Source organism: Salmo salar, chromosome 26 (genome assembly GCF_965601325.2).
Source record: "Salmo salar chromosome 26, fSalSal1, whole genome shotgun sequence".
Classification (NCBI taxonomy): domain Eukaryota; kingdom Metazoa; phylum Chordata; class Actinopteri; order Salmoniformes; family Salmonidae; genus Salmo; species Salmo salar.
In genome coordinates this window covers 16,883,640-17,027,818 of record NC_138316.1, presented here as the reverse complement: position 1 = coordinate 17,027,818, position 144,179 = coordinate 16,883,640, and the positions used below count along the sequence as shown (strand labels likewise).

The 144,179-nt window shown below is 44.1% G+C and overlaps 1 protein-coding gene across 1 annotated transcript; it reads right to left on the bottom strand.

Moving 5' to 3' along the window:
• Nucleotides 1-67,916: 67,916 nt before the first annotated feature.
• Nucleotides 67,917-132,032, bottom strand: LOC106587233 (inhibitory synaptic factor 1). The gene is made up of 3 exons (XM_082969461.1): nt 131,146-132,032; nt 128,669-130,559; nt 67,917-69,283 (listed from the first exon to the last, which is right to left on the bottom strand). Exons 2-3 carry the CDS (start codon nt 128,816-128,818, stop codon nt 68,432-68,434), a joined length of 1,002 nt encoding a protein of 333 aa, XP_082825587.1. The 5' UTR covers nt 128,819-130,559; nt 131,146-132,032; the 3' UTR covers nt 67,917-68,431.
• Nucleotides 132,033-144,179: the final 12,147 nt, after the last annotated feature.

Here is a 144,179-nt window from a genome sequence, read left to right as displayed (position 1 = left end):
TCTGAAGGTGAAGAAGTGGACCAAAGCGCAGCGTGGTAAGTGCTCATGATTATTTATTTTCAAGAAACACTCAAACAAAATAACAAAAGGGAAAAACGAAAACACACCGTTCCGTCAGGCACATACGCTAAACAGAAAATAACCTCAACACAAAACTCAGGTGGAAAACAGACTGCCTAAGTATGATTCCCAATCAGAGACAGCGATAGACAGCTGCTTGTGATTGGAAACCACACTCGGCTCAAAAACAAAGAAATTGAAAACATAGATATTCCCACCCGAGTCAAACCCTGACCTAACCAAACATAGAGAATAAATAAGATCTCTAAGGTCAGGGCGTGACAGTACCCCCCCCCCCCCAAAGGTGCGGATTCCGGACGCAAACCTGAACCTATAGGGGAGGGTCCGGGTGGGCATCTCTGCTTGGTGGAGGCTCTGGTGCGGAACACCGTTCCCCCTCCGCTTGGGACTCCCCCCACTTTCGTGGAACCGGACCGTGGATCATTGTCGGAGGCTCCGGACCCTGGATCGTCGCTGGAGGAACCGGACCGTAGATTGTTGCCAGAGGCTCCGAACTGCCGACTCCCGCTGGAGGCTCCAGACTGCGGACCATCGCTGGAGACTCCGGACCGTCGCTGGAGACTCCGGACCGTCACTGGAGACTCCGGACCGTCGCTGGAGGCTCCGGACTGGGGACCGTCGCTGGAGGCTCCGGACTGGGGACCGTCGCTGGAGGCTCCGGACTGGGGACCGTCGCTGCAGGCTCCGGACTGGAGACCGTCGCTGCAGGCTCCGGACTGGAGACCGTCGCTGCAGGCTCCGCGCCATGGATCGTCACTGGAGGCTTCGTGCCATGGATCATCACTGGAGGTTCCGGGCCATGGATCATCACTGGAGGCTTCGTGCCATGGATTATCACTGGAGGCTCCGGGCCATGGATTATCACTGGAGGCTTCGTGCCATGGATCATCCGGGCTCCGGGCCATGGATCATCACTGTAGGCTTTGTGCCATGGATTATCACTGGAGGCTCCGGGCCATGGATTATCACTGGAGGCTTCGTGCCATGGATCATCACTACAGGCTCCGGGCCATAGATCATCACTGGAGGCTTCGTGCCATGGATCATCACTGGAGACTTTGAACCATGGATCATCACTGGAGGCTTCGTCCGTGGAGCCGGAAAGGTCTCACCAGACTGGGGAGACGCACTGGAGACCGGGTGTGCGGAGCTAGCACAGGATATACTGGGCCGTGGAGGCGCACTGGAAGTCTGGAGCGTAGGGCTGGCACAACCCGTCCTGGCTGGATGCTTACTTTAGCCCGGCAAGTGCGGGGCGCTGGCACAGGACAAACTGGGCTGTGAAGGCGCACTGGCGACACAGTGCGTAGAGCTGGCGCAGGATATACTGGGCCGTGGAGGCGCACTGGAGGTCTGGAGCGTAGGGCTGGCACAACCCGTCCTGGCTGGATGCTCACTTTAGCCCGGTAAGTGCGGGGCGCTGGCATAGGACGAACTGGGCTGTGAAGGCGCACTGGCGACACAGTGCGTAGAGCTGGTGCAGGATATCCTGGACCGAGGAGACGCACCGGAGACCAGGAGCGCTGAGCCGGCACAATCCGTCCTGGCTGAATGCTCACTTTAGCCCGGCAAATGCGGGGAGCCGGCAACGAGCGCACCGGGCTGTGAATGCGCACCGGAGATACGGTGCGCATCACCGCATAACACAGTGCCTGACTGGTCACACGCTCCCCACGGTAAGCACGGGGAGTTGGCTCAAGTCTCAACCCTGACTCTGCCAATCTCCCCATGTGTCCCCCCCTTGTAGCGTCGCCGTTCCTCCTTTGCTCCCTCTTTCTACTCCCTTGAACAGCGATATTCCCCAATCCGCGTCCAGGGCCCTTTGCCGTCTAGGATCTCCTCCCATGTCCAACTCTCCTGGCCACGCTGCTTGGTCCGTCTTTGGTGGGAGATTCTGAAACGGTCATCTGAAGTTGAAGAAGTGGACCAAAGCGCAGCGTGGTTAGTGCTCATGATTATTTATTTTCAAGAAACACTCAAACAAGATAACAAAAGGGAAAAACGAAAACGCACAGTTCCGTCAGGCACATACGCTAAACAGAAAATAACCTCCCACAAAACTCAGGCGGAAAACAGGCTGCCTAAGTATGATTCCCAATCAGAGACAACAATAGACAGCTGCCTCTGATTGGGAACCACACTCGGCTCAAAAACAAAGAAATAGAAAACATAGATATTCTCACCCGAGTCACAATTTTTAGCTGCAACTTCTGAGTCCGTTTTAGAGGGTAAGCTTGAGCAAAGTGAGTTATAGAATCACTGATCTACATATAGTTTTCCCTGTCAAATAATAGGCTTTGTGCAATTAAGATTCATAAAGCTACGTCTCCCCTGGCTTAGGCAATCACCCCAACCAAACACTCTCACAACCAGATATTGATGAATTGATTGGAAACAGTTTGTTAGAATACTTCCTAGGATTTTCTACCTGCATCAGACCTAGTGGATAATGCTGGAAATACCAGTAAAAGAAAACCCACACAAAAACCAACCAAATCAACTGGCCCTACTCATGCTGCACAATATTTACACTCAGTGTAAATGTGAAAATAAAAGGGAAACCTTTGAAAGGTCATGTTCTCATTACAGGTATCTGTGGCATTTGAATTATTCTGTTGTCAGGTTCATTTCCAACCAAAACAAATCTCCCTGGTAATGCTGAGTAATATACATTTTGAAGAATTCCCATGCGAAATAAATGATCCAACTATACCTGAGCCATTCCCCCACTGGGCAAAAACTGGTTGAATCAATGTTGTTTCCACATAATTTCCACCAAATGTTGTCTTTTTTTCACCAGAATTTCCAGCTAAATCCAATGACATGGTGAATATTTTGGGGGGATTTCATATTGAATTCACGTTAGTTGACAACTCAACCAAATGTAAATCAAAACTAGACGTTGAACTGACGTCTGTGCCCAGTGGGCTGTGACTCAATTACAGTATTTTTACCAACCCCATTTTGACAATGCAAAAAAAATAATCTATTGCAATAGACTGGCACTCTATCAAGGGGGCGTATACACTGGGAGGTATGTCTGAATCCAGTGATCTCAGAACTCATGAGTTATAGTTGGGGGAAGGGGCTCTGGCAATGAGCACCTGTTGTTGATCTCCAGGAATGTACAATACTTTAACCTTACTCTTTTTTTATCAGACCTATCTTAAAGAAGCACATTCACCAAGAAGACTACTCTCTGGCCATTGTATGCAATACATCCCTTCATAGCAGGCACCACACTCATGACCTTTACAACCAGGAACCATGACCTTCCAGTGTTTGTTATCTGTGAGAAACTCAGATCCTTTATAGGGTGATCTAATATTTTCTCATGGTGGTGATAGTTGATCATAATACACACTGGACTCTTTTCTCTTTGAATTCTGATGATTGATGTGGAGGACATGAGATATGACAGATTTAATGCATATGACTGATTTAATGCTTTTATTTTATTTATTTAATGCTAAGTTAATGCATATAAATTGATGTGGATATGAAAACCTAGAAAGTCCAAAGAAGCAGTAATAACTACATTTACTTTTAATATAAGACCATGCAAGAGGGTCAGAGAGTGTGACCGATATGTTGCGTCATGCTCCTTCTGCCATGTCCGGTGGCCTCCAAAAGGCCTGCTTTACTGCCCCTCTGACTTCACTACTATGAAAATGCCTAAGAGGGACATGTGAGACTAATGAATTCTCCGTAGTCTGCAATATTCTGGCATAATGTGCTACCCCCATCCTTGTTTGAAATGCTTCGTTTTTTTCCTATTTTTACTGCGTTCAGCATGTGCTTTTGCCATCGCTGCAGGGTGCTTTTGGGTATTTCTCGGCTCTGGTGGAGTTTGATCTGAAAGCTGGATCGGCAGAGGGCTGCTCCAAGTTTTTCAGCTGCGTCGTTGTACTGTAGCCACTGAGAAAGCCAAGACACTGCTCCACATCTAAGAATCATATCTCTGTCGGCCGAATTGGTGCAACATCTTCCCAGAAAAAACCCAGACATGACACTTTTATTACCACACTTTCATTTTGTTTAGATTATCTATGGTTCATCTTTTCTCTGATTGAACTGAGATTAGAGAGAGTTTGATGAATGTGGAGGGAGGACGACAGTCAGGATTGTTGTGAGTGGATGCAAGGAATATCTATCTGAAATAAAAAGCAATGTTTCATGAATGCTGAGTAATCCTGAAACATCTGGGGACAGTTGTTCTACTAGGAACAGAGGAAGCCAGTCATCCTCCATCTTTCTCTCTCTCGCTCTTGCTCTCACTCTCTCTCTCTCAGCATGCTCACCAACACCCGTAGATAAGGCTTCGTCTTGTGTTTTTAAAGCAGATATTTGATGCAAAGATGGCTTGTTTTCTGTGTGTGCAATAGGTGAGTAGTGTAAAATTGGCCAAGGTTGGCTGAGGACAGATAAGAGTTGCAAATGCATTATAATGAAGGAAGCGGTCATGCTCAAGCTGTTCTTTATCTCCTCCTCATTTTGAAATAAAAATTTGTGTTTGGAACGGGACCCGGAGGAATACAATATTACGTTTCCTGCATTAAAGAGGAAGTTGGCGCAAAGGAAGGCATGGCAGAAAATAATAAATAAATATCAATGGTTAAATAATTCAAGGATGATTCATAGGAGTAGAGGAGTCTGAGAACTCAGCAGGGCAAATCTTAGTGCTTGCTGTCAGTACATAATAATAACCTAGCTGAAAAGAAATGTATGGAAATACATGAGTTGTTGTCCTTTGTTGTTGATTAGGACAGCAAGTGTCCCAGTGTTTGGAGTCGAAGCAACCCACTAGGCATAGACATCAGTTCACCATCTTGTTTTGATTTAGCGGCGCAGTGGTCGAAGGCACGACATCTCTGTGCAAGAGGCGTCACTACAGTCCCTGGTTCAAATCCAGGCTGTATCACATCCGGACGTGATTGGGAGTCCCATAGGGTGGCGCACAATTGGCCCAGCGTCGTCTGGATTTGGCCGGGCTTGCCTAGTTAAATAAAGGTTAAATAAAAAAATACAATAAAAAAAGCCTCTATGAATAACATTGACGACTACACTGATACGGTGACTGAGTTTATCAGGAAGTGTATACACTGTAGGAGATGTTGTACCCACGGACACTATTAAAACCTACCCTAATCAGAAACTGTGGATTGATGACAGCATTTGCGCAAAACTGAAAGCGCGAACCACCACATTTAACCATGACAAGGTGACTGGGAATATGACCGAATACAAACAGTGTAGTTATTCCCTCCGTAAGGCAATCAAACAAGCAAAACATCAGTATAGAGACAAAGTGAAGTTGCAATTCAACGGCTCAGACATGAGACGTATGTGGCAGGGTCTACAGACAATTTCGGACTACAAATGGAAAACCACCCACGTTGCGGACACCAACGTCTTGCTCCCAGACAAGCTAAACACCTTCTTCGCTGCTTTGAGGATAACACAGTGCCCACTACCAAGGACTGTGGGCTCTCTTTCTCCGTGGCCAACGTGAGTAAGACATTTAAGCGTGTTAACCCTTGTAAGGATGCCGGCCCAGACGGCATCCCTAGCCGCGTCCTCAGAGCATGTGCAGACCAGTTGGCTGGAGTGTTTACAGACATATTCAATCTCTCCCTATCCCAGTCTGCTGCCCCCACATGCTTCAAGATGTCCACCATTGTTCCTGTACCCAAGAAAGCAAAGGTAACTGAACTAAATTACTAGCTCCCGTAGCACTCACTTCTGTCATCATGAAGTGCTTTAAGAGGATAGTTAAGGATCATATCACCTCCACCTTACCTTACCTGACACCCTAGACCCACTTAAATTTGCTTACCGCCTCAATAGATCCACAGACCGCCCCTACCGCCCCAATTGATCCACTCTGTGCAACTGGGCCATGGTCTTTCTGACTGGCCGCCCCAGGTGGTGAAGGTAGGTAACAACACATCCACTTCTCTGATCCTCAACACAGGGCCCCCACAAGGGTGCATGCTCAGACCCCTCCTGTACTCCCTGTTCACCCATGACTGCGTGGCCACGCACGCCTCCAACTCAATCATCAAGTTTGCAGCTGATACGACAGTAGTAGGCCTGATTACCAACAATGATGAGACAGCCTACAGGAGGAGGTGAGGGCCCTGGGAGTGTGGTGCCAGGCAATAACCTCTCACTCAACATAAACAAAACAAAGGAGCTGATCGTCGACTTCAGGACACAGCAGAGAGAGCACGCCCCTATCCACATCGACGGGACCACAGTGGAGAAGGTGGAGAAGGTGGAAAGCTTGAAGTTCCTCGGCGTACACATCACTGACAAAATGAAATGGTCCACCCACACAGACAGTGTGGTGAAGAAGGCACATTAGCGCCTCTTCAACCTCAGGAGGCTGAAGAAATTTGGCTTGGCATCTAAAACCCTCACAAACTTTTACAGATGCACAATTGAGAGCATCCTGTTGGGCTGTATCCCTGCCTGGTAAGGCAACTCCACCGCCCGCAACCACAGTGCTCTCCAGAGGGTGTTGCGGTCTGCCCAACGCATCACCGGGGGCAAACTGCCTGCCCTCCAGGACACCTACAGCACCCGATGTCACAGGAAAACCAAAAAGATCATCAAGAACAACAACCACCCGAGCCACTGTTGACCCCGCTTTCATCCAGAAGGCGAGGTCAGTACAGGTGCATCAAAGCTGGGACCGGGAGACTGAAAAACAGCTTCTATCTCAAGGCCATCAGTCTGTTAAATAGCCATCAGCAGCACCTTAGAGGCTGCTGCCCTATATACAGAGACTTGAAATCACTGGCCACTTTAATAATGGAACACTAGTTACTTTAATAATGTTCACATATTTTGCACTACTCATCTCGTATGTATATACTGTATTCTATTCTATTCTACTGTATCTTAGTCTATGCCGCTCCGACATTGCTCGTCCATATATTTATATATTCTTAATTCCATTCCTTTACTTTAGATTTGTGTGTATTGTGTGTATTGTGTGTATTGTTGTGAAATTGTTAGATATTACTTGTTAGATATTACTGCACTGTTGGAGCTAGAAACACTAGAGTTTCGCTACACTCGCAATAACATCTGCTCAACACGTGTATGTGACCAATACAATTTGATTTGAAGTACATTTAATGTATATTTCTCATGCATTTTAAGTATACTAAAATGGTATTTGAATTAGAATTCCTGTATTTTCTTTACAACTAAGTATATTCATAATGTGTTCCAAGTATACTTTTACTAATGGACTTCCGCTCATTAACCACATTTTATATTGTAATTAGTTAATGTAAAGGTTACCTTGATCAACCAAGGCATCATCTCAGCCAATGTTAACACGCTATATACAAAAAAGTTGTGACTGGTGCAGCAATTTACAAATATTGTATTTGATAACAGTGCACCAGAGGCATTTCACACTTTAGTTGTTCACATTACGGCGATAAATTAACATTTCAATAAAATGTGTAGTATGTCATGTGTAATTAAAAGTACAACATTATTTAGTTTGAAAATCAACTTCAAAGCATTTGAATAAGCTAAATATTAGGAACAATATTATATTATAAATCAAAACCTCAGCTGCAGAAAAGGAGACACATGTGTTTTTGAAAGTATACTTAAAAAATATTTTGTGGACATTTAAGTTAAATATACTCTTTTGAAGGTTACCTAAGTATATTTTCTTGAGATGTGAAAAAGTATACTCTCAAGGAGGATGTTGCTCAGCTGTGCATGTTCCTTATGTGGAATGAACAATCGTTACCATTATCAACTGGCTCTGCACTCTTCTGAACAGGAATTCAGAAAGTACTTCAAATTCATTATTGGCACTGTACAGTGCCTTGCAAAAGTATTCATACCCCTTGGATTTATTCACATTTTATTGTCACAAAGTGGAATTATAATGGATTTAATGGTAATTTTTGGTCAACAATCTGCACAAAATTCTCTGTAATGTCAAGGTGTGAGATTTTATAAAACATTTTCTAAAGATTGATTGAAATGAAATGACTAAAACGTAGTTGTTGCATAAGTATTCAGCTCCCTGAGTCAATGCATACCTTTGGGAGCGATTACGATGTTCTGTATATTTGTATTCTTTTTTTCAACTCTGTTAGTTCATTATTGTGGAGTCACTACTAAAAATAAAAAACTAATATCATATTTACATAAATATTCAGACCCATCCTGGCCAACCAGGCCAAACTGAGCAATCGGGGGAGTAAGGCCTTGGTCAGGGAGGTGACCAAGAACCCGATGGTAACTCTGACAGAGCTCCTGAGGTGGACTCCAAACAAGTTGTAGGGGTTGGACTCCAAACAAGTTGTAGAAACATCTCAAGGATGATCAATGGAAACAGGATGCAACTGAGCTCAAAGGGAAGGGGTCTGAAAACTTTCTGAATGCACTGTATACTTATAGTGTACTTGATCACTCACAGAGTTTCATAAAAAAATATAAATGATTCATCTTTAAAATAAGTGTATTTTGAACAAATATACGTATACACTTAATATAAAATGTAAGTAAAGTTTTAATGATAGTGAACATATAGTACACTTAAAGGATGAAAAATAATTAATTTAAAGTACACTTTTAATAAGTGTACTGAAATGTGATTATAGCATTTATAGTATATTAAAAGACTGAAAAAACAATAAATATAAAGTACTCTTTTAATAAGTGTGTTGAAGTGTAATTATTGTATAATTAAGATATACTAGAAAAGTACATCTCATATTTGAAGTATATTAATAAAACTTTTGGTATATATAAGTATACTTTAGTATACTTGTAATGTATTAAAAAAAATTGTTTGGGTTAGAGCCACATGACCTGGTGTAAATTACAATGTGATTGATGTACAGCCCCTTCCCACCCATTTTCACATCTATTGTTAAGTGTTTCAGAAGACCAGATTAAGTTTACTATCCACGTCCCTGATGACATCATAGAGAAAATAAATATGAAATCCTCACGTACAGCCACTTCCCATTATCATGGCAAAACCTGGAATATAAAGTCCAGTCAATGTGTGTGAGCACCTGCAGTACCTGCAGTGCATTTGTATGCTGTGGTTGCTGTTGTTGTTTGTGTGTGTCTGTGTGTGTGTGTGACAGGGCTTCCACTCCCATTGAGGAGGCTGTTGGTGTGAGGCATGCATGCAGTCAGGCAGCAGCGTGGTGGGCTGTGTGATTAATAAAGGTGCCGTGTAGCAGGGCTGGAGAGTGATTAATTGGGCTCAGGACCTCATCTGCAATGTTTTGATGAAAATGAAGAGAGGAAGAAGGGTTGAGCTGGAAGAGAAGAGGGGGTGGGTGGCAAGGCACTCTAATGAAGCTGAAAGCCAACTTGATTGTGTGTGTTGGTTTGTGTATTTGTGTGTGTGTGTGTGTGTGTGTGTGTGTGTGTGTGTGTGTGTGTGTGTGTGTGTGTGTGTGTGTGTGTGTGTGTGTCTGTGTATGTGTGTCTACTTGTGTGTGTAGAAGCCAAATCAAAGATAATGCTCTGGATGAAATATTATGACCCATTTTGGCCTGGTTCGTCTCCTGTATACTCTTAACATTATTTACAATAGAAGGTCTATAACCAAAGTTATCTCCCCCCCCCCCCCCCCCCCCCCCCCAGACACAATACCACAGTAGATCTTTCAACTATGCATGGGCCTAGACATAATTTACCTACAAATTACACAATCCCTGTTTTTACATTCACCCTATATAGCTTTTCCCGAAAAGTTTCATTTACCCTTCCTGGAGGGCATACAGTGTTGTATTCTAATATCTTCTAATTTTGTCTAACACCTTTTATGAGTCATGTAAAAAGTCTCATCTGTACAGAGGGATGCTTTTGGTGAACACAGAGCATAGACTCACCTGGAGGAGAAAAGAAAATGGCCTTTTCAGATGAGCTGCATTTATCATTCAGTATGAGAAAGATGTGAATTGTTCTTGTGAAAAAAGTATCTTAGCTGTGTTGATTGCTGATTGCTACTCTGCCCTCATAAACATTGCAATCACCTTTGTTGTTTCCTTCAGTGGTTTATTGGATCTTTAAGGACAGAGAGACATTAGTGACTAACACCCTGGGGAATGTGTGATGACATGGAACAACCCATTAAGCAATGTAAGAGAAAAGTGGCATTCTGTAATTAAGCTTATTTCCTGGTATTTTCCATAAGCTGACATTCTCACTGTTCATCTCAAAGGCTTTCTGGCAATTAGTGAGATACTTCAGGTAGGCAAATGGCATTAAATAAATTATAATTATTTCTTTATTATTATTTCATTCAGAGTGGATGTGTGAAAGTGTTGATAGTATTTCCAGGTATTTTCAAATCTGAACATAAACACTCTTAGTCACACTGTAAATGGGGAAAAGGCTTGTTTCATTAGCTTTTTTCCTAAGGTGTTCAAATATAAATGTCAAATAATTAGCTTGAGATGTGTCACTTGGAATAACCAGTATAGACCTGAGATATGTACTGTAGCTTGGACAGGTACATGATTCCCTGATCAATGCAAAATGTGTGAAATACAGTATTACAGTTTTTGGAAAACCAGACCATGTCTTTGCCGTCAGCTGATGGAAACCATTGTTGAAGATGTCAAGTAAAGTCCGCTCTCTCTCTCCACAGCCTCTCTGGCTCGGAAAAAGGCTCAAATAAGGGCCAGTGACATGATTCCTTTAAGCTCTTCGAATCAATCAGATAGAGTTTTAAATAGCCTTCTTAACCTTACAAATTTCATCAGGGTTACAAGACTGCTCATTAAAATCGCTTTGCACTGAGGATGACCGGCCCTCTGGAATATTACACCGGAATAGGGCAGGAATAGTCCTGAAATGCAGACTGTACAGAAATCTAGAAATACAGTAATACATCATCCTAATCCGCTTTGAAATACCGACAAACTACCTGGAGAATTAATTAATTGCAGGTCAAAGCTACTTAAGTTGCTGAGTCAAACCAGTACAAGATGATGCATCAACATTTAATATTTCAATTCCTGTAGAAAAACAGCACAGTGGAAAATGGACATTCATACCAGCCTCTACCAAAGCAAGGGTAGCATAATGTCTTAAATATTTGTGCTTAGAGCAGGATGCTTGAGTACAGTGAGTCGGTAGCCATATGTCACAAGAAGCACTTATTAGTTAATATTCATTATGCAACGATAGCTATGATAGTCCTGGGAAACATCTCACAGATTAATGATACACCTGACGAGGATTGGGCCCTTTTCATTGTGAATATTATTACTTTGGGGAAAGGAAAAAGCTGAGTTTGTCGACCGTCAGCAGAAGGGTTTCTTATTTAAGACCACAATCGAACCGGCTGGATGTAAATATGGCGTCATGGTAAGGCAAAGGATAACTATTTATTTGTTGGGGTGTAGTTTCATTTCTACTCATTATTGAGATGATTGTATATAACAGGGTTCTATAGACCACTGCTGTTTGGTTGTTCTTTGTAGTGATACAACTGCAACAGAGAGGGAGTAAGAAATGGACGGATGGTGGGAGAAGGGGAGGAATTTGGCTTCTTCTCTGCCTCTGTATCTCAGGCAAGCGGTCCTTAAACCCCCTAAAATGGATCCAATTATGGGGAGGGCTTTTGGTGGCGCGTGTGGAAGTCGATGTAATTGTGTAACCCTAATTTTCCTGGCTGGAGCTGTGGCTCCTCTGACAGAGGTCTGTCATCTCCTCTAAGCCTTTCTCAGGCATGATGGTGAAATGAGATCTCGTCTTAAAGTAAAATTACAAACAGACACCCAGAGAACACAATCATCTTACAGAGAAATCCCTTAGAATGGGTATTTTGGCTTCTATATCTACTGGCCCTTTCTGTTGCAATGATGCAGTAGGAAGGCTGTGTGGTTTTCATTCGCTGTAAATGTTTTCAGATGAAAGGACACTGTAGAAATGCTTCATCACTCAATGTGTGTCTGTCTGTGTGTTGAGTGTGTTTTATTACAGGTCAATGCGTGGCTTAGCAAATCTCTAAAACCTGATACTGTGGTCGGTGATGGTGGAGCAACGGGGGAGGTGTGTGCATTTGCTGGAAGAACTGTTGAAATAATGAAAGATGAATAGAAAGAAAGAACTGCAGGCGTCTTGTAGAGTAGCATGATTGGCTCGATGCACCTGTTGTGAAGCCGCCCATCCGTGACTGGTTCCTAGACCTCACATGCTATTGTCCTTTGGCACCGGAGCCTAATGGCTCGTAAATGTTTTAGTGCTGCGCATGACAGTACAATGACATCTGGCCATTTCCGTGTTTGCCTCTCTTCTATTGCCAGTCCCCGAAGAGGACTTCCCGTCATGTCGGAAAGCTGCCTGTCATCCCTTAAAATGTAATAAGGACGATGAATAGTAAACACAAGCCATGCTGGTAGAAAAAACTATGTACAGAGTAGAGATGCTGTCTGCGTGATTGAAACTGTAGATCTAACAACAAAGATAGTGGCTGTGTTATTTAGAGATTATAGACATCATCATAAAGTGAAACCTGCCTTATCAGCAACATAATTTTATTTATCTTTCGATAAGGAAGCCCACTGTGTAGTTTGCTATTAAACTTGTTTTCTGTGGGGAAATGTGAAACAGATTAAGGAGGAAAGACTACGAAATTACTGCAGATAGTAGCAAATCTACCTCCTTTGATCGTGGCAGCCATCAAAGGGATCCATCCAGTCTCCTAAAGTGAGAGTCCCAGCTGCCTGTGATGCATTTCATATTCCTTAAGAGAAGAGCGTCAGACAGCATCTCTTCTCTTCTGTCCTCAGTCAGTAAATCCCTATCAGAAACTCTGTCGCAGCCTCAGATCAACCAGACTAGTCACTGACCTCTCTCACTCATGTACAATGCCAAAGTTGTCGAGAAGACCCATACCATTTTGAAAATATGGTACATATAAAGATCAAGAATTTAATGGACTGGAGGAAATGGAGGAATATAATTCATGCAGCGGTGGCTCATTTTATCCAATAAGGTAGTGCTGGCTAAAATTGTCTGACATAATGCATTTTTTTATTTGACGTTTACATCTACATTTACTCTCTTCTCCACACTAATAGCTTGAATAATTTTGACTGTAATTTAGATAGAGGGTGACATAACTCTAGTCTAGATTAACCATGCGGCCTTCCTGTGCAAACCTAAGGAGTACAAGTTCTGTGAGGAGGACCTTGAAGATATGCAGTGTGGTGGAATTAATCTTCCTTCACCAAGTGTAGCCTCTTATGCCAATCTTAATTTAGGCGACTTAAAGCCATCTCTGCCAATCAATGGAATTTTAATGAGAAAAAGGGTAACTCGTCACCGTAGTGTGACAGTCTAAATTGTCGTTTACCACCGTGAAGTTCAACATAAACAATGTTGTCTCTCTCTCTGCAACCACTCTGCACATCGACCCGACTTCTATTTGTGAGATTTATTCAAATGATCTCACACCATCATTCCAGGAAATCGGTCACGGCCCGTTGGTTATCATACATGTAGACAGTAATTGCTTGTTTATGCCATAATGGGGATGAGTCGACTGAGTCAAGACACACTTGAAATTGATCCGGATGCTGAGCAATGGAAATCCAACACACAGTGGTAAGGGATGGGATGGGTGGACCGTTTCCTTATTATGATGATGACGGCTGAATCTAATTGCTGTGGTTTGAATCTCAATCCTCCCCTTTGTCTGTTGAATTATCCTGGGCTTCATTATATTGTGGATGTTTCCTGTATTTAGCCATTATCTCAGACAGGAAATCTATTCCAGCCTAATGTTGGTTCCCGAAAGATCACAGGGTGTTGGCAAAGTGTAAATGCCCACTATCTGAAGTCAGTCATGTATGCCCTAACTTGCAGTGAACAGGGCCCAAAGTTGGTTGTCCTGTGAGCAGTAACAAGGCAGAACTATGCCTGAACTTTTAAAGTCTCGCCGACAAGCTGTCCGAAGCCAGTTTTTAGCTGACAATTAATAATGTATTCTTTTGACACTCAAGTGAGGAGATTGCTTATTTCTTCTCTTCAACCTCTTTCTGGTATCCTGTAAACTACTGCTTTTATACTCATTGGTGCATTATACATTCTGTTTAGGCTTAATGTTGCCATTATTTCAGAGATTTGTTGTCTGTCTGGTTGGCATTATAGTCCTCTTGTATCTATTTCAATGGTGTTGTATTGTCATAAAATATACAATGAGATTCTTATCATTAATGTATGACTGACTGGCTTTTTGGTCATAACATTGTATTTTTTTTAGCCTGCGAGCTGTTTCTATGTGAAATATGAAGCATAAAGGTTGTTATTGGACTTGTTTAATGGAGATGTTTCCTCCTTAGAGCCTCTTTGCAACGAATGGGCGGCAGAGGCCAATATCATGTCTGGCTATTAAAAACAGCCTAATTTTGCAGGGCTTTATGTTAGCTTGTTTATGTTTTCCTGCTCTCCGCTGTACTTTGTCTCTCCCTGTGGGCTAACTAACTCCCAGAGCTGAGGTGGCAGTGTAACTTAGTGCTGAGCATCGTGCTGCTGCATAGTCCATCGTGTTTAATTAGCTCCTGATTAAGAAAGGGCCAGGCTCTAATGATGTGAGTCATGCGAGAAGGAGAGCGACAGAGAGTCGGACTGCACTGCAGTAGAGTAGTGCTGACCAGGTGAAGTAGTGTTGACTTAGTCACTCTATCTTCTACTGCACTGTCCAGCCGCTGTATATTGAAGTGAGGTGAAGACTCCCACCTGTCTAGGTCTCTGGGCATCTTGTCTCTCCCAAAGCACAAGTGACAGGTGTCTGCCAATAACAACTAAATCACTCGATAAAAGAGAATAAATAAATGAAAAGGAAATTACCCCCTATGCTCAAGGCGGCATTCAATGCGACATTGGGAGCATACGAGTGGGAATTTATCGTTCAGGAGACATTGATTAATTATGCCACACACAATTAGCCCATCAAATCGAGTGTGTCCTCCTCTCCTGTGGAAAGGTGATGTCAGAATTGTAAGGAGCATTAGGCATTAGTGTTCCTTGTATTTTCTCTCGGAAATCAGCAGAGAGTTAGAGAGCTGGCTATGACTGAGGCACTTTCTCTGACTGGCTGTTTTTAGATGAATAGTCCCACATCCTCAGGCCTTGCGGAGGGTAAACAGGGGACTAACTGGACCTCTTAGGCCTCGTGTCAATACTGATTCTCATCACTATTTGCAGTCTCAGCGGGGTCTTTGGCCTGCCTGTTCCATTTGTCACCTCTGTGATTGAAAAAAGAAATGACAGTGAACCAAAATGAAGAAAGGAATAGGTGGTGAAATGGTAGTAGGGCTTTCCATTTAAGAAAGCAAACTGACTGAAAGCAAATAATGATCTTCTTCTCTTCATTGCGGCCTTTAGATTAGTAAAAGTATGCATTCAACTATTCTCTAAATGACGTTATCATTGTGTTTGTTTTGATTAGCTTGGGGATCCCCAACTGTGGAAATGTGAATGAAAGACAATCTTGTCTGTGGAGACTTGGACCAACACCGTCAGAATTTAGGCTTTTGATGGTGATTAGGGTAGTGGTTCACTTCTGAGGTCCATTCTGAATTCCCTGCTGTCTATTTATTAATGCAATCGTAAAGTGAATATAAATCTCTCAGGGCGCTAATATAAAAGTCCCTTCAGGCAGTTTGAGAGGTTTCTTTGATTGTGTAACACTAGGCATTAATATTCTCTCTGTCTCTCTCCCAAAATGCACCGTAAATGTATTGGGGTGAAGGAGGAGCCACCACTAATCTTTAACTATGGTAGCCATTTTCTTTTGAAGGTGTCTTTTTTTTCATCGGGGTTGGTCTGGGCTGTCCTGAAAGAACAAATCCGCATTAGGGGAAACAGCGCCACTGTTCGCCCCAGTGCCTTTGTTATTGTTTTTGTTTTCTTGATGAAAAACGGAGGAGAGGAGCATTTGGCATCTTGGTGAAAAAGATTGCTACACATATTCTGCTGTCCTATTGAGCGTGCAATGATGTCCGAGGGAAAAAAACTGAGTTTGTTGTTTGATGTTTTTGTTGTAATAACCCACACGGACATGGCAGTGTTACCAATTCAGGATTTCAGCTTTAAGGCCCATTCTTACTGAAATACCGTGGCTATTTACCCCCACAGTAACACTCTCTCTATCTTTTCCTTAACCCTTGCTTTCTTTGATGTGGTTGTTATGGCAATTGTGAGGGACACAGTCAGTGCGTACAAGTCATAGTCTGAGGAAGCATTTCCATGACAACCGTTTGCTGAGGGTCCTACATGCTGACTACACCGGAGCGCGTCGCGCGCATGTTTTGGTCCAACCACACCAGAGGCGATCATGACACGCAGGTTAAAATATAAAAAACAACTGTTAACCAACTATATTTATTTGGCGGAATGGCGAAACACATACTGTATGAAACATTCATAGACATTTAGCTAGCTTGCTAATTACTAGTTCATTTGTCTTGGAAGATCATACAAAAGTCATACAAAATTTGATTCTCTACTACGACTTTTAACACCAGAAAAGCTGGGCATCGAACCATCCCGTTCTGAACCAATGCATTCTAACAGTCTAATAAATACATTTTATATATGCTATTTAAAAAATAATCATTTTGTTGTGTTTATGAAGGTCTTAGGTAATATTATACTATGAAAAAAGCTTTTTCATTCGTTTATGTTATAGCCTATGTAAAAACTAAAAAAACACAAAACATCACAATTCAATTATTATACATCATCACAAAGAAATTCATTATTATTTCTTAAACATTAAACAACTAATAAATTGTATTTCAAATGAACAGAATAGCATGTTTTATATTGGTTTTGTTATGTAACTAGTCTGTGGTAAATAGCCTATGGCTATGGTGCCGCAAGTGCTGATGTAGAATGCATTGAATAGTGGTTATTCTACCCATAAAAGTTATACTTTGAGATAAAGCCCATGCCTTAATTTTTATTTTATTCGTTTGGCAAAAGTAGGTGTTTTAGAAACCTTAGAACCTGCTCTTTCTGAAAAACAGAAAACCCTCTGAAGATTCCTTGTGTGTGTTGGTCTTTCATTCTTATGCCCATTAGAGGCAGCAGACTACCTTTGAATAGCTTTGGATATCTTGCATAGCTTACCGTCCGTGGCTTAATCTACTGTATAACTCTGAGCTATACCAACTCAAGTTATAATGACAGACGCAATATCTCCTTTACAATACTTTAAATGAATTATTTTGTTGAGTTATTTACGCATAAGTAAATACACATATAAAACCAACTTGGTACAGTAAAAATGAGAGCTGGCTACCAATCTGTTTTACACACAGATACAAACTGGGCATTACTCTATATGTAAAAATATACGGTCACATAGTGTAATTGCAGTTCCCTTTCATTTATATTTATGGTGAAGACAGAGCTGGAGAAATGTCAATTCTTATCAACTGAGCCTAAATTGATCACCTATCTACGTTGTTCTCTTTATTACCAGACAATAAATGGGGCACTCAGTGGAACCCGTAATTGTCACGTCCTGACCAGTATTTGGATATTATTTGTATTATATTTGGTCAGGGCGTGGCAGAGGTATGTTTGTTTTGTACCGAAGGGGTCTGCCTGCGACCTGGAACCGAGGGGGTCTGCCTGCGACCCGGGACCGAGGGAATCTGCCTGTGACCCAGAACCGGGTGAGTCTGCCTATGACCCGGAACCAAGGGAGTCGATCAGCAACCCGGAACTGAGTAAGTCTGTTGACAATCCGGAGCTAAATATGATTAACTGTGTATCGAATGAGTCTGCCTACAGTGTGGAACGGAAGAGGTCTGCCTACGATCCGGAACGATGGGAGTCTGCCTACGGCCCGAAACTGAGCAAGTCTGTCTGCAGTCTGGAGGGCAGTAGGCCTGAGCCGGAGCCACCTCCAGTTTAGGTGGGTTGGGGAGGGGGGGTGTAGCACAGGTGCCGTCGTTGACGGCAGCCACCCTCCCTTCCCTCCCTTTAGTTTAGGGGTTTATTTATTTTTTTGGGTTGTCTTTGTTTAGGGGGGGGTATTTAGGTATTATTTGTATTATATTTGGTCAGGGCGTGGCAGAGGTATGTTTGTTTTGTATGGTGGGGTTTTTTTGTGTGTGGTTTAGAGTGGTGTGTTATTTATGTGTTCCTGGGTTTTGGTTGTATGTTTCTGAAGTAGTATGTTCTAGGTTAGTTTTTCTATGTGTAGGTTTGGGTGCTGGACTCTCAATTGGAGGCAGGTGTTTCTAGTTGCCTCTGATTGGGAGTCCTATAAGTAGGTGTGTGTTTGGTTTGTCATTTGTGGGTAGTTATATTTTGCACTGCTAAGCATTCTGGAGTTAGCCTGCAAAACTGTCATTCGTCGTTCTTGTTTTCTTGTTTTTTGTGTACGCTTCATTCTATATAATTAAAAGATGAGCATCCACATTCCTGCTGCGTATTGGTCCTCCATTCAACACGGCAATACTTGTGACAGAACTACCCACCACAACAGGACCAAGCAGCAGAGAAAGGAGCAGCAGGTGGATTATTTGGACTATGATGAGAGATGGACTTGGGAAGAGATTCTGGACGGGGCTGGACCTTGGCACCAGGCTGGGGAATATCGTCGCCCACGGGAAGAGATCGAGGAAGCGAAGGCTGAGAGGCGGCGATATGAGGCCATGAATGCGCGGATGGAGAAGCACGAGAGGCACCCCCAAGAAATTGTTTGGGGGGGCACACGGGTAGATTGGCTAGGCCAAGGAAAAGCCATAAGCCAGCTACCCGTGCTTACATGGAGAGACGTATGGAGTGGAGGGCGCCGAAGTTTGGAGAAGTGCGCACGATCTCGCCCATACGCTTGCACAGTCCCGTGCGAGCTATTCCAGCCCCTCGCAGATGCCGTGCTAGAGTGGGCATCCAGCCTGGTAGGAGGATGCCTGCGCAACGCGTCTGGTCGCCGGTACGCCTCCTAGGACCAGGCTACCCTACACCCGCTCTACGCACGGTAACTATCAAGCCCCTGCACAGCCCAGTTCGCCCTGTACTAGCACCCCGCTCATACAGGGCTGCTAGTTCCACCCAGCCAGGACGGGTTGTGCAGGAGTTGCGAGCAAGACCACCTGTGTGCCTCCATGGCCCAGTCTTTCCAGTTCCCGCCTCTCGTGATGACGCGGAAGTGCGTACCTCCAGTCTGGCACGACCAGTACCAGCCCCACGCACCAAGCTTCCAGTGCGTCAGTCCAGCCTCGAGAGTTCGGAGACTGTGCCCCATCCAGAGGATCCGACACCAGTGTGCAGTCCAGAGTATCCGGCACCAGTGTGCAGTCCAGAGTATCCGGCACCAGTGTGCAGTCCAGAGTATCCGGCACCAGTGTGCAGTCCAGAGTATCCGGAAACAGTGTGCAGTCTAGAGTATCCGGCAACAGTGTGCAGTCCAGAGTATCCGGAAATAGTGTGTAGTCTAGAGTATCCGGCAACAGTGTCTAGTCCGGAACCGAGGGAGACTGCCTGCGACCCGGAACCGAGGGAGCCTGCCTGCGACCCGGAACCGAGGGAGCCTGCCTGCGACCCGGAACCGAGGGTGTCTGCCTGCGACCCGGAACCGAGGGTGTCTGCCTGCGACCCGGAACCGAAGGGGTCTGCCTGCGACCCGGAACCGAGGGGGTCTGCCTGCGACCCGGGACCGAGGGAATCTGCCTGTGACCCAGAACCGGGTGAGTCTGCCTATGACCCGGAACCAAGGGAGTCGACCAGCAACCCGGAACTGAGTAAGTCTGTTGACAATCCGGAGCTAAATATGATTAACTGTGTATCGAATGAGTCTGCCTACAGTGTGGAACGGAAGAGGTCTGCCTACGATCCGGAACGATGGGAGTCTGCCTACGGCCCGAAACTGAGCAAGTCTGTCTGCAGTCTGGAGGGCAGTAGGCCTGAGCCGGAGCCACCTCCAGTTTAGGTGGGTTGGGGAGGGGGGGTGTCGTTGACGGCAGCCACCCTCCCTTCCCTCCCTTTAGTTTAGGGGTTTATTATTTTTTGGGGGGTTGTCTTTGTTTAGGTGCATTCAGTGTATGCACCTTTGGGGGGGGGGGGGGGTAATGTCATGTCCTGACCAGTATTTAGGTATTATTTGTATTATATTTGGTCAGGGCGTCGCAGAGGTATGTTTGTTTTGTATGGTGGTTTTTTTTGTGTGTGGTTTAGAGGGGTGTGTTATTTATGTGTTCCTGGGTTTTGGGTGTATGTTTCTGAAGTAGTATGTTCTAGGTTAGTTTTTCTATGTGTAGGTTTGGGTGCTGGATTCTCAATTGGAGGCAGGTGTTTCTAGTTGCCTCTGATTGGGAGTCCTATAAGTAGGTGTGTGTTTGGTTTGTCATTTGTGGGTAGTTATATTTTGCACTGCTAAGCATTCTGGAGTTAGCCTGTAAAACTGTCATTCGTCGTTCTTGTTTTCTTGTTTTTTGTGTACGCTTTATTCTATATAATTAAAAGATGAGCATCCACATTCCTGCTGCGTATTGGTCCTCCATTCAACACGGCAGTACTTGTGACAGTAATGTGAATTCTTCCACGATAAAGGCTATTGTCTCTGCCATCTCGCTAGTAATCTAGCTACCAGCTATCATACCAGCTACCCACCACAAACGGAACTAAGTTCTATTTTAGCGCCTGCCTATTCAGACGCCCATTGACACGTGTGAGCGGTGTGGATGAAATTATTGAATAACATGTACACGTAAATGTGTTTTGCTACGCTTGCGCACACAATGTGGTCGGTCTTGTTTTTTTTACATAAAAAAAATGTATTTATTACAAAGAACACAAGGAAGGGGTAACATTAAAGTATTAGAACATGAAGGACAAACAATACAGCATCAAGACACTATCAAACATATATCAGTCTTTCCGCAACAGAGCCATCCTTATGTGTGAGGGTGCGTGTGCATGATAGTGATATAAAATATGTCATAATTTCCTTTTTCATGATCACAATCTTGTGAAACCCGAACCCTCCAAGATCCCCCCCACAGTTCCCCAATAGCTGTCCCTCAACCATTCAAGACCCCTCCCACAGTCCCCCCCCGAATTTTTAAAAATAAAAATACAATTAATTCCATTCCCCACCCCCAAGAACCCCCCCAATGCACCAACAACCAAGAGAATGAACTACAGAGAAAAAGGAAAAGACAGAAGAAAACAGCAAACAACAATGCCATTTTTTTAAGCTAAATAATACATTTAAAACAAAGGACATCAAGGACAACTGAAATCATAACAGCAATGCCTACTTTATATGTTTGTGTGCATGTCTGGCACTATTACATGTATGTGTGTGTTCTTGTATGTGTTTATTTGAATGAGAGTGTGTGTATATGTATGTGTACAAACACTGGTCGGTCTTGTTTGGGTGTTACTCTGAAAGCAGAAGATAACTCAGAAATCTGCATACCTTGTTTCGTCTTGAGAAAGTTAGATCAGGCTCTTCAAGCACTATTCAACAGTGCCTAAGAACATGTGCTCCAAATCCAGAGCAATGCACAATGTGCAATCACCTGGCTATTTTTTGTACTGCCTTAGTGAGTGGGCTTGTTCTAATATTCAATAATATTCAGACACTGTCATATTGAATGAAAGTGAACTAACTCTAAGTCAATTACATATCCCCACAATGCAGAGCTAAGTTTGCTTCAGGCAGCTAGCTAGCTGAACCTCTGACATTTTCTGTTCTCGTGTGTTTAACCTGTTGAAATCACCATGAAGCTGGATAGAGGATGTCATTCTCTGGGAAATAGAGCGTGATGGTCAATTTTTGGCAAAAAAAAAGGAGGAAGGAAGGCTCCTTGGGAGAGACGTTAATAATCCATAGATTAATGCAGCTGTCCTCTGGATGAACTGGCCAATGTGGGTAATCTGCAAATGTAACAAGGATAATATACCACATGCTCAAATGGACATTGGATTTCCTGGTGAAGCGTGTGTATGAGGGTCTGTGTGGTGAGGGAGCAAAAGACACTGCATGATTCTCCAGAACAACAGAATGCTCTGGTTAAAGTGGCAGAGCAAAAGCGTTATCAAGCAGATGTTAGCCTGCTTCCTCATCACATGCCTCATGCCCTGAACCTGCTTGTTCTCCTCAGTGGATGGTGGATAGGCTCATGGCCCCCCCAAACTAACTGTCAAAACAAATCCAGATCTCTGACCACACACATCGCACTCAACATCCAAATGACTTCACACCAGCACTAAATTACTACATACACTTCCAGACTCTTAGAAGGCTTCCTCAGTGGGTTAGGTTAAAGAGCGACTGCCCCTAATAAAGCAACTTCCTGTTTTGAAAATGGCCATTTTGGCTTCGATATGAGTCAACAACATTTATTCTAGTGTCGAAATTGACTACAAAGTGTAAATAGGATAATGTTGGTCATAAAGTCAGTCTTGATTTGTAAGATGATAGGATAAAATGAAGGGTACCGTAACAGTTTTCCTTGGGTTGGGTTTATTTTAATCATTAATTAAACATTAATTCGGAGTGCAGCTGCACGTGACCTGATTGTAATGTCCATTGTCAATTTAGTTTGACTTAAAACCTCAAACCAACTATACATTTGTTGAAATTCATATACAAATATCGAAAGCATTTAATGACACCAGATAAAATGTCACCATTTACGTTGTGTAATTTATTCATGGTCCCTAACTATCCCCAGAAATACAGTAGGCTATCCAAAGTTAAACCAACTTTGCCATAGTCGCACACCAGCCGGCTGAAGCCAATTTGCTAAATGATTTGGCTAACTCTTACCACCTGCGAACACACACAAGTGATACCCACAGCAAACCACACTCAGAACCAACTCACATTTGAATTCAGTCTAAAACGAGGTCAAATCAGGAAGTGCAGTTACGCTTTAAAGATTTTAACACCTGGGTTAGTGTGCCCCTCATTCCTCAGTGGAAAGTCTTTGCATCTTTATATATAATGTTATACTTTGTTTATACTGTACGCTAGGGTTTCTTAAACTATGGTTTGGGACCCAAAGTGGGCCCTGAGCATGTGAGAGGTGGATCGTGAGTTATGAGAAAACATTTATAATCACACACTATTTCGTCTTAATTTGGGTCATGCGACGACAGTAAATTTGTCATTTGGGTCTTGAGCCAAAAAATAACCTCTGCTGTTCACTATTGAATGCATTGCCGCAGAGAGCTAGCTGTAAATGTACACTCTAGAGAATTGTGATACATTTAATGAACTCCCAGAGTTGAGAAGGAATCAAGTAGGCTACTCTCTGTGTTTTATTCATAGGACGCCTTGGCTCCTTTCCTCAGAGCTGGGCTAAGAGGGACCAGTGATCATTTATGAGCCTGTAATCTGCTTATTTATTTATCTGGACCCACAGGAGGAGCAGGAAGCAGGCTATGTCCAGGCATGTACTGTACTGTACTGTATCTCTGTATGGTACAGACTAGAGAAGTCCAACTCCTAAATCCTGTTCACTGAGTCCACACTGCCAGGTACTGTAACCTCTTACCACTGCCTCTCAGCCCCTGAGCTCCCCTCTGATTAATCCCAGCAGCACCTGCATACTTTTTTAATGCTAGCATTACTGCACTTGTATCCCTTCCAAAAAGGGTTGAGGAAACTGTAAAAAGCTGCACTTCTAATTTCATTTTTTTGCTAAGGGAAGAGAACTGTACATTTTGGTATTACGTAAAAGTTCCAGGGTTTTAAGAAAAATAAATGTTGTGGTTGCATTTGCAGAATGTGTGTCAGAAATAGTTCAATAGACGGAGGTGTAGAAACAGTAGTCAGCTTTGGGCATTGGGCCAGCCAGAAGATAAATATAGCCTAGGTGTCCAATTCATTTTTGCTATTCAAAAGCCATAATTAAGAGCTGAGAATATTCTCTACAGATCCATTTCCCCAATTAAATATTGCATTATTTAGTGTAGTACATAGCTATTAGATAGTAATTACACAATGTCATTTGAAAAGTGTATACCAGTTGCTGATTATGATCAAAATGTATATATTTATATGGTTGTGCATTAGCACCCTCTGCCCCCAGCTGTGCTCTGGACACCATATGTGAACTGATTGCCCCCCATCTATCTTCAGAGCTCGTGCTGCTAGGTGACCTAAACTGGAACATTAACACCCCAGCCATCCTACAATCTAAGCTTGATGCCCTCAATCTCACACAAATTATCAATGAACCTACCAGGTACCACCCCAAAGCCGTAAACACGGGCACCTTCATAGATATCATCCTAACCAACTTGCCCTCTAAATACACCTCTGCTGTTTTCAACCAGGATCTCAGCAATCACTGCCTCATTGCCTGCATCCGTAATGGGTCAGCTGTCAAACGACCTCCACTCATCACTGTCAAATGCTCTCTGAAACACTTCAGCGATCAGGCCTTTCTAATCGACCTAGCCCAGGTATCCTGGAAGGATATTGACCTCATCCCGTCAGTAGAGGATGCCTGGTTATTTTTTTTAAATGCCTTCCTCACCATCTTAAATAAGCATGCCCCGTTCAAGAAATGTAGAACCAGGAACAGATATAGCCCTTGGTTCTCTCCAGACTTGACTGCCCTTAACCAACACAAAAACATCCTGTGGCGTTCTGCATTAGCATCGAACAGCCCCCGTGATATGCAACTTTTCAGGGAAGTTAGAAACCAATATACACAGGCAGTTAGAAAAGCCAAGGCTAGATTTTTCAAGCAGAAATTTGCTTCCTGCAACACAAACTCAAAAAAGTTCTGGGACACTGTAAAGTCCATGGAGAATAAGAGCACCTCCTCCCAGCCGCCCACTGCACTGAGGATAGGAAACTCTGTCACCACCGATAAATCCACTATAATTGAGAATTTCAATAAGCATTTTTCTACGCCTGGCCATGCTTTCCACCTGGCTACCCCTACCCCGGTCAACAGCACTGCACCCCCCACAGCAACTCACCCAAGCCTTCCCCATTTCTCCTTCTCCCAAATCCAGTCAGCTGATGTTCTGAAAGAGCTGAAAAATCTGGACACCTACAAATCAGCCGGGCTAGACAATCTGGACCCTTTCTTTCTAAAATTATCTGCTGAAATTGTTGCAACCCCTATTACTAGCCTGTTCAACCTCTCTTTCGTGTCGTCTGAGATTCCCAAAGATTGGAGGGCAGCTGCGGTCATCCCCCTCTTCAAAGCGGGGGACATTCTTGACTCAAACTGCTACAGACCTATATCTAAGGCCTTCGAAAGCCAAGTCAACAAACAGATTGCCAACTATTTCGAATCCCACCGCACCTTCTCCGCTTTGCAATCTGGTTTCAGAGCTGATCATCGGGGCACCTCAGCCACGCTCAAGGTGCTAAACGATATCTTAACCGCCATCGATAAGAAACAATACTGTGCAGCCGTATTCATTGACCTGGCCAAGGTTTTCAACTCTGTCAATCACCACATCCTCATCGGCAGACTCAATAGTCTTGGTTTCTCAAATGATTGCCTCGCCTGGTTCACCAACTACTTCTCTGATAGAGTTCAGTGTGTCAAATCGAATGGCCTGTTGTCCGGACCTCTGGCAGTCTCTATGGGGGTGCCACAGGGTTCAATTCTCGGGCCGACTCACTTCTCTGTATACATCAATGATGTCGCTCTTGCTGCTGGCGAGTCTCTGATCCACCTTTATGCAGACGACACCATTCTGTATACTTCTGGCCCTTCTTTGGACAGTGTGTTAACCACCCTCCAGACGAGCTCCAATGCCATACAACTCTTCTTCCGTGGCCTCCAACTGCTCTTAAATACAAGTAAAACTAAATGCATGCTCTTCAACCAATCGCTGCCTGCACCTGCCCGCCCGTCCAGCATCACTACTCTGGATGGTACTGACTTAGTATACGTGGACAACTACAAATACCTAGGTGTCTGGTTAGACTGTAAACTTTCCTTCCAGACTCACGTTAAATCTAGAATTGGCTTCCTATTTCGCAACAAAGCATCCTTCACTCATGCTGCCAAACATACCCTCGTGAAACTGACCATCCTACCGATCCTCGACTTCGGCGATGTCATTTACAAAATAGCCTCCAATACCCTACTCAATAAATTGGATGCAGTCTATCACAGTGCCATCAGTTTTGTCACCAAAGCCCCATATACTATCCACCACTGCGACCTGTACGCTCTCGTTGGCTGGCCCTCGCTTCATATTCGTCGCCAAACCCACTGGCTCCAGGTCATCTACAAGACCCTGCAAGGTAAAGTCCCCCCTTATCTCAGCTCGCTGGTCACCATAGCAGCACCCACCTGTAGCACACGCTCCAGCAGGTATAGCTCACTGGTCACCCCCAAAGCCAATTCCTCCTTCGGCCGCCTCTCCTTCCAGTTCTCTGCTGCCAATGACTGGAACAAACTACAAAATTCTCTGAAACTGGAAACACTTATCTCCCTCACTAGCTTTAAGCACCAGCTGTCAGAGTAGCTCACAGATTACTGCACCTGTATATAGCCCATCTATAATTTAGCCCAAGGAACTACCTCTTCCCCTACATACCTTGTACGTGTGAAAGGTGAGTTCACCTCATAAAATGTACAGTAAAGCACAATGATAATCTTGGAAAAGAGCTATATATAACTCCAATCAATTATTATAATGAATACTATCGATCTCTCTCTCCAACCTACCCTTCTTCACAGAACCAGGAGCCTATAATATAGATTCAGGAGTCAACCAGAGGCTTTCCTCACTCCATGGCCAAAAAGCCTTCAGTCTCAAGACAAAACGACAGAACACTTGAGGGATGTGTTCAGATTAACCAGCTCTGTGCCTGCCTTTGCATTAAACTGGTAAGTAGAGTAAGGGAGTAGTCCTTGGATTCTACTAGAGTTAGGAAAGATCAAGAGTGCGTTCCCTTTTGTTGTTTTCCTGTTAGCTGAATCTGTTTCCTCCATTGGATATGAATACATTTCTCACTGCATGCACAAAAAGCCAAATGATGAAGGTATATGCTAGAATACAGATGAATGAAGTTGCTTGTGGGGGGCTTTGTGAGGTGGTATTTTTGCTAACAGAAATTAGCTTTGGGTATGTCATTGTGCCAGGGAGGTGATGGTGGCAGTCGGGTCCCCAGTCAGACACACGCTGCCAAGGCTCTGGGATGATTCCAGGCTGTTTGCAAGATATTGAGCAACGCGGGTCATGACACAAGCACCCTTCTGGAACACCCTGAAATAGCAACACATATGTCATGTTGCGTATCCCTCCCACCAGAACATACTGTATGGTCTGGCTCAGTCCCAGTCCTGTCTGCCCACAATACCTAAATACATTTCCTTTATTTCCCACCATTTGGATTTGTTTCCATCTGTTGTCACTCAGCGAGGTGCAGCTAGGCGACATCATGACTGGGAGTTCAAGGTAGGGGACATAGCTGGGCAGCCTTGTGAAGTTGAGCAACTGTGCTTATCTGCCAAACATCAATGCCTCAAGTCCCAAGTAAAGGAGAGGGGAAAGGGGATATCTGAGGGGAAAGTGTGAAAACAGCATGTCTGACAAATCACAGAGATGTTCTGGTAAGAAGGTAGCATGTGCCTTTTAAAGTAATTGTGTCATACATTTCCCCAAAGGCTGTGCATCAGACCCTTATTTTCAGCTTTTGACCTCAGTGAAATTCATTTCTTTATCCTGCTGTTCAGTCTCATGACCGGCATGTAACCCTTTTAAAGATTTACAGATGTCCCGTGAACAAAACAATTACAAGTGTTTCATTGAAAACCCATCAAAGTGAGAGGCAATCCCTTGATGAGTTGGAGGAAGAGTTCAGAAAGCCAAGAAATGACAGAGCTTCAACTCTGCAACACTGTCTGTTTGATTTTTTTTGTCAATATGGGTAATTCTGCTAATTTCCTCTCTCACTGCCGCTTGCATCAATTACGACAGATGGATCGGAGAGAATTCAAAGGCTTATTGGACCTTGGTGTCAGAACGTTGGCCAATCAGATTGAGATAATGAGTAGCCTGTTGTCAGGAGATGAGGGTGTTGTCCTCCCAGGCTGTGTTGTGTTAAAGCGTGTTCTACTGTATCTGAAACATCTGGGCTTCATCATGTGACTGTCACTTCACAAATACTGATGTCACTTGGGAACCGTAGGAACAGCAGGCATCAACCTCTGCTCGTCCAGGTGATCTGACGTGAATAGGACAGAATGTACAGTAAACGTGGGTGGGTGTGGTATTCATCTGCGGATTCATTTATTTATGTCTATGTGATAGAAGTCACTCTTGCCCCAGATAGCACCTGTCTGCCTTGTATCTCAGCCTCCCACATATAACAAGCACAGGAAGCTGATATGAGTATATGAGTAGTATGTTATACTGTGAAGTGGACGGAGCTGAGCAAACTCTAGTCCCTTTATTAGGGCAGAAAGGTCTCTTTGCTCCTATAATCAGATTTTTAGTTTCAATATAATTTAAAATACGTTTTGATTAAAAAGAGAAATTGATATATTCATACTATGAATTCCCACTCCCATCATCCAATAACTAGAAATGCGGAACGGAGATTGGGGAGGGTGGCAGGTTGCTATGATTCGGTCTAAAAACGCTAAATAGAATTTTCGCTAACCCGTCTCTCCCTGGTGTGGCATGCTCTGAGCGGGACTGCCATGAGTTGTTAGTGTTGCTCTCCCTCTCGCCATCCATCCGTCTCCACCAGAGGGTGAAGCGTGTGGGAGAGCATGCATGGGTTAATTTTTCTCTGCTTTCATTGGAGCAGGGACATAAATAGTCTTAGTGTAATTTCATTACTGTTCCTAAGCATGTGTATTTACTTAGCAACATTACTGTTCTCAACGTTCCCCTCTCACACAGTGCTGTCTGTGCTATACATCTGAACATGCACCTTGTGTTTGTCTAATAAGATGTGTACTTTGCACTTGTTCTAATTAGCATAATGCAGTAGTCTAACTAATGCAGATTTGGGTTGACATCGGTTGTATAATTTACCATCACAGCTTTTAATAAAACCTCCTCTTCATACTTCATTTTAACTGGGAGAAAGATGTGCTGCTTGGTTATTCACTGATCACCAGCTGCAGGGTCAATTGAATAATTAAGATTTTAATTAAGCACTGGGGTTGGATTGGGAGCTCACGATGCAATCATGGTGCTTCACGCATAGCATGAGAAGAAATATGAGGGTAGCAGGGATAGGATGGAATCAGTAGAATGATAGAACTGATAAAACAGAGTGCTCTCATGCACTGAAATGGAAGTTCTAAAGTGGCTTATCCATGTGATCTGTGCTCTATCCTCCAGTTCCATTCCATGGAGTAGTGTGGTTATTTCATCAATCCTTCCTTCCCCATATAATACTGCACAGTGCACACTCCAGTCCAGGTCTCAGAGGTATGCACGATTTCAGGCAATAGGATCCCCCTCAGACTGTTCACCCCATCATTGCCAGCATGTAATACAATACCTTGTATCGACTTCCTGGCCACTGGCTCTCACAGAAAATGATTCATGCTGCTTTGGCTAAAAGCAAGCTAATTCCACTCAATGGTGCATAAGTAAAAGTTAAATGAAGCAAGCCAACCATACAATAAGGGAATAATGTAGTCCTCAGTAGTAGACCTGAATATTTTAGTACACTTGTTTTCATGTCCCCCCACATTCTGAAATTGCAGTTTTATCATTGGAATGTGTTGCGAAAACGAGCCAACGGTGTGCTTTAGGACGTCACCGAGGGGTCGGGTAGGCTGTTTGGAGTGTTCATCTGACTGAATTTTTTTAAATTTAAGTAAAATTTAAAAAATGTATGTCCCCCCACTTCCAAAATCAAAGTTGCGTCCCTGCTTGTTTTAATGTATCATGTTTGTTGTGTAGTGTACATGGCCAATTGTCCAGTGGGATGTTCCATAGCTTAGATTGGATATACCATTAAGGAGAATGGCTTAGTGCAGACCTGTGTTTGGTAATGAATTAACCATAAAACCAAGTCATATATCGTCTTGTAAGACACGATCAATGCTATTTTTTGCAAGGACCTGTCTTTTGAATATTTTATACCCATCAAAGTAGCCTGAAGAGAAAAGTGATGAGAGTGGAAAAATCAAAGGAACTGACATCATTGTAATTCATTTTAGAAAATGAATACAGGGTTTTCAGAGTAGCAGGTCGGGATTTAGTGTTAGATGTCTGTAGTCAGCCATTGTCTGTGGTAAAGTGTAATACCAGGGCAGTAGCTGTAATTTAAGAAAGACTGGAAGTGGATTACTAGTCTTCTAAGCATCCCAGTCCATTCCACAGGGACTGACAACTCTGATATAGAATCACAATCATCTCCACCAACACACAGGCCACGAGATGTCTGGAAACACAATCAAAGCTAGCTATCATGTTTCAAACACTCAAGCCAATATTTACTGTAAAGCCTTGTAACTCAGTTACGACCCATAACTCAGTTATAAAGAGTGAAATATAGAGTGAAATGTCAGAACTGTCACGTTGGTAAAAAGGGATCGGGAGACAGGCGCAGGAATGCGTAATAGAGGTTGTTATTTACCCAAATTTCAGCGTGCCATGTAAAGGCACGGGGACGAAGACCAAACAAACACGTACACAAAACATAGGGTTGAAATACAAACAAAAGAGAGAGGAGTACCTCGAATAAATACACTGGGGCGAGACCCGTAACATACACGCACACAATGATTCCACATGGGACAAAACCCGTAATCATCTGCACAATACAAGTGGCTCGAAAGCCAAAACAACACAACATAGCTACTCACACGACCAACGGACATTGTAACAATAATCGACAGGACAATGGTGAACAAAGGGCACACTTATACAATTACTAATGAATGGGAATAGGGACCAGGTGTGCGTAATGACAGTTCCGGAGGGATCCTTGACAAGAACATTGGAGAGCTGTACCCCTACGGTATTACATCATTAATTCAGGTTGTAAAGACACAAATGTGGAATGACATGAAAATTACATGCCACGCCAAATGTACATCAAATACATAATCTTATTTTGTTTTACATTTGGGGATTTGAATCCAATCAGAAATAGTCCCTTTCTCAGAAAACTATTATAATGAAGAGCCTCATGTCACTGAGATTGACGTTTGTGTTTTTTTTCTGATGAGCTATTCTGAATTTAGTATGTAGAATTCACAACAGAGCAGTGTGAATGGATGGAGCGTCAGGCCCCAATGATATTTAACCCAGTATACAGAGACGGGAAAATGGAATGTGGTTTCGCATGCTTTCAGCTCATTGTGCCATGCGATCTAATCAAATATAATTTATACTGTGATGGGTTGTAATGGGGAAAAAGGCTCTTGTATCATATCCCGTCCTGCCTCAGTTGCACAAACACACATCAGCTGCAGCAGAAGCACCTCCTCCTCAGTCGCTGCTTCCTTTGTCTCAGAGACGTTTTTACAGCATTCCAACTCTATTATGAAGTGCACTCTTTGTAAATGAATACCATTAGTATGCGCTAAAGAATTAAATGACAAGGCAGCGTTTAATCAATTATAATCGCTTCCTCGCTCTCAACTTAACGTCTGCCGCTGCCCCTGACAGCGCCAGCGCAGTGTGCACATACCCCTCTCTCCCTCTGTACACACACACACTCTCTCTCTCTCTCTCTCTCTCTCTCTCTCTCTCTCTCTCTCTCCCTCTCTCTCAGCCCATCTGATTTACTGCTCTGTAGACACTGTGCTGATACTGAAAATCACACCATGCATCCCGATGCCTGATGAATTGAGCTGGTGTGAAGTTACAGTTGGGATGTAAAGCCTGTGATATACAGTATATGCATGTACAAAGCTATGTGATTCCCCCACCAGCCCTCCACCCCAACCACTTACACACGCATATTGCTAGAGCAACATTATGGAATGCAGTTCAATATACTGCTGGGTCATGGCCTTATAACAGGGAGTTGAGTTGAGTCATGGTGCAGCTGCTGTATGCAGCATAAAGAGATCACTTCTATATCACACAACCCCAAGAGATGCACTGAATGACAAACACATGGAAATGAACCACATTGTACTTTTCTTGGAGAGCTTTTTGTGTCTTTTTGCTCAAAGCGATGTTGTGTTGCATATGAAATACTGGCACTACTGTAAACGGACTGTTTTCTATTGAATCATTTATGTATGCATTCATTATTAATGCATTTATTTCAGTTTACATCCAATAATGAATTCATACTGAATATTGTCCTGATTTCCACTGACTTAACCAAGGCCTTTTCTACTGGTGCTATTGGTTTTCCACACAAGTGGAACCATGTTCATTACTGATGGAGTCTGACAGCCAATAAGAGATGATCTGAGCATGACCTATACATACGGTGCTGTATGTCAACATGTGGCCGTAATGGCTGCTCCCTGTGCAGTTATTACTCTATGGAGGTAATTTGTTGCAACAGTTGTCAGATGTGTTCATAAAAACACAGAATCATGTCTCCCACCTCAGGCAGAGGATAACAGGCAGATATTATTCACTGTGTCATTCCATTGTTCTTTTCGTACCCCTAAAAACACATGCAACACGTCTAATTCTCTCAGCATATTTAGTTGTTTGCTTATTTTTGCCAGTGAAAAATAAAAGAACTATGACACGTGCAATCACAAGCCATTTCCGTGGGATTATGCAAGCTTCTCAGCTGCTAAAGGGATTTAAGACACGATAATAAAGATAAGAAGGAACCATTAATAATTTTTTGTTCCGTTAATTAAAGGCAAGAGGATTAGTAACAACGCAGAAACAACATGTAGGGCAACAAACAGGCAGGCTGAGGCTACGATAATGTTTCAGAGCCATTAATAAAACGTGCCTTCAGTCTCCGCTGTGATCAAACAAGTTCATCTGGGAGCCAAAAAAAACAAAGATTCTCATTCCACAAGTGTAAGTTAGAATTCCAGAATCTCAGAGCAAGTATAGTCAGTGCACAGAATGTGCCCTTATTACTTCATCAAATATTATTGTCTAACCATCCTCTTCATCCGTTCGGTTGAATGGGCAGGAAGATGGTGTACCATTGTGGCATTCGCTTGATTGCAGGCTTAGGACCCCAGAAATTGATCTGCTCCATGTTGCAGGGAGAGAGAGGCTGGTGATTAGAATATGTATCATCCCATTAAAACTCACTCCTAATCCCACTCGTGTGATGCTGCTGGGAGCTTGACTTCTGGCTGCTGGAGGAAGCCACGCACATAGCCTTTCAGAGTGTGGGGGCTCTCTCTCTCTGCTCTGCTCTGTGCGTCACAGAGATGATGGAATGTGCGCTATAAATACTGTGGATAAATAACATTCACATTAACAGGCTGGCCAATGATGACTCCTAATCTTCAGCATCAGGACTATGCCAGCAACCCAGGTGTGGGATTGCTGTAAGGCAGCCACTCTGAGAGAGAGGGAGATCTGAATGGTGTGAAACTCACACTTCTGTACCCTGCATATTATGCTTTCTTCATGCCAGAGAGGGGCTGGAGCTGGTATTAGAGTATTATACTTTTAAAATGGCTTCCATTTGAAGGGGGTTATTGTATCAGGATGTATGAAGTAAATGGTTGGTGTCTGATGTGTAAAATCTGAGGATCAATGTGGAATGGAGCTATTTCTAATGCAACTGGAATGTGCAATAGGTCCATGTATCACCTCTACATTTCTTCTCCATGACAGAGTCTAATGTGAGGGATTTAGAGCAGCCTGTTCATGTAAACCATTACAATGCTCCTCTAGGGTTACTACTGTGTCGAGGAGGTGTGTGATGTCTCTCTTACTGTACTCTGGCTCAATCAGAGGGCAACCTAACAATGACTACTCCTTCTCCTCATCATTATCGCTTCTTCCCTCTCCTCTTGTCCTTTCTCTCTACCCTCTCCTTTTCTCTCCCATCTTGAGATGAGAGAGTGGCTTTGACACCGCCTCGACCTCAATGTGACCTGCCATCACAAAGCAATCGTGTAGCAACACACACGTAAGGGTACTAGTGGTGGCTAACAGGGCTCTGTGTTTTGGTAACCCCAGATAGTACTGGATGTTAAAGATTAAATTATACTGTCAGAGCGATGGACACACACAGCGCCTTCAGAAAGTATTCACACCCCTTGACTTTTTCCACATGTTGTTGTGTCATAGCCTGAATTTAAAATGGATTCAATTCAGATTTTGTGTCACTGGCCTACATACAACACCCAATAATCTCAAAGTGGAATAACGTTTTTAGAAATGTTTACAAATGAATTAAAAATGAAAAGCTGAAATGTCTTGAGTCAATAAGTATTTAACCCCTTTGTTATGTCATACCTAAATAAGTTCAGAAGTAAAAATATAAAAAAAATATATATTTTTATTATTAAAAAAAGTGAAATATTTTACCCCCTTTTCTCCCCAATTTTTGATCTTGTCTCATTGCTGAAACTCCCCAACAGGCTCGGGAGAGGCAAAGGTGGAGTCATGCGTCCTCCGAATCATGACCCACCTAACAGTTCTCCTTAACACCCGCCAGCTTAACCCAGAAACCGGCCGCACCAATGTGTCGGAGGAAACGTTATTCAACCCGGCCCGCCACAAGGAGTCGCTAGAGCGCGATGAGCCAAGTAAAGCCCCACAGGCCAAACTCCCCCAGAACCCGGACGACGCTGGGCCAATTGTGTGCCATCCTATGGGACTCCCGGCCACGGCCGGTTGTGTAGTAATGCCTCTAGCACTACAATGCAGTACCTTAGACCGCTGCACCACTCAGGAGGCCTGGAGTAAAAAAAATGTATGACTATGTCATCTGTGTACCCCACACATACAATTTATGTAAGGTCCCTCAGTCGAGCAGGGAATTTCAAACACAGATTCAACCACAAAGACAATGGAGGTTTTCCAAGTCCTCGCAAAGAAGGGTCAAAATAAAAAAAACAGATATTGAATATCCCTTTGAGCATAGTGAAGTTATTAAAACCTCTTGGGGATACCCTAGGATAGGGGGCGCCACAGCGCATTTTGAAAAAAATTCGTTCCCATTTTCAACGGCCTACTAATCAAACTCAGAAGCTAGGACATGCATATACTTATTATATATGGATAGAAAACACCCTAAAGTTTCTAAAACTGTTTGAATGGTGTCTGTGAGTATAACAGAACTCATATGGCAGTCAAAACCCCGAGACCGATTGAAACAGGAAGTGGAATTCTGAATTGTGGACTCGACTTCTCATCTTTCCCTATTAATCACACCTTTAACAATGGTTCAGTGAGCACTTCCTATTGCTTCCACTAGATGTCGCCAGTCTTTTCACAGTGGTTTGAGCCTTATACAGTCGAAACTCAGTGAATGAGACGCATTGGAAATTGGTCACAGGGGATGGGCCATCACCATTATGACGCCGGCGGCCCTGTCTACCCCCACCTTTGGAAACGTTTTAAAACAAATCAAATCAAAATCAAATTTATTTTTATATAGCCCTTCGTACATCAGCTGATATTCTCAAAGTGCTGTACAGAAACCCAGCCTAAAACCCCAAACAGCAAGCAAAGCATGTGAAAGAAGCACGGTGGCTAGGAAAAACTCCCTAGGAAAAACTCCCTAGAAAGGCCAAAAACCTAGGAAGAAACCTAGAGAGGAACCAGGCTATGAGGGGTGGCCAGTCCTCTTCTGGCTGTGCAGGGTGGATATTATAACAGAACATGGTCAAAATGTTAAAATGTTAAAATGTTCATAAATGACCAGCATGGTCAAATAATAATAATCATAGTAGTTGTCGAGGGTGCAACAAGCATGTCCGGTGAATAGGTCAGGGTTCCATAGCCGCAGGCAGAACAGTTGAAACTGGAGCAGCAGCACGGCCAGGTGGACTGGGGACAGCAAGGAGTCATCATACCAGGTAGTCCTGAGGCATGGTCCTAGGGCTCAGGTCCTCCGAGAGAAAGACAGAAAGAGAGAAAGAGAGAATTAGAGAGAGCATATTTAAATTCACACAGGACACCGGATAAGACAAGAGAAATACTCCAGATGTAACAGACTGACCCTAGCCCCCCGACACATAAACTACTGCAGCATAAATACTGGAGGCTGAGACAGGAGGGATCAGAAGACACTGTGGCCCCATCCGATGATACCCCCGGACAGGGCCAAACAGGCAGGATATAACCCCACCCACTTTGCCAAAGCACAGCCCACACACCACTAGAGGGATGTCTCCAACCACCAACTTACCGTCCTAAGACAAGGCCGAGTATAGCCCACAACGATCTCCGCCATGGCACAACCCAAGGGGGGGGCGCCAACCCAGACAGGAAGACCACGTCAGTGACTCAACCCACTCAAGTGACGCACCCCTCCCATGGACGGCATGGAAGAACACCAGTAGGCCAGTGACTCAGCCCCTGTAAAAGGGTTAGAGGCAGAGAATCCCAGTGGAAAGAGGGGAACCGGCAAGGCAGAGACAGCAAGGGCGGTTCGTTGCTCCAGCCTTTCCGTTCACCTTCACACTCCTGGGCCAGACTATACTTAATCATAGGACCTACTGAAGAGATAAGTCTTCAGTAAAGACTTAAAGGTTGAGACTGAGTCTGCGTCTCTCACATTGGTAGGCAGACCATTCCATAAAAATGGAGCTCTATAGGAGAAAGCCCTACCTCCAGCCGTTTGCTTAGAAATTCTAGGGACAATTAGGAGGCCTGCGTCTTGTGACCGTAGCGTACGTGTAGGTATGTACGGCAGGACCAAATCGGAAAGATAGGTAGGAGCAAGCCCATGTAATGCTTTGTAGGTTAGCAGTAAAACCTTGAAATCAGCCCTTGCCTTAACAGGAAGCCAGTGTAGGGAGGCTAGCACTGGAGTAATATGATCAAATTTTTTGGTTCTAGTCAGGATTCTAGCAGCCGTATTTAGCACTAACTGAAGTTTATTTAGTGCTTTATCCGGGTAGCCGGAAAGTAGAGCATTGCAGTAGTCCAGCCTAGAAGTAACAAAAGCATGGATTAATTTTTCTGTGTCATTTTTGGACAGAAAATTTCTGATTTTTGCAATGTTACGTAGATGGAAAAAAGCTGTCCTTGAAACAGTCTTGATATGTTCTTCAAAAGAGAGATCAGGGTCCAGAGTAACGCCGAGGTCCTTCACAGTTTTATTTGAGACGACTGTACAACCATCCAGATTAATTGTCAGATTCAACAGAAGATCTCTTTGTTTCTTGGGACCTAGAACAAGCATCTCTGTTTTGTCCGAGTTTAAAAGTAGAAAGTTTGCAGCCATCCACTTCTTTATGTCTGAAACACAGGCTTCTAGCGAGGGCAATTTTGGGGCTTCACCATGTTTCATTGAAATGTACAGCTGTGTGTCGTCCGCATAGCAGTGAAATTTAACATTATGTTTTCGAATGACATCCCCAAGAGGTAAAATATATAGTGAAAACAATAGTGGTCCTAAAACGGAACCTTGAGGAACACCGAAATTTACAATTGATTTGTCAGAGGACAAACCATTCACAGAGACAAACTGATATCTTTCCGACAGATAAGATCTAAACCAGGCCAGAACTTGTCCATGTAGACCAATTTGGGTTTCCAATCTCTCCAAAAGAATGTGGTGATCGATGGTATCAAAAGCGGCACTAAGATCTAGGAGCACGAGGACAGATGCAGAGCCTCGGTCTGACGTCATTAAAAGGTCATTTACCACCTTCACAAGTGCAGTCTCAGTGCTATGATGGGGTCTAAAACCAGACTGAAGCGTTTCGTATACATTGTTTGTCTTCAGGAAGGCAGTGAGTTGCTCCAGTATGCAGCTTGAGGGTTTGGAGGCCATGATTATTTTCATCATTGCGTCAAGAGATATAGTACTAAAACACTTTAGTATCTCCCTTGATCCTAGGTCCTGGCAGAGTTGTGCAGACTCAGGACAATGGAGCTTTGGAGGAATACCCAGATTTAAAGAGGAGTCTGTAATTTGCTTTCTAATGATCATGATCTTTTCCTCAAAGAAGTTCATAAATGTATTACTGCTGAAGTGAAAGCCATCCTCCATTTGCGAAGGCTGCTTTTTAGTTAGCTTTGCGACAGTATCAAAAAGAAATTTCGGATTGTTCTTATTTTCCTCAATTAAGTTGGAAAAATAGGATGATCGAGCAGCAGTAAGGGCTCTTCGATACTGCACGGTACTGTCTTTCCAAGCTAGTCGGAAGACTTCCAGTTTGGTGTGGCGCCATTTCCGTTCCAATTTTCTGGAAGCTTGCTTCAGAGCTCGTGTATTTTCTGTATACCAGGGAGCTAGTTTCTTATGACAGATGTTTTTAGTTTTTAGGGGTGCAACTGCATCTAGGGTATTGCGCAAGGTTAAATTGAGTTCCTCGGTTAGGTGGTTAACTGATTTTTGTCCTCTGACGTCCTTGGGTAGGCAGAGGCAGTCTGGAAGGGCATCAAGGAATCTTTGGGTTGTCTGAGAATTTATAGCACGACTTTTAATGCTCCTTGGTTGGGGTCTGAGCAGATTATTTGTTGCAATTGCAAACGTAATAAAATGGTGGTCCGATAGTCCAGGATTATGAGGAAAAACATTTAGATCCACAACATTTATTCCATGGGACAAAACTAGGTCCAGAGTATGACTGTGGCAGTGAGTAGGTCCAGAGACATGTTGGACAAAACCCACTGAGTCGATGATGGCTCCGAAAGCCTTTTAGAGTGGGTCTGTGGACTTTTCCATGTGAATGTTAAAGTCACCAAAAATTAGAATATTATCTGCTATGACTACAAGATCCGATAGGAATTCAGGGCACTCAGTGAGGAACACTGCATATGGCCCAGGAGGCCTATAAACAGTAGCTATAAAAAGTGAGTGAGTAGGCTGCATAGATTTCATGACTAGAAGCTCAAAAGACGAAAACGTCATTGTTGTTTTTTTTTTTGTAAATTGAAATTTGCTATCGTAAATGTTAGCAACACCTCCGCCTTTGCCGGATGCACGGGGGGTATGGTCACTAATGTAACCAGGGGGTGAGGCCTCATTTAACACAGTAAATTCATCAGGCTTAAGCCATGTTTCAGTCAGGCCAATCACATCAAGATTATTATCAGTGATTAGTTCATTGACTATAACTGCCTTGGAAGTGAGGGATCTAACATTAAGTAACCCAATTTTGAGATGTGAGGTATCACAATCTCTTTCAATAATGGCAGGAATGGAGGAGGTCTTTATACTAGTGAGATTGCTAAAGCGAACACCGCCATTTTTAATTTTGCCCAACCTAGATCGAGGCACAGACACGGTCTCAATGGGGAAAGCTGAGCTGACTACGCTGACTGTGCTAGTGGCAGACTCCACTAAGCTGGCAGGCTGGCTAACAGCCTGCTGCCTGGCCTGCACCCTATTTCATTGTGGAGCTAGAGGAGTTAGAGCCCTGTCTATGTTCGTAGATAAGATGAGAGCACCCCTCCAGCTAGGATGGAGTCCGTCACTCCTCAACAGGCCAGGCTTGGTCCTGTTTGTGGGTGAGTCCCAGAAAGAGGGCCAATTATCTACAAATTCTATCTTTTGGGAGGGGCAGAAAACAGTTTTCAACCAGCGATTGAGTTGTGAGACTCTGCTGTAGAGCTCATCACTCCCCCTAACTGGGAGGGGGCCAGAGACAATTAATCGATGCCGACACATCTTTCTAGCTGATTTACACGCTGAAGCTATGTTGCGCTTGGTGACCTCTGACTGTTTCATCCTAACATCGTTGGTGCCGACGTGGATAACAATATCTCTATACTCTCTACACTCGCCAGTTTTAGCTTTAGCCAGCACCGTCTTTAGATTAGCCTTAACGTCGGTAGCCCTGCCCCCTGGTAAACAGTGTATGATCGCTGGATGATTAGTTTTAAGTCTAATACTGCGGGTAATGGAGTCGCCAATGACTAGGGTTTTCAATTTGTCAGAGCTAATGGTGGGAGCCGTCGGCGTCTCAGACCCCACAACGGGAGGAGTAGAGACCAGAGAAGTCTCGGCCTCCGACTCCGACTCGCTTAATGGGGAGAACCGGTTGAAAGTTTCTGTCGGCTGAATAAGCGACACCGGTTGAGCATTCCTACAGCGTTTCCCTCCAGAAGCCATGAGAAAGATGTCCGGCTGCGGGGACCGTGCGAGGGGGTTTATACTAACGTTACTATCTGTACTTACTGGTGGTACAGACGCTGTTTCATCCTTTCCTACACTGAAATTACCCTTGCCTAACGATCGCGTCTGAAGCTGGGCTTGCAGCACAGCTATCCTTGCCGTAAGGCGATCGTTCTCCTGTATATTATAAGTACAACGACTGCAATTAGAAGGCATCATGTTAATGTTACTTAGCTTCGGCTGTTTGAAGTCCTGACGAACCATGTCCAGATAAAACCTCCGGGGTGAAAAAGTTGAATGAAAAAAGTTGAGTGAGGGAAAAAGTAAAAATATACGGTAATGAAAAAGTAAAAAACCGTCAGGTATCAAAGTAAGATCGGCAACAAAAACGCACAGCAGCGTAAACAAGTCTGCAAGTTGTGACCGGAAACAGGAAACACCTCAACAAAACACTCTACAACCGTCCCCGTTGAATCTTATTGGCTCTCTTGGTGTTACAGGCCCTGAAGATTAATGTTTTACAACGTTTGACATGTTTGAACGAACCTAAAGGCGGGAAAATCTCATTTTATCCGAAACTGCAGCCCTGCGCACGTCGGAGAATTTGGAGCCAGCCCTAGGACGCGCTACCAACAGCAGGCTAATGGAAATGAAGGATGGACTTTTTCGACCGAAAATACATCTGTTGTGGACCTGGGATTCCTGGAAGTGCTTTCTGATGAAGACAACTAAAGGTAGGCGATTATTGACAATATTATACAAGATGAGATGTGACATGCGATTGTTCCAAGATGGCGCCGAGCTCGGTATATTAGCTCATTTTCTGAGTATCGCATCTCCTTTTATCGCAAAGTGTGATTACCCAGTAAAGTTAATTTAAAATCTGGTATGACAGGTGTTCTCAAGAGATATTCATCTGTAAATGTTAGATCGACAATATAAATTTAAAAAATCGTTTTCGAATAGTAATTTAGGGAATTGTAGCACTGTTTCCCGGGACGCATTTGAGGGGAAAATAGTTAGTCAACGTCAGACGCCGATGTAAAATGCTGTTTTTATATATAAATATGACCTTTATTGAACAAAAGAATGCATGCATTGTGTAACATGATGTCCTAGGTGTGTCATCTGATGAAGTTTGTAAAAGGTTAGTGCTGCATTTAGCTGTTTTTTGGTTATTTGTGATGCAAGTGGTTGGTCGGAAAATGGCTATGTTGCTGCTTTTTACGATGGACTCATCTAACATAATCTAATGATTTGCTTTTCCTGTAAAACCTTTTTGAAATCGGACGACGTGGGTCGATTCAGGAGAGGTGTATCTATAAAACAAAAACAAAAATTATTAATAAAAAAAAAAAAAGTATTAATTTTTTTTATGCTAATTGGCGATATGATTTTTCGCTGGATTTTGATCCCGCTGACGGGATGAGACGCTGAAGAGCACTACAATGCAGTACCTTAGACCGCTGCACCACTCAGGAGGCCTGGAGTAAAAAAATGTAATGACTATGTCATCTGTGTACCCCACACATACAATTTATGTAAGGTCCCTCAGTCGAGAAGGGAATTTCAAACACAGATTCAACAACAAAGACAATGGAGGTTTTCCAAGTCCTCGCAAAGAAGGGTCAAAATAAAAAAAACTGATATTGAATATCCCTTTGAGCATAGTGAAGTTATTAATTACACTTTGAATGGTGTATCAATACACCAAGTCACCACAAAGATACAGGCATCCGTTCTAACTCAGTTGCCGGAGAGGAAGGAAACCGCTCAGAGATTTCACCATTAGGCCAATGGTGACTTTAAAACTGTTATTTCGTTTAATGGCTGTGATACAAGAAAACTGACATTGTATTGTAGTATCTCCACAATACTAACCTAAATGATGAAAAGAGTGAAAAGAAGAAAGCCTGTACAGAATAAAAAATATTTCAAAACATGCATCCTGTAAGGCACTAAACTAAAACTGCAAAAAAGAAAAGAAAAAGGAACTTTATGTTTTGAATACACAAAATCCAACACAACACATCACTGAGTACCACTCTTCATATTTTCAAGAATGGTGGTGGCTGCATCATGTCATGGGTGTGCTTTCCATCGGCAAGAACTAGGGAGCTTTTCTTAGCTTTCCAACAGACACTGGGAGGCAAATTCTCCTTTCAGCAGGACAATATCCTAAGACACAAGGCCAAATTTAAACTGGAATTCATAGGATGTTGGTGGCACCTTATTTGGGGAGGATAGGCTCGTGGTAATGACTGGAGCGGAATCAATGGAATGGTATCAAATACATGGTTTCCAGGTGTTTGATGCCATTCCATTTGCTCCGTTCCGGCCATTATTATGAGCCGTTCTCCCCTCAGCAGCCTCCACTGCTGGAATTGCTTACCAAGATGACATTGAATGTTCTCGAGTGGCCTAGTTACAGTTTGGACTTAAATCGGCTTGAAAATCACTGTCTAGCAATAATCAACAACCAACTTCACAGAGGTTGAAGAATTTTTGTAATAATAATGTGCGAATATTGTACAATCCAGGTGTGCAAAGCTCTTAGAGACTTACCCAGAAAGACTCGCAGCTGTAATCACTGCCAAAGGTGATTCTAACGTATTGCCTCAGGGATGTGAATACTTATGTAAATGAGATATTTCTGTACGTGCTAGTAACGTGCTTGTAAACTCTCCCTGACCTCCCCGCTCCAGTAAGGCCTGGCTTACACATGGAGAAGCCCAGATGCAGCTGAAAGTGACCTGAACTCCGATGACCCCGCTGACCTAAAAAGAAGGAAAAGAGGACATGAACATTATGGCGGTTTCCCTGGGTCAAACACTTTCTTACAATTAGCTAGCAATGTCTCTGTACTACAAAATGTATCAGATTGTTGGGTTTGTGGGTTATTATCAGATAGTGCCGAGACTATACCATAGCTTGCAACACTCCTTAATGCTTATGAAATATTGATGTGGACCAAAGAAGGTAACCTAACAGACCGAGAGCTTGGTTGGGTAGAAGATGAGGTGTTTTATATGAGAAGATTTGATTGACTAATCACACCTCCCTGCCTAAACAACCAATCATCATGGCCTATTTACCCCCAGGTTATTTGTGTTATATAGCAAATGGAACCGCTCCATAAGTATAATCTTTCCGTCTACAATAATCTCACCCTACCCCTGCTGTTGAAAAATGTAACATTCCAAACCTATCATGTCATTGGGAATACATTATAAGCTTAAGAATACCAATGTGTATGCTAAACCAACTTCCTCAGTAAATGGAACAATGTGTGTGGGGGGAAAGCTTATCATTATATACCTACACCCTGGTCAGGATCATGCTATGCTGCCTATGTTGTTCCTGCTGTACGTGCTACCCCAGAACACCCAAATCATCCTTTCTCCCACTTGTACAGGAGGACCATTGTAGCCGGCCCTGTAAAGCTTTTTTTTCCCTCTGCATTAATTCTCGATTATGACATGGCAATTGTGCTTGACTCCATTCGAGAACTGGCCAGAGAAGTAGAGAGGATGGGTAAGGATACTGCTAAAGATATAGAGGAGCTGACTGCTGCATGCAGACAGATAACTGGCGTAGGAGTCTATGAAATGCAGTTCATGCAAGGACAGAATACAACTTTCAAGAGTTTCAACTTAGCTTATCCCCCAAATTCTGCCACCACAATTCCCCCTTTGATGCTATGGAAACCGTAAGCATCACCGTACATGATATCTGAGCTGTTGTCAGACAGAACTTAAAACCCTCTGGTTTCTGGGAAATGTGTATTTTTACACAAAAGGGGGTAATCTAAATGGAACTCCTGAAGGATAACGTATTAATAATAATCTAGGAAAGAAGGAGGGGCGTAGGGATCAGGCTCTTTTCAATGACAGTAGGCACTATCGTCTCCCATAGGGAAACCTGGATCTCCAATGAAGGGGGAGAAGGTGGCGAGATCAATCAGGTCATTTAAATTCACCACTGTCATGACCATCTGGTGGGAAGGAGATATTGCTGTTTGACACAATCTCCTCACCAAGGCCAGGCATGAGAACAGACAGAAGGACAGCAAAAGGAATCCAACCAGCACCAGGAGACACTGCAACGCAAGGTTTCTAAAGTTCCCCATGCTAGTTTTTACCCATGCAAACAGGTCCCAGCCTCATTCTTGATCTCTCTTTGCCACAGTAGCAACTTCCTATCTGATAGTAGCAACTGCCTCAGCCAGCCTAGTGGAGATGTAAGTACGGCATTCTTGACCCACCACCGCACAAGTCCCTGCTTTTGATGCTAAGAGAATATCTAGAGCCATTCTGTTTTGTAACACCATAGTATGCATAGCTACTACACCCTAAGAACAAGGACAATGTTTTCTGTAACTAACTGTTGCTTGCATAAAAAAAACTGTTGTGTAACTAATATGATTGTATTATCACCTCTCTCTCTATGTGACGGACATGCAACTATCTGTACACTGAGTTATTTCCTGGCTACTCCCACAGACAGACCTCCCTAGCAAGTGCTTGATTAAAGGTTTACTATTATACTCATAGTATTTGCCTACTCTTTGGATACGTTTTCCACAACAGTGAGAAAAAACAACTACAGTGCATTCGGAAAGTATTCAGACTCCTTGACTTTTTCCACATTTTGTTACATTACAGCCTTATTCTAAAATGTATTCAATTATTTTTTCCCCCTCATCAATCTACACACAATACCCCGTAATTTTAAAGCCAAAACAGGTTAAAAAAAACCTGAAACATCACATTTACATAAGTATTCAGACCGTTTACTCAGTACTTTGTTGAAGCACCTTTGGCAGCGAGTACAGCCTTGAGTCTTATTGGGTATGAAGCTACAAGCATGACACACCTGTAAGTTCTGTCAGGTTGGAGGGGGAACGTTGCTGCACAGCTATTTTTGGGTCTCCAGAGATGTTTGATCCGTTTCAAGTCTGGGATCTGGCTGGGCCACTCATGGACATTCAAAGACTTGTCGTGAAGCCACTCCAGAGTTGTCTTGGCTGAGTGCTTAGGGTTGTTGTCCTGTTGGAAGGCAAACCTTCAGTCCAGTCTGAGGTCCTGAGCACCCTGGAGCAGGTGTTCATCAAGGAACTCTCTGTACTTTGCTCTGTTCATTTTTCCCTTGTTCCTAACTAGCCTCCCAGTCCCTGCCGTTGAAAAACATCCACAGCATGATGCTGCCACCACCATGCTTCACCGTAGGGATAGTGCCAGGTTGGCTCCAGACGTAACACTTGGCATTCAGGCCAAAGAGTTCAACCTTGGTTTCATCAGACCAGAGAATCTTGTTTCTCATGGTCTGAGAGTCCTTTAGGTGCCTTTTGGCAAACTCCAAGCAGGCTGTCATGTGCCTTTCACAGAGGAGTGACTTCAGTCTGGCCACTCTACCGTAAGGCCTGATTGGTGGAGTGCTGTGCAGAGATGGTGGTCCGTCTGGAAGGTTCTCCCATCTCGACAGAGGAACTCTGGAGCTCTGTCAGATTGACCATCGGGTTCTTGGTCACCTCCCTGACCAAGGCTCTACTCCCCCGATAGCTCAGTTTGGCCGGGCGGCCAGCTCTAGGAATAGTCTTGGTAGTTCCAAACTTCTTCCATTGAAGAATGTTGGAGGCCATTGTGTTCTTGGAAACCTTCAATGCTGCAGAAATGTTTTGGTATCCTCCCCCAGATCTGTGCCTCAACACAATCCTGTCCCGGATCTCTACGGACAATTCCTTCGACCTAATGGCTTGGTCAACTGTGGGACCTTATATAGACAGGTGGGTGCCTTTCCAAATCTTGTCCAATCAATTGAATCTCCCTCAGGTGGACTTCAATGAAGTTGTAGAAACATCTCAAGGATGATCAATGGAAACAATATGCACCTGAGCTCAAGCAAAGGGTTTGAATACTTATTTAAATATGCTATATGTGTTTTTATTTGCAATAAATGTGCCAACATTTCTAAAAACCTGTTTTTTCTTTGCGTGCAGATTGATGAGGAAATATTTTTATTTAATCCATTTTAGAATAAGGTTGTAATGTAACAAAATGTGGAAAAAGGGGTCTGAATACTTTCCGAATGCACTGTATTTAATACATTTTGTATTCCGGCTGTAACATAACAAAACGTGTAATAAGTCAAGAGGTATGAATACTTTCTGAAGGCACTGTACGTGTGTCATACGTTGGTGTCAGTCATTACAGTATATTGCCTCCTCGATCCCTTTCTGTAGCTTTGTATCACCTGACATGACTGTCCACACTCTACTAACATACCGTACATGTACTACATGGAGGGATAAAAACAGATTGAAATGCTATCTAAGCGACATTACCAGAGATGAATTGTGCAATAGATGACCCACTGTAAGAAATGACCTATTCCATTGTGGCTGCCTCTCTCACTCATGATGTCATGGCTAAAGGAAGTTCCCCACAGTGACAGACGCTTGGGGGGCTATTCTGGGGCTGACATATGAGACCTTAGCTGTATGTTCCACTCAGAGGTGACCTCCACATTCGAGGGGTTAATAGTCCAGGCCAGAGCCTGGTGCTTTCCTGCTTGTTGAAAGCTGATTGATATGTTGATTTTGCATTAGTTAACATAATGACATGGACTGATTTAGATGATTTTGGGCAGTTTGGTTATTGACAGTGAATAGCTCATGAAAATTTAACATGGAAACCTGTGTTTGCTGACCCTTGGAAACGTAGTGCTGATTACAGATGAAATGGGGCGTCCGCCCAAGCTACCCAATGGAGGATTACATCAACTTCCACTGATGACACCACTCCAGACTGGCTGGAGGTTGGAAATGGATGTGCTGTGAGTCACACCAACCCTTCCAAACTGATAATGGCATTGTGAAGGACGAAAAATATGTCTAATCTAAAACTCCATTTGGCAAACGTTGGGAGTACCAGATTAAAAAAAAAGGAGAGAGAGGAGAAAAAAACACTTTATGATGAAAGGGCATTAATGATGTTTTGCATGGAGGCTTCGAATATAGGATGCTTAGCAGATTTACATTTTCAGATGGATTTTGGAACCGGGCTACAAAGACGTGCAATTGTGTTTAATTGATTTTATTTATAGGCTGTGGTACCGTGGGTGTTAAAACATATTATCAGAGAGAGAGATAAGGCTCATTCTTTTATTAATGTTGTGACCGTTGTTCTCTGAGGAACAACCTGACCCTGGGCCTGTGTGGAGTCACAATGCTGGCGGTGTAGATGAACAGCTGTGCTTGTTCAGAGAACAGAGAGCGTTATCGAAATCCTATATACACCTGGGCAGTGGGTGGCCCTCTCCATTTAAGTGGTCTTAATTTCCCTGCGATTTGAATGAATTTCAGAAAAGCTCACTGCATAACACTACTCTCAGGAATGGAATGTGTGCCTAGCTGGAACAGCTGGCACAGAGTGCTTATCAATGCCCGGGCCTCCGTCGATCTCCTCTTGCCTTTTTCACATTTTTTGGAAAGGACGATAGGTGGATGGTTCCCCCCACATCCCATCTCTGAAATGGGCAGCGCATTTGTCTCCCCAACATGCTATCAAATCAGGCAGCTAGCCTAGGTTGGGAGGCTGAGAGGAGAGGGATATCAGGGAGTGTGTATCTGATCATGAAGCATGACACGGTTAAAGATCATGTTGTTGAGGAGTGAGGCCAAGAAGCATAGAGGAAGTGACTTAGGGGGACTAAAGTCAGATGGTCAGAAGTGAGATGCCCCTCCAGGGAGCACCCCCCGCCCTGGACATATCCATAAAATGTATGAAAAATGATTAGGCTGTGACTAATTGCCCATTTAGTGTCGCGGAAAGTTGTTAAACAGACCATTGGCTTTTAATACCTAAAATAAGGAATGGGATTAATTAAGCAGAAATGTATTCTTCTAGCCTGCCAAGTACCTTTCTCTACACTCTCTAAAAACACTGTGTGATGGGACTCAGACCGGACCTTGGGGAAATAGCTGGTAATGGTCTGAGAATGGATCTCCACTCTCAATTCACCAGTCCAGTCAGAGTGAGGGGATGAATGAGGGCAATGAGTACATGAGCCACTGACACTAAAAAGGTAGAGGAAGCAGAAAATGAAAGTGGAAGCGAAGGATGTAGGATATATTACCATCCAGTTCCTGTTCCTGTTCCCTATAATCATAATCCATTAATTTTGATAGGAGAGAAAAGAGAACATGATACACAGAACTGCTTCAAAGAGACAGGCCTGAAATGAACAGTGACTTCTTAGAATAGCTTTTTTACAGCATGTAAAAATGAACACTGGACAGCTAGGCTATTGTAGAGTATATGAGTATTTTGAGGAAACAGATTATTTGGCATTAAACCCAGGTCAGGACATAATGGTTAGAATTTTTGGGGGTGGGTATTTCAATACTTCAGCATCACGTTTTCTACAGGTTTCCTCATGGTTCTATTTCAAGTCATGTTCTCAGAACGTTCAGAGAACTTTAAGAAACAATGTTCTTGTGGGAATTTTAGTACTTAAGCATAATATTTTCGTCAGGTTTCCTCATGAAGGAGTGGGTATCTGATCATGAAGGAGTGGGTATCTATTTAAAGACATGTTCTCAGAACATTAAGAAAAATTTCCATAAAAACCACAAGAAAAAGTGTGTAACATTCAGAGTTATATTTTTTTTAAATAACATTCCTAGAACTATAGATTACATTCTCAGTATCATCAAAACTCTCTATCCTCTGTCTTTGTCACGTCCTGACCAGTAAAGGGGTCATTTGTCATTGTAGTATGGTCAGGGCGTGGCAGGGGGTGTTGTTTTTGTGTGTTTTGGGGTTGGTTTATTTAGAGGGGATTTGTTCTAGTTTTCATTTTCTATGTTCGTTTTCTATGTGTGCCTGAGTATGGTTTCCAATCAGAGGCAGGTGTCTTTCGTTGTCTCTGATTGGAAGCCATACTTAGGCAGCCCTTTTTTCCTTTGGGTTTGTGGGTGGTTGTTTTCTGTATAGCCTGTATGCCTTACGGAACTGTTTTGTTGTTCGTTTATTTTGTTTGAGTGTTCTCTCTTAATAAAAAGAAGGAAGATGAGCACTATACCCGCTGCGCCTTGGTCTGTCCCTTACGACGCTTGTGACAATCTTGTTAAGTGTGATCTTAATGAGTGCTTGTTTTCTTTGAAATTGGGTCTATTTGAATGGACAAAAATTTATAGCTTTGTATGAGTTAAAAAAATGACATGCTAGCACATTTCTTGTGACGCAGTGGACTAATTACATTATTAGGGACCAGAAAATCACAGGTTCGAATCTCACTTAAGCAGTAAAAAGAAATGTGCTTACATGATTAATGACTAAGCAAACTAATTTCCATGTGTCCTATCTGTGCTTGGAGTGCAAAACAGTTATCGTAAACTAGCAGTCTTATTGAAACATGTTCTCAGAAGGTTATTTAATTACAGTCACACTGGTATAAAGGATTTGGAGACAGGCGCAGGAATACACAATAAGTGTTTTTAATACCCCCAAAACAAACACGTATACAAAAACACTGGGCTATACACAGACAAAAGAGCGAGGGTAAACCTTGTTGAATGACACGGGACGATACGCGTAATACACAATACATAAAGCACGCAGCATAACAGCTGAACCAACGCATAGGTACTCACATGACCAACGGACATGGGAACAATAACCGACAAAGACAGAGGGAACATATATAACATACTAATCAGGGTAAATGGGAACCAGGTGTATGTAATTAGACAAGACAGTCAGGGGTGATGATAATGAATCCCGTTCAGTGAAGCCTAGAAAGCCGGTGACGTAGACCTCCGGAACTGGTGAACAGAATGAGCAGCTCCCCTGGTGCAGTGGGATGAAACGGGACGACCACAGGGGTGCGGTGCTTGTCGGTCTGGGCGTCGACGGTGAAAATCCATGGTCAGCGAAGCGTCCAGGATGTCCACCGCAGGAACCCAGCACCGCTCTTCTGGGCAGTACCCCTCCCAGTCGATGAGGTACTGGAGACCCCCCCCCCCCCCCCCCCGATGCCTCGAATCCAGGACCTCCTGGACTTTGTACGCCGGACCTCCCTCGATGTCCAGAGGAGGAGGCGGGGCATCACTGGGTCCAGCCTTAGCGAGAGGACCAGGCACCACTGGGATGAGGAGAGACACGAAAGGTTGGGCAGGTGGAGGGGCAGGTTCCGTGTGGAGAGCCAGACCCGGTCACCTGGGGAGAAAACTCCTCATCGCAGTTGCGGTCGGCCTGTTCCTTGTGTCGATGCACGGTGCGCTGGAGACAAGTGTGCGCAGCTTTCCAGATCTCCTCAGTGCACCAAAACCACTCGTCCACCGCAGGAGCCTCGGTCTAGCTCGGATGCCAAGTTGCCAGGGCCGGCTGATACCCCAGCAAACACTGGAAAGGAGTGAAGTTAGTGGAGGAGTGGCGGAGGGAATTCTGTGCGTACTCCGCCCAAGGTAGAAAATCCATCCACTCCCCCGGCCAATCCTGACAGTAACACCGCAGGAACCTGTAAAAAATGTAAAAAAAAAAAATGTAAATGTAAATGTAACCTGCCCACCTCCTGGTTGACCCTCTCCACCTGCCCATTTGCTTGAGGCCGATACCCAGAGGTGAGACTGACCATGACCCCCAGGCGTTCCGTGAACACTTTCCATACCCGTGAGGTGAACTGAGGGCCACAATCTGACACAATATCCTTCGGGATCCCGTAGTGCCGGAAGACGTGCGTAAAAAGAGCCTCCGCGGTTTGCATGGCCGACGGAAGCCCAGGCAGAGGAAGGAGGCAATAAGCTTTGGAAAACCAGTCCACAATGACGAGAATGATGGTGTTCCCCTGGGAGGGGGGAAGGTCAGTGACAAAGTCCACCGAGAGGTGAGATAAGGGTCATTGTGGAACCGGCAGGGGAAGGAGCTTTCCATAAGGGAGGTGTCTGGGTGTCTTTGACTGAGCACAGGGAAGAGACGTCCCTAGCCAAGGTGGCTACCAGTACTTCTCCATTAGGCAGGCGATGGTACAGCCTATCCCAGGATGACCCGACACAGGCACCGTGTGCGCCCAACAAAGGAGGCGGTCCCGCACCCCTGTGGGCACATAAGCGCGGTTCTCCTGGCACTGTGCAGGTGCGGGTTCCGTACACAGGTCCTGCCGTATGTCGGCATCCACGTCCCATACCACTGGCGCGATGATGTGGAACGGAGGGATGACGGGGGTCTCCTCTCCCTGCCTCTCCTCTGTGTCATAGAGGTGAGACAGGGCAACAGCCTTCACATTCTTCGAACCTGGCCTATCGTGAATTGGAACCTGATGAAGAATAGCGCCTACCTGGCCTGTCTCGGGTTTAGCCTCTTCGCTGCCCTGATGTACTCTAGGTTGCAGTGGTCTGTCCACACCAGGGAAGGGTGTTTGGACCCCTTCAGCCAGTGCCTCCACGCCTTCGGCCTTCGACCGCCAAGAGTTCCCGGTCCCCTACGTCGTAGTTCCTCTGGGTGGGGTTCAGCTACTTAGAGTAAAAAGCACAGGGCCGTAGCTTTGGAGGGGTTCTGGTATGCTGGGACAGCACTGACCCAAATCCAACTTCGGAGGCATCCACCTCGACGATGAAGGGGATTGAGGGGTTGGGATGTGCCAACATGGGAGCAGTGGTGAAACGTGCCTTCAGCGTCTCGAACGCCCTCTCCGCCTCCGCCATCCAACGAAGCCGCTGGGGACCTCCTCTCATCAGGGAGGTAAGAGGCGCGACCACCGTGCTGAAGCCCCGGATGAACCTCCGGAAATAGTTGGTGAACCCCAGGAATTACTGGACTGCTTTCACGGAGTTGGGGATGGGCCATGACCTGACTGCGCTGACGCATTGCTCCTCCATCTCCACTCCCCCCGTGGAGATGAGATAGCCCAAAAAGGACACGGACCCCTGGAAAAACAAACATTTCTCATGTTTAACATATAGATCATGCTCCAACAGTCTTCTCAGCACAGACCTGACTAACGAGACATGCTGGACACGATCACCAGAATAGATCAAAATGTAATCTATATAGACCACTACTCCCCATCCCAGCAAGTCCCGAAATACTTTGTTGATGAAGGCCTGGAAGACTGAAGGAGCATTAGACAGGCCAAAGGGCATTATGAGATACTCGTAATGACCCGTGGTCATGGAAAAAGCAGTCTTCCATTCATCGCCTGCACGAATGTGCACCAGATTGTAGGCACTCCTCAAGTCCAGCTTAGTGAAGTACTGCGCCCCGTGCATTTGTTCGATGATGGTTGGGATGAGGGGTAAAGGATAGCTGAACTTGATGGTGGCCTTGTTCAGTGTTCGATAATCAACGCAGGGGCGCAGTCCCTCATCTTTATTCTTGACAAAAAGAAGCTTGAGGAGGCTGGTGACTTAGAGGGGCAGATAAAACTCTGCTGGAGACTCTCCTGTACATAGGTCTCCATGGCCTCGGTCTCCACATAGGAAAGGGGATAGACATGTCCTCTCGGGAGGGCTGTGTCAGACAACATGTCAATGGCACAGTCCCAGGGGTGATGGGGAGGCAGGCGTGTAGCCTGGGTCTTTGAGAAACCCTGGTGCAGATCCTTGTACTCCTCCGTTAAATCCACTTGAGAAGCACAGTCTGGACTTTCCACCGTAGTGGTGTTGACAGACACTGCGGGACACCTCCCCTGACACTCCTGCGACCAACCCAGCAATCTCCTCCTGGACCAGGAAATAACCGGGTTATGCAAACTCAACCAGGGGAGACCTAAAACAATGGAGTGTGTGGGGATGTCTATAATCAAGAAAGTGATCTGTTCTGAATGAGTGTCATGGGTCAGCAAAGAAACAGGAACAGTAATGTGATGTACGAGCCCTGTCCCTACTGGATAATTATCCAGGGCTCGAACTGGAATGGGTGCCTGTAGGGAAACCAAAGGAATGCGTAATGCAGTGGCCAGTGTGCTAAGAGATTCCCGGCAGCTCCGGAATCAATCAGAGCTAACGGGAGTGAAGGGCTAGGGTACTCAGGGAATTTAACGGGAAAACACACTGGTTGATTTGACAGACAAGGAGAGGAGACCTTGCCTCCTACCTGGGTTGCAGCAGGGGAATTCCCTGGCTTGTCACTTCCTCGCCTCCTAGTGGATAGAGAGCAGGTCAGGGAGAAATGACCCCTTTCTCTACAATAGAAAGAGAGGCCCAGATTCCTCCTTCTCCTATGCTCTGCCTCGGGCAAATGTGCTGAGCCCACCTCCATTGGCTATGGACACGGAGCAGGGATAGCCATGGGCCCAAATTCCGTGCAGCTCTTCTTCAGGACCGCAGGAGGTTGTCCAACAGGTTCACCATCGAATGACAGGTTGTCATCACGGCAGGCTAACTCCAGCTGTACCTCCCGCAGTCCGCTGCGGAAAACGGTGACCAGAGCCAACTCGTTCCATCCGGTGGAGGCCGTGATGGTCCGGAACTCCAGGGTGAACTCCGATGTGGTCCTAGATCTCTGGCGTAGTTGGAGTAGAGGCTCCCCATCCTCTTGGCCCTCCACAGAATGATCAAACACTGAGTGGAAGAGGAGGGTGAAGCGCTCATAGGACTCGATCTCAGGTCCGCCCGTCTCCCCAGTCCAGAGCCTGTCCGGTCAGTGCCGAGATGACGGTGGCAACCCTGTCTCTTCCGGAAACATCCCCAGCGTAGCGAGCGAGGTATAGGTCGTATTGTAGAAGGAACCCCTTGCATCTTGCTGGTGCGCCATCAAAGCGCTCCGAGAGGGACAGGGGTATTCCATGGACCGGCTCCGATGGAATGGAGGTAGGTCAAATCAAATCAAATGTATTTATAAAGCCCTTCTTACATCAGCTGATATCTCAAAGTGCTGTACAGAAACCCAGCCTAAAACCCCAATCAGCAAGCAATGCAGGTGTAGAAGCACGGTGGCTAGGAAAAACTCCCTAGAAAGGCCAGAACCTAGGAAGAAACCTAGAGAGGAACCAGGCTATGAGGGGAGGCCAGTCCTCTTCTGGCTGTGTCCTGGGTGGAGATTATAACAGAACATGGCCAAGATGTTCAAATGTTCATAGATGACCAGCAGTGTCAAATAATAATAATCACAGTGGTTGTTGAGGGTGCAACAGGTCAGCACCTCAGGAGTAAATGTCAGTTGGCTTTTCATAGCCGATTATTGAGAGTATCTCTACTGCTCCTGCTGTCTCTAGAGAGTTGAAAACAGCAGGTCTGGGACAGGTAGCACGTCCGGTGAACAGGTCAGGGTTCCATAGCCGCAGGCAGAACAGTTGAAACTGGAGCAGCAGCACGGCCAGGTGGACTGGGGACAGCAAGGAGTCATCAGGCCAGTTAGTCCTGAGGCATGGTCCTAGGGCTCAGGTCCTCCGAGAGAGAGAGAGAAAAGAGAGAAAAGAGAAAAGAGAGAAAAGAGAGAAAAGAGAAAGAAAGAGGTCGTGGCGTGGGATGGGATGGGAGCTGGTACCAGGCTCGGTGCAGGAGACTGGAGGGACTGCACACTCCCCTACAAGCGCAGGATGGTTGCCAGCACACTGTCCATGGCGATACCGAGTCTGGAGAGACAGTCCTCGGGGTGCTGTACTGTCCCTACACTGGTCGCCAGCTCGGCCTTTCCTGCTGTCTCTGTTTTGTGGGTCGGTTATTCTGTCGCGCTGGTATAAAGGATTTGGAGACAGGCGCAGGAATACACAATAGGGGTTTTTAATTCACCCAAAACAAACACATATACAAAAACACTGGGCTGTACCCAAACAAAAGAGCGAGGGTAAACCTTGTTGAACGACACGGGACAATACACATAATACACAATACATAAAGCACGCAGCATAACAGCTGAACCAACACATAGGTACTCACACAACCAACGGACATGGAAACAATAACCGACAAAGACAGAGGGAACAGAGGGAACAGAGGGCACATATATAACATACTAATCAGGGGTAATGGGAACTAGGTTTGTGTAATCAGACAAGACAGTCCGGGGTGATGATAATGAATCCCGTTCAGTGAAGCCTAGAAAGCCTGTGACGTAGACCTCCGGAACTGGTAAACAGAATGAGCAGCAGTACCAGGGGGATCCGTGACAATTACCTTCAAATAACTTATAATTTCCTTTCTCAGAAAGTTAATAAAAACTTTACATTTTACTGGTCAGGAAACGTATGGTTACGTTCAGTCGTGTTTTTGGCATCATTTAATTGAAGACTTATTTTATCAAATCTCTGTAATTATTATTACGTGATTAAACTGATCATGTAAATGCAATTAACTAGGAAGTCGGGGCACCAAGTAAAATCTTCATATTACAAAGTTATAATTTTCCTAATATAACTTTTCAGATATTTTAATATCTGATCAATTAGTCTTCTAATCAATTAATTATGCTTTACCACACGTTAGTCTCATTCCAAACGTCGTAAATTGTTGGTTATCTACACGAACCCAGCCTTTATTATGAATCATCCATACACCAATTGTCTTAATAATTTATTTACTAACTAACAAAATAATCACAGAAATGCATAAACAAACAACACAGTAGATATGGTTACAAGGAAATGATAGGGAGGTTCCCTAGTGGGCTAAGCCGATATGACGGCCTGGCGGACAAAGGGAAGTGGGTGTGGACTGAGAAGGGCGGGAAAGACAAAAATGAGTCACTACACAGTTGATAATTATATTAATTGAAATGCTAATCCTTTGCACATGAATGCTCACTCATTCGGGAATAATTGCAATCAATATATATTTACGCCCAGTGTGTCGTCGTGATCTCTGTTGGAATCGTCAGTCCTTCTGTTGGAAAGTTCATCCGAGCGTCTCTCTGTCTTTCGTGGTTAGAATGGATACTTCAGAGTACCATTCAGAAATGTACTTACAGAATAGATGTTTCGGCGGTTGTCGGTCTTCGCATCTCCGGTTGAAATAATTTCTAGCTGCAGACTAGTAATTAGTATCTAAGATTTGCTCTTATTCTGTCAGGATCGATAGTCTCAGAGTTTAACCATTTCCATCCGTGAAGCCAATGCTCCATGTGGTATGGTTAGGAATTCAACAACCATTACAACCTTAGCTTCTACTGAGGTTTTTGTGGTCTAAACTCAACCTGTGCCCCCTCAGCTGACCGAGGTATGCGTGGTCTGAAGAGGATTTCTTCAGGTGGGGGTTTTATTCGTAACAGTAGAAAAGGGCGGTTCCATGACGCCAGATCATGTTTGTCCTCATAGGGGCGGGCCAATGGCTTAGTTAAACTTTAAAGGGAATACAATTCTCTCACATTAACATCATTACATCATTTCACAAATAGTTTCATCTTTACTCATTCATTTTATACAGTAATTAGATGCAAACCTCATAATGGAGGCATTTGTGCATTCATGAGGTCACAAACATGAAACAAAACAAACCGGGTCGTAGCTGGCTTCTCCACCAACCGTTTACACATTCTCCAAAACATGGATATTGTTCAGTTCTCAAGTTCTGTGATGTAGAAGAAGTTCCTTTGTTCTATTGTGAAACTCTCTCTCTCAATACTGAATGGCCAGGAGGAGAGAGTCTCCTCCAGGAATTTACAACCTGAGATAACAGAACCTGGGGATAGGAGGGAGAGAGAGGAGGATGCCACACTCTATACCCAGAAAGGGCCACGTCATGACAGTTCCCAGAACCAATGGGAAACCAAAAACGTGCGTTCCCACAACTTCCAAGGAGCCAAATGTGCTAGCTGGGGAGACAAAAAAGGACAGGGTCTGGACAGCACTTGTGCCAGTTGATTTAAATTGGGTATTTGTCATTACTCAAACTCAGACCTTCTTGCTAAAAGGCTAATTAAATTTTACTCTGCCTAAAGTTGCTGCCAGTCTTTCATTCGTTTTGTGATTTGATGTTAGTCTATAGTCTTTATCCTTGCAGTGAAGCACTTTAGGAGAATTTTAGTGCAAGCTCTGTTTTTGTTCTTGTGGTGTTGTTTGTTGACCTTGCAGTTTCTTCAGCCTCACACTCCTCGCCTTTGGTCTTTTTTCATACTTTATTTGTATATGTGGTAAACTCTGCCTTAAATATTCCCTTTTCTTCCCAAAAACTGCCAGTGACAGTTTTGTGACACATTCACAGAGGAATAAAGCTTTAAATGGCACAGTAAACCATTAGCCAAAGTGAATGTTCCACTGTGTCAAAAATACTTTGCCTCGGTTTTAAAACCACTGTATACGGACTTATGTAGAATTTTAAGGATTTTAAGTCTTGTTTGAATGATCAATGCTTGATTGTTAAGTGTCTATTGCACGTAAAACAATTATTGATCTAATCACTCCGTGTTGCTTGGCATCTAGCGAGGTTGGCCTCTCACTGCCTCTCTCTGTGCAGCTGTTAAATCCTAGCTGGAGACATGGGAGATCAGTCAGCCTGGAGATTTACACCTGACATGCTCTTCAACCCCCTGGCCTAACACTGAGGGTGGCAGAGGGCTTGATGCCAAACACCAGGCCTACTCAGACCCACAGAGCAATTTAACTGCTGTGTTTGATAGGTTTTATAGGTGCATCAGGCACAGGCTGAGACTGATGCTGGGGCGCCGCACTGAGCGAGGACACAAGCAAAAGAGAGCATTGATTGACCAATTCACTAGAACACACTTTTGAAAGGGTGCCAAAACGCCATAACTTACAGCTGCTCTCTGAATGCCTTTCCCTAAGGTGACATTCAGGCTAAAGCACTATAGTACAATGCTGGGAGCGGAGACCATGTTGATCGTATTAAAATCAGGGGCATTTCATAGTGTATTTTATGATACTATTAGCATGTCACTACTACTCTGAACTAGACGGGTATATGGCTGTATTAGTATTGTCTGGCTGCCTACTCAGGATAGGTCGATGCCTCTGAGTGTTCAAGTGTCACCGGTGCTCAGTGGCTAATTATGAAAGAAACTTAGGATATATTATTTATTTGTTTATTCGTTCTGTTCTATTGAAGCAAGATGACTTAATGACATCCCACAGCTATTCATCTTTAGACATACCTCTGAGCGACTTGTCAGCAAGCCACCCAGAGAGTGCGAGCCGGAACCTGACATTTGACTAATTGCTCTCATTTGAGAATAATCACTGCTCTGATGTATTGGCGATGCACAACAGCGACAACATAACACACAGGAACCCCTGTCAGGCTGGTGACCGGCTTCACTCCCTGAATCCAGGAGAAACGGCTAAAACCACCAAATTACACCAATAAAGAACTGCATTAATTAGATAGGAAAAGAGCAGAAGAGGTTAATAGAATGGAAGGGGGCCCTGCTGGGGACCCCCAGGTTGGCAGTAATTATTGCAATCATTGCTTATTTCAGGGAGATTCTCATTGGAGCCCTGCATTGTCTCTATGTGTATCAATGAAGGGCGAGGCTAATCCATACAACAATCATTCATCTCCCTGTAACATCTGCTATTGTAGAATACTCAGCTATACCATCTCTCCTTCTCTCCTCCTCTGTGCTAGTCCTGTTTGAGTGACTCTTACCTGTCTTTGGCCCCCTGTCGATCACTTTATGTTTGATGAAGACCTCAGTGATGGGCCTCCAGAACTGGAATGGAGGAGACATTAAAGTTAGAGGAGGCAGTAAAATAAATGATGTACTACAGAGAGGGTTGTACAGGAAAACATTTCAAGTAAGAGATGGGGAAAGCCCTCTCCTTGAAGGTGAACATAAGGGCCACTTGGGGAGTGCCTTGCACATAGCATCTGTCTTCATCATCATTTAACTGTTGTTTGCCTGTTTTACTAAACTGTCAGCAACGCTCTGGCCTCCTGGCCTTTACCTGTAAATGCCATGAAAATGCTGACAGTCTGCCAAAGCAGAGCTCCGAGGAAAGAACTGCTGCCTGCGTCTTCTTAGAATTCTACAGTGCTTTGTCAGAATTAGAGTTGCCTACCTGCACTTACTATAGCTGCTGCTGCACTTAGCTGGTCTGGGCATTTATATTCTGGAGTCATCTATAACCATGGGCCTATTGACAATTAATTTAGTAGTGGTTTTCTGTTAGTGAAATTGACTGTGTATTTAGGTCAACCAGGTTCCACTCTTTCTCAATCAGGCCTAATACAGGAAGTTACTGGAACACATTACCAGACCACCATATAGTTGTTTGAGTGTCATCCATTTCTCCATCTCCTACAGTATGTTATTTAAAGTCAAGGACATTCCATGGGGACTGTGTGTCTGTTCTTTGTTGCAATTGTACTGTTTTTTCATGATGTCATCATGAAACTGTCGCCCGGCTGCTGAATATAACATTATGCCTGATTTCTGAGCAATTTCATGCAATATATAACTTGTATGCATCTGTATGGCTGGATCATTTGAGCAGGTGCTGGGTTTTCATCAGTTACAATCGTCTTTCTCTCTCTACAGGAAATGGCTTCTGCAAATGACTCCCCACTTTTCTCTCTTACTTGCTTATCCTGAATCGTAAATGCACTGCATGTGATTTTTTTGGAATCGTCAGTCAGAAAAGGTACTTTCAAACAAGAAATAAATTATACCGGTACAGTAAATGTATTTATGACAATCAATTGATTACTTGCAGATGAACTATTCAGAAAGAAACTGAAGTCAGTACCTAGTAGAAATGAATTGCATATTGTGATTGCTTTGAGCCCATTTCATTGGGTATTATACAGTACTAAGTTGATTTTGGGGTAACACTTTACTTGACACCTAGCGTCATAACATGTTATGACACGGTCATAATCATATCATAATGTGTCATAACAGCTGACATAACTGTCATAACCTGCCATAATATGGTCACAACACTGTCCTGACACATATATGTATACCTGTTGTGACATATATTGCATTATTTTATGGCTGGTGACACCTACATAGTTCAGTTTCTGAAGTGTATTTGTTCGGTCCTTTGTTTTGTGGCTCTACTGCTCTAATGATGCAGTCCATCTGATTGAGTTCTGTTGGATGGGTTTTAGGTTCTGGGTCCAACATACTGTAGTGATGAGGCTGAGAGAAGCATGGTTGGGGCACCTTGTTTTTTAGAGCTCAGTCTCTCCACTCCCCAATGCCAACAATTTTTCTACCATTCCACCACTGAGCTGAAATGACACGTTGTAACCTTCTTCACTTATTTTTCTATTTTGTTGTTTGTTCTGCATAAGTCACAATTTAAATCTTTATCATTTTTTTATGGACAGGGTTTAAATTATTGTGTGCCAATTTAGTAGACTTGTAATCTCTCCCCCATTGCCACCACCACTACCACCACAGCCCCGCTCCATGTGCTTCATCACCTGTGAAGGTCTTATCTTATCTGTGGCTGCTCCGTGGCTGTTCATTAATCACTCCGAGAGCCCGTGGCCTTGTCCAGCTCCCCCTCCCCATATAAGCTCTGACTAGGCTGGTTGGAGGGAGCCCTCCATGTATGGATCCAGTGCCCCATTGTGCCTGTCAGACACATGCCCACATCCCTACCTGGTTGCTCCCCGATATGGGCTCTCTGTATGCCAACCCTGTGCCTGTGGTTATCAATCCAAAGACCCTTCCTTGGTTCCATTTAATGCGCTGCTGCAGCCCTTATCCGATCTGTATGTAGTATTTTCCAAGATACGGGCCTATGCCACTTTATATAGGAAAATTACCTGCCACACGGGCAGCTGTCTGATAGTAAGAGGTCTTAAGTTGAAAGCTTTCCCTCTTTCCAAGGCTTTTCTTCCAAACTGTAGGCAATATCTATACAATGATATATGAATTTGATATAGTTAAGGGGCTCTGAATTTGATGGCTGCTCACTGACACATTGCAATGTCTTTGTTCTTGTTGGACCAACATTGCAGTCTCAATTATTGTCTTCTCACTGGTGAGGAGAGTAGACGTGAGTCGTGCGGTGACTGAGTGCCAAATTCAAAGATGTCACAAATTGGAATGTGTGGGCGGCAGAGGAGGATGGAGGATGGAGGGATGACGGAACATAAATAGTTTGTTCTGGAAGCAGCAGGAAAGTTATGACACAGAGATTAAACAAATCGACCCTCAGTATCCCCAGCCGTTAGCCAATCTATAGTAATCAGTGTGACTGTATTGAGTTCTCCACTTCATAGACCCTTACCAATCAGCAAAGAAAACACAGTTCTGTCATCCATTTTCTTCAAGGGATCTTTAAAGAGAGAGAAAGTGTGTGTGTGTGTGTGTGTGTGTGTGTGTGTGTGTGTGTGTGTGTGTGTGTGTGTGTGTGTGTGTGTGTGTGTGTGTGTGTGTGTGTGTGTGTGTGTGTGTGTGTGGGTGTGTGTGAGGGACAGAGAGATATCTGTGTGTGTGTGTGTGTAATTTTACTAGGGTGGCAAGGTAGCCTAGCAGTTAAAGCATTGGGCCAGTAATGAAAAGGTCGCTAGTTTGAATCTCCGAGCTGACAAGGTGAAAAATCTGTCGATATGCCCTTCAGCAAGGTACTTAACCCTAATTGCTCCAGGGTTACTATTGATAACGGCTGGCTGTGTGTGTCTCAGGGTGAGTTGGGATATGAAAAAAACACCTTTCCAGTTCACACATGTATAATACACACTTCTACATGTGAAATCAGACAAATATAAGCACCCACTAAATTCGTATTTTTAAGATCTACAGTAATTACAAAAGTATCACAACCTATTCAGATTGTCGTAAAATGGTCACGTCAACTATTTGCATAGTGATACATGGAGTAGATCAGTGTAACAGTGCTAATTTGTGAGCTTGTGGTGATCATTGAAACAGAAACAGTGCCCTCTGGGCAGTGATTAGAGCATTGATCAGGGTGCTGCCTGGCTCTAAAATTGATCTGCTGGTGACGTCAAATCAAATCCTATGACTCGCACGCACGCACACACACACACACACCACACACACACACACACACACACACACACACACACACACACACACACACACACACACACACACACACACACACACACACACACACACACACATACACATAGTATTGCTATAACTCCTCACATTCATTAAACACCACCACAAAACAACCTCACCTGCTTGTCCAGTAAGCATTGGCATCAGTGTGCTTACATTCTTTAACCTTTGGATGCCTCTCCAGTTTGTCCTACAGAGGACCAGGGATGATGAAATGCCCTATTACAAATAAATAATGAGCCTACTGGCAAGAGAAACATTCCTAATGTTTTGTCCAAATATCTAGCATTCATCGTCAATGATAATGTATTCCGCTCCAGTGCCAAACGGCTATATACTTGCAGCCAGGGGTGATTTCATCATGGATATGATTAATAAAAGACTGGAAGTTCAAATTCCTTCCCTATAAATGAAATGCCCTGGGGCTGTATAGGCATCACAATAAGGGCTTAGTTTGTTTTGGTCTGATTGATGCTTTTTCTGCGTACTGCTCCAGCTTTGTTTGTTTATGCTAATGAGTGTGATGACCTGTTGGTGTTCCGTCTAGCAGTGAAATGGCAGCCAATGCTGCGGGAGTCATCCATTGATCTCTGTTCAATGTATCTTTCTCATAGACAGACACAGACTGTTTCCTGGATTAACAGAGCAAGACGGAATGAGAATGTGAAAGCGTGCCACAAGACAAGTGCGTCCCTGCTGCTTAGATAATTTATACATGATTCCATCCTCTCCATTTTGTCTCAGCATCACATTTGAAATGATCGTTTCACCGATTAAAGAGGCTAATTTCATTTCTCACTCATCACCAAGATGTCTATGCCCGTTGCCATGTGGGTTTGAAATGTATCCTGACCTAAAGGAGAGGTTTTCCATTGAGAGAAACTGCTGTGTTTATACTGTATGCTGTGGTTATTACCTTCCTTTAGTGCAGTGCTTATCAGCTGATATTAGGTTTAGAGTAAAGACATAGGCCTACTACTCTATACACCTCTAATTTTCTCAGTCAAAACCCACAACCAAAATTGCTGTGTGTGTGTGAGCTTGGACAAAATACCTATGCATTCTTGCTGGACTCAGAGGAACTGATAAATGTTTTTGCATTGCGTTATTCAAATGCTCATTTTTTGACATTACCTTGCAGTCACACAAAGTATTCTCAGCTGATTCACCAAATACAGGGAGGGCACTTGCATGCCATATAATGAATTAATAGATAATTATTTAAATTTACTTTTTGTCAGAGAGTGTATTATAATGGGTAACCATTTTAAAATAGCATGATATTGTCTCCCTTATCTTTGATTATTGCGCTGCATTACTCAGTCTGTTAGGTGTTGCAAACTAAAGTTCAACTTTTACTTGTTCACCAGCACACCACTGAGACTAGAGGCATGACCATGTTTCTCGTATCAGGGGACCAGTCAAGATACTGTGCTTCACAGAGCAAAATATTTGGTTTTGTCTCAGGCTATGCTGCCTTTACTCCAGCCTACAGATCAATAATCTGCCTTTCTTTAGTAGGAAATCAAGATTGTACCGATAGAGATGGCAACTCCACTTCAAGTCCTTAGGAAACTGTGCAGTATTTTGTTTTTTATGTATTATTTCTTACGTTGATAGGTCCAGAAAACCTTAAATGTTATTACAGCCGGGAAGAACTTTTGAATATCAGAGATGTCAACTTGCCAGCCCAACTAGCGCTACGACCAGGAATACGACCTTCCCAAAGCGGATCCTTTGTCTGCACCTCCCAGGGCATTTGAACTGATTCCAGAGGCCGACCCAAAACAACGCCGGAGGAGGAGAGGGTGCAGTAGCGGTCTTCTAGTGAGGCTTCAGATGCGAACACACCACCCACCGCTTCCGAGTATATTATTCGCTAATTTCCAATCCATAGTTACAAAAGTTGAGAGATGCTTTCCAAATAAATATTTGGGATTGTAGTATACTCTGTTTCACGGAGACATGGCTAGCTGAGGACATGCTGTCGGAGTCCATGCAGCCAACGGGATTTTCAGTACAATGGAAATTCCTCACAATCAAAGCCAACCATATTATCTCCCAAGAGAACTGTCCTCGGTTATCGTCACAGCCGTGTATATCCCCCGCAAGTGGAAACCAAGATGGCCATCAAGGAACTTTACTGGACTTTATGCAAACTGGAAACCATATATCCTGAGGCTGCATTTATTGTAGCTGGGGATTTTAACAAAGCTAATCTGAGAAGAAGGCGACCTAAATTCTATCAGCATATCGATTGCAGTACGTGAGCAAGTAACACACTCGACCACTGCTACTCTAACTTCCAGGAAGCATACAAGGCCCTCCCCCACCCTCCTTTTGGAAAATCTGACCATGACTCCATCTTGCTGCTCCCCTCCTATAAGCAGAGACTAAAACAGGAAGCGCCCATGCTTAGGTCTATCCAACGCTGGTCTGACCAATCAGATTCCACACTCCAAGATTGCTTCAATCACATGGACTGGGATATGTTCTGGGTAGCCTCAGACAACAACATTGATGTATACGCTGACTCGGTGAGTGAGTTTATAAGGAAGTGTATAGGAGATGTTGTACCCACTGTGACTATTAAAACCTTCCCTAACCAGAAACCGTGGATTGATGGCAGCATTCGCGCAAAACTGAAAGCACGTACCACCGCATTTAATTATGGCAAGGCGACTGGAAACATGGCCGAATACAAACAGTGTAGTTATTCAATCAAACAAGCAAAGCATCAGTATAGAGACAAAGTGGAGTCGCAATTCAACGGCTCAAACACGAAACGTATGTGGCAGGGTCTACAGACAATCACGGATAACAAAAAGAAAACCAGCAACGTCGCGAACATCGACATCTTACTGCCAAAAAAGAACTTCTTTGCGCGCTTTGTGGACAATACAGTGCCACCGACACGGCCCGCTACCAAAGACTGTGGGCTCTCCTTCTCCGTGGCCGATGTGAGTAAAACGTTTAAACTTTTTAATCCTCACAAGGCCACCAGCCCAGACGGGATCACGAGCCGCGTCCTCAGAGCATACGCAGACCCGCTGGCTGGTGTGTTTACGGACATATTCAATCAATCCCTATTCCAGTCTGCTGTCCTCACATGCTTCAAGATGGCCACCATTGTTCATGTTCCCAAGAAAGCTAAGGTAATTGAACTAAATGACTATCGCCTCGTAGCACTCACTTTTGTCATCATGAAGTGCTTTGAGAGACTAGTCAAGGATCATATCTTCTCCATCCTACTTGTCACCCTAGACCCACTCCAATTTGCTTACCGCACCAATAGGTCCACATACGATGCAATCGCCATCACACTGAACACTGCCCTATCCCATCTGGACAAGTGGAATACCTATGTAAGAATGCTGTTCATTGACTACAGCTCAGCAATTAACACCATAGTACCCTCCAAACTCATCATTAAGCTTGAGACCCTGGGTCTCAACCCCACCCTGTGCAACTGGATCCTGGACTTCCTGACGGGCCGCCCCCAGGTGGTGAAGGTAGGAAACAACATCTCCAATCCTCTGATCCTAAACACTGGTGCCCCACAAGGGTGCATTCTCAGTCCTCACCTGTACTCCCTGTTCACCCATGACTGCATGGCCATGCACGCCTCCAACTCAATCATCAATTTTGCAGACGACACTACAGTGGTAGGCTTGATTACCAACAACGACAAGATCGCCTACAGGGAGGAGGTGAGGGCCCTCAGAGTGTGGTGTCAGGAAAATAACCTCTCACTCAATCTCAGCAAAACAAAAGAGATGATCGTGGACTTCAGGAAACAGCAAAGGGTGCACCCCCCATCCACATTGATGGGACAGCAGTGGAGAAGGTGGAAAGTTTTAAGTTCCTCGGTGTACATATCACCGACAAACTGAAATGGCCCACGCACACAGGCAGTGTGGTGAAGAAGGTGCAACAGCGCCTCTTCAACCTCCGGAGGCTGAAAAAATGTGGCTTGTCACCAAAAACCCTCACTAAGTTTTACAGGTGCACAATCGAGAGCATCCTGTCAGGCTGTTTCACCGCCCACAACCGCAGGGCTCTCCAGAGGGGGATGCAGTCTGCACAACGCATCACCGGGGGCAAACTACCTGCCCTCCATGACACCTACAATACCCGATGTCACAGGAAGGCAAAAAAGATCATCAAGGACAACAACCACCTGAGCCACTGCCTGTTCATCCCGCTTCCATCCAGAACTCGAGGTCGGTACAACTGCATCAAAGCTGGGACAGAAAGATTGAAAAACAGCTTCTATCTCAAGGCCATCAGATTGTTAAACAGCCACCACTAGCACAGAGAGGCGGCTGCCTACCTACAGACTTGATATCACTGGCCATCTTAATAAATGGAACACCTGTCACTTTAATAATGCCCCTTTAAGTATGTTTACATATCTCACATTACTGATCTCATATGTCTATACAGTATACTGTATACTACACTATCTATTCTATACTATCTATTTCATCTTAGCCACGCTGTCACTGTTTTGTTGTGGAATTTGTTAGATATTAGGTTTTGTTGTGGAATTGTTAGATATTACCTGTTAGATACTGCTGCACTTTCATATCTAGAAGCATAAACATTTCGCTACACTCGCAATAACATCTGCTAACCATGTGTATGTGACCAATAACATTTGATTTTATTTGATTTGAAAACATTATAGATGTGTTCATTATGTGTGTTTTAACAAAATCCCTTTACAAAAAGATATTGAGATGTAAAATATGTGATAAATATATGGAATATGTAGTCAAGGATAGTCCTTGAAAGAGTCCAATCCTGATTATGTGTGTGTTCTCTTCTGTACTATAACCTGGGGCCCAGGGCAGTTGGGGGCCTATGGACAGTAATTGATCTGTATCTGGGAGGAGAGTTCTCTCTGGCCATCCTCAGAGACATGAGTCAGCACCTGGTGATTAGAGGGGAAATGATTGTGTTCCGAGGGTTGATTAACAACAATCTAGCAGCACATTTTCCTTGTGAGGTCAGCCCTTTACCCTCTCCTGCATTCTCCAATGCATTCACTCTCCCACCTCTCTTTCTTCCTCTCTCTCCTCCCCCCTTTCTCTCTCTCTCCATCTCTCTTTCTCTCTGTCTGAACCCACTCTTTCACGTCCGGCCACACATTTCTTAAATGCCAATCTCTTTCTTGAAGGCTGTGTCTGTCCATGTCTGCCACTAATAGCAGAGGAAATAGATGGAGGTCTAATTGTGAGTTTTTGTTGTGGGCCCCCAGGAGCAGGGTCTGCCTGCTCAGCAGAGAGACCTCACAGCACTCTCTCAATCAGCCTTATTGATCAGCACTGCTATTGGCATAATCCCTGTGAATAAAATGCTGCTCTATTGAGTCCAAATCCCTACTGGGATTCAGAATGGAGAGACATAACCTTTTGCATCTTGGCTTTGTGCACTTCTATTCAAGTCCTCACCCCTAACAACCTTGCTCCCTTGCAGAGAGGAACGGATAGATAAAGTGGAAATGTCACAATGTGGAGTTGGAGCACAGAATCTCGCAAAAATACCTGTTTTTTGTCTTACTTTCCACAACTACAGTTTCAGCAGCAGACCAAGAGATAAATTATTGAAATTATTAATAAAATCAAGGGCAGGTCAAATCATGTTTTTCTGGGCCTTGACTCACTTATGATGACATCAAAGAGAGAAGAAGGCTTGACTTGTGCATCTAGATACACTCCCTGTTGTTACACCAGGAACCCCCTTGACATAAGAAATAATTGGAAGATGAAAAAGACAATGTTTATACAGATTCTCAGTGTACAGAATGTGCAGTGTTTTTTTAACCACATCTTAAAGAACAAGCATTATATTTTCTCGTGATTTATACTGGTGTACGAGGAGGGAAACTACCTCTTCACATTTACTTTCCGATTTCAGAATAATTTCAACTTCCTAGAAAAAAGATTGCTTTAGTAATCTCAATAAGTGTTGCAAATGGTTATAAATAGGGAATCCATTCGGTACATTTCTTAACATTAGCAGGCACTAGCCTTTTGGTCCGTCAATATCCCTTTTCTCTCTGTTACTGCCATAAGGAACTGCCATTATCCTTTATTTCCCTGAGCCTCAGAATGACTTTAGGTAGTCGAGTAATTTCCCATATCATGTATTTATTTAGTAATTAATATGTATTTATTTATTTATTTGTGTATTAATCTATGATCTATGTATTTAATATTAAATAGTACACAGTCCTTTTTCATTAGTTCTGTTGTTGTAAAGTTACTGTTTCTCAGTGGTCCTTTGTTTTCTGTTTGGCTGGAATATAGGGCAGTACTGTTTGGGTGCTTTTATCTGAAACAGTCTGTGTGCTGCTGTTCCGTAGCAGTTTTTTCCGGCAACTTGCGGGATTAAGAAGACCCTTTCTGGGCAACGTGTGAGTTCCCGCTGCCACGTTCAACGGGAACGAGACATAAGAAGGGTCCAGACAGTTATGGAGGACGGAGTGCTCTGAGGAGGAGAGCGGTGGTGTGGGCGAGCCGGCCTGACTAGGACTGGGCTCACTGTCGTCAGTGTCTGGGGTCGCACAGCCGCCCTTCTCCTCATCTCCCTCCTCTTCATCCTCCTCGTCATCATCACAGCACAGCGCGTGGTATAGGATCTTGTCACTGAAGCGGACTCGCTCTCTGGTGCCAGACGTGCGAGAGGTCTTGTGGCTGTGTGTGGAGCTGGAGGCCTCTTCGCTGGCGCTGGACGAGTCTGGGGTGACTATGAGAGGTCCGTTAGGGATGGGCAGCCCCCCATTCATTTGGGAGTAGGCTGAGGCGGTTGTGGGGGGTGGGGTTGGGGTCTGGGTCTGGGTGGGGATGCACCCACGCCCCGCCCCCGGCTCTAGCCCTGCATCCGTGGGCTGCTCTGTTGGCGCTCCTTTGTGGGCGGCGTTTGCTGCAGCGACGGAGGCCTCCAGATAGCTGCAGAACTCCCAGCTGTCTGAGAGCACGTCAGGATTGAGGAAGTCCAGCCTGAAGGCCTCTCCCAGGCCCCTCTCACTGCTGGACGTGCTGCTCGCTGTGGCCACCGTCCAGTCATCCGGCTCCAGGTCAAAGTCAAAATCTGACGTCAGCTTGTCGATCTGACCCACCACCTAGAAGAGTAGAGAGAGGGTAGAATAGTTGTTTAGAAGATATGGTCTACATCATTATACATTATGATCTTGACTTAATATGTTGTTAACTATACATGAATATGCTTTCCACTATGAAGACAAATACTTCACACACCACCGGGGATAGCAAGGAGGGAGGCAAGAGGGGGGGACGGATGATTTGAAGGTATCGACATGTTTTTAAACACTACTTTACAATAATATGATGTTTTAACGTCCACTATGAAGACATACAGTGAGGTCTGAAATTATTGAAACCCTTGATAAAGATGAGCAAAAATGACATGTTTAAAATCAATAATTCAAATACTGAGCTATATTGTATTGTCATTTCTAGTATTTTACTAGAAATGCTCAGAGAAAGAGATTTTGTTTAGCAAGTAATAAAACAAATATCAAAAAGGTAGGGTTAAAAATGATTGACAACCTTTCGATACTTCACCTTGCGAGGATAACGGCACTGAGCCTTTTTCTAAAATGTTTTATGAGTTTGTGAACGCAGTGGGAGGGATCCTACACCATTCCTCCATACAGAATCTTTCCAGATCCTTGATATCCTTCGTCTGCACTTATGGACTGCCAATTCAAACCACAGGTTTTCAATGGGGTTCAAGTCCGGAGACTGATGGCCATTGCAAAATGTTGATTTTGTGGCCAATTCACCAATTATTTATGGATTTTGTTGTGTGCTTGGGGTTATTGTTTTGCTGGAAGATCCACTTGTGGCCAAGATACAGCCTCCTGGCAGAGGCAACCAGGTTTTTTGCTAAAATGTCCTATGCTGGGTAAAGTTCGTGATGCCGTTGACCTTAACAACGGCCCTAGGAACAGTGGAAGCATAACATCAAAGATCTGCCCTGAATTTTAAGACACTGTCACTAGCTGGCTACCACCTGGTACTATACCCTGCACCTTAGAGACTACTGCCATATGTACATAAAATCATTGAACAATGGTCACTTTAATAATGCTTACATACTGTTTTACCCACTTTATACTGCATTCTAGTCATGGCTCCTACTATATAACTACTGCTGTACCCACCTTTTCGATTCATATACTGTCTATACACACCATTCACATACATACATGTACATATTTATTTATATTCCGGACTCTGACATTGCTTGTTTTGATAATGCTCATTCTGATGTCTTAATTTATTGTTATTTTTTACAAAATAAAAAAATTGTGATTAGGTGTGTATTGTTATTGTATTGCTAGATATTGATGCATTATTTGAGCTAGAAACATAATCCTTTCGCTGTACCCGCGATAACAACAATAAAACTGTGTTCGCGACAAATAAACTTTTATTCGATTTCGCTGCTCTGGCACCCCAATGGTGGAACAAGCTCCCTCACGACGCCAGGACAGCGGAGTCAATCACCACCTTCCGGAGACACCTGAAACCCCACCTCTTTAAGGAATACCTGGGATAGGATAAAGTAATCCTTCTAACCCCCCCCCCCCCCCCAAAAAAAGATATAGATGTACTATTGTAAAGTGGTTGTTCCACTGGATATCATAAGGTGAATGCACCAATTTGTAAGTCGCTCTGGATAAAAGCGTCTGCTAAATGACGTAAATGTAGATTTGATCTAACAACATATTTTACAGTAGGTATAGGGTTCTTTTCTGCTCATATATTCTCATTTCGATGCCAAACCCACCACTGGTGTGCGCGGACAAAAAGCTCATTTTTACATCCAACAAATGTAAATGCCTGGAGTTTGCTAAATGGCATTGGCACTTGGATTGGAAACGGTGCTTTGGTCAGATGATATGAAACTAGAGCTCTTTGGCATCTCACACCAGTGGTGGGTTTGGCGTCAAAATGATAATGTATAAGCAGAAAAGAACCCCATACCTACTATAAAATACGGTGGTGGATCTTTGATGTTAAGGAGCTATTTGCTTCCACTGGTCCTAGGGCCATTGTTAACAGCATCATGAACTTTATTCAGTACCAGGAGGCTACCAGGAGGCTGAAATTTGACCACAAGTAGATCTTTTAGTAAGACAATAACCTCAAACACACATCAAAATCCACAAAGAAATGGTTAACTGGCCACAAAATAAACATTTTGCAATGGCCATCTCAGTCTCCGGACTTGAAACCCATTGAAAACCTGTGGTTTGAATTGACGAGGGTAGTCCATAAGCTCAGACGAAGGATATCAAAGATATGGAAGGGTTCTGTATGGAGGAATAGTCTAAGATCCCTCCCAATGTGTTGTCCCCAAAAAAATGTAAAGGCTCAATGCCGTTGACCTCGCAAGGTGAGGTATTAAAAGGTATTAAAAACAGGGGTGTCAATAATTTTGACCCCTATCTTTTTTGAGAAAGAAAATTATCATTTGTTTAAAATAATATAATTTCCCTTTTTTTTAAGCGTAGGTCTACAATATAGTTCAGTATTTGCATTATTTATTTTATACAGTCATTTTCACTTTTTACACGATTTGGTTTAAGATACCTATACATTCTACTAGTATGAAGAAAATGTACTTCACACTAAATCAAGCCGTAATGAAGCTTGACTTTCACCCTCTGTACAGGGAGTCAAACTAGCAGGGTAGTTTATCAACCTGGCTTGGCAAAATCAACCTCAATACTCCTCATCAGCACCCACCCATGCTGTATGAGTGTTTATGGTCTCATGAATAGAAAGCACTTGAGCCCACAACACCATTGATTTTGTTGATTTGCTGATGGCACATAAAATTCGAGCCTCAAACACTTGACATTTGAGCACCTTAATCAACACATCGCGCTCTCGTAAGCAATCTATTGTAAAATGGAAAAATGCTCAGCATTCATGTAGTTTGTAAGTGATACATTTCTCCAAACCGTTCCACAATTAATACTAGTGTTTCTCAGAACATGTGCATATGGAATTGGAACAACATTTTTGTTGAAGAGCTGAGTTATGCTGATCTTTTTTGCACCTAATTCTGGTATTTGCTATTTGCCTCTGTGCTTTCAACTGCTCATTGTGACATCAAATGAGCAGTATCAGAAAAACTATCCCCTGTCTGCATGAGGGATTAAAACCCTAATTAATTATTTCAGCACAATGACTTTAAAGGAGCAATTAACAGTCCCAAAGACCTGACTACACAAATACCCTGATTAAAAACCCAGTATCATTCAGCTGATGTGCTGATTGCTCAGGTGATATCTAGTGCAAACACAGCCATTTGGCATCAAAGAGCTTCATAATCTCTGACAGATCGCGACAGGACTGAATCTTACATAAATATGTAGTGTCTATTTAGAAAATAGAAAAAGAACAAAGCCTTGCATTGCCCACCAACAACTGTTCACAGATGGAGGAAACCATTTTTGAAGGTCTCACAGGGACTATAGGGAGGCTGCAGCACATCATACAACAGAGGAGCGATGGAGGGTATTATCATGCAATATTTGTCCAAAATGTACCGATTTGTATTATTTACCAAACCAAAGCGTCCTGTTCTTATCATAGTCCATATCATGGTAGTGAGCTCAACCATCTGCATTTGAAAATGTAAACGTAACCAGTCTTGGAACAGCCCATCCTCATTTTCCTGATTTCAATCATTCTGTTTCTTTGTAGTATATCTAATGCAGGCATGTGACGTGTGTATCTGTATAGGGCTTTGGGTAAACAGATTGTCAGGTTTGTGTATGGCGTGCATAGGTTTCTGTGTGGGTGAGCCAGGCCTGGCTGAGCAGCTTTGCATGCCACAGGAGCTTCAGTACCAGGACTGTGTTTTCCTCTATTGACAGTCAGCCCTGTGGGAGCAGATCCTCTGTGGGGGCACTAAGCGGTGAGCTGAATGGGTAAACCAACCTGTCTGTTGAATGATTTGCAGACTTTAAACTAATGCGGGATGATTCTCACACCCAGAGGGAATGGAATGGCTTTGTTTAGTTGATTACTCATCCTGAAAAAAAAAGGATTTAATTTAATCAATGTGTTTAGAAAGTATGGTCTGTCAGAATCATTTCACGAGTCCGCTTGAACGCCTGACGCTGACCTAATTTAACTGCCTTAATTGGATATCAATTAATAAAGCACCCAAGAACAGAGGCATATAATTTCCAGTCATAATATGTTAAACAAATCCCTTGTGTAAAAAACAAAATGGATTTGAATACAAAGGAATGGCAAACACTGACTACCAACCAAAGCCTTTTTGACTGACACATCTGCTAAGATAAGATACTTAAATGCTGCAAATTATGTTTATAGTCGTTAAACATCATTGGTGGCCCAGCTCACATCCTATCATGAGATATTCTCCCAGGATTAACCCACCGTGAGCCCTCTCTCCCAGGCACTGTTACACCGTCATCAGCTTCCAGCATGTACGCTAATTTAGCTTGATAACAGTCTAGGTCACATATGGGCTCAATGCAGCAACAGTGATCAGTAATCTCAGTCTTTTCTTCCAGGAAGAAAGAAAAATGTGGGATGAGTGAGCTATAGAGTGAATTATTGGGTAAACAGATTGCCTAAGCGTAAAGGATGAATGAACACATCAGGAACAAGTCATTAGCGAGGGACACACTGTGTTTGGAATGGAGAGAGTACAATGAGGACCAGCAACAGTAATTACAAGCTTCAGAGTAAAATCACATCCTTTTGTTGGGTTCCATAGCTCATGATGTCACAGCAGATTGCAGCTGGACCACGACACAGAATCGGCTTTGAAACATTGTTTGGCTTAACACCTGACTTGTAAAAGAGCACTTTTTCTTTTGAATAGAGCTAAACACTTTTCATATTTACAAATGCTGACAAGTAGAATATAACAGGCAACCTTGTGGCACAATTGTTGGACCTCAGGGTGCAAGGCCACTGGTTTCCATCCAACCCTCGCCATTTTCTATGGAATTGTTATTTGGTCCTTTGTAGCTCAACTGCAATACAGTTGTAGCTACAGTGACCTATCCAGTCCACTTATTACTGTTTCAGTAACAACATCAAGGTTTTACTGCTAACCTACAAAGCATTACATGGGCTTGCTCCTACCTATCTTTCCGATTTGGTCCTGCCGTACATACCTACACGTACGCTACAGTCACAAGACGCAGGCCTCCTAATTGTCCCTAGAATTTCTAAGCAAACAGCTGGAGGCAGGGCTTTCTCCTATAGAGCTCCATTTTTATGGAATGGTCTGCCTACCCATGTGAGAGACGCAGACTCGGTCTCAACCTTTATGTCTTTATTGAAGACTCATCTCTTCAGTAGGTCCTATGATTGAGTGTAGTCTGGCCCAGGAGTGTGAAGATGAACGGGAAGGCACTGGAGCAACGAACTGCCCTTGCTGTCTCTGCCTGGCCGGTTCCCCTCTCTCCACTGGGATTCTCTGCCTCTAACCCTATTACAGGGGCTGAGTCACTGGCTTACTGGTGCTCTTCCATGTCGTCCCTAGGAGGGGTGCGTCACTTGAGTGGGTTGAGTCACTGACGTGGTCTTCCTGTCTGGGTTGGTGCCCCCCCCCCCCCCTTGGGTTGTGCCGTGGCGGAGATCTTTGTGGACTGTACTCGGCCTTGTCTCAAGATGGTAAGTTGGTGGTTGAAGATATCCCTCTAGTGGTGTGGCGGCTGTGCTTTGGCAAAGTGGGTGGGGTTATATCCTGCCTGTTTGGCCCTGTATCATCGAATGGGGCCACAGTGTCTCCTGACCCCTCCTGTCTCAGCCTCCAGTATTTATGCTGCAGTAGTTTATGTGTCGGGGGGCTAGGGTCAGTCTGTTATATCTGGAGTATTTCTCCTGTCTTATCCGGTGTCCTGTGTGAATTTAAGTATGCTCTCTCTAATTCTCTCTTTCTCTCTTTCTTTCTTTCTCTCTCGGAGGACCTGATCCCTAGGACCATGCCTCAGGACTACCTGGCATGATGACTCCTTGCTGTCCCTAGTGTACCTGGCCGTGCTGCTGCTCCAGTTTCAACTGTTCTGCCTGCGGCTATGGAACCCTGGCCTGTTCACCGGATGTGCTACCTGTCCCAAACCTGCTGTTTTCAACTCTCTAGAGACAGCAGGAGCGGTAGAGATACTCTCAATGATCGGCTATGAAAAGCCAACTGACATTTACTCCTGAGGTGCTGACCTGTTGCACCCTCGACAACTACTGTATTATTATTATTTGACCATGCTGGTCATTTATGAACATTTGAACATCTTGGCCATGTTCTGTTATAATCTCCACCCGGCACAGCCAGAAGAGGACTGGCCACCCCTCATAGCCTGGTTCCTCTCTAGGTTTCTTCCTAGGTTTTGGCTTTTCTAGGCAGTTTTTCCTAGCCACCGTGCTTCTACACCTGCATTGCTTGCTGTTTGGGGTTTTAGGCTGGGTTTCTGTACAGCACTTTGAGATATCAGCTGATGTAAGAAGGGCTATATAAATACATTTGATTGAATTTGATTCATAATGACTACAGAGAAGATAGATTAGTTGTTTTCTTTCTTATTTCGGGAGATACATCCACACTCTCTATTTATCCATTGTCTGTGCCGGCATGATTGTGGCAGCCTGTGACTGTGACTGACTCAAAACAATCCCAGCTCGGCTCGAAGCACATGATCATAATTGGGCCAAGTACTCAAAACTGAGCCTCGTCATTTTGGAGTGCTCAAAGGTGGCTTTGTGAGAAAGGCTGTGTGTGAATGTCAGCTGAGGTTTACCGCCCCCAACTCTCCATCTGCCATGATTGGCCTGCTGGGTAATTGATGGTCAGGCTGAAGAAGGGCACTTGGAGCACAGCCTGTGACAGAGCCTTACAGTGAGGAGGGGGAACCAGGAGGGAAGTATTGGAACATGGAGTGATGGTTGATGCTGTGATTCTCTGTTAAAGCCTTAACTCTGCTCTGTTCTGCAAAGAGCTGTCTGAGGCAGTGCAGTGGTGATCTCTGAATTCGATTCAGTAGTGTCCTCTATTAAAGGGCCAATCTTCAGTTGAAACAATGAACAAAGTGGACACCCCGCCTCTGTTTTGGTAAAAAGCTGAGGGATTTATAGACAGAACTACGGAAGCAAGGACCAACCAGCCATGATATCAAAATGATAGTTTTAACCATGTTTTGAATCTATGCAGTGTTTGTTTACATTTACAATGTTTACAAACATTTGAGTAAAACAAACTTATATTTGGGGTTTTAACTGGGTGTGACAGGAACTAAGTTTATGAGGCATTTATAAGTTATATTCTTCAAGAATCAATGTGTATATATCATTGATTTCTAAGACAAAAAAATGGATGTAGCTACTGCAGATTGCTCATTTAAACCCCCTGGGCTTTCCTAACGTTCTCCGCTACATAAAATGGTAATGTAGCCAATTATATATCAGGGGTGTTGAGGCTTTATTACTATTACCTGTCTGTGTGTAATGTCCTGTCTCGTAGTTGTGCTCATTTTATACTGTTTTTCTTGTTGTACCAATCATTGGATTTGAAGTAGCAACATGACCAAGCTGTTGAGGTCAAAACCAGCAAATGTGATAATGAGTGTTTGAATTGCCTGTTGACAAGGAGGCTGATATTTACCGCATGCTCTTATCACTCCATTGATGTATTAACAGATGTTTAATGTGGTACGTTTGCTTCGGTATGCATTGGTGGTTTTAATGTAGGAAAACATTCCAGCAAGCTGTCTGTCTAGTAAACAAAGGAAATCCCTCATCTCTTGAAAATACTTTGAATACATGTAATCTAAATAGGTTATATGTATTCGTTTTGTAATTCACTTCATAGATCAATATGAATAATTCCAACGTAATGTCTACAGACCATTTTGTATGACTGTTGGTAGTAGCAGTGTAGAATGACTTACAGAGGTCAGAGTCTGGAAAAAAGAATAGTGGCTGCCAGCTACTGCCATGCTTTTAACCACTGTCATCATTCCTCTATTCATTTTTTACTACACTACCACTTCTATAATCTACTACTACTACTACTACTACTACTACTACTACTACTACTACTACTATTACTACTACTACTACTACTACTACTACTAGTACTACAACTACTACTACTACTACTACTACTACTACTACAACTACTACTACTACTACTTCTACAACTACTTCAAGTGCCAGTTTTATTGCAACTACTGTACTACAATTGCTGCTATGCAATCAATGCAGTATTATTTTAATGAGACATGCAAAACACATTAAATGTAATAACCATCTCTGAGTTTTCATGAGACAGATACACATGCTGTATTAGTGAATCCTTCCTCTGTGATGCAGACTATCTGATTTAAAACCATTACACAATATTTATGTGACCCTCCATCTGTTCCTGTGTCTCTCTCTCTGTATTTCCCCCTGTCATTTTTTCAAGTTTACTTCGAAAAGTTTGCAGCGCTAACTCGTTAATTATGTTACATCAAGCGTCTGGCATTGATTTTATTTTTCCGAGCGAAAATGTGAAATGTGTTCAATAGCACAATTAAAACGTCTCAATGTCATTTTATTCTCAACATGTCACAATGGATTCCCAGCCTGTCCTTGTTCAGCACTTCTAGTGTTAGGAAGCAGTTCTGTCACAAGGTGTATAGGAGGCGAAGTCAGGTGCAGGAGAGCAGAGTATAATGAACAGGTGCACTTTTATTATAGTTCCAAAACGGGAGCACGACATAAATCAAACGCGCTCAAAAAACGGAACATAAAAGTAAAGCGCATAAATTAACACCACATAACATGAAACAATTACACACAAAACATGATGGGAAACAGAGGGTTAAATACAAGTAGCTTAATTGGGGAAATGAAAACCAGGTGTGTATGGAAACAAGACAAGACAAATGGATATATGAAAAATGGAGCGGCGATGGCTAGAAAGACTCCCGAACAAGGAGAGGAGCCGACTTCGGCGGAAGTCGTGACAAGTTCATGCCAATTAGAAAGCCTCAGCAATTACCAAAATGGCCTAGCATGCTGACTCTGAAGTGAAACGTTTGCAAATATAGTTTTAATGTATTTAGTTCCTGCAGCTTCCCAGCTCCTCCTCACCCAGTGCCCCATGCCTGTTTCCACATAATTTAGCTTTCCTCAAGACAAGGATAGCAGAGCGTCCTGTAGTCGGAGTATCTCTGAGATACTGTTTATCACATCCCACTGAAACTAATTCATCATCCTAGCTCCAATCTGAAAGGACATGTTTACTGAATTCCCTTGAAAAATTGCTTTTTATTGTCCAATGAAAATTGTAGGTCTGCCGTGCTTCTGAAACATAAATAGTTCTGTATTTCATATTTTTTAAACTCCTAAAGGGCACCTTACTCACAATCTATTCAATCTAAATATTCACTTTTCTCTGGTAAAGTTTTCTGTCAGCAAAATTCCATAATTGACCCTGCAACGTGTGAGGTTTGAAAAGGGAGGAGGAAAAAGTCACAACAGCCATGTTAGAAAGACCTGCCTGATTTTGGTCAACCTGATTGGTGAGACTGTGATGTTTCTCGGTGATGGCACCGGCGGGATAAACTATGTCTTTGAAATGCTCCCTGCAAGATGTAATTATCCTGTCATGAGAGAGGACTATAAGCCTGGAAGTTCACGTGCATCCCTTCCTCCCTCATTACACGTTTTAATCTTTCCCTCCAAAACACTCATCTTTATGGAAGCCTTAAAGGGGCTGTGCATATTCACAAACAACACGGTCGCCGTGATGAGGATGAGAGCACAGCCGGCGACACTCCCTGACAACTCACTAATCAAACTCAGCATCACAATCTCACTGCATAATGGACATCAATCAAGACAGGACAGAACCAAGTTTAGGATTCCGACTGCAGCCAGAGTGCAGTCCTGGAGGGCTGATACATCACATCCACCACTCTTTTTACTCCACTGCTCTCAATAGCTCAATCCAGGTCATTATTTTGGCCGACTGATCCCCCCACCTGCCGTTTGGTATATACTGTAACTAATTGGGATGTTTCTGTATAAACATAGTGGGAGATTGTAGGGACCAGAGATGTAAGGCATAAAACTGAAACACTCTGTGGAGGAACAGACCATGCTTTTAGTAGTACCACAGAGTGTGTTCCACCGACCAAGGCATGGCTGTGTACTGTAGCAATGCATGCTGGACATTTATGGAGGTTCTCCTTCATTGGTTCTATCTTTGAGGAGCCCCAGCGCTTGTAATGACCTGAAATAGATGGAAGCGCCACGCTACTGGGCTTCTCACTGTGTCTGCTTCCCAGAGATAGCGCTTGGATTAAGCACCAGGCAGCTCGTGTGGCATCAGGTCACGCTGGGAGCAGCCTAGGAAATGAGTGTGCTGTGAGAAGCAGTCAGGCCAAGCTGACCCTTTTAATGACTTGGTTGCCGAGCAGTTTCTACTGTACCAGGCAGACACATCCTAGACACTCTCTTTCTGTGGGAGGGACAGTAAAGGCCTGGCTGCCAGTGATAGTTTGGGGTGTGTTGGACTAGGGTTGGGGAGAGTAGGGACATAGGGATAGGGCAGGGTGTTGTTGGTAGAGAGGACTTTGCACCACAGGAAGAAGCTCAGCCCAATCCAGCGGGAAATCTTCCAACCTCGCTGACAGAGAGAGTGGAAGTCTCACTGAAAGCAACAACCTAGTGAGCAGACAATTCCCCCAGTCAAGATTATCTCAAAACCAGCTCAGTTTAATGAAGTCTTTGGTTCAGAGATTGCCTGTGTGGTTTGTGTGCGTGTCCACGAATGGGTGTTTGAGTGTCTGTGGGGGTGGGTATTGGGCAATATTTGTACATGATCGTTCCTGTTTACAGTACAACAGTGTCACCATAAGAAAACGTCTGATCCATACATTGAGCTGCCCTAACCCTATTCCTCAATGAGACCCTGGTCTGTGTGTGTTCTCATTGTTCTGGGGGCACAGGGGGCTCTAGGAGACATGCACAGGAGAAAGAAAAGCAGTATGCACTTTCCTCTAAATACAGGGCACACGATCAATATGCTACTGGCATTTCCAGGTTTCCTTGGCCCGCTACGCTTATCTTAATGGGAGTGCGGCCCCATTTTATTTTACTGTGTGAACCCCATATATCATTACCCAACAAATGTAGCCTGCTCGACCATACCGAAGTAGAAATATTGAAGCCTAGAGAAATACTATTTGCATATTTCTTTTTTGTTTCACTGTGCACTACTACATATCTGTGGCGAATCCATTTCTATTCCATCTTGTTTGTCTTTGTTTTGTTCACTCAAGTAAAGGTCTCTGTAGCCATTTCCACGGAAACACTTACAGGAACATCCTACAATCAATGATATGTTACTAGTCAGAGTAGCATGGCATGGTTCCCATACTTATCAGATATGAGTTTCCATCTAGGCAAATCCGCTTATGTTTACAATGCCCTGGTGCCTTTTCCCTCAGTTCAGAAAGTTCTTTACCAGCCTATGAACATGAGTCTCCCTGCATGGACAGCAATTTACTTATTGGTGGATAGATTTGATAGGTAGATTTGAACATTCAACAAAGTGTACTGTAGATAACAGGATGTCCAAGAGGTCATGAAACCAGAAAATGGGGCATGATGCGTACTCTGCATAGGGAATTCAGTGCTTTGCTAGATGGTGCACTCCTCGCCATAGTGAAGTAGAAAATGGATATATTGAAATTACTAAGCAATTTGTCTTCGCTTCCAGCTTTTCGCCATTTCTATATGTGACAATCTGTAGGGCGTTCTTCTCAACTAGTGACAAAACCTGTCACAACGCGTCTCCTTCACGCTCTCTCTCCTACATGCAGTAGGATGTCTTTGAAGCTGCAACACCTTTATCAGACATGGCAGTTCCTAAAACTCTCCCTCCCTATAATACAGGGTTAAACTGGAGGGGAGAAGCGGAAGATTTTACAGAGGGCTATTTGCAAACAAAATCAGTAGCAGACATCCTGCCGTCCCCAGCGAGGCACCATCTGGCCACCACATACCTGTCTCACCTCCACAAAATAACTGATTTCTACTATATAGGGAGCCTGTCACTCCCCACTCACACCACACACTGCGCCTGGATTAAATTAAGTCCTATAGCCACATACGTAGGTAGGATCTCATTTGAACAATGAAACTTCATGACGACCAATTTTAACATGTCAGGTGAAACACTCAAACAGCTGATTTCCAATACCGCACTGTATGTCATTACAAGCTTCAGACAACTCTTCCCCAATCAACTCCTTTGGGAGGTAGAGGACCTGTCAGCCAATCAACAACCTACTTGGTCCTTTATAAATGTTCTCATGTGTTCTCAGGAACCTCTCCCAAAGGAGGTACTGCAAACAAATTAACATTGAGATAGATTGATGACTCGCCATATCAGAACAACAAGGGTGCTCTTGCTTTATGCAAAATAAAAAAGGTTGGCGGTGTAGGTGAGGTGTCACAGTGAAAGCAGTTGTGTAAGCCATCAGTGGGATGTCAGAAATATCAATATGCACTCAATGTATCATCTCCAGCGGGTTTAACTAGGTTATTAGGGATTATGTTGTAGAACAAGATAACCTTTGCCATCAAGGAAATAACACAACGGCCCCCATTTTGACAACACAAAAAAGTGGGGCAAAATAAACTGTATCACTCCAAATAATTATAGTGACATTTATTTAATTGTATGCCAACCTACAGAGGGTGAATTTATTGTGTCTGGGTTTAAAATTAAACTGGAGATTCATGATGCGTGATGCACTCAGTATAGTCAGACATTTCAAATATGTTTTGAAATACGAGCTACGCTGAGAATTCCAAGAGTTGCATTCTTGCTTGACAACATCATTACTTTAATTGCACTGTCAAAACATCACCCATGAACTGCATTGAAGCATATAGAAAGTCAAATGTGAATGTGAGTACTACCACTACAGTAGCTGATATCATCACAGCTAGTCAGAACCAGATTTCTCTTTCAGTTTGTGTTAGCAACATTGAAACGTTTTCCCATTTCTCTTTGTGTCTCTCTCTGTATCCAAGGTTTTACACTTGGAACAAGAAAAAAACATTTATTTCAACAAATATTTGCTGGATGTAAAACGTTAGCCTTCCAATGTGAGGATGAGTCATTAGTGATGCCCAGGTGTGCTGGCACAGGGCTCCTCTGTGGGCCGTTTATTTCTCCCCTGCTTTGTATGTATTTTATTGGAGACCTCTCCTGGTGGGAGTCATTAGTCAATGAGTATGGATCCAGTCATACTCCTTTAATTACATGTTGAAATATGTGGATGCTATGACCTGATACATATTAATCGCTTGCAGACTTAAAATCTTTTGAGGATATATACATGCTCATTCACAGAGAAAACATCTTAATTACATAGCTCCCTTTTGGCATTTTTCTCCCAACAATCCTCCTGATTTGTTTTGTTCAGTGTGTATGTGTATGTTTTGTGTGTGTGTGTGTGTGTGTGTGTGTGTGTGTGTGTGTGTGTGTGTGTGTGTGTGTGTGTGTGTGTGTGTGTGTGTGTGTGTGTGTGTGTGTGTGTGTGTGTGTGTGTGTGGCATGAGTGTGTGTGTGTGCATGTGTGTGTATGTGTGTGCATGTGTGTGTATGTGTGTGCGCACGTGCATGTGTGTGTGTCCCTTGGTAATTACAGGTTGCAGCGGTTGGCATGGAGTTATAATAGAATAGAGGGGGTGAAGGGGGAGGGAGAAGTGGTTGTGATGTCTGCTTGCCAGAGTGTGTGGGAAGGACACCAGCACATTGACTTCTTCTCCAGTGCACATCAATAACTCTGGTCTGATATGACAGAGTGGACCAGGCTACCCTGGCTCTATGGTGAGTAAAGTAGCCTAGCTAGCAGTCTAAAACACATGAACACATCAACTTATAGTGAGGCAACCTTGTGTGCATTCATCAGATTCCCTGTCTTAAGCCTGCTACATTGTATGTTTCTCTCCCCTCATTACAGATAAGGAGTCCTCCGCCCTTAGCCTGTATGTGTATTCTGTAGGAATGTATTTAAAGTGGGCAATTAACAGAGAGAGATAAGCAACATACAGTACTGTGTGGGGAGAAAAGACAGGAGAAGTCATTTTCTGTCTCTTCTCTCTCACTCCATCTTTTCTCTTTCTTTCTCTTAAAAATTGCCAGTACAGTCCATAAACAGTGGGGCTATTGTTGCCGTGCTGTTGACCCAAATTGGAGGGAATGGAGATGTATTGTTCCATGTAAAAGCGTATTCAGCTTTTCAATAAAGTCAGTGTTGGCACGGGGAAAAGTGTGAAGCCGGGCCTGCAGCTAATTAGCAGGTAGAAGCTAGCTAGCTACGAGGCTTCACCATGCCATCTGCGTGTTGGAGGTTTCTGTGAGTCACTCTTGGATGAGCCTTCCTCACATTCTTTCTATGAAGTTATCTCTATCATCTCTCCTTTCTCCCTGACCCTAGCCTGTCCTCCGTGACCCTAGCCTGTCCTCAGCCTGCCAATGAAAACGCCTCTCTCTAAACCCGCGCTGCTCCACTATCAGTCCAGGTGATGCAACGCCTACCTTTCTCTAAGGAAACACTGATGCAACCTCCTCACTCACTTATCGTACAGTGTTCTGCAGAATGTTTCTAGAAATATTTGAAAAGGCTGCATTAATAACCAATGGAATCCATGTCCATGCTTTAAGTAGAATGGAGAGTAACGAGAAATTAGTAACGCACGCTGTACGCACACCATACACCCAGGCACTCAAAATCAAATCAAATTTTATTGGTCACATACACATGGTTAGCGGATGATATTGCGAGTGTAGCGAAATTATTGTGCTTCTAGTTCCGACAGTACAGCAATATCAACAAGTAATCTAACAATTCAACAACAACTACCTAATACACACAAATCTAAGTAAAGAGATGGAATAAGAATATGTACACTACCGTTCAAAAGTTTGGGGTAACTTAAAAATGTCCTTGTTTTTCAAAGAAAATAATTTTTTTGGTCCATTAAAATAACATCAAATTGATCTGAAATACAGAGTTGACATTGTTAATGTTGTAAATTAATATTGTAGCTGGAAACGGCTGATTTGGGCGGGACCCATGTTGAGACCCAGGGCCTCAAGCTTAATGATGAGCTTGGAGGGTAATATGGTGTTGAATGCTGAGCTGTAGTTAATAAACAGCATTCTTACATAGGTATTCCTCTTGTCCAGATGGGATAGGGCAGTGTGCAGTGTGATGGAGATTGCATCGTCTGTGGACCTATTGGGGGGGTATGCAAATTGCAGTGGTCTAGGGTGACAGGTAAGGTGGAGGTGACTCTATTATCCTCAACGCGGGCAAAGAAGGTGTTATGTTTGTCTGGAAGCAAGACGTCAGTGTACTGTGACGTGGCTGATTTTCTTTTTGTAGTCAGTGATTGTCTGTAGACCATGCCACATACATCTTGTGTCTGAGCCATTGAATTGCGACTTCACTTTGTGCGTATACTGACATTTAGCTTGTTTGATTGCCTTGCGGAGGGAATAACCACACTGTTTGTATTCGGCCATATTCCAGGTCATCTGTCCATGGTTAAATGCGGTGGTGCGCGCTTTCAGTTTTGCACAAACCACAGTGGGTACAACATCTCCTATGCACTTCCTTATAAACTCACTCACTAAATCAGCGTATAAATCGATATTATTCTCTGAGGCTACCCGGAACATGTCTCAGTCAACGTGATCAAAACAATCTTGAAGCGCGGATTCCGATGTGTCAGACCAGCATTGAATAGTCCTTGTCACGGGTACATCCTGTTTGAGTTTCAGCCTATAGGAGGGTAGAAGCAAAATGGAGTCGTGGTCAGATTTGCCGAACGGAGGGTGGGGGAGGGCATTTTATTCAATGCGGGAGTTAGAGTAGCAGTGATCCAGTGTTTTGCCAGCCCGGATACTACAATCAATATGCTGATAGAATTTAGGTAGTTTTGTTCTCAAATTTGCTTTGTTAAAATCCCCAGGTACAATAAATGCAGCCTTAGGAAATATGGTTTCCAGTTTGCATAGAGTCCAATGAAGTTCCTTGAGGGTTGTTGTGGTATCGGCTTGAGGGGGGATATATAAGGCTGTGACAATAACCAACGAGAATTCTCTTGGCAGATAATACGGTCGGCATTTGATTGTGAGGAATTCTAGGTCAGGTGAACAAAAGGACTTGAGTTCCTGTATGTTGTTACAATTACAGTGGCTTGCGAAAGTATTCACCCCCTTGGCATTTTTCCTATTTTGTTGCCTTACAACCTGGAATTAAAATAGATTTTTTTGAGGGGGTTGTATCATTTGATTGACATAACATGCCTACCACTTTGAAGATGCAAAATATTTTTTATTTGCGAAACATGTCTGCCGCAAAGAAATAAGACAAAAAAACGGAAAACTTGAGCATGCATAACTATTCACCCCCCCAAGTTGATAATTTGTAGAGCCACCTTTTGCAGCAATTACAGCTGCAAGTCTCTTGGGGTATGTCTCTATAAGCTTGGCATATCTAGCCACTGAGATTTTTGCCCATTCTTCAAGGGAAAACTGCTCCAGCTCCTTAAAGTTGGATGGGTTCCGCTGGTATACAGCAATCTTTAAGTCATACCACAGATTCTCAATTGGATTGAGGGCTGGGCTTTGACTAGGCCATTCCAAGACATTTAAATGTTTCCCCTTAAACCACTCGAGCGTTGCTTTAAATGTATGCTTAGGGTTATTGTCTTGCTGGAAGGTGCACCTCCGTCCCAGTCTCAAATCTCTTGAAGACAGAAACAGGTTTCCCTCAAGAATTTCCCTGTATTTAGCGCCATCCATCATTCCTTCAATTCTGACCAGTTTCCCAGTCCCTGCCAATGAAAAACATACCCACAGAATGATGCTGCCACCACCATGCTTCACTGTGGGGATGGTGTTCTCTGGGTGATGTGAGGTGTTGGGTTTGTGCCAGACATAGTGTTTTCCTTGATGGCCAAAAAGCTCAGTTTTAGTCTCATCTACCCAGAGTACCTTCTTCCATATGTTTGGGGAGTCTCCCACATGCCTTTTGGCGAATACCAAATGTGTTTGCTATATTTTTCATTAAGCAATGGCTTTTTTCTGGTCACTCTTCCATGAAGCCCAGCTCTGTGGAGTGTACGGCTTAAAGTGGTCCTATGGACAGATACTCCAATCTCCGCTGTGGAGCTTTGCAGCTCCTTCAGGGTTATCTTTGGTCTCTTTGTTGCCTCTCTGATTAATGCCTTCCTTGCCTGGTCCGTGAGTTTTGGTGGGTGGCCCTCTCTTGGCAGGTTTGTTGTGGTGCCATATTCTTTCATTTTTTTTATAATGCATTTAATGGTGCTCCGTGCGATGTTCAAAGTTTCTGATATTTTTCATAACCCAACTCTGATCTGTACTTCCCCACAACTTTGTCCTTGACCTGTTTGGAGAGCTCCTTGGTCTTCATGGTGTCGCTTGCTTAGTGGTGCCCCTTGCTTAGTGGTGTTTCAGACTCTGGGTCCTTTCAGAACAGGTGTATATATACTGAGATCATGTGACAGATCATGTGACACTAAGATTGCACCCAGGTGGACTTTATTTAGCTAAATATGTGATTTCTGAAGGTAATTGGTTGTACCAGATCTTATTTAGGGGCTTCATAGCAAAGGGGGTGAATACATACAGTATGCACGCACCATTTTCGTTATTTAATTTAATAGTAATTTTTTTGAAACAAGTAATTTCTTTCACTTCACCAATTTGGACTATTTTGTGTTTGTCCTTTACACGAAATCCAAATAAAAATCAATTGAAATTACCGGTGGGTAATGCAACAAAATAGGAAAAATGCCAAAGGGGGTGAATACTTTTGCAAGGCACTGTACACCATGAGTCGTTAATCATGAAACATACACCCCCACCCTTCTTCTTCCCTGAGAGATGTTTATTCCTGTCGACGCGACGCACAAAGAATTCCGGTGGCTGTACTGACTCCGACAGCATGTCCCCAGGGAGCCATGTTTCTGTGAAACAAGAGTATGTTACAATCCCGGATGTCTCTCTGGAAAGCAATCCTTGCCCTAATTTCGTCCTCCTTGTTATCTAGAGACTGGACATTAGCTAGTAATATACTCGGAAGCGGTGGGTGGTGTGCGTGCCTCTGAAGTCTGACCAGAAGGCTGCTCTGTCTACCTCTTCTGCGGCGACGTTGTTTTTGGTCAGCCTCTGGAATCAGTTCAAATTCCTTGGGTGCTTCGAACAAAGAATCCACTTCGGGAAAGTCGTATTCCTGGTCGTAATGCTGGTAAATGAACTCTGATATCCAATAGTTCTTCCCTGCTGTATGTAATAACACTTAAGATTTTCTGGGCAAAAAATGTAAGAAATAATACATAAAGAAACGAAATACTGCATACTTTCCTAAGGACTTGAAGCGAGGTGACCCTCTGTCAGCGCCACTCTCTCACTCTGGCAGGTACACATACACCCACACATCTCAATCATCAATCAACTTGCTCTCTTTTTCTCACACATATAAACACACATGTGCACTGTCATGAACACACACAATATGGATACCTTTTATAGACAGTATGGGCCAGACACTGCCTGTCTGTCTGACTGCCTGCCTGCTTGTATGCCTGTTTATCTGCCTCCCTTCCTGTTTGCCCACCTGCCTCCCTCACTGCCTCCCTGCCTGGCTGCTTGGCTATCGCTGGTCTAATCCTGGTGTGAGGTAGCTAGAGATTATTCTAGTGTCAGTATATTCCGTCTATTAATAAGTCAACAAAACTCAACAAATAAGTCAACAAAACCCTTTTGTCCTGCCCATTGAAAATGCACATGTGCAGTTCTTCTCTGCTCTGCTCCATCTTAGTCACCAGCCAAACCCACATGTTTGACCTTGGCTTTTATCCACTGACTGTACACAGCAGACATTGATGCATCATGCCTTGCAATATGATCAGGTTACTCATGCCTGTGGTGGAATTATTCCCCCTCACTTCCCTTCCAGTCATTTATGCCTCTTGTTTTTCAATCAAAAGCTGATGGCCGCTGATGATGTCATGATGTAGGAGGGGTTGTGGTGTGTGTGTGTGGACAGTGGTCGTCGGTGTATGGCATTGTACGGGGGGCTTGGCGTGCTCTCCCTCTTTAAATAGCCCCAGATCTAATCTGCAGACAGCAGCAGAGTTCTGACAGCTTCTGCCTCCGCTCCGTGCCTCCTCCCACTAGGTGACACATTCTTTATTTATTTTCTCTCTCTCCTCCGCTCTGGTATTCACTCCATGAAGCTCTGGCCCCTGAAGCCGTTGTCAGTTCCATTCTCCCTCCATGTCGGAAAAACCCAATGGAATTACAGGGTTTACTGTCAACCCTTCTTCCCGTTGCGTGGCTCTATGAATCTAGCGTGCCTCATCTATTTCCTCTCTTTATTTCCACGCCACTTCCTCCTCATGGTGACATTGTCATTATTATCATTATGGGGCTCTGCCATGGTGGCTGTGTCTCTGTCTAAAGTGTGTGTGTGTGTGTGTGTGTGTGTGTGTGTGTGTGTGTGTGTGTGTGTGTGTGTGTGTGTGTGTGTGTGTGTGTGTGGGGGTGGGGGGCGTGCGTGCGTGCGTGCGTGCGTGCGTGCGTGCGTGCGTGCGTGCGTGCGTGTGTGTGTGTGTGCGAGCATGCAACAACTGCATGGCACTATACTGCTGGTGTGTGTTGGGTGGTCATGCTGCACTGTGTTAAGAGACAGAAAGCAGAATTGAACAGCTTGAACATACTGTCTGATCTTCCTCTGAGCTGAACTGAGCTTTACGGAGCTGCTTTAGACAGGCTCGGGCAGCTTCTCCAGAGACTAACTGTGATCCACCACTCAACCGTACTGATTCCTCAAAGCCCTACAGACTGTGTAAACTGGCTCTCCTTTAACACCCCGTGACTCATATTCACCTGCTGGAGAGCTCACTTAGTTAAGACTTCATTTGTGTATTGTCAAACCAACAAGTTATTGATTTACAGGTAAATGTCTCTGCTCACTAGAGTAAAAAAGCGGAACAGTAGAGTGTGCCATATCTCAGTTCCGTAATAGAACTAAGGGAACGTGTTGGGGTTCTATATCCTCCAACGTGTGGAGATGATGCCTCCACCCGGAGATGCAAGGCGACGTATAAAGAAATGACTATGTAGGCTATTGAAAAGATGCATAAACCTGAAATCAAGTGTGGAGCATGTGGTTCTCTCTACAGTTCAATTGTGCAGATACGTCTGTGTGTTTTCGTGGTTCTGTAGCACAAGGACGGCTCTACAGTAACCGTCAATACAACCCTCAAACTAATGGTACAGTGGTCTATGAAATGTGACATGCCATTCCCCGTCCCCACGGAGGTGACTCCCAAGCCATAGACACGCGCACACACACACTAAGAAACTCTCACTCACATACTGTACACTACATCGCTGTGCACGTCACACACTTTACACACACACTGTACAAACACACAACGTACACTCACACTGCCTGTCTGGGGAGTTATCTGCAAAAAGGCAGCAGGAACACTCATGGAATTTCAGTTAGTGGTGGATTCATTTGCACTTAAAAACCAACAGAATCCAAGCAGGTTAAAATTAACAATGCAGGAACATCGCACAAAAGTCATATTTTGGGAAAACACAAAGGTAATTGCCGAGCTTTTTGATATGACACTCAGGGAAGGTTGTGCGTTTCAACTGAGGTACCTACAATTCCACAAAGGGAATAGTCAATACTGCAAAGTAAAAAAGGATATTTGACAACTGAAAAGAGGAAAGTTCTGTAAAGAAAAGCAACAGGGTTTCCCCCATGTAAAATAGGGTAAATGTAACGCATTAATAGACAGGTTGACTTGATTGACATTGCTTCTACATTATTTGCTGAATCTTTTGTCAGGGAAACATGGGGAAACATGATAGCTCTGTGCATGTGAGCTGATTACACCTTCATGTAGGCAATGCAAAGCATTATTCTGTAGAGGATTTCAGTTCTTATTGTTGAACCCTGCAGAAAACATCAGGTCAATGCTGCAGGTGCACATCAATTCGGAAAAACAGTATGGCCGACTTACACAATTGCACAATTACCCATCTACTGCACTGTGTTCTGAACACTGTCCACATCAATGACATGTGATCATTACCCATCTACTGCACTGTGGTCTGAACACTGTCCACATCAATGACATGTGATCATTACCCATCTACTGCACTGTTCTGAACACTGTCCACATCAATGACATGTGATCATTACCCATCTACTGCACTGTGTTCTGAACACTGTCCACATCAATGACATGTGATCATTACCCATCTACTGCACTGTGTTCTGAACACTGTCCACATCAATGACATGTGATCATTACCCATCTACTGCACTGTTCTGAACACTGTCCACATCAATGACATGTGATCATTACCCATCTACTGCACTGTGTTCTGAATACTGTCCACATCAATGACATGTGATCATTACCCATCTACTGCACTGTGTTCTGAACACTGTCCACATCAATGACATGTGATCATTACCCATCTAGTGCACTGTTCTGAACACTGTCCACATCAATGACATGTGATCATTACCCATCTACTGCACTGTGTTCTGAATACTGTCCACATCAATGACATGTGATCATTACCCATCTACTGCACTGTGTTCTGAACACTGTCCACATCAATGACATGTGATCATTACCCATCTACTGCACTGTGTTCTGAACACTGTCCACATCAATGACATGTGATCATTACCCATCTACTGCACTGTGTTCTGAATACTGTCCACATCAATGACATGTGATCATTACCCATCTACTGCACTGTGTTCTGAACACTGTCCACATCAATGACATGTGATCATTACCCATCTATTGCACTGTGTTCTGAACACTGTCCACATCAATGAAATGTGATAATTTCCCATGTACAGCTATGCTGTGGAACTCAGGATGATAAGTCAATGTACTGTTAACCCACACTATATTTCTGCATTTCTTTCACATTTTATTTCACTGTGGACTATCTGCTGAGAGGAAGTGAAAAAAACCCCAGAGTGAGACGATTTTTATTTTAATGCAATTTTATGATGACAAGGTGAAATCCATTTCTATGAGCTATTGGCTTGACCCTCCCCTCTCTACGCACAATTAGTTTGATACAAGCTGGGGGCATAAATCCTAGATGGTTATTCTGTGTTCAGGATGAGAGCAATGAGCATTTTCATCCTCTCTGGAACAGCAGGCGACAAGGAAATTATTTTTGTTGTATTATGCAGAGGTTGATACATTTTGCACCATCGCCAAGATCCTGCGAGGGGCAGGGAGCGAGAGGAGGGAGTGTGAGGGGGATAAGATATTCAATTAGAAAGTGGATGACATAATATATATTACTTGGTTTTTGATGAAACCTCCAAAAGGCAATCCATTTATGTTTTGCATTGTTGCTTTCACTTAGAATTACGATGCTTTAACGACGGTGGGCTTTTCCCCACCAAGGTTGCAGTGGTTGTTATTTATCAACAATAACTCTGGAGCTTCCCCTCTCTCTGGAGATGAGGCTCTTCACTCATGATCAAAATGTAAATGTAATCGAAGCAGCCCCTCCAGAACACAAACGCAATTAAAAGTGCCGTAGCCTCCCCTGGATGTGGGCCAGCAGCTGTTGCTGTTGGTGGGATAGAGGACAGGATAGATGGTCTTGGCCAGACGTCTGAGTGGAGCGAGGTGACCGCTGGCAGCCTGGCAACCTGGCAGCCTGCTGCTTGCTGTATGAGGGTGCAGATTGCACATGGACATGTGCTCCGCTTCCCACTCTGTGTGCTACGCTTGTCACTGGGGATGATGAAGCACCCTGACACTCCCCTTGCTCTCTCTCTCTCTCCCTCTCTCTCTCTCTCTCTCTCTCCCTCTCTCTCTCTCTCCCTCTCTCTCTCTCTCTCGCTCTCTCGCTCTCTCTCTCTCTCTCCCTCTCTCTCTCTCTCTCTCTCTCCCTCTCTCTCTCTCTCTCTCTCTCTCTCTCTCCCTCGCTCTCTCTCTCTCTCCCTCTCTTCCTCTGTCCCTCTCCATCTTTTGCTTCCTGTCTCGTCCTCTCTCTAACCCTCCCCTCCCCATGGCCAGTGTAATGGTAGTGTTGAAATGTAGGGAGGGAGCATCTCTGCTGACTACGGAGGAGAGTGCCTGTTTATTAAATGGAGTCAGGGGAATTCAAGGACTGTGAGACAGTGGAAGAGGCCGGGATGTGCTCTCTTATGATAACTTCTTCTACCTGCCTACCATATGTCTGAATCCCCCCGGCAGGCAGGCAGGCAGACAGGGGAAGATGCACAATTGGCAACAACACATCCTGTCACTACTACACTGCACCTCTCACTCCAGCACTAAGCCTTCTTCTTCACTGGAACCAGGAGACATTCTCCTCTGTAATAATAAACTATGACCTGGAATGACATGATAAAATGCGTAAGTTGCCCTAAAAATTCACTCAGAATGTCCCTGATGCAGCCTCGTTCTTAATTCAGCACTGCTCTGCCTAGTGCTTTCATTTGGCATCTGGATTCATTTTGAGAGGGAGAGGGAGAGGGGCGATAGATTAAAGAAGAGAGGGATAGAGATAGGGAGATTGTGAGAAAGAGAGAGAGAGAGAGAGAGAGAGAAAGGGAGAGAGGGAGAGAGATAGAGGGGGGAGAGAATGAACAAGAGAGAGCGTTGGCCAGCACTGTAAGCTGAGAGAGAAGCTGTGTTATCCCTGTTCAACGGTGGTCAGAAGGCAGGAAAGCCAGACGCAAAAGATGCAACCCATTTCACCTTGCCTGCCGTTTGAGTTCACATTCCCCCTGCAAGCTGCTCAAGATACCCTGAATTATCCATTTGACGTGTTATTAAAGTATTTACTCACTCTAATACATAATGGAGAGTAATGATGACACTATGATAATAAATAATAGGCAATGCTTTAGAGAAGGCTTGAATTGTTAATAATAGATAATATTATAGATCCATCCCGTTCGGAGGCCATCACTTTAAGTGATATCATTGGTATGCATATTGAATAATTGTTTCATGCTCTATACTTTATGCTCCTTGTCTGTGATATCACTGCATCCATATTGTTTTCCTTCATAGCATTATATATGAAGAGCAGTACTGCATTAGATATAAAATATATCTCAAATACACGTGTGAGAAACGGCAGATTAACGTATCAGAGAGAGATGGCCAGTAACTCTCTCTCTCTCTCTCTCTCTCTCTCTCTCTCTCTCTTTCCTCTCTCTTTCCTCTCTCCTCTCCTCTCTCTCTCCTCTCTCTCTCGCTCTCTCCCTCTCTCTCTCTCTCTCCTCTCTCCTCTCTCTTTCCTCTCTCCTCTTTCTCTCTGGTGTTGCAGTGGCCTGATTAGCACTCTATCTGCAGAGAAGCAGACTAGTCTAAATATAGCCAATAAAAACAGAGAACCAGCCTCACCATCCAGCCTGCCCATGATGGAGAAGGGGGAGGCCATGCAGACTGGACCCTAAAGTGGGCCTACCTGCTGGGGGATCATGTTTTTGTTTCATGCCTCTGGCGGGCAGCTAGCTAGCTTGGCACTCAGACAGAGTGGACCGTGACTGTTCTGTGCTGCTGTGTCTGGCCTTGATTAGACCCTCCTAATGATGTGCCTCAGTGCTGCCAGCAGGGGGCTGGAAGCCCACACTCACACACAGACACTAGAACAGCCTCCCTACTGCTATGCTGCTGGGGTGGGGACACAGGCTCATCTCAGGCCATCCTCCTTGTGAAGGACACTTCTCCCTCTAGTTCACTATAACAATAAGTAGCACTTTAATCAGTAAGGTAAAATGGACTCCACACCCGGGGAACAATGAGATTATGTAAAGGACTCTTACGTTGGGTGCAGAAGCCTCTTGATTGATTCAACATGGTCCCTATAAACTACTAGGATGTGCATCAAATCATGCCCTTCAGTCTAGAACAAACAGTTGGTTAATCATACACTTAGAGGTGACTTGGAAATGGTTCCACGAGAGTAAATGACAACAAAAGGGAAAACAAACTTTGCTGCTGGGGCTGTGGAGAGCAAGGAGAGGATGGCAGACTGGCAGCCTGTCTATCTGGGATTTGTAATACATGACCAGGAAGTGGAAGGTGCAGTCCATCATCGCTCTGTCCTCAGTGTGGAAGGTGATGAAGATGATGTCGTAGAAGTTCAGGGGTACAGTAGCAGGCAGATGCTCCTACACACTAGAAGCCAACCAATACATTTACTCGCCTCAAGACATTCATCCACCACATATTACAGCAGACAACAACAACACTCTGTTCCTACTAATGAAGTGGAGACAAATGGATAGCTTTTTCAGAAATAACCCCCCCAATGAAAACAAATAGAATAGTTACAATGCATTCGGAAAGTATCCAGACCCCTTGACTTTTGCCACATCTTGTTACGTTACAGACTTATTCTATTATTCTTATTCTCATCAATCTACACACAATACTCCATAATGACAAAGCCAAAACAGGTTTTCAGACATTTTGGCAAATGTATTATAAAAACATAAATACCTTATTTACATAACTATTCAGACCCTTAGCTATGAGACTCGAAATTGAGCACAGGTGCATCCTGTTTTCATTGATGAAACTTGATTGGAGTCCACCTGTGGTAAATTCTATTGATTGGACATGATTTGGAAAGAAACCTGTATATATAAGTTGACAGTGCATGTCAGAGCAAAAACAAAGTCATGAGGTCTGTAGAGCTCCGAAACAGGATTGTTTCAAGGCACAGATCTGGGAAAGGGTAGAAAAAACATTCTACAGCATTGAAGGTCCCCAAGAACACAGTGGCCTCCGTCATTCTTAAATGGAAGAAGTTTGGAACCACCAAGATCTTCCTGGCCAAACTAAGCATTCGGGGGGAGAAGGGCCTTGCTCAGGGAGGTGACCAAGAACCTGATGGTAGCTCTGACAGAGCTCCAGAGTTCCTCTGTGGAGATGGTAGAACCTTCCAGAAGGACAAACATATCTGCAGCACTCCACCAATCAGGCCTTTATGGTAGAGTGGCCAGACAGAAGCCACTCCTCAGTAAATGGCACATGACAGCCCGCTTGGAGTTGCCAAAAGGCACCTAAAGGACTCAGACAATGAGAAACAAGATTGTCTGGTCTGATGAAACCACGATTGAACTCTTTAGCCTGAGTGTCATGCATCAAGCCTGGAGGAAACCTGGCACCATACCTACGGTGAAGCATGGTGGAGGCAGCATCATACTGAGGGGATGTTTTTCAGCTGCAGGGACGGGGAGAATAGTCAGGATCGAGGGAAATATGAACGGAGCAAAGTACAAAGAGATTCTTGATGAAAACCTGCTCCAGAGCGCTCATGACCTCAGACTGGGGCGAAGGTTCACTTTCCAGCAGGACAACAACCCTAAGCACACAGCCAAAACAACACAGGAGTGGCTTTGGGACAAGTCTCTGAATGTCCTTGAGTGGCCCAGCCAGAGCCCGGACTTGAATCTGATCAAACATCTCTGGAGAGACCTGAAAATAGCTGTGCAGTGATGCTCCCCATCCAACCTTTCAGAGCATGAGAGAATCTGCAGAGAAGAGTCTCTGTATTTGGCACACCAAATACAGGTGTGCCAAGCTTGTAGCTTGTAGCCTCATACCCAAGAAGACTCAAGGCTCTATCCACTACCAAAGGTGCTTCAGCAAAGTACTGAGTAAAGGGTCTGAATACTTATGTAAATGGGATATTTAAGTTTGTTTTGTGTTATAAATTTGTAAACATTTCTAAAACCTGTTTTTGCTTTGTCATTATAGGGTATTGTGTGTAGATTGATGAGGAAATTTTTTTAGATTAAGGCTGTAACCTAACAAAATGTTTTAATAAAGTCAACGGGTCTGAATACTTTCCAAATGCACTGTTCTTCTCTCATTGCAGATCATTGAGGGATGGGCCTGGATAAATGTAACTACTCTCAAATGATAGACAGAGCTATGGATGAAATAATTGCCTATCCAAGATATCAAATGTATAGTTTTCAGGCTATACAGTGTGTGTTTCCATTTACAATGTTTATCAATCATTGGAGTAAAGCAAGCGTATATTTTGGGTTCTGATGGGGTACAACAGTTGAACTAAGCTCATGAGGCATTTACTGTATAATTAATATTATTCAAAAATCAATGGGTAAATATAATGAATTTCTAAGTCCAAAAATAGATAGCAACTGCATTGCCCTTTTAAAGCTGGCTTAATGGCTTAATGCCCCTTCCAGAGATGTTGCCTGGGGCAGTGTCCCAACTCTGTCCTCTGGCTGATGATTGCTCTGACATCTTTTGGCTGTTGGTTTGTTTGTCAATTCAAACCAAATTAAATAAGGAAAGATACATATTTGCCTTGTGATATAAACAGAACAAAATCCAAATTTTGAAGCTGTTTGGATAGGTCTTTATCAACAAAACGTCACAATACAGTGCAGAGCGTTCAATTTGGATGCTGGGGGGCAAGAAAACCCACAGCTCAGATAAAACCATTGATAATGTGCCGTTTTCAGGGGATTGTTAAATAAATGTTGGAACTATTTGGTTTTAATATCATCACATCTTGAAGAGCATAGTCAGAACAACACATTTTCGATTATACAGCAAGTAACTGCATGCTTTTCACAATTAGTAAACATCAATTGATCACGTATTTTCAGATAGGTGAGTGTAGGGTATCAATTTGGCATGTAGCTAGCTAAGCAAACAACGTGTCATTTAGATTGCTTCATCAGAGAATAGACTTCAAGAAAGAGATTGATATCGGCAAGTCCTCATCCTGGTAAAGTTGTCAGTCACACTACTGTCATCACCACTATAGATGGCAAGCAAATCAAACAATATTTGATAATCTAGCCTTCTAGTTTATCCCTTGAAAGTTATCTTATTAGATGCAAGATGGTGCGGATAGAGATGGCAGCTTGGCTTCAAGTCCTTAGGAAACTGTGCAGTATTTAGTTTTTCTATGTATTATTTCTTACGTTGTTAGCCCAAAAAACTTTAAGTGTTATTACATACAGCCGGGAAGAACTATTGGATATCAGAGAGCCGTCAACTGACCAGCACAACCAGCGCTACGACCAGGAATACGACCTTCCCAAAGCGGATCCTTTGTCTGCACCTCCCAGGGCATTTGAACTGATTCCAGAGGCCGACCCAAAACAACGCCGTCGGAGGAGGAGAGGGTGCAGTAGCGGTCTTCTAGTGAGTATTCGGATGCGAACATACCACCCACCGCTTCCGAGTATATTACTCGCTAATGTCCGGTCCCTAGTTAAAACCTGTTGAGGTGTAGGGGGCAGTATTTTCACGGCCGGATGAAAATAGTACCCAAATTAAACTGGTTACTACTCTGGCCCAGAAACTAGAATATGCATATTATTAGTAGATTTGGATAGAAAACACTCTGTAGTTTCTAAAACTGTTTGAATGGTGTCTGTGAGTATAACAGGACTCATATGGCAGGCAAAAACCTGAGAAAAATCCAACCAGGAAGTGGAAAGTCTGAGAATTGTAGTTCTTCTTTGAATCTTTATCAAAACTACAGTGTCTGTGGGGTCACGTTGCACTTCCTAAGGCTTCCATTGGCTGTCAACAGCCTTCAGAAAGTTCTTTCAGCATTCTCCTGTCACTGGGCAGAGAATAGTAGCTCAGTCAATCAGTGGACTGCCTGGGGACAAAGGGATTGGATATGCGCGATCCCGCGAGCGCGCCGTTCCTTGTTTTTCTTCTTGAATGAATATGCTATTGTCTGGTTGGAATATTATCGCATTTTCACGTAAAAAATACCATAAAGATTGATTTTAAACAATGTTTGACATGCTTCTAAGAACGGTAATGGAACATTTAGACTTTTCGTCTCTGGTACCGCGCGAACGTTATGCCTTTGGATAGTGCTCTGTAGGCACAAACAAAACGGAGGTATTTGGACATAAATATAGATTATTTCGAACAAAAACAACATTTCTTGTGGAAGTAGCAGTCCTGGGAGTGCATTCTGACCAAGATTAGCAAAGGTAAGAGAATATTTATAATACTAATTCTGAGTTTAGGTGACCCCGAATTTGGCGGGTGTCTGTATAGCTTGATGTGATGGCGAGCTATGTACTCAGAATATTGAAAAATGTGCTTTCTCCGTAAAGCTATTTTAAAATCTGACACAGCGGTTGCATCCAGGAGTAGTCTATCAATAATTCTTTAAATAATTGTTATATATTTTGTCAACGTTTATGATGAGTATTTTTGTAAATTGATGTGCACATTCACCGGGGGTTTTGGTGGGAATACATTTTCTGAACATCACGCGCCAATGTAAAATGCTGTTTTTGGATATAAATATGAACTTTATCGAACAAAACATAGATGCATTGTGTAACATAATGTCCTAGGAGTGTCATCTGATGAAGATCGTCAAAGGTTAGTGCTTCATTTAGCTGATTTTGGGGTTTTTGTGACACATGTCCTTGCTTGGAAAATGGCTGTGTGGTTATTTTTTGTCTATGTACTCTCCTAACATAATCTAATGTTTTGCTCGGACAATGTGGTTACATTAAGGAGAAGTGTATCTTTAAAATGGTGTAAAATAGTTGTATGTTTGAGAAATTTGAATTATGACATTTTGTTGTTTTGAATTTGCCGCCCTGATATTTCACTGGCTGTGTCCCACAGGTGGTCAACGAAAATAGGGCAAGAGTTGCTTTCATACTCTGTTTCATGGATACATGGCTAGCTGGGGACATGCTGTCGGAGTCTGTACAGCCAACGGGATTTTCAGTGCATTGCGCCGACAGGAACAAACATCCCTCAGGTAAGAAGAAGGGTGGGGGTGTATGTTTCATGATTAACTGGAAACAATATATCCTGAGGCTGCATTTATTGTAGCTGGGGATTTTAACAAAGCTAATCTGAGAACAAGGCTACCTAAATTATATCAGCATATCGATTGCAGTACATGAGCGAGTAAAACACTCAACCACTGCTACTCTAACTTCTGTGATGCATACAAGGCCCTCCCCCGCCCTCCTTTTGGCAAATCTGACCATGAATTCATTAGTGGCTCCCCTCCTATAGGCAGAAACTAAAACAGGAAGCGCCCGTGCTTAGGTCTATCCAACGCTGGTCTGACCAATCGTATTCCACACTTCAAGATTGTTTCGATCACATGGACTGGGATATGTTCTGGGTAGCCTCAGACAATAACATTGACGTATACGCTGACTCAGTGTGCGAGTTTATAAGGAAGTGTACAGGAGATGTTGTACCCACTGTAATTGTTAAAACCTTCCCTAACCAGAAACCGTGAATTGATGGCAGTATTCGAGCAAAACTGAAAGCAAGTACCACCGCATTTAATTATGGCAAGGCGACTGGAAACATGGCCGAATACAAACTGTGTTGTTATTCCCTCCGCAAGGCAAACAAACAAGCAAAGTGTCAGTATAGAGACTAAGTGGAGTCGCAATTCAACGGCAGGGTCTACAGACAATCACGGATTGCAAAAAGAAAACCAGCGGACATCGATGTCTTGCTCCCAGACATATTAAATAACTTCTTTGCGCGCTTTGATGACAATGCAATGCAACCAACACAGTTCATTGACTACATCTCAGCATTTAACACCATAGTACCCTCCAAACTCATCATTAAGTTTGAAACCCTGTGCAACTGGATGTCCTGCCGGCCCGCCCTCAGGTGGTGAAGGAAGGAAATAACATCTCCACTCCACTGATCCTCAAGACTGGGGCCCCACAAGGGTGTGTTCTCAGCCCTCTCCTGTACTCTCTGGTCACCCACGACAGCGTGGCCATGCACGTCTCCAAGTTTGCAAGTTTGCAGACGACACTACAGTGGTTGGCTTGATTACCAATAACGACGCGACAGCCTACAGGGAAGAGTGAGGGCCCTCGGAGTGTGGTGTCAGGATAATAACCTCTCACACTATGTCAGCAAAACAAAATAAATGATTTTGGACTTCAGGAAACAGCAATGTGAGCACCCCCCTATCCACATCGACGGGACAGCAGTGGAGAAGGTGGAAAGTACATATCACTGACAAATTGAAATGGTCCACGCACACAGACAGTGTGGTGAAGAAGGCACAAGGCGCCTCTTCAACCTCAGGAGACTGAAAAAATGTGGCTTGTCACCAAAAACCCTCACTAACTTTTACATGTGCACAATTGAGTGGATCCTGTTGGGCTGTCATCCAACACTTCTCACTCTCCCCCTACTCGGATGGTATTGCGCCGTCCCAACCTTCGCTCTCTCTCTCCCGCTACTCTCTCCTCTTCCATCCTATCATCTCTTCCCTCTGCTCAAACCTTCTCCAACCTATCTCCTGATTCTGCCTCCTCAACCCTCCTCTCCTCCCTCTCTGCATCCTTTGATTTCCTCTGTCCCCTATCCTCCAGGCCGGCTCGGTCCTCCCCTCCTGCTCCGTGGCTCGACGACTCACTGCGAGCTCACAGAACAGGGCTCCGGGCAGCCGAGCGGAAATGGAGGAAAACTCCCCTCCCTGCGGACCTGGCATCCTTTCACTCCCTCCTCTCTACATTTTCCTCTTCTGTCTCTGCTGCTAAAGCCACTTTCTACCACTCTAAACTCCAAGCATCTGCCTCTAACCCTAGGAAGCTCTTTGCTACCTTCTCCTCCCTCCTGAAATCTCCTCCCCCTCCCCCCCCCCCTCCCTCTCTGCGGATGACTTCGTCAACCATTTTGAAAAGAAGGTTGACGACATCCGATCCTCGTTTGCTAAGTCAAACGACACTGCTGGTCCTGCTCACACTGCCCTACCCTGTGCTTTGACCTCTTTCTCCCCTCTCTCTCCAGATGAAATCTCGCGTCTTGTGACGGCCGGCCGCCCAACAACCTGCCCACTTGACCCTATCCCCTCCTCTCTTCTCCAGACCATTTCCGGAGACCTTCTCCCCTACCTCACCTCGCTCATCAACGCATCCTTGACCGCTGGCTACGTCCCTTCCGTCTTCAAGAGAGCGAGAGTTGCACCCCTTCTGAAAAAACCTACACTCGATCCCTCCGATGTCAACAACTACAGACCAGTATCCCTTCTTTCCTTTCTCTCCAAAACTCTTGAACGCGCCGTCCTTGGCCAGCTCTCTTGCTATCTCTCTCAGAATGACCTTCTTGATCCTAATCAGTCAGGTTTCAAGACTGGGCATTCAACTGAGACTGCTCTTCTCTGTGTCACGGAGGCTCTCCGCACTGCTAAAGCTAACTCTCTCTCCTCTGCTCTCATCCTTCTAGACCTATCTGCTGCCTTTGATACCGTGAACCATCAGATCCTCCTCTCCACCCTCTCCGAGCTGGGCATCTCCGGCACCGCGCACGCTTGGATTGCGTCCTACCTGACAGGTCGCTCCTACCAGGTGGCGTGGCGAGAATCTGTCTCCGCACCACGTGCTCTCACCACTGGTGTCCCCCAGGGCTCTGTTCTTGGCCCACTCCTATTCTCGCTATACACCAAGTCACTTGGCTCTGTCATATCCTCACATGGTCTCTCATATCATTGCTATGCAGATGACACACAATTAATCTTCTCCTTTCCCCCTTCTGACAACCAGGTGGCGAATCGCATCTCTGCATGTCTGGCAGACATATCAGTGTGGATGACGGATCACCACCTCAAGCTGAACCTCGGCAAGACGGAGCTGCTCTTCCTCCCGGGGAAGGACTGCCCATTCCATGATCTCGCCATCACGGTTGACAACTCCCTTGTGTCCTCCTCCCAGAGTGCTAAGAGCCTTGGCGTGACCCTGGACAACACCCTGTCGTTCTCCACCAACATCAAGGCGGTGACCCGATCCTGTAGGTTCATGCTCTACAACATTCGCAGAGTACGACCCTGCCTCACACAGGAAGCGGCGCAGGTCCTAATCCAGGCACTTGTCATCTCCCGTCTGGATTATTGCAACTCGCTGTTGGCTGGGCTCCCTGCCTGTGCCATTAAACCCCTACAACTCATCCAGAACGCCGCAGCCCGTCTGGTATTCAACCTTCCCAAGTTCTCTCACGTCACCCCGCTCCTCCGCTCTCTCCACTGGCTTCCAGTCGAAGCTCGCATCCGCTACAAGACCATGGTGCTTGCCTACGGAGCTGTGAGGGGAACGGCACCTCCGTACCTTCAGGCTCTGATCAGGCCCTACACCCAAACAAGGGCACTCCGTTCATCCACCTCTGGCCTGCTCGCCTCCCTACCTCTGAGGAAGCACAGTTCCCGCTCAGCCCAGTCAAAACTGTTCGCTGCTCTGGCACCCCAATGGTGGAACAAGCTCCCTCACGACGCCAGGACAGCGGAGTCAATCACCACCTTCCGGAGACACCTGAAACCCCACCTCTTCAAGGAATACCTGGGATAGGATAAAGTAATCCTTCTAACCCCCCCCCTTAAAAGATTTAGATGCACAATTGTAAAGTGGTTGTTCCACTGGATATTATAGGTGAATGCACCAATTTGTAAGTCGCTCTGGATAAGAGCGTCTGCTAAATGACTAAAATGTAAAATGTAAAAATGTCTGTATCACCGCCTGGTACGGCAACTGCACCGCCCACAACCGCAGGACTCTCCAGAGGGTGGTGCAGTCTGCACATCGCATCACTGGGGGCAAACTACCTGCCCTCCAGGACACCTACAACACCCAATGACACAGGAAGGCAAAAAAGATCATCAAGGACAATAACCACCCGAGGCACTACCTTTTCACACCACTTCCATCCAGAAGGTGAGGTCAGTACAGGTGCATCAATGCTGGGACAGAAAGATTGAAAACAGCTTCTATCTCAAGACCATCAGATTGTTAAACAGCCACCACTAGCACAGAGAGGCTGCCTACATACAGACTTGACATTATTGGTCACTTTAGTAAATGGAACACTAGTCACTTTAATAATGCCACTTTAAGAATGTTTACAAATCTTACATTACTGATCTCATATGTATCTGTATCCTTCACTATCTATTATTTACTATCTATTGCATCTTAGCCGCTCTGTCACTGCTCATCCATATATTTTATACTTATATATTGTCATCCCATTCCTTTACTAGATTGTGTGTATTAGGTTTTGTCGTGGAATTTGTTAGAAATTACCTGTTAGATACTGCTAAACTGTCGGATCTAGAAGCAGAAGCATTTCACTACACTTGCAATAACATCTGCTAATCATTTTTATGTGACCAATGAAATTTGATTTGATTTGTAACTATCAATTTTGACATGATCTGCTATTTGCTAGCTAGTCAATTTGATGTGGTCAATCAATCAATGTAGCCCATGTCTGTCAGCAGCAATCGTGACTAAAGACTCTTAAAAAAAATTGGACAGGTGATAATGTTTGCTAACTTCGTTAGGTAGGCCTACATTGGTTGGAGAAAAAGTACATTAGGTCTACTTACCACTATGTTTAGCCAACTGTACACATTTTCTACCGGTAGCTTGCAAAGTAAACATTATCAGCTAACAGTAAATGCGGCCTTCTGCTGCTTGACAGGAAGAGCCTACAAAGGATGGGAAATTAACCTAATCTACTTATATATGTCAGGTAAAGTTCACTTTTATTTTATGTCACTCAAATATCCAATTAATGTTGGCCAGTATTGAGATATGCAGTGCCTTCGGGAAGACTTCAGACCCCTTGACTTTTTCCACATTACACTTTTTTCCATCATCAATCTACAGACAATTTTAGAAATTTTTGCACATTTCTGTAATATACAAAAATTAAATATCACATTTACATAAGTATTCAGATCCTTTACTCAGGACTTTGTTGAAGCATCTTTGGCAACAATTATAGCCTTGAGTCTTCTTGGGTATGACGCCAGATTGGCACACCTGTAGTTGGAGAGTTTCTCCTATTCTTCTCTGCAGAACATCTCAAGCTCTGTCAGGTTGAATGGAGAGAGTTGCTGCACAGATATTTTAAGGTCTCTCCAGAGATGTTCAATTGGGTTCAAGTCCGGGCTCTGGCTTGGCCACTCAAGGACACTCAGAGACTTGTCCCGAAGCCACTCCTGCCTTCTCTTGGCTGTGTGCTTAGGGTCGTTTACCTGTTGGATGGTGAACCTTTGCCCCAGTCTGAGGTCCTGAGCGCTCTGGAGCAGGTTTTCATTAAGGATCTCCCTGTACTTTCCCTCGATCCTGCCTAGTCTCCCAGTCCCTGCCGCTGAAAACACCCCGACAGCATGATGACGCCACCACCATGCTTCACCGTAGGGACGGTGGCAGGTTTCCTCCAGACGTGAGACTTGGCAATCAGGCCAAAGAGTTTAATCTTGTTTTCGTCAGACCAGAGCATCTTGTTTCTCATGGTCTGGAAGTCTTTAGGTGCCTTTTGGCAAACTCCAAGCAGCTGTCATGTGCCTTTTACTGAGGATTGGCTTTCATCTGGCCCCTCCAACATAAAGGCCTGATTGGTGGAGTGCTGCAGAGATTGTTTCCCTTCTGGAAGGTTCGCCCATCTCCACAGAGGAACTCTAGAGCATTGTCAGAGTGACCACCGAGTTCTTGGCCACCTCCCGATTGCTCAGTTTGGCTGGGCTGATAGCTCTAGGAAGAGTCTAGGTGGTGGCAAACTTCTTCCATTTAAGAATGATGGAGGCCACTGTGTTCTTGGGGACCTTCAATGCTGCAGACATTTTTTGGTGACCTTCCCCAGATCGGTGCCTCGACACAGTCCTGTCTCGGAGCTCTACGGACAATTCCTTCGACCTAATGGCTTGGTTTTTGCTCTGACATGCATTGTCAGCTGTGGGACCTTATATAGACGGATGTGTGCCTTTCCAAATCATGTCCAATCAATTGAATCTACCACAGGTGGACTACAATCAAGTTGTGGAAACATCTCCAGGATGATCAATGGAAACAAGACGCACCTGAGCTCAATTTTGAGTTTCATAGCAAAGGGTCTGAATACTTATGTAAATGTGATATTTCAGTTTTTTATTTTTAATGAAAAGGATTGCCTCACGTATCTGAAAATACATGATCAGTTAATGTGTAATGATCACGAAAAGAATACAACCTTCCCATAACTTTCTTGGAATGGTGCAGGATAGTTGCTTGGCTTTGGAACATTTGCAGCACATTTAACAACTCTCTCTATCCTCTATTTTGTAAAGTGTGTTCAATCTAATTGACCACACCTGATGATAAGGAGTGCTTGTTTCCTTTGAAATGGGGTCTGTTTAAATAGACAAAATTGAACAGCTTTGTATGCATAAAAAATAACTATGCCCACTAGCTCCCTCCTGGTGGCACAGTGAACTAATTTCATGGATAGAAAACAGAAGATTATAGTTTTGAATCTCACTGATGCCATGTCACAATAAAAATGTGTTTGCATGATTAGTGCCTAAGGACATTCATTTCCCTGTGCCCTATCTGTGCTTTTGGAGTTTGGAGTTCTAAAAAGTTAACCCTAAATGAGCTAGCAGGTTTATTAAAAGTCGTACTGAAACATTCAGTGAATTTTTTAAGGAAGTTATTAAAAAAACTCAAAATAACCTATAATTTCCATCCTCAGAGCAGTAAAACCTCCCAGAGTAAAACCTCCCTGCAACCTAAAAATAAACCTTCCCAGAACAAGCAAAATTTTCGAATTTTACCGGTCAGGAAACATATGGCTTCCTTCCCAGAACCAATGGGGAACCCAAAACGTACGTTCCCACAACTTCCAAGGAATCAAATGTGCTAGCAGGGTTTATTGTAGTGTTAAATACTGGCTGTGGTCTGTGCATGTTTTTAAAGGCTTCACACAGCGGGTGGATGCTGTCTGGTCTTGATTTGCAATTCAATGATCCGCTACTGTTTCCAAACATGGTTGTTAGACTATTAGACAGTGTGCAAAGTTAAGGGTTGAATGTAACTAACTAAGTTTGTTATTCTTCAAGGATACTCTGTGGTGTCCTGGAGTCAGAGATCAATAAAGTTTATTCTGTCTGAACTAGCCTCCCAGATAAAAAAGAACATCTTTGTGAATAGAAAAGTAGGGTATATTGATCTTGTTATCCTTTTTTTCTATGTTAAGATTGGCTCTAAATGCATCAACCATAAAGCTATGACTATTCCAAAGGTTAGTTCAGATCAGTGTGTGTGTGTGTGTGTGTGTGTGTGTGTGTGTGTGTGTGTGTGTGTCTGTGTGTGTGTGTGTGTGTGTGTGTGTGTGTGTGTGTGTGTGTGTGTGTGTGTGTGTGTGTGTGTGTGTGTGTGTGTGTGTGTGTGTGTGTGTGTGTGTGTGTGTGTGTGTGTGTTTGACATTGCCTGGGCAGAATAAAACAAGCTTGCTGAGAGCCATTGAGTCATTAAAAAGTCAAGCTGAAGATGAAAGATTGGTATGCAGAGTGATTTTGGATAGAGACTCGGGGGCACTCAAGTTATAGACATCCTCTGTTGTACATTATAACCCATTAGGCCAGTTTTGTCACGAAAGAGTGACTCCGCAGCAACAGGTATGGGTATGACAATAGTTTGGCATTTGGATGGTTTATTTAGTCCCTCCCTACATTTCAGCTTTAACTCATACATATTTATTGTGCAGAGGCAGGCAGGCAGGCATGCAGCAATGGGTTGAGAACAGCATGAGGTAGTGTTTCACACAGTGTCTATCTAATTGCCTGACCAACAGTAGCTACAGTAAGGCCTCGTTCTAACCAGATACAGTCTCCACACTAGGCCTAGTTGTAACCAGATACTCTGTGTCTCCACACTAGGCTCCATTCTACCCAGCTAGCACATAACATTTTGAGAACCATATGTTTCTTAGAGCTTGGTGAGAGTTTGGTTGTATTATGGTTGTTTTGCATGCAACTTTCCTATAATTTTTCCTACAGGTTTCCTCATGGTTATATTTAAAGTAATGTTCTCAAATTGTTCAGAGAACTTTAAGAAAAAACATTTTCTAAGGGAATTTTAGTACCTAAGCGTAACGTTTTCTACAGGTTTCCTCATGGTTCTATTTAAAGTCATATTCTCAGAACGTTCAGAGACCATTAACCCTTAGAGTCGATGTCTAATTAGAATTCTAATAAAAGAACAACAAAATCTGTCTGTTTCAGGTAGAGATATCACTAGTTGCTTGGGCTGTGTCTCAATCCACTGCATCCGCCAATGCCGGCCTTCCGATTCTGCGGTGAAAGCTGGCAGAACTACAGTGGTGATTGTCAAACCATAAGACATCCCGAACACCGGTCTTCTCACAAAAACGTCTGTAACGTCAGAACCCTTAGGGCTAAAAACTAATAATACCCCTCTGTGGAAAGATGAGACTCTCCGTTTTGCTCTACCACCCCCACAAGCATCACGGGACTCGTCTAAAGTCGGTACCGCTGATCTGCCAGCTTCTGTCTGTAGCGCCGAACAGTTTGGGCTACACATTAATATGAGCCCTCCATCAAAAGGTGAGACTCACAAACACGTACGTACATGTTGGTTGTTTTGCTCTAGGATGCCCACAAGCCTCATAATTCTCGTCTGATGGTAGCCGGTACCAGTTAAAGAAATGCATTTTTTTATTTTACCTTTATTCAACTAGGCAAGTCAGTTAAGAACAAATTCTTATTTTCAATGACGGCCTAGGAACAGTGGGTTAACTGCCTTGTTCAGGGACAGAACAACATTGCCAGCTCGGGGATTCAATCTCGCAACCTTTCGGTTACAAGTCCAACACTCTAACCACTAGGTTACCTGCCACCCCAATGGATGGAAGAATATATGGAAGTAATTTAGTGCCCAAAAAAGGAGTTCAATATGGGTAAAAATAATGAAAATAATTTCCTGATCTCTCAGATATAGGACAGACACTTCAAAACAAACGTTATTTTGATAATTATTTTGACTCTCTGTTTTGCGGTGTATGAATATGTTATTAAATGTGTTTGTATGGGATAATAGCAGTGAGGCCAAATTCAACGTTTAATCAAATCATTTTTAAATACATATTTTTTTTATATCTACAGGGGTCTTTTTACAAAATGCATTTTAACACTGCATTGTTCTTAGCCCCGGGCTAGACTGGCTCCAGGCTAGATTTGCCTGTGTTCACGCAAGCATTTGTTAACCCTGGGCTAAGCTTTAGCCCTGGGATAAGGATTCACACTTGTATTCCAAAGCCTTGGGCTAACGGACAAACTCAACATGTGACCAACATTCTGTCTCTGAAACGCGACCAATGTTATAAGCAATTTAACACATTGTTTCTTCTTGCTTCTAGCCTAGTATTTTACTTCCAACAGTGATGGTTTGTATAAACCTTGCTGTCTGCTTGTCAGACCCCGGAAACAATGTTTCACTGTTAAAATTCGATCTCGCCCTTGTACGGAAAATGCTGTGCATGAACGAGACATTAACATTTCTGATCCAGGCAAAAACATGCAACAATATTATTATCATGGATAAATCCAATTGAATGACAATAGAAAGCTATGAAAAATGACAAAAATGGAGGGTTTGCTGCCCTTCCAACTATAGAGTTTGTAACTTTAGTTGGCTAGGTGAGAAGACATTAGCCAGCCTGCGTAGCAACCATTTTTGTAAGGCATAGCAACCAATTTTTTATACGGATGAAAGTTTTTGTTTTTGTCTTCAGATGGAAGGATGAAATAATTTGAATTTATTTATCAAAATGCATTACAGGCATCACGAGCATATGTAAATAAAGTGATAGTGCAGCTTTTGTGGTTGGACAGTGAGCTTTATAGGTATTGTTCTTGACCCTGTTTCACACTGGCTATTTTGGCACTGTGTTTCTGGGGCTAACCACAAAAAGTCAGTGCTAACCCTCCTCCGGAGCAGGGCCCGCTAGCCCTGAGCTAAGGTTGGTGCTAGCCCACCTTAGAATGTGTAAATGTGAACACTCGCTTAGCCCTGGGCTAAAATCTCCCTTAGCCCAGGGCTAAGGAGGCTCTTTGCCCTGTGCTAATGTGCAGTGTTAATGCGCCTAAATAACTTTTGTAAGAATGTTATTTGAAAACATCTACATTCCATTCTCAGCATCAACAAAACTCTCTCTATCCTCTCATGTTAAGTTTTTTGATCTCAATGAGTGTGTGTTTCCTTTGAAATAGGGTCTGTTTGAATAGTCTAAAATGAACAGCTTTGTAAATTATTATTGAAACATGTTCAGAACGTTATGTAATTACCTTCAAATAACCTATAACTTTTGTTCTCATAAAGTTAATTAAACCTCCCAGGAAATCTTTCAAGGAACCACATAAAAATGTTATCAGACCCTCCCTGCAACCTAAAAATGTACATTCCCAGAACAGACCAAAATTTCACTTCCGTTCTCAGAACGTTTAAAAACTTTCCGTTTTAACCATCAGGTAACTTATGGCTTCGCTCCCAGAACCAATGGGAAACCAAAAACGTACATTCCCACAACTTTCAAGAAACCAAATGCGCTAGCTGGGCAACTAGATACTCTGTGTCACCACGCTAGGCCTCATTCTACCTAGAAACTCTTCACACTAGGCCTCGTTCTAACTAGACACTATGTCTCCAGAGCTCTGCTCCACTCTTCAACCCAGAACCCAGAGCTCTTAACCTCGGAAGCCCTGGGGAGGGAAAGCCCCACACGGCCCCTTCATCCCTCCCTCCTGCAGCTAGGAGAGGCCAGAGTGAGACCGTATACAGTATCATCTAGTCAATCATCCAGAGATATGCCCTTCACTTTAACAAGTCTGAGAGCATGGCTGCCATAGTCTCTCTGCCACTTTTTCTGCAGAATTTAGGTTAAGAACAGTTTGCGTTGAACTGGGCTGAGATTTAGAGAGTCTTAAGACACTTCCTGCCATAGTCTCTCTGCCACCTTTTCTGCAGCATTTGGGGCTCAGGACACTTTTGAAAGGAGGCAAAGTTCTGTCCCAGCAATCAGCAGTCAGAAGAAGTAATGGTGTTAACCTGGTCCAGTTGTCTGGCTGGCCGTCCTGCCTTCTGCTGCTGGTCCAGGCAGTTGGGGAAAGTTTTTGACGGTGTGTGAATTTCCCACAGGTGCATGCATCTTTGCGTGCCAGTGAAAACCTTCTGCAAAGGTGTCATAGCCTACAACGCTGAAGATTATTTTTGCCACAGGCATCAATTAGTGTTGCTGGAAAGGAGTGTGTGAGACATTTACAGAGACATTTACAGCTAGCGTGCGTGCAAAGGGCACAGTGTCTCCTGTTGGTGTCAAGGTAAAGCCCTGTCAAACAAGCTTTTAAAACAGACACCACTCCTGACTGTCTCTCACGTTGTGTTTTTCCCATTGTGCAGATTTACATCATCCCTACATCAGCACAACTGTCTTTTGTTCTTCACACACCATTTTCTTCTAAGTCCTAACCAAAGAACAACGCCTTTATAAAAATACCCCAGATACTGCTCTGCCCTGCACCACAATTCATTTTAACTCTCTCTACAACTCTTCTTTACCTAATAACTTGATTCAATTAAAGGAAAGAGGAAAGAAACTATCGAGGTTAGCTAGCCAGCTACATTTTCAACAAAGTCAACAACGCAGCCACTGCTAGCTAGCCAACTTTACCAGCTAGCAGTACTGTATCATTTTAGTCAATAAGATTTTTGCAACGTAAGCTTAACTTTCTGAACATTTGAGATGTATAGTCCACTTGTGTAGCTAGCAGGACTGACTTTGTGTTAGCTAGCCAACGTTTAATTACTTCTGCGTTATGAAAGGAACTAGACACGGACACGAATGATCCATTGGTAGTTTGTTGTAACAAAGTATTGGTGCTAACCGTGTGTTATTGGAGGCTAGCATGCTAGTTAGCTGCGGCGTCATAGGATACGGTGCACTGGGTGGGTTTCACGGAAGAATACTGTACCAAGTTATCTAGCTGAATAAACTAAGTTTGAGCCTATTCCTGGAAACATTGAACCACTGTAGTTTACATCAATTATAATTTCTAAAGTGGAAGTTGGAAGAGTTTTATTTGAGTGTTCCAGTGAAAGGTTAGTGAGGGAGGCCCTGCTCTCTCGCTTCCCCAGTTGTTTAGTTCATTTTCATTCCAATCTCCTTTGCATTAGCGTAGACTCTTCTGTAGCCTGTCAACTATGTGTCTGTCTATCCCTGTTCTCTCCTCTCTGCACAGGCCATACAAACGCTTCACACCGCATGGCTGCTGCCACTCTAACCTGGTGGTCCCAGCACGCGCGACCCACGTGGAGTTCCAGGTCTCCGGCAGCCTCTGGAACTGCCGGTCTGCGGCCAACAAGGCAGAGTTCATCTCAGCCTATGCTACCCTCCAATCCCTCGACTTCTTGGTGCTGACGGAAACATGGATTACCACAGAAAACACCGCTACTCCTACTGCTCTCTCCTCGTCTGACCACGTGTTCTCGCATACCCCGAGAGCATCTGGTCAGCGGGGTGGTGGCACTGGAATCCTCATCTCTCCCAAGTGGACATTCTCTCTTTCTCCCCTGACCCATCTGTCTATCTCCTCCTTTGAATTCCATGCTGTCACAGTCACTAGCCCAATCAAGCTTAACATCCTTATCATTTATCGCCCTCCAGGTTCCCTTGGAGAGTTCATCAATGAGCTTGACGCCTTGATAAGTTCCTTTCCTGAGGATGGCTCACCCCTCACAGTTCTGGGTGACTTTAACCTCCCTACGTCTACCTTTGACTCATTTCTCTCTGCCTCCTTCTTTCCACTCCTCTCCTCTTTTGACCTCACCCTCTCACCGTCCCCCCCTACTCACAAGGCAGGCAATACGCTTGACCTCATCTTTACTAGATGCTGTTCTTCTACTAATCTCACTGCAACTCCCCTCCAAGTCTCCGACCACTACCTTGTATCCTTTTCCCTCTCGCTCTCCTCCAACACTACTCACTCTGCCCCTACTCAGATGGTATTGCGCCGTCGCAACCTTCGCTCTCTCTCTCCCGCTACTCTCTCCTCTTCCATCCTATCATCTCTTTCCTCTGCTCAAATCTTCTCCAACCAATCTCCTGATTCTGCCTCCTCAACCCTCCTCTCCTCCCTTTCTGCATCCTTTGACTCTCTATGTCCCCTATCCTCCCGGCCGGCTCGGTCCTCCCCTCCTGCTCCGTGGCTTGACGACTCATTGCGAGCTCACAGAACAGGGCTCCGGGCAGCCGAGCGGAAATGGAGGAAAACTAGCCTCCCTGCGGACCTGGCATCTTTTCACTCCCTCCTCTCTACATTTTCTTCCTCTGTTTCTGCTGCTAAAGCCACTTTCTACCACTCTAAATTCCAAGCATCTGCCTCTAACCCTAGGAAGCTCTTTGCCACCTTCTCCTCCCTCCTGAATCCCCCTCCCCCTCCCCCCTCCTCCCTCTCTGCGGATGACTTCGTCAACCGTTTTGAAAAGAAGGTTGACGACATCTGATCCTCGTTTGTTAAGTCAAACGACACCGCTGGTCCTGCTCACATTGCCCTACCCTATGCTTTGACCTCTTTCTCCCCTCTCTCTCCAGATGAAATCTTGCGACTTTTGACGGCCGGCCGCCCAACAACCTGCCCGCTTGACCCTATCCCCTCCTCTCTTCTCCAGACCATTTCCGGAGATCTTCTCCCTTACCTCACCTCGCTCATCAACTCATCCTTGACCGCTGGCTACGTCCCTTCCGTCTTCAAGAGAGCGAGAGTTGCACCCCTTCTCAAAAAACCTACACTCGATCCCTCTGATGTCAACAACTACAGACCAGTATCCCTTCATTCTTTTCTCTCCAAAACTCTTGAGCGTGCCGTCCTTGGCCAGCTCTCTTGCCATCTCTCTCAGAATGACCTTCTTGATCCAAATCAGTCAGGTTTCAAGACTGGTCATTCAACTGATATTGCTCTTCTCTGTGTCACGGAGGCTCTCCGCACTGCTAAAGCTAACTCTCTCTCCTCTGCTCTCATCCTTCTAGACCTATCTGCTGCCTTTGATACTGTGAACCATCAGATCCTCCTCTCCACCCTCTCCGAGTTGGGAATCTCCGGCGCGGCTCACTCTTCGAATGCGTCCTACCTGACAGGTCGCTCCTACCAGGTGGCATGGCGAGAATCTGTCTCCGCACCACGTGCTCTCACCACTGGTGTCCCCCAGGGCTCTGTTCTAGGCCCTCTCCTATTCTCGCTATACACCAAGTCACTTGGCTCTGTCATATCCTCACATGGTCTCTCCTATCATTGCTACGCAGATGACACACAATTAATCTTCTCCTTTCCCCCTTCTGATAACCAGGTGGTGAATCGCATCTCTGCATGTCTGGCAGAAATATCAGTATGGATGACGGATCACCACCTCAAGCTGAACCTCGGCAAGAAGGAGCTGCTCTTCCTCCCGGGGAAGGACTGCCCGTTCCATGATCTCGCCATCACGGTTGACAACTCCATTGTGTCCTCCTCCCGGAGTGCTAAGAGCCTTGGTGTGACCCTGGACAACACCCTGTCGTTCTCCGCTAACATCAAGGCGGTGACCCGATCCTGTAGGTTCATTCTCTACAACATTCGCAGAGTACGACCCTGCCTTACATAGGAAGCGGCGCAGGTCCTAATCCAGGCATTTGTCATCTCCCGTCTGGATTACTGCAACTCGCTGTTGGCTGGGCTCCCTGCCTGTGCCATTAAACCCCTACAACTCATCCAGAACACCACAGCCCGTCTGGTGTTCAACCTTCCCAAGTTCTCTCACGTCACCCCGCTCCTCCGCACACTCCACTGGCTTCCAGTTGAAGCTCGCATCTGCTACAAGACCATGGTGCTTTCCTACGGAGCTGTGAGGGGAACGGCACCTCCGTACCTTCAGGCTCTGATCAGTCCCTACACCCAAACAAGGGCACTGCGTTCATCCACAACTGGCCTGCTGTCCCCCTACCTCTGCGGAAGCACAGTTCCCGCTTAGCCCAGTCAAAACTGTTCTCTGCTCTGGCACCCCAATGGTGGAACAAGCTCCCTCACGACGCCAGGACAGCGGAGTCAATCACCACCTTCCGGAGACACCTGAAACCCCACCTCTTTAAGGAATACCTGGGATAGGATAAAGTAATCCTTCTAACCCCCCCCCCCCCCCCCCAATAGATGTACTATTGTAAAGTGGTTGTTCCACTGGATATCATAAGGTGAATGCACCAATTTGTAAGTCGCTCTGGATAAGAGCATCTGCTAAATGACGTAAATGTAAATGTAAATGAAAGAACATGAACATATTTGATGCACTTTACAGATGGCATCCTTTTGCCTTTTTGGATGAATCAAAAATGCGAGACCAAAATGGCAGTTTTGCTGTTCATTGATCACTCTGCAGGACTGAGCTCCCAAGAAATCTCTCATTGATCTTACCAACATGGTATGATAAGTAGAAAGATGAGGTTGTCATTTACATAGCAAATGGGAAAAGATAACATTGCTGCTCACATCAAGGCTCGTTAAGGAAAGCTTTAATTAATTGGGGAATGTGGGCAGTTCACTGAATGCATAATGCTCCATGAGTTGAGCATGCTGGACAAGTCAACAACCCAAACTAACCTGCAGTTCATGACCACTTTCGGATTTACCTGATTAGCATGACTACGGACACAGATTGATTGTTGATTGGGTAACTTGCATTTATGTCACCACTCGATTGTTCCCTCACAAGCCAATTAACCTGCTTTCCTTATGGTCCATAGCAGATGGGAAAGGATAGAGTTATGCTATTTTTGTATTGTCAACCATGGCACACACAAGTGAGGTTGAGACTACCGTAATTTCCGGACTATTGAGCGCACCTGAATATAAGCCGCACCCACTGAATTTTTTTTAAATTATTATTTTGAACATAAATATGCCGCACATGTCTATAAGCCGCAGGTGCCTACCGGTACATTGAAACAAATGAACTTTACACAGGCTTTAACGAAACACGGCTTGTAACAAAAATAAATAGGCTTTAACGAAACACGGCTTGTAACAAAAATAAATAGGCTTTAACGAAACACGGCTTGTAACAAAAAATTAAATATTAGCAGTAAGCTTTAGTTGTCTTTTTGCACTGAGTCAATTCCTCACGCTGCTGTTTCCAACGCCTTATCATCGACTCATTAAGACCAAGCTCCTGTGCAGCAGCTCTATTTCCTTTTCCAACAGTCAGATCAATCAACTTCAACTTGAAAGCTGCATCATATGCATTTCTCCATGTCTTTGTCATGATGAGGGTGACAAAATGACTACCGTAATCAGAATGATGGGAAGTTTGAGAGCGCTCGATTTAATCTAAACAGTAAACAAAAAAGTTGTTTGACCTTAACCCGTTCGGCAATTTCATTGGTCTAATGAAAGCTTCATGCCGGCAAAAAACTGAGCACGTCACAGAATGTGTTTTTTTGGGGGGAAAAAAATTGAAAGTGGGAAAAATCCATATATTAGCCGCGTCATTGTTTAAGTCGCGAGGATCAAAGCGTGGGAAAAAAGTTGCGGCTTATAGTCCGGAAATTATGGTAAATGGATGGGTGGATATGGATTTGGTGCTCTGTAAAAGTGAATGTAACATATGCATGTTAAAGGCATTAAAAAGTATATCTGCCCTCAATACTTGAATAGCTCTGCTTAACATGAAAAACAATCATGCTTTTGCAGTTTCAAATATGTGAGTACATTCATAAAGACCTTAGTTTTGTCAACATCAACAGTGAGATTATTTTTGTCTACTAAATCCTGTATCAGGAAGTCAGCGACTACTGTGAATTCCCAGTGTGGATGCAGGAATAACAGGTGTTTAATAGTCAGGCACAGTTTTATTGTCATGCATCTGCCACTGACTCACATCCATAGAACTGTAGACTGAAACATGCTGACCCTCCCTCCTGGTCCCAGGCATGGTTCTGGGAGTAACTGCAGTCTGCAGCCAGAGATAAGCTCCTCTCTCTCTCTCTCTCTCTCTCTCTCTCTCTCTCTCTCTCTCTCTCTCTCTCTCTCTCTCTCTCTCTCTCTCTCTCTCTCTCTCTCTCTCTCTCTCACACACACACACATTATCTTGTCCTTTCTCTGTTTTTCACAGTTTTCTGCAACATCCACACGTATACTGTCTGCACACTTGCAGCGTCGTTCAGTACAGGAGATCTGATGCTGTGCCATTGTCCCCCTGTAGCCTGCTCTTTGTTTTTTGTGCTGATACAAACCGACCCCCAAACACAACAATGTGTTGACCTGGGTGTCTTCACCCAAGCCAAAAATCCTGACGTTGGGCAAAGCACTTCATCACCCTAGACTTTCTGCTCTGCCAACAGTAACAGCTGATTCTGGGGTTTCATAATTCAACCCATGACATTAGCACAGTGGAGATGTCCATTGCATCGTTGTGGCCCGCCCCAACCCCCATCCCTCCATCCTTTATTTCATCCCATGTCAATTGCAGCAGCTCTCAGCCAAACAAGGACAGCTAGACTTTAAACGCTCTGCCAATGAGTCATGTAGTTTGCCTTTTGGCAAGTGACAAGAGCACACAGAATGAATAATCAAGTGAAAGCTCTGGGTCGGAGGCTGAGATTTATTTGACAGGGGGAGAATATTTAGCTCTGTGAGGGTCATTGTAGTCATGATACCCCTAAACTCCATCATCCCTCACCCTCGCCACGGTGTGCTTCTACATCCATCCATATCCCTCTCTACTCCCACTGTATTGATTAAAGACTCAGGCAACCTAACGCCACGGATGGACGTGTTATGTCTCAGAACATGATCAGTGATACCACAGGAAGAATGGGAAACGAGTGACACGCTAAAAATATTAATGTACCTCCGCTTTACTTGCTGACACAGCTGCACTTATTATTTGTTTCACCCCCAAAATCAGAACACATTAAGTCATTCTTGCAATATCTCCATCAGCTATCTATATAATTTCCACTGAATAATCTCTGCACCAGAACCAAGAGCAATGCAAGGGAGACGTGAGTCATAGTTGAAAGGAGGACAGTGGAGCTGCTTTTCTTGTCAGTCTCTTGTCAGCCTCTGTAACTTTACATACAGAAAGGGATGTCACTTTAGCAGGGGGTGTGTTTGCACCCCCTAGAGATCCTGCATAAATTCTGCCATGCCACCTGGAAGTAAGCTCAACTCACCCTAGACTATTAACAACACAGATACAATATAACCAAATATTCACTTCCAGCCTGCAGATGTAAGAGTATAGGCAGAGAGGGACTTGGTATGAAGGCTGTGCTCGTGGCCCTGTCGCAGGTTGGGGTGAGTCTAGGTTCACTGAAGGTGGAGGTGAACAGGTGACTGTTAGAGGGTGACTGAGTACACACGCAACCCTAATGCCCTTTCATACCCTCACCACCACTGTCAAATGATCCGGGACAAAAATATTAATCATCAAAACAGTTTGTTGACACATCCTTTCCCCGCTGTCTGCTCTTACCTGTGTCGCTGAATAATTAATCTGTCCCCTCGTCTGTCTGTGCATCTTTCATCTCCCTCCCCACCGCCCGCCTGGTCGCCTGCCTGCCTGCCCGCCCGCAGCTGACGCCTGCATCTGAACACTATTGACAATGACAGTGGTGGCAGTCATCCATGTGGAGCCAGGTGGCAGGCGGAGTGTGACTGCTACCACAAGGTTACAGCAGCATATAAATAGTCAGAGAGAGAGGGAGCTTGGATCTCTCTCTCTCTCTGGGTGGAAGGAAATGTCTGGCTGAAGTTCCAGGCCCATGCTCCTGCAGTCAGTCACCAATTGTACACCTATCTCTATCAACTGATCTGAGGTGGGTTTCTCAAAACGTTTGTGCACTAAGATCGTTTGCCTACCAATAGATTTCAGATGATTTTAGTGCTTCAGAGGTTTTGGGAAACTCACCCCTGCCTTCTAAGACCCTACTTAGATTAAATATGCACATATGCTTCTCAAGACTAGAAATTAGGTAATGAATGACATTTTAGTTTGGGGATTCTGGGAATAATGCTACATTCATAACCAACTGTGATAAATTCCAGTTGTGAAGTCATAATTACTGAGTTGGGTGCATTCACGCGCTTGAGCTGGGAAATGCCATCAAACACGGAGGTCATTGAAAGGCTTGTGATTTTTAAAAATATTTTTCACCCATAAAAAGCTGCTTTCACTTTCTAAATCAATAGGAAGATGAACGGAATCAATTTTGTATTAACAATTTGTATTTTGTTTTTACTATAAACCAAAACTGCTGAAGATGCTGCCATGCTTGCTGTCTTATTGACAAATGATGTCAGAGGTTACTAATAATCAGTGGTTGGAGGGGCGTTCAAGGGGATTTTACGAGATGTTGTGAACGACATTATAAAAAGGTACAACAGTATTGTTGGCCTGCTAAAATGTTACTGAAACATTGTAGAATAGTGAACCACATGGTGTTGTCAGGAGGGTGTGAAGCATTAGGATTCAGGTGCAAAATGGTGGTATACAGTCAGGTCCATAATTATTAGCACCCTTGATGAAGATGAGCAAAAAATACTGTGTAAAATAAATAACACATAATTATTGGCGCGCCTATTTTCAGTACACCAGCACCCTACCCTTGTGAAGATAACGACACTGAGTCACACAAGAATCGTTAGAAGGTAAGCGGTTCGTCTACATAGAAAATCATAGGAAATCCCAGGACAAACTGTCTATAATACTGTAATACGCTCACGTAGATGCTGTCACAAACTCCAAACTCTACACAGTTGTCACTGACTAGTTGGATATAATTTTAAGCTCGGCGGACCTGATTTGTTTATTGACATTTTTCAATAAAACTCATGAATGAAACTGTTTATGTCAAACTGTTTTGTGTTCTACTTGTAGCCCTTAAAATAAAATGTGAGCTTTTTCTTCAATGTGAGCTTTTTCTTCACTCAAAAGGGACCAATGGAGTTAAGGTCAATGGCATCATGAACTTTATCAAGTACTAGGACATTTTAGCCAAAAACCTGATTGCGTCTGGCAGGAGGCAGTTGGCCACAAGTGGATCTTCCAGCAAGACAATAACCCCAAGCATGAATCAAAATCACAAAATGGTTAATTGACCACAATATCAACATTTTGCAGTCTCCAGACTTGAACCCTATTGAAAACTGGTGGTTTGAATTGAAGAAAGCAGCCCATAAGAACAGATGAAGGATATCAAGGATCTGGAAAGATTCTGTAAGGCGGAATGGTCTAAGATCCCTCCCAATTTCTTCTCCAATCTCATAAAACATTTAAGGCTCAGTGTCCTTATCCTCGCAACGGCGAGGGTGCTAGAGTATTGATAAAAGGTGTGGCAATAATTTTGACCTCTATATTTTTTTCTTTAAATTACTTTATAAACAAAATCCTTTTATCTGAGCAATTGTATTAACATAAAATAATAGAATTCACAAATGTTTTGGAGCATACAATATAGCTCAGTATTTGTATTATTTTATTTCACATGGTCTTTTTTGCTCATCTTTACCAAGGGTGACAATAATTATGGCTGCGTATTTACAGGTGGAGAAGGTGAATAAATCTGCATCCAAAAAGACGTTGACAGACACTAACAAACACATAACAAACAGATAAACAAAACTGTCCATTCACTGAAACTAAGGCATTGTGCCTTCAAATTAGCTTGAGCACCTGTAGATGAGGCAGAAAAAATTGCTTCCACAGCTGCGTTCAGCAGAACCCTGGGACAACATGTCACTCCAGCCTAAACTCTCTTAAAAACCCTCTAGATTCTAAGCTTTGATGAAACATTGAATATGGCCTTACTACTATTAGCCCACAGGAATGCTTTAAAAACCACATTCATACATGGCAAAACAGTCCCAAAATAAATCTAAAGGATATTTATTGTGTGTGTGTGGGGGGGGATTTCGTTGGATGTGGGGGATTGGACGGAGACATGTTGGGCAGTGTGATCAATATGATAATTTCTCTGTATGTATATATTACTTTTTTATTATTTCATGTGGCAGCCTATGAGTACATATGGTATAAAGTGTGTAAATTGACATGAATACTGTACCTGTAACCCCCCCAACAACAAAAAATAACAAAGCAAACAAAAATGTTTAAAAAAGTGAGTAGGATTTGAAGTGTCTGTCCTATATCTGAGAGATTTAAAAAAGCTTTTTGTATATTTATTTTTAGCAAGGAATGACCCATATACCTTTAACGTGGAAATTCCCTATCCAATTCATCAAATGTTTTGCCACCGTGTGCGTGTTCGTAAGGGGCTCAACGTCCGATGGTGGGGTCACATTAGTTTGTAGCCCAAACCATTCGGATACTACAGACAGAAGTTGGCACATCGGCGGTACCAACTTCAGACGAGTCCCGTGAAGCTTGTGGAGGTCCTAGAGCAAAACGGAGAATACCATCACGTTTGTGACAGTCTCAACTTTCAAGCCCAAACCTGTAAGGACTCTGCAAAAGATTTTGTGAGAAGACCAATTTTCGGGATGTGTCCTGGTCTGGCGAACAGCGCTGTAGCCCTGCCACCTTCCACCACAAAATGTGAAATGTCAGAATAATAGTAGAGAGAATGATTTATTTCAGCTTTTATTTCTTTCATCACATTCCCTGTGGGTCAGAAGTTTACATGCACTCAATTAGTATTTGGTAGCATTACCTTTAAATTGTTTAAGTTGGGTCAAACGTTTCGGGTAACCTTCCACAAGCTTCCCACAATAAGTTGGGTGAATTTTGGCCCATTCCTCCTGACAGAGCAGGTGTAACTGCGTCTGGTTTGTAGGCCTCCTTGCTCGCACACGCTTTTTCAGTTCTGACCACAAATTTTCTATAGGATTGAGGTCAGGGCTTTGTGATGGCCACTCCAATACCTTGACTTTGTTGTCCTTAAGCCATTTTGCTACAACTTTGGAAGTATGCTTGGGGTCATTGTCTATTTGGAAGACCCATTTGCGACCAAGCTTTAACTTCCTGATTGATGTCTTGAGATTTTGCTTCAATATATCCACATAATTTTCCTACCTCATAAAGCCATCTATTTTGTGAAGTGCACCAGTCCCTCCTGTAGCAAAGCACCACCACAACATGATGCTGCCACCCCCATGCTTCACGGTTGGGATGGTGTTCTTTGGCTTGCAAGCCTCCCCCTTCTTCCTCCAAACATAACAATGGTCGTTATGGCCAAACAGTTATATTTTTGTTTCATCAGACCAGAGGACATTTCTCTAAAAAGTACGATCTTTGTCCCCATGTGCAGTTGCAAACCGTAGTCTGGCTTTTTCATGGTGGTTTTGGAACAGTGGCTTCTTCCTTGCTGAGCGGCCTTTCAGGTTATGTTGATATAGGACTCGTTTTGCTGTGGATATAGATACTTTTGTACCTGTTTCCTCCAGCATCTTCACAAGGTCCTTTGCTGTTGTTCTGGGATTGATTTGCCCTTTTCGCACCAAAGTACGTTCATCTCTAGGAGACAGAACACGTCTCCTTCCTGAGCGGTATGACGGCTGCGTGGTCCCATGGTGTTTATACTTGCGTACTATTGTTTGTACAGATGAACGTGGTACCTTCAGTTGTTTGGAAATTGCTCCCACGGATGAACCAGACTTGTGGAGGTCTAAAATTTTGTTTCTGAGGTCTTGGCTGATTTCTTTAGATTTTCCCATGATGTCAAGCAAAGAGGCACTGAGTTTGAAGGTAGGCCTTGAAATACATCCACAGGTACGCCTCCAATTGACTCAAATTATGTCAATTAGCCTATCAGAAGCTTCTAAAGCCATGACATCATTTTCTGGAATTTTCCAAGCTGTTTAAAGGCACAGTCAACTTAGTGTATGTGAACTTCTGACCCACTGGAATTGTGATACAGTGAATGATAAGTGAAATAATCTGTCTGTAAACAATTGTTGGAAAAATGACTTGTGTCATGCACAAAGTAGATGTCCTAACCGACTTGCCAAAACTATAGTTTGTTAACAAGAAATTTGTGGAGTGGTTGAAAAACGAGTTTTAATGGCTCCAACCTAAGTGTATGTAAACTTCCGACTTCAACTGTATCAGGACATAATATATTCTGTATAACAACTGCAATGCATATTAGTCTACAAAGATTTTAGTAAAAGCAATACGCTTGAAAACAAAAAAAAGGAATATGTTTGGTGCCAAATGAGAGGATATGAATGGAGTGGAATGTCTCACTTAAAGGGCACTCGTGTGAATCATCAAAAACATTCATAAAACCGGAAAAGAACCAGACAATGCATGCCCTGTCAGGTAGGCCTACAACAGAATTGATCAAATGAATCAAATGCCTGATTGAAAGGTCTTTAAAGGTTTGATGCTTGGTTGCCTGCTGTTCAAGCTTTTGATATGACGTTGGGCTTCTCAGAACAATCACATTATAGGCTCATTCTAAACTGGGTCGATTCATGTTACCCAATCATAGCAAAGCAGTTATTAATAGTTTGGCCAAAACCACGTGAATACTGTAGGTTCCTCAGTCTGTCACAATGAACCATAATGTAATAGTGATCTAGCTGCCCTGAGCGTTTCCCTGGTACAGCCGATGGAGAGAAAAATTGGTCTCTTGAGAAGTAGGTCACCTACTGTATTAATTTGGGTTGCTATTCATACTTTTAGACACATTCATAACCTACATGTCTCCAATTTCTTCTTCGGTATTTCAGTGTAGTGACATTCAACCTTACAGACATTTCACTGGAAGTCCAATGAAAATGGTTTTGTCAGCGTGTGTACAATATGCTCAGAGACAATCAAGTAATGTAGCTATTCTATTCCTGGGGCTTGCTTGTGCACTTCAATGGATGCCATTTTTCACACCATTAACTACAGCCCACTGGTTTTATTCACAGCTCAAAGATAGGCCAAAAACAATCCTAAAAACGCCCACAAGCACAATTGCAACAATTGATATAAGCTGTTTCAACCGGTCTGTCGCCAGCCTGTACAGCAGGAGGAACCATTATCTCTCTCTCTCGCTCTCTCTCTCTCTCCCTCCCCTCTCTCTCCTTTATCCTCCCCTGGAGGAAGGGGAAGGGTTGCAGCTTCACATTATGTACAAAGATGCATAGCAAGCCCCCTCAATCCTCTACCTCATGTAATGGTATCTAGTCCCAGATAGCTGGCATTGTAGAAAAGATATGTGGCTTACCAGGTTGATTTGGTATGATGACTGATTTGATATAAGGGCCAATTTTGTACCTTGCCTGGGCTATAACCAGGAACTTTCATTATCATCTATGCTGAGTGCAAGGTCCACAGAAAAGGAGAGCTCAAAGGGCCAGCTAATCCACTGGGTTTTACAGGCATGCTGGGCTGGTCAACACACTGGCCCTGCATCTTAAAGTAGCTGTAGCTCCACAGCGGTGCTTGGTAAAAGAGGCTCAGGGGAATGGTATGCCAGCCTGGTGCAGTTTTCTTTTCTCTCTCATCTCCACAGCTCCCTCTCAAGGTTAGAAGCCACTAAAGCTTTAACTCTTTATGTCCCACTGCTAAAGTGTCTCTCTGTTTTATTATAGGAGCGTTATGGGTCATTCTGAGGAGGAACTAGCCTGGCTAGGTCAATGAGGTCCATCCAAAGGTCACTTCTGTGTCACGTGACACTGACTGAGGAACACAGGTATGGAGATGGGGGGGGGGGGCTGTTGCTGACTGAAGTCAATACAGATGATGCTGAAGTGGCTCTGTCGTGTTGTTCATGTGTGGAATTTAAGGAACTTTGCTGGAGGCATAATATCACCAAGTTAAATTGGAGAATTTAATTTCAGCACAGAAAGGAGGTCAAACAAGGTGGAGAAATTGACCTAGTATTGCTTCACTGCTGTTTTATCTCTGGTTGGATGTGAAGCTATAGGAAACCCTTTGGCCCAGTTGTGGCAGGTTTAGTGATCCTATCCCCTCTCAGAGGTGACGGTAAGCCTCCAGCATAGCCCAGTGAACTCCACGTGCCCGCTGGGCGGCTGGTGAGCGTTTCTCTAGCCCCTTAGCTTGGCCAAATCCTGCCCTTAATCTGCAGTAAATTGCCTCGCTAGTCACTACCAGGGTGCTGGGCTGGGGCACCCTCACTGGAGAGCACTAGAGCAGGCCAGGGTAGACTGGGCAGTCAACCTACAGTAGGGAACTGGCAAGGAAATGGAAACAGTTGCTTTCTGGGAAACGGTCCACCAGGGCACAGAGACTGATTGTAATGTGTGATAAGTGGGCTCAGGTAAACTCAAGGAAACCAGCATCACCACCTGCAGCGCTAACACATGATTAGTTTGTGGCCACAGGGGCATCTTTTTAACACATACACTGTATATTTTATTTTTTATTCAACGAAGACCTTTCCAATTAAGGCACTGATCATCTTTTTTTTCAGACCTGAGAGGTTGGGTTGGTGCACCAATTTACAACTGTCATAATTGTGCTGCTAGGCAAGGAGTGTCACTGTGACTGCACACCTAGTGTCCAACCTTTGACACTACAGCCGTCAGGTGGCCTCGTCCCTGGCTGGCCTGCCATGGTGGCACTGTCGGCGGGGGAACGGAGAGCAAACAGAGGAGAGGATAGACGTCCCATGCAGAAACAGCAGCCTTTGATTTGGATTTAGGGCCCTCCTGTGACTACCTGACCAAATTTCAGCAGTGCTGAGCTCTGTGGCAGTTAGCCGAGTGTGCCGACTCCCTTGCCGTCCCCCACCGTGGTGCTGGGGCCCGGTCCAGACTGGATCAGGACGGTGGCTCAGTGGCTCTCTGACTGATCTTCAGCCAGCTGTTTATGTGTTGTATTCCTCCCACCACATCACACGGGCCCAAACAATGCACCGTTTATAGTACGCCACGAAACATAAAAGTGCTCCTCTGGAAACTGCTTTCTAATCAGATCATTTTCTTTTGTCCGTTTTCATTTTTGCAATGATCCCTTGATTGTTAATAATGAATCAGAGGGTGCCCTAGCTGCTCGGGGATCATTGAGCCACAGTGAGAATTGGTAGCTTCTTTCAGCAGCCTGTATAATGCAATATTCATATTCAGACCCAGTGCATGTGAATGGGCATAGTCCAATAAAGCGAGCTTAGCTTAACTGTCCATTTGTTAGAGAAACAGACACAGCTTGGGGGAGAAGATGGATAGTGACGCTGCTGATGCAATCATGCCCTGTCTCTGGAACAAACTGGAACTGCACAGTAACAGCCAATCTCCACAGCCACGCTTATGAAATGGATCTGCTGTTAGACGAGCTAGCTACCCTACCATGGACCCTCTGCTTATCACTGATAGAGACAGCTGTCCTGCTCTCCCAGATCAATGATTGGGCAGTCAGACTCCGAGTTCTTGGAAATGGTGCACATTGCTCTGCCAGTGACCGTCTTTCTTTCTTCACCCCTCTCATTAGCTACGTTAATTCTCGCTACTGGTTTTCATGGCCGCCCTATTTGCATTTTCCTCTCACTGAGCATGGAAATCTTCCGTCCTCTGCTCTTCGTATGATTCTACATAATGACTAGTTCCACATAATAACAGTTCCCTATTCCCTTTTGGTTCCATCTAAAGATGTGCCTACCACTCGTCTCTCTCTGTATTGCAGCATGCCTGCTCTTCCCCTCCACTCTCCAATTTTTCTGTCCTTACCGCCTCATTTAATGCTTTCAATTTACCAGTCTTGTATCTCTCTAATACCCAATACGGATGTTTTCTTACATTTGCTATTCCTCAGCTATTTGAAATAGCTTTTTATTCTTTGGGATTCAGTTTTAGCAAAAATTATATTTCATACTGAAAATAGCAGAGGATGCTGTGATTTTCATTTGGTTCCATTTTTTGGGCTGTCAGAGATTGTAAGGGTAATGTTGACATGATACCCCGATTTAAAACATTCCTCTACAGCTGCTATTGCTGTTGATGTGTGGAGAGTATATTATCAGTGTATTTCATTTTGGAGTCTTCTTTTAGATTCTGTTTTATTCTTTCTGTGATATTGCATAATGGGATTCAAAAATGTGACACAATTGAATGGTAATGCTGGAAACATCACATCTTGAAGCGCGGCGAGTATATAGCTGCTGTAATACATTTCTCAATTGGATGTAAATAAGATCAATGGCATCTCTCTATGTGATTGCGCTGCCTTCTAAACTGACAGTTGTTATGATGACTTCTTCTCTACGGCTTGGTTTCGTTTTATGTATAGTATGCAACGTTGTTGTATCATGCCTCCATCTCCTCTCCTGTCTTCACACCTCCAGCACAGACCAATGGCTGAAGTGAGATGAGGAAAGGCTGTGGGTCTAGCTATACTATAATTGCCAGTTTTAGATCCACTTCCAAAAACACTCTCTGTTGGCTCTGCCATGGTGCCACTACTTTAACCTCCTTCTCCTCAACTCTGTGAAGGCATGATGTGACGGTATGATAGCCTCCCCTGCTGTGGCCATGGAGCATGTCTGAGATAACTCACATACAGGGCTGGGCCCAGGGCCACGTACTGTCCTGGACCTGTATGACCAGGGTTCAAGCCTGGCTGTGGAGACAGTCACTTTTGAGCTGTTGGTACAGTATGTGGACTGACGGGAGCTCTGCTTGTCTATAACCCTGAGAGCTCTGAAATCAGCCCAGCTCCCTACGGACCTCTAGAGATAATCCGATCTTTACATCTACTGCCATAAGCCATCCGGCTTCTCCAAACACCATCCTCCAACATGGAGTGATGATCCGGCGGCAGCACTGATGGGGCGGCAGTGTAGCGTAGTGGTTAGAGCGTTGGACTAGTAACCGAAAGGTTGCAAGATCAAATCCCTGAGCTGACAAGGTACAAATCTGTCGTTCATCCCCTGAATAAGGCAGTTAACCCACTGTTCCTAGGCCATCATTGAAAATAAGAATTTGTTCTTAACTGACTTGCCTAGTTAAACAAAGGTAAAAAAAAATAATCTGTCAGTTCACTTTCAGTCACCCTGACTTCTGTTATTTATTCGTTTTTTTTAACAAATCCAGTAATTCATAATTTATTTATGTGACAGATGTTATCTATTATCTATTTATACTGTATATGTTAGTGCTGGCAGAGCTAGACAGAGGTAGCTAGTGTTTTTGTTTATAAATAGCTCCAGCCAGCATTATTCCACTTGCAGGCGTCCCATAATCATCAATCACTAGAGCACCCGTTGTGTTTTTCTGGGCTCAGAGGGAAGCGTGAGCTGTGTGTGAGCGCTGCGGAGCGGTGTGAGCCGTGCCTTTGCACCTCTCCCCATGTGAGTACATGAAGGAGGGAGAGGTGAGGTGAGTGGGCGAAAGACTGGGGAAGTCAGGGGATGGTGGTGGTGATGGAGTGAGTTATGATCCCTCGCCCTCCCACCCTCCCCTTGGTCTGGTCGGACTCTATCCTCCCCTGGGTCTCCAGGTCACTGGGTGTGCCCCCGGCCCCCCGCTCCTGGCCCCCTGATCAGATGGAGGTTGGGAGGCAGCTGATAACAGACAGGGTGGGGTTGGAGTGGGTATGTGTCAGAGAGCCACTATTTACTCTTGAGAGAGAGAGACATAGATAGAGAGATGGGGAGGGAGAGAGGGGGAGGGAGAGATGGAGAGGGGGGAGGACATCCTATGAAGGAGGGTTTAATAAGAACCCTTTGCTCTTTTTCCTGTTTTGACGAAATTTACAGGAACCTATTGAACCTACTGTACCAGTGATGGGCTGGTACAGATTAATTGAATTTACACATGTGTATGCACATTGCACACACAGGTATATACACATGGACACGCACAAAAATATACACACACATACACACACACCTACCCTGCATTCTAATATCAATGAATTTTCGAAAGTACAGTAGACATTCCATAGAGACCCACACACTGTCACCCATTATATGTTCCACATACATATTCTTCCTGTTTGTTCATCCCTTTTTGATGCAGACACGCACTGATCTTTTCATCGCGTTACCATGGCAGTTGTGAAAATACAGTAGATATCCAGCTGACAACAAAATGGTTACATAACTAGTGCAGTGCCAAGTCCTGTGTCTTACCTAAGCACACCTCTTCTCTCCCCTGTGTTTCTGTTGCAGCCCTATTCTTAACTCTGCCCTGCTTCTTCTGCAGCCATTATTTAAAGAGGGTTTCATAGGACGCCGAATACATCTGAACGACACGTATTGTTGTGTACTTGATGATATCGGAATTAGCCCTTGTATGCCAAAAGGAAGATGGTATTTCTAATTACGGAAGCAGAAACCAATGTTTTCCTGCCACCTGCACCAAAGCCAAAGTTATGTCATCTCGTTGAAATCCTAATTTAAAGCATCTCTATTCCGTGAAATGCATTCTATACACTTCATTCAATGCAATCCTCTCAAGGAGTAACTCCCCCATCAACCTCCCCCCTGCAGCCCCCCACCCCCATCCCCGGAACCTCGTCCCCAGTAAGGTGAGACAGTGGCGCATGCTGCCCGCTATAGTGCCTCACCTCCCGGAGTTCCTTGGCCACATCCTTGAGCTCTTTGAGAATGCCGTCCAGCTGGTTGATCACCATCTTCATGTGGCTGCGGATCCGTTCTCTGGGGGTCTGGCTGGGGGTCTCAGAGGTGTCCCGGGCCGGAGCTCTGCTGAGGGACATCCTTCACAGGGCGACTTGGGGCCAGGGGCTGGCGGGCTGAGGCTGAGGGCAGGGGCGGGGGGGAGCCGAGTCGGGGTCCATGTCTCTGGCCGCGAGAAGCCTCAGTGCTACTGATCCGAACAGGGGCCCCGGCCACGCAGGGAGACCTCAACATCTTAAAAGCCCCTGGACAGCCAAAAGACCTTGCCTGGCCTGAGCGCTCAACCCCCTGGCGTTACCCTCCTCCATCCATGGCTCCAGGATGGATAGTACCAAAAATGAAACCAAAAGAAACATGAAAAAACTCAAGTTAGATCCACGGAACAGGAGGAAAAAGAGAAGAACAGGAGCTAAGATGGTGTGTGTGAAAACACCTTATATAATAGTGTTGAGCCAGAGAGCCTACTCATCTCATGTGTCAGTGCATACGTTTGCATCGGTCTCTGAGGAGGATATTTATTTAGATCGTCTGTATGAGGAAGTTGCTCTTTTCCCCTCCCACTCACCTCCCTTTACAATCTTATTTAGCGGGTACGATGCAGTGACATGGTGTCAGCCAGGTTACTGTAAAAGAGTGCATCCCAGGTTGTCAAGCTGAACAAGGGGTTCATGTTCAACCTCCCCTGTAGATCAGAATATCCAAGCATATTAGAAAAGTAGAACTCCCAGCAGTTGCTATTTTCTTGTTCATGATCTTGGTCTACATTATTGGTAGGCAGTAGGGACAAGCTTTGCCTTCTAAGTATACTCCCTCAGTTTGGCTTCTGTCTTTTTTAGGGAGAGAGGAGGACAAATCCTTTTGAAAACAAGAGATATTCCTCCTATGTCCTCCGCCGTGCAGTGTTCCCTTTCTCTCAGAAGTGACGGGAGAATAAACTAATCTCGAAGGAATAAAGAAATAGCCCACATCAAAAGCAACTTCTGCACACATCCATTTTATGCTCAGATGATGACCGACATGTGTTGTTCATTTCTCGTCAAAGAGAGGAGGAAGGAAGGTAGGAGGAGGGGTGAGAGTCTCTCTGTGCTTGTTTGTGTGCGTGTGTGAAGAATGTTCAATATTTTCTTCCGTGGCAGGGCTTATTCCAGTTGGCAGGAATGAGGATAAGCGGATGTCTTAGCGAGTAAAATGTGACTAATGAATAGAATGTGCAGGGAAGAATGACAAACCAACATGGTGATAAACAGGAGGAGGTGAAAGAGAAGGAGGAAGAGGAGGGTCCTTCCCCTGGCGTTAGGGTGACTTGCGTGTCCTTCGTGCTCTTGCAGTGCCCCTTGTCTTGCCCTTTCAGATCCGACTGTTGGTCCACTCTGGTCTGCAGGGGTGCGCCCAGAAACCAGACACCAGAGAAGATATGAAGAGACGATTCACTTCTCTCTTATGCTCCCTGAGTTGTTGCTAAGGGAATCCAGCAGTCTGCCTGGTTGTGCTGCTGATTGATTCATTATATTTCCTTATTCTTTTTATCTGTGCATTTCTCCTTCTGTGAACAGTTTTCAAAAACGCTGAGAGCCCTGCGCCATCTCCATCCAGCAGTAAGAGGTAAATCCCAGTAGCGCGTCCCTAGGGACACCCGGAGCCCAGGCACAGGCAGGGGGACGAGACACACTGAATCCAGGCTGATGCTACTGCCAGAGGGCAAGCTGGCCAATCACACATGACACCTGGAGAGACGGGAAGGAAAGCAGTTGTTTTTTTCTTCCTCTCTCTCTTTTTCTGTCTCGTTCCCTCTCTCTTTTCTCCTCTCTAGGCTCAGCAGCACTGCAAATAGAACACAACAGCAATAGAGCAAGGAAGAGAGAGGAAGAGAGAGGAAGAGGGAGGAAGGCAGGGAGATAGACAGGAATTAACTGCGGTGCTGGAACTTGACGATTTTTTTTAGCTGCTGTGAAAATGCACATCTAGTATCAGCAAGACTCTCCCACCTTCCAATAATCAACACGCACACACACACACACACACACACACACACACACACACACACACACACACACACACACACACACCACACACACACACACACACACACACACACACACACACACACACACACACACACACCACACACACACACACACTTACCTTCACTCTACATCAGCAGCTGTAGCTGTGTCCAGGGCTTACAGTCTATGCTCCTCGGTGATACTGACTGATTAAATCCACAGGAGGATCATCCAAGCCACACACATCCTGCTAGTTCTCTTGCAGTTTCAATCTCTCTATCAAAACACACACTGACACCCGCCTCTCTCTCTCTTTCAGTCACACACTCACATGCACGCACACACGTATATTATGCTCCCCCACTTGTTCTCTTTGCATCTTTCGCTCTCCCTATATCACTTACTGTCTTCCCAGAGAAAGCAGCTCCAGTCAGAGGGTGAAGAATTCATTCAGCGCCGTGGCTCAACGGAAGGAAGGAGAGCATGTGGAGGATGGAGATGTGGAGGAGGAGGTGGGATGGAGGAGGAGGCAGGCTGGAGGCGGAGGCAGGAGGAGTCGGAAGAGGAGGTGGACTGAACGGCCCTGACAGCAGCCCTCTTAGACACCAGAGAGAGGAGGCGGCTGAAGAATAGGGACCAGCAGCAGAGTATAGATCCGGCTGCTGCTGCTACTGATGATGCTGAGGCTGAAGCTGTTGCTGCTGTAGATGCTGATGCTACCGTTGCTCTAGTGACGATGCTGTGGAAAGGAAGAAGCCACCCGCCATCCTCATCAACCCTGCCGGCGTCGGGAAACAGCAGAAAGAGCTACTGCGTACAGAGCTGTGGAGAGGATCTGTATCAGTCAGAGCCCTCTGGAGGCTGCTCCTGACGCCACTCTCTCTCTCTCTCTCTCTCTCTCTCTCTCTCTCTCTCTCTCTCTCTCTCTCTCTCTCTCTCTCTCTCTCTCTCTCTCTCTCTCTCTCTGTCTGTCTCACTCTCTCTCCGTCCCGTCACTCTGCCCCTGCGCCCTGAAGTGTCCTCGCTGACTGCCGGATGAAGGCAGGCTGATGCCAGGGTTTATCGTGGGGCTCAGGCTATTGCCAGCACAACTTGCTTTGCTGCTCCGCTCTGACTGTGCGGAGGGAGGAGGGGCCTAGTGTTTTAAAGACACAGCACTAGTTAGGTAGCTACAGTGTCCTCTGCCTGGATCCTCTCTCCCCTCTCTCTTTCCCCTCTATGTATCGCTCTATCTCTCTTTTCTCATGATGGACTCTTCCTCCGCTCACAAACAACCGACCCTTCACTAAGGGAACGAGTGTCCAAAAATTGCTGGCTGTTGCATCATTAACACACAAAGCAGGTTGGGGTTGTTATGACCTCATCAGGGAGGGACTGCATTAACTTCCCTCTCCCTACTCTCCTCATTAGGATGTTTTGATCATAGCATGTATCTAACCCCTCCAGAGGCAATTATCTTAATGTGAAATTTGTAACAAAAGCACGATGTGTGTCTTTTAGCAAAGCAACAATGGCGTGTTTTAGCGGCAGTTGTCAGCAGGTAGTGAATGTAGGTTTCCTGTGGGTAAGTGTGGGTAAGTGTGGGTAAGTGTGGGTAAGTGTGCTAAGAGGCATTCTTTTGCATAATTGTTAAGGGAGATGTGCTGTGGATCCAGGTCCAGATGAGATTGTAGTGAGGACCAGTGTGGTTTGGACTTCCAGGATCACAGACAGTGTACCACTTATTTGAAGGGCTAATTGGGAGGATTCTACAGTAGAACATGTATTCCCTTTGTACATTTGCTTTGATTAATAAAACATCAGGTTTGCGTGTTCTCTTTCTCCTTTTGAAAACATCAGTGATAAATACTATACCATATTGAAATACGTCTCTGTGTTCCTGTAATGGTATATCAATTCTTCATTTACATATGTTTATCAAAGCATTGACTCACTCCTGCTGGTTCATGCTCTACAATATCCATAGAGTACAACCCTACCTCACACAGGAAGCGGTGCAGGTCCTAATCCAGGCACTTGTCCTCTCCCGTCTGGACTACTTCAACTCGCTGTTGGCTGGGCTCCCCGCTTGTGCCATCAAATCCCTCCAATTTATCCAGAACGCAGCAGCCCGCCTGGTTTACAACCTTCCCAAGTTCTCTCATGTCACCCCGCTCCTCTGCTCGTCCCTACACTCCATTGGCTTCCCGTCGATGTTCGCGTCCACTACAAGACAATGGCGCTGCCCCTCTGTACCTTTAGGCTATGCTCAAACCCTACACCCCAACCCGATCACTCTGTTCTGTCACCACAGGTCTCTTGGCCCTCCTACTCATACGGGAAGGCAGCTCCCCCTCAGCCCGGTCCAAGCTCTTCTCTGTCATGGCACCCCAATGGTGGAACCAGCTTCCCACTGAAGCTAGGACAGCAGAGTCCCTGCCCATCTTCTGAAAACATCTGAAACCCTACCTCTTCAAACAGTATCTTAAATAATCCTCCTCCTCCTCACCTCGACCCCCCCCCCACAAAAAAACATTAACCAACACTTGCACTTGACCACACCTCCCCCTCCCCCTCCTCCCTTTCTAGCTCTCTCTACTGATAGTTACAGTACTGAGGAAAAATGTACTTTCTATGTCTGTGATATGTGATTGTCCCACCTAGCTATCTTAAGATGAATGACTAAAATGTAAACATTTAAATTATTGACACCCTTGATAAAGGGAAAGCATTTTTTTATTTTCTTTAACAGGTAGGGGTCAAAATTGTTTTGAATACCTCACCTTGGGAGGATAACGGCACTGAACCTTTTTCAAAAATATTTTATGAGTTGGAGAATGCATTGGGAGGGATCTTAGACCACTCCTCCATATAGAATCCTTCCAGATCTTTGATATCCTTCGTCTGTGTTTATGGACTGCCCTCTTCAATTCAAACCACAGGTTTTCAGTGGGTTTCAAGTCCGGAGACTGAGATGGCCATTGCAAAATGTAGATATTTTTGGCCTATTAACCATTTTGATGTGTGCTTATGGTTATTATCTTACTGGAAGATCCACTTGCTGCCAAGTTTCAGCCTCCCCACTTGGCGCACACTGGTTGAATCAACGTTGTTTCCACGTCATTCCAATGAAATTACGTTGAACCAAAGTAGAATAGATGTTGAATTGACGTCTGTGCCCAGTGGGTCCTGGCAGAGGCAGCCAGGTTTTTGACTAACATGTCCTGGTACTGGATAAAGTTCATGATGGTGTTGACCTTAACAAGGCCCCCAGGACTAGTGGAAGCAAAATAGCCCTATAAACTGATATTTTACAGTAGGTATGGGGTTCTTTCTGCTTATGCATTCTCATTTCAGCATCAAATCCACCACTGTTATGCGTGGCCAAAGAGCTGTATTTTCATGTCATCCGGCAAATGTAATCGCTTGGAGTTTGTTAAAAGGCATTGGCACTTGGATTGGAACCGGTGCTATGGTCAAATTACATGAAAATAGAAAGTATAAAATAAATAATTCAAATTCCGAGCTACAGTGAGATCCAAAAGTTTTGGGACATATACTTTTGGACCTCACTATATATAGCTCAGTATTTGTACTATTTATTTTATACAGTCATGATTGTTCTTCTTTATCGAGGGTGTCATTAATTTCGGACTCCACTGTATATGTATACGGAAGAATGTGTGTGTGTGTGTGTGTGTGTGTGTGTGTGTGTGTGTGTGTGTGTGTGTGTGTGTGTGTGTGTGTGTGTGTGTGTGTGTGTGTGTGTGTATGTGTGTGTGTTTGCGCAGAGCCAGGATTTTCACAAGTAGCTCTCTTTTTGAAAAACAGGTGTCCTTAAACATGTACATTATTTGACTTGGATGGGTTTACTCTTAAACGCAATAACTGTTTTCAATATAATTTTTTGACATAATTGCATTTGTTATGAACAGTGACCACATCTATTGCAAGTGTATTCATAGTCTATTTTAATGGATTTGTCACTAGTGGAATTCCAGTGGGTTGAAAATTGTTCTCTCTCAGGGATGCCTTCAATGGAAAGAAATGCCATTATTTCCTGCGGCAATATATATTTTAACGGTAAGGTCATCCTGACTATTTGGTTTTACTATGAATCTGGAGTGAGTCCAGAGAAATATTGGTTCCACTTAATATTTCTACCCTGGATTTATTGTGCCTGGCCATTTATGGAGAAGTTTTATAGAACACAATATTTTTCTTGAGGGGCACACACAAAGACGTGCTTGAGCGACCGTTGGTCCAGGGGAAATCAGCCTGTTAATGTAGACCTATAACGAGTCTGGGTCTGGGTGGGGTGTCTTGACTGCCTCTGTTTACCTCACTCATAGTCTACTAATATGATACTTCAAGGATCAAGGCTCTTTTTATTACAGTTCTTTTCTTGGCTGTCTTCCTTTGGCTGCTGTCTACACTACAGGCCCCTGGCTGGCTCTGCTCAGGACGCGTGCAGTAGGATTTATTTTTCCTAATAAACCTGAGAGAGGTGAACACAGAGGATCAATAAAGGTAGTCTATCCTCCCTCTCCATGTTAAAGTATCTGTCCAGTAAAAAGCTCACTTTTAAAATGTAATATTCTGTTAACTCACACCCAAATAATGTTGTTGACTCATCCTATAATCATATTTGTGGTAAAAGCATAAATTGGAGTAAAAACACTTTAAAAAAAAAATAACACCTCAAACTTGTTTCTCAAACAGACTGTTTGGAAAATGCTTGCTATTTCCTCAGAGAGGATGATGTCATCCTCCTGAGGAGGATGAGCTGGCCAATCAGCGGTCTGCTCGCATGACTGGTATATACCAATACCATTCTGTTGTTGGGGTACGCCCACACCATTCCAACACAGAAAGCTGCTTTTTAAAATGCTTAATAACCCTTTTTTGGAAGGAAAACAATTTCACTCAAATTGTAGTTAATTATAGGTCATATTTAATAGAAATCTGGAAATGCTGGACAGTTACTTGGACGGCTGAGCAGAATGATTTGTGAGTGTTCTAGAGTATCAAGCACCACTTAGATTGAACTTATCATGATTCCCTTTGGAGAGTGATCAAACTTTAGCAGGAAAAGGACATGCCCATAAAAATCCCTCTGTGGCATAATCTAACAGTCATTAATTGATTTTATTTAGAGAGGGGTTTGTTGTTCCTCTCTTCTCCACTGTGTGGCACTGTGGTGTAGTTGTGACGTGGGTAGCTTTTTCTTCACTTTGTCAGTCAATAGCAAAATGGTGGCTTGAGAGAAGCATCAGAAGTTCACAAAAAAAAGTATATTTGAAAATGTTGTTAAAATAGCAATACAAAACAGTGGATATAATCATAGGCAACAATAATATGCTTATGATACGCTTGTACAAGGATTCATCATTTAGTATTACAGGATACATGAATTCACAAATCTCTTGGAAGACATTGATAAAATAACGTGCTATTTTGGAGAAGCAGGTTATGTCTACATTAGAGGCATATGAGTAAAGGGTCTATACTCTATTGTGGAGGCACCAATCATTTCCTGTAATATCATACCAGTTTGTGAAGACGCGGTGCTTCACAGTGTCTACGGCCTTTTCCCAGACCCCGGTGTTAATGTGTTGTGTTGAGTCTCTGTCATGTTGGGTCTGTCTGTTTTTATGTATGGGAGTTAAAATGAGTCTGAGGTTTGATTTCCCGGCCCAGTTTGGTCTGTTTGTTTCTGTACCTCAGGGACAGCTCTCTGTCAGGCGCCTGCCGGGGGACAGGACGCGATGGCGCATCTGGCTGCTGCACTACGCTTGGCCACACTCAGTCATGACCTGTTTCCTGTGCTCTGCCTGCCCTGTTCTTTACTCCAGACCTCCCACACCACACACCCACAGAGGGACACAAACCCAAACGCCTTTCCTGCAATCACACTGTGGCCTATTCTGTTCCTCAATTACCTTTTGGTTGATGCTGAGTGTGTGTGCGTCTGTGTGTGCGCGCGTGTGTGCGTGTGTGTGTGTGTGTGTGTGGAAAAGCAGCGAGAGCAGCGTGCAGGGCAGGTCACACACACACAGGACACAGTGTGATGGATCACTGCTAACACTGCATCGGGGGTTACCTCCCTGCAGACTAGCCTCGTTTATTTTAAGGCCAGGTACAAATGGAACCAGAACCATGTGTTTTACACATCTCTCTCTCTCTCTCTCTCTCTCTCTCTCTCTCTCTCTCTCTCTCTCTCTCTCTCTCTCTCTGTAGTAAGAAGGCAGAATATAAAGGTCGTCCTCTCCACCTGTTGTACTTGTATGTGATTTGTATATGAGTGTGCAGTTTAACAGGCTATAAGAAACTCTTGCAATTACTGGCCGTTCCCCTCTTATGCTTATTACATCTGTGTCATGCCGTGTCAAGCTTCTTGGTCACGCAATAGTGTGTGTCCGTTGGTCATGTTCTCTTTCTCTCCCTGTTTTTCCTTTCCTACTCTTTTCCCTGTGTGCCCTCTCTGTCTCCTTGTGGGATGCTACGTAGCAGTCCCCCTTTAACCCCACCGTTCTCTCAGTATCTTTGGTGCACCGTGCATTTGCCAAGAGCTATAAACTAGTGTAATAGAATTGCAGAGGGGTTAGCCGAGATAGCCCCTCACCCCTGCCCCTGGCTTCCCAGACGAGTGCTAACAAGCCCAGCGGCCTCATTGTGCATTCTTAGAGAGGGAGGCGTGCCAACGCGGTTCATCGGCCCTGCCGTTATATCGCTCTTCTCTCTCTCTCTCTCTCTCTCTCTCTCTCTCTCTCTCTCCCTCTCTCTCAGACACACCTATTCCCTTCTCCTGGACTAGCTGGCATTATACTCTTGGCTGTTCTTTCCTTGTGTCTCTGATGAATCAAATGTAAGACTAAAAGTCCTGCTTTAAACTACAGTTGTGTTGTTGTTGGTTACTTGGGTGACTTTGTTGAGCCCAGGGAATAGTGGCAGCCAGGTGAGATTTAGGTGAGATTCAATGTAATAGGAATATGTCAATTCGATCACCTGTAGTTAGACAGTGCACTTTATCTCAAACACATGTTCTTTAGCACTGCAATGAAAAACCATTAGACACGTATTCTATTCATCTTCATACGTAGGCCTTACTCTTTAGCCTATTTGTTGATGGCAGACTTCATTCGTCTTCTGTCAAGGTAAAACGTTGTCTTCTTCACTTACAGATGAGTGGTATGTTTCCCACTGTTCACCTGATGGTTTTCCAGATCGGATCCTCTAATCGAAAGAATTGAAAGACTGGTGCTACTCTAACATAAAAGTCACTCACGAGACTGAACTGCTCACGTGTGTGTGTGGCGCTGAGGTAAATGTAATTTACCTGAGGCTGTCAGTCCACTAAAATAGCTTTTATTAGTATTTTTCCCCCCAACATTTACTGTATGTCCAGTATCTGTCTCTTCTTTGAATAACACCACCAGTATCTATACATGTTGTGTGGCATCGTATTGTTGGCATTGTGCAGTAGGCTACATGTATATGTACAGATGGCTGACTGTCCTGTGACTGTGGATGTGACAGTATACTTGGGTGTCACAGTATGTCAGCAGTCTTTCAGCACATGATCCTTTCTTACCAGGGAAGCTGCCATTGACCTCTGAACCTTTTGGAATTATTGACAATTGCAGGCATTGCCATCTGTAAACAGGTGCCTGTGTGACCGGTGTAGATTGCCTCTGATGTGTTTTGATCGGCGTACATATGACCAAAGGATCAGGTTTGGTGTTGATCTTTTAATCTCTGATAATGACAGGTAAAACTTCAATGAAGACATACTGTGTACAGTATAAAATATAGCTAATGTACAGTATAGCCTATGGGCCTGGGCTAGCCAACTTTCATAAATAACAGCCGTTAGGTACAGTACATGATGTGTTCTTGCAAACTAACAGTAAAATATCTTCAACATAACTTGACAAACAAAAACACATGGCACATGGCTGCCCTAACATGGCAAACTCCTTTGCAAAGTACAAATTAACAAAGTAAGAGGACATGAATAGCCATGCTAGCCCAATGACAACATGTAGCCTACGTCAGAAAGTGCAGAAGCTAGCTAGCATGTACAGCACTCACAAATCAACAGATAAAAAGTTAATACATGACTGAAATACAATATATTGGTGGGAGACCATTATAAAACACTGTCAGTGACCATATAAACTCATTCTCAGTGTTTTAACATTATGATTTCATGGGACAACATTTCATTAACCTACCTCTTCCACATGGGAACAGTAGAAAGGGATGAGGTAAGGGGAGTTTTTATTTCACCTTTATTTAACCAGGTAGGCCAGTTGAGAACAAGTTCTCATTTACAACTGCGAGCTGGCCAAGATAAAGCAAAGCAGTGCGACAAAAAGGACAACACAGAGTTACACATTAACAAACGTACAGTCAATAACACAATAGAAGACAAAAAAAATAGAAAAATCTATGTACAGTGTGTGCAAATGTAGAGTGGGGTGGTAGGCAATAAATAGGCCATAGAGGTGAAATAATTACAATTTAGCATTAATACTGGAGTGATAGAGGTGCAGATGATGATGTGCAAGTAGAGATACTGGGGTGCAAAAGAGCAAGAGGGTAAGTAATAATACGGGGATGAGGTAGTTGGGTGTGTTATTTACAGATTGGCTGTGTACAGGTACAGTGATCGGTAAGCTGCTCTGACAGCTGATGCTTAAAGTTAGAGAGGGAGATATAAGACTCCAGCTTCAGAGATTTTTGCAATTCGTTCCAGTCATTGGCAGCAGAGAACTGGAAGGAAAGGCGGCCAAAGGAGGTGTTGGCTTTGGGGATGACCAGTGCAATATACCTGCTGGAGCGCGTGCTACGGGTGGGTGTTGCTATGGTGACCAGTGAGCTGAGATAAGGCGGGGCTTAACCTAGCAAAGACTTATAGATGACCTGGAGCCAGTGGGTTTGGCGACGGATATGTAGCGAGGCGAGAGCAAACAGGTCGCAGTGGTGGGTAGTATATGGGGCTTTAATGACAAAACGGATGGCACTGTGATAGACTACATCCAGTTTGCTGAGTAGAGTATTGGAGGCTATTTTGTAAATTACATTGCCGAAGTCAAGGATCGGTAGGATAGTCAGTTTTACGAGGGTATGTTTGGCGACATGAGTGAAGGAGGCTTTGTTGAGAAATAGGAAGCTGATTCTAGATTTAATTTTGGATTGGATATGCTTAATATGAGTCTGGAAGGAGAGTTTACAGTCTAACCAGACACCTAGGTATTTATAGTTGTCCACATATTCTAGGTCAGAACCGTCCAGAGTAGTGATGCTAGTCGGGCGGGAGGGTGCGGGCAGCGAACGGTTGAAGAGCATGCACTTAGTTTTACTAGCATTTAAAAGCAGTTGGAGGCCACGGAAGGAGTGTTGTATGGCGTTGAGGCTCGTTTGGAGGTTTGTTAGCACAGTGTCCAAAGAAGGGCCAGATGTATACACCAGATGTATACATTTATGAGGGAGAACGCAGAAGGAGAAGGAAGTGTGCGACATTAAAAAGGGCACTTACAACAACAAAAGGAAAGCCCCTATAACAGGTGTTTGAACTGTTCAATTATACAACATGAAATTCAACATGAAATTCTGTAAAATGCATGGATTGGGTGATGGATTTCTATTTAAGTGACAGACAGGGGTACCACAGTTCAATTCAACAAATAGTGTTGCCACAGTCAAAACTAATGTGGGTGGATTTTCTCCCCCCTCTCAGCGTCAGCTAGAACATTCTTCTAGCAGCACATCAGATGTGGCCTTCAGGTGCTGGCTAATGATGCCTTTTTAATTCCTCAAGAGGAGTCATTACTTTACTCAGATATGCACTGGGTTTGAAGTGGAAGGTGTGTTGAGACAGCGAAGGGAGGGATTACAGCAGAGGTGTGGAGAAATGTTCCCAGTCTAAAGATGAATATACATACGAGCTGGAGCCTTGATCCATAGGCTAAATTATTAAGCCGGGAAAGGGTTTATGGGAGCTGAAGGGTGGGACTAAAAATAACACAAAAAAACAAGATAACAAATGTAAAATATACTCTGTCAATAAAATGTATTTAGTATGTATAAGCTGGAAGTAGAAGCCTAAGTGTTGTTGTCCATTAGTTTACTCCAATTATGGGAGGGCTGGTAGGGTTAGGAGAAAATAATATAGAAGGAAAGGAAATATATAAAATAAATATATATACATGATATTTACCCAAAAATATATGGGGAATTGGAAATGATGCCAATAATTACATTGATAGAAGCCACATATCTACAATATTTAAGCTGATCACTTCCCCCCAGGGTTTAGGAGTGAGACACTGGGGCGTGAGGTGACCTCCCCTCTAGGGTTGAGTCTGCATTGTGCCCCGGTCCTGACATTATCCCTTTGGCTCTTTTAAAGTTGTAATCATGTCCTTGTCATATGCTGAGATACAGGGGATTGGTACTGTAGTGGTGGATGATTACAGCTCTCTAGTCTAGGGGGTGCAAGGTGTATGGGTAACCTCTGCTTGGTGGTTTCGGGGGCAGAGCAGGACCTATGCAGGGGAGCCACCCCACCCTGTCCTGTCCCTTCCACCCATCAACCAGACAGAGCTGCGCAGAGCCTGCCTCAGTCATTGACTCATCACAGCCTCTCAACATGTGTCAGCCTTGCCATCGGCCTCCATCTGTCTCCCCTGAAGCCAGCCAGCCATGTCCATCCTGGAGAGAGCCAAGCACGTCCCAGAAAAAGTCATTCCCAAGACAAAGTACATTATGCCATGGAGCCGTTCCCCTTGAAAATGAGAACTCCATTTGGGGCCAGGGCAGTTTAACAGGCTCTGGCTGCTCAGGTGTCAGAGCAGCGCTGGAAACATGGCCATGACTGAACAGCAGGGAGATGCATGGCTGTAGATGGAGAGGAGGGATTTGTCATCCTGACCTGTGCTCTGACAGGATGTTACTGGGCTCCCTAAACAAAAACAAACAAGCACTCCCACATGCACACACACACACAAACACACACCACACACACACACACACACACACACACACACACACACACACACACACACACACACACACACACAATATATTAGAATCTGTTTGTTTTTATCAACAGATTATCAACCTCAGTGTTCCGCTGTAAAATATCTAAATGTGTGAAAATAGACAGTAATGCTTCCAGAATTACTAGGACTATGATATGGTGGAGAAGATTGGGGCCGTTTGTTACTAGTACGCCTGGTGAATGTCACTTCTGGAGATTCTGGGGATAGAGCCTGTTTCACCTCTGATGGTTAGGAAGGGTCGAAGGGGGAAGGGTGGATGGAGTTGGCTCTAAAGGCTGACTGATGAGACAGATTACCTCACCACCTCAACTAACCCTTGTCCCTTACCTTGTCCTTTTCTCTCCCACGTATCCTCTTTAGAGATGGTCACTGTACCTGCTCCTTATAGACTATTGTACGTCTTATTTTCTTTCTTCACAGAAGCTAAAATAACAACACACACATACACAAACACACACTAGCCCAGCAGCGTAAATGTATTACCTTCTCCTTCAGAAGGCGTCCCCATTGTTACTATGGATGTCTTCATTTAGTAATTTCCTTTGATAGTTATGTAAGTTAAGCAGGCTGAGGGTTGTTGGTGAACATTTCACTTCCCTGGTTCCCCTCGTTATGGATTACACAAGTGAGAAGGAGAGAATGGGAATGTCTATTTTGTGAATGTCTCTTTTTTCATTTTGTGAATCCCTCTCATTGTGACTGGAAGCCATTGGTATTCTCCCACACAGCAGAGAGATGCTCACCATTTGGAAATTATTTAAGTTCAGCATTACGTTACTGGGACATCTGAAACTAGATCATGCAGTTTATAGGAAAACCTTTACATTTGGTGCATATTTGATTGTCGCCAGTTTCCTAAACTAACAGTGGAATCCCAGGCAGGTTCTACATCTCCTCTCCCTACATCTCCTCTCCTCTACATCTCCTCTACATCTCCTCTACATCTCCTCTCCTCTACATCTCCTCTTCTCTTCACTACATCTCCTCTCCTATTCTCTACATCTCCTCTCCTCTCCTCTACATCTCCTCTCCTCTACATCTCCTCTCCTCTTCACTACATCTCCTCTCCTATTCTCTACATCTCCTCTCCTCTCCTCTACATCTCCTCTCCTCTACATCTCCTCTCCTCTTCACTACATCTCCTCTCCTTTTCTCTACATCTCCTCTCCTCTCCTCTACATCTCCTCTCCTCTACATCTCCTCTCCTCTTCACTACATCTCCTCTCCTCTTCACTACATCTCCTCTCCTATTCTTTACATCTCCTCTCCTCTCCTCTACATCTCCTCTCCTCTACATCTCCTCTACATCTCCTCTCCTCTACATCTCCTCTCCTCTTCACTACATCTCCTCTCCTATTCTCTACATCTCCTCTCCTCTCCATCTCCTCTCCCTACATCTCCTCTCCTCTACATCTCCTCTACATCTCCTCTCCTCCCTTCTCCTGTACTGTGTCCTCTGTGTATTACAGCTAGTGATGATGCTTAGGGTTTTTCTGCAGTGAGAGATTTGGCTAGAAGGAATCTTGCTGACACCCAGTGTAAAATCAGTTTTCCTTATGTCTAATAATCCCGGGGAGGGCCCATGTATTATATAACACTGACTTTATACTGTATGTGCTTTGCATTTATCAAGGTTGGAGTTATTCTCAGTTCATGTTCAGTTTATGGTACTTTTTCTTTTACTCCTGGGCATCCATTTCAGGTGAAGTATGGCTGTTTGTAACTGTAATGGTGTGTGTATGTATGTGTGTGTGTGTGTGTGTGTGTGTGTGTGTGTGTGTGTGTGTGTGTGTGTGTGTGTGTGTGTGTGTGTGTGTGTGTGTGTGAAAGATGAAAAATATAGAGAGCGAGTAGAATGAGAGAATGAGAGTACAGCTTTCCATTATACATGGTAGCTGAAGGCTGCCTATGATGATTTGTAAATGCATCAAGGCCACAGCAGTATCAATTGAATGCAGGCAGCAGCAGTGGCTGTGTTCCTGTGTGTCTGTAACAACAGACACAGCACTGGTGGGCTAGGCTAAGCAGCACTGGTAGGCTTGGCTCCCCATGATGTCAACAGGGCTCTAACAGGGGGCAGATGTGGAATGTCTGTCTGTCAATGCCAGGGCTGCTAGACTGTCTCCTCACTGCTCACACACTGCCCTCTTCTTGTTCATCTCAATGGCACAGGCCTGATCAGAAATGACAGGTCAGGACTGCCCTGCGCCCTTCCCATTGCCACTGCCCTGGAATTAAGTCACTGTGCAACACACACACACACACACACACACACACAAACACATACACAAACACACAAAGGGCCAGACATGCAGACGGGTCACAGACACAGAGAACCAACATAACATACAACACACAGTGACAGGCTACACAATCACAAAGGACAGTGA

Excerpts from the sequence above, each read along its gene's own strand:
- LOC106587233 (XM_082969461.1), bottom strand. The coding sequence starts at position 128,818 with ATGTCCCTCAGCAGAGCTCCGGCCCGGGACACCTCTGAGACCCCCAGC. Across the intron at positions 69,284-128,668 it reads TGGCCAAGGAACTCCGGGAG|GTGGTGGGTCAGATCGACAA; the intron begins GTGAGGCACTAT and ends CTACTCTTCTAG.